The following is a 143,471-nucleotide window of genomic DNA, read 5'->3' on the forward strand; positions in this document are numbered from 1 at the left end:
GCTGAAGGCCAGGAGATCAGGCCAAGTTTAGTGAAGGTCCACCAGGGCAGAGTTAAGAAATGATGTAAGTTCAAAACAACAAACTTAAGCTTGAGGTCTGGCATGTTGCTGAGCCATGACTAAAGGCTACAGATGGTGGGTGGGTGAGCAGGATGGGAGAGTTTATACTGAAACCAGATGATAGACCTTCAAGAAGCTAGTGGTGAGAACCTAACAAAACGAATTTGGTCTTCAAAATTGAATGAATGAGGTTCCTAGAGTTAGGAATAAAGTTCAAGTTGGGAAGCGAAGGCAAATTGGGCAGGACTTTAGGGCTAAGGCTTGTTACATGAGATGCTGTTCGAGCCAGCACAGGCTTCAGAAGCTGGATGATGGCTGATGCAGGAAAGGGTTACTTGGCTTGATAAATTTTGTACCTGGAACTGTTCAGTAAATTTGGGCTAGAGCTAAGGTTCTTGCGAGGCATTGGGAATTATTTTTCAGACAAGCAAATGCCAAAGGGGCAATGTGTATCTTGGATATGATTACTTGTTCATCTGGCAAGAATCACGGGAGTACATTTCAATTTACCGAAAATTGGGCAGCTCAGAAATTAATACTTGAGTCATTCACTGCTTACATCTGTTAAACATGCAGGCATGCAGGCACAACAGGGCAGAGCAACGTTGTCTGAGCTTGATGTCTCATTCTGTGAGCAGGCCTCCTTGAATGGTGTTTGCCAAAAAACAGACTCCAGGGAAGAAAATTGTCATAAATATGACAGAGAAAGGAGGGGGTGCAGGCTCATCATAGTACACAACAACAACATCATGGAAGTAATCTGGTTTGAAGTGAAACAAACAGTCTTCCTCACCATCCTCATTAAAGCCATAAAGTAGCTCATGGCTACTCTGGCAGTGAGGGGAGAGAAAGATTGAATATAAGTTGAAATTAAAATCATTTTTGCTAGCATTTTGTGGTAGTATTTTTGTACTAATATTCTATGAGATATGGTGTGATTATAATGATCAGACTTGAAAGTCCAAAAGCTATGAGTTACTTGGAAGCTATTAGCAATGTGGGTGCTTTGAACCCTTTAAAAACTTTTTTTTTTTTTTTTTTTTTTTAATATATTTATTTTTTGCTTTGGTCATATTAGTTCTAGCCTTTGCTTCCATCCCCTCAAAAACAAAGCACACCCCTCTTGACAATGGTATTTATATCACACATTATATGTACATTATATGTACCCCCTCCAATTTCTGGAATTTCAAATGTATTTTTATATCTGCATATCTTCAGTTCCAGCATTGCTGGGTAGATGAAGAGCAACCGACATCATCCACCTAGACTTGTAGAAAGCATTTGATGCTGTCCCCCATTATATCCTTGTCTTTCAATTGGAGAGGCATGGATTTGACAGATGAACTGCTCAGTGGGTAAGGAATTGGCTGGATAACTGCACTCCAAGAGCTGCAGTCAATGGCTCAATGTCCAGGTGGGGATCAGTAACAGGTGGTGTTCCTCAGGGGTCAGCATTGGGACCAGTGCTGTTTAACATCTTTGTTGGTGACGTGGACAGTGGGATCGAATGCATCCACATCAACTTTGCTGATGACACCAAGCTGAGAAGTGCGGTCAACATGCTGGAAGGAAGGGATGCCATCCGAAGGGACCTGGGCAGAGGCCAAGTCTTGCACCTGGGTCAGAGCAATCCCAAGTACAAATACAGGCTGGGTGAAGAATGGATTGAGAGCAGTCCTGAGGAGAAGGACTTAGGGGGTGTTGGGTGATGAGAAGGTCGACATGGGCCAGCAGTGTGCTTACAGCCCAGAAAGCCAACCGTACCCTGGGCTGCATCAAAAGCAGCGTGGCCAGCAGGGCGAGCGAGGTGAACGTCCCCCTCTGGTCTCATGAGACCCCACCTGGAGCTTGCCTTCAGCTCTGCGGCCCCCAGCACAAGAAGGACATGGGCCTGTTAGAATGAGTCCAGAGGAGGGCCACAAGGATGATCAGAGAGCTGGAGCATCTCTCCTGTGAAACCAGGCTGGAGGAGTTGGGGTTGTTCAGCCTGGAGAAGAGAAGGCTCCGGGGAAACCTTATATTAGATATAAGGAGGAAATTCTTCACTCAGAGGGTGGTGAGGCACTGGCACAGGCTGCCCAGAGAAGCTGTGGGTGCCCCATCCCTGGAGGTGTTCAAGGCCAGGCTGGATGGGGCCCTGGGCAACCTGGTCTGGTGGAGGTGTCCCTGCCCATGGCAGGGGGTTGGCATTAAGTGGGCTTTAAGGTCCCTTCCAACCCAAAATGTTCTGTGATTCTGTGATTTTCAAGAAAAATGCAAGGTGAAATAAAGGATTCCCACCATTCAGAACAACCCGTTGATGATATTTTAAGGATTAACTGAATGCATGATTTGCTATACTGTGGTGAATTCCACATGAAAGTGCTATCAAAACAAGCAGAGAAATAGTTGAAATCTTTTGAGTTAATATTTCAATAGTTCTGGAAATATTGTAAATGATTAACGTAATTTGAATGGGGCATGCCATAACTAGCAGCACTGAGATGCTTCTCAGCCTTTTCTACTCAGTTATTCCAAAAAAAGCCCTTGTAACTAATATCTAGCAACTCACATTTGCTTTTATCCATCCCCAGTTTTTTTGAGTGCCACATTATATCTAATCTAAGGATTCCTTATACTTAATATAAGGACTGCATTTATCACTTTGTGCTTTCTAACTTTGCTATCTTTTATTTTACCCTACCGTCTGTTCTCAAAACACTGCAGCATCTCCGATTGACATAAGGCGTTTGCCCACCCTAAGAGCTAGATACACTGTTAATGTTGCCCTCTTCTGGACCGCTCATTTTCCACGCGGTTTTGCCAAAAAAACAGTTTTGACCAAAAATATGATCTCACGGAAAGCCTTTAATAAGTCACGTCGCCTTTATTTGTTACTTGTCAGTAGGAGCAAAGGGTTATTCTGGTCGTTATTCCAGCTTGGTGTTCATTTTGCCTCAGTGCTGCAGCACTGTTTCAGGTGCAGCGAGTCCCACCTGCCGACATTGCGCACCCAGCACTTTGCGGGCGAGGCTCTCCTCACTCCCACCCCGCTCCTCGGGGCACAGCCCACTGAGGGCAACCCCCCCCGTTCACCCCAAAGCACAACACCCCCAAAAGAGCCCTTTCTGAGGCAGCCCAGCCCGGTTCATCCCCCTTCTCCCCTCAGCTCCGGCCGCAGGAGGCCGCTTCTTCCTGCCGGGCCGCATCCGGGGCGGAGGCAGCGACATGGCGCCCAAGCGGCGCGGCGTGCCCGCGGCCGGGGCCGGGGCCGGCGAGCCGGCGGCCAAGCGAGCCCGGGGCGAGGAGGGCGAGTTCACGGGTGTCCGCTTCAAGGCGCTGCTACGGGACCCCAGCACCGCCGGGAAGGGTGAGGGGCCGGCTGTGGGGACCCCGCTTTGGGGTCGTGGGGGTGGGGGACACCGCGAGGGGCAGGTGATGGAGCCGCCGTCCCCGGCGGTGGGCTGGCTGCAAGCCGCGGGGGGAGCCCCTCATGCGGAGGTCGCCGCTGTCTTGCAGGGCTGGAAACCTTCGTGTCCGTGGCGAAGGAGCTGCCGGCTGCACAGCTCTACGACGTGGTGGAGGGCTACGTCAAGATTTCCGTGGAGTGCGCCGAAATTTTCAAGCTGCTGGATGGGGAGAGGAAGCCAGAAAGCGAGGTGAGCCCTGAGGACTGCCCGGACTGGGAGCAGCGCTGCCAGAGAGATGCTCTGCAGCATAAATAACCCTGATAACACTTAGGTGTGCGGTTCCTTTTTATTCGTTTTTTCACTGGAAGTCACAGTGGCAGAAGCATTGGTCAAGTGGGAGATGGCCTTTCCATCCCAAAGACATCCCTGTATTTAACGCGCAGCACAACCAGCAGTCCAGCCAAAATTAGCCTCTTACAGGTCTTTAACTGTCAACAAGAGACCATAAATAAAATTAAGGGGTCAACAGAAACAACTACACAACAATAAAATAGTCTGCTGAAAACAGTTATTCTCATAACTAGACATTTCCCTGACACACCAGCATGTCCAAGAAGCCACTGCTAAATCTGACATTGTTTTTATCACCTGGGCTGGAAACAATTTGTCTTCCTCAGAATATGACGAATAAACTAAATAATTAAAAAGCTCCTTTCACAGTGAGCACCATGGCAGCATTATTAACTTAGGTCTGCTTACAATATAAAATTTGATGCTCTTCACTTTAATCTCTGTGTGTCGGTCTTTGCATTAGTTTGTCATTTCTGTTTGTGTAATGACAATCTGTGTAATCACAACCACATTCAATTAAATGCTTTCTTCAAGATCCTTTTACTAATGGAGGCTAATACTTGTGATGAATACATTCCCCTTGCAGAGTGGGCTCCAGTTTCAGCCAGGAGTTCATTATGAAGCTGGAACAGTTCACATGGTTTCCTCCAGCAGATTTCGTTGTGCAGTTAGTAACAGTTCCCTCTTACAGCTTAGGTTCATCAGCCCTAGGTCTTGGCCTCCAATTTAAAAAGATCCATCCAGCCTGTGCTAAGATTTATGCTGCAGTCAGCTTTTGCCTTCCCAGAAGCTGCTGCTGTGCATACGGATAAATCATGCATGTGCACGTAGGTCTCCATTCACATGTGAAGAAGGACCCTTTTTCTTGTTTGTCCAGGGTTGTCCAGGCCTTCAGTCAGCACATATGGTGTGGGCTTCCAAACAAAGTTGTCCTTTGAATTTCATTAGTTTTGCAGCTGCAAAAAAAAAGAGGAGTTGTCTGCCCCTCTGTGACTCTCTGGTCTTTCATATAGTGTCTGTATAGGGGCTTTCTTGAAGATTCACACTCTCAGAATTGATCCATTAGAAAAGGAAGCGTTTAGGAGAGAATTCAGAAGTTAACTTTGCCTTCATATTTGGAAGTTTTCCTCTTGTGGTACGGTTACTCTTCTTTTTAAAGGCATTTTTTACTGTTTGCTCAGCTAACAGTTTCAAGCCCTATCTGATATTGAAATATATTAATATATTTATGTATTTTACAGATGATACTAATCTTTCAAGCTCTGGAAGCCATTCTACTGAGGACAGCCAGCGACCTCTCCCATTTTTCTGTTGTGGGAACAAACATAGTCAAAAAGATGATTCATACCTACATGCGATTGATCTATGCTGCATTGTATTCTGAAAATTACAGGTAAGTCTTCTCCATAGTGTTGAGGAGAATCTCTCAGTTGCTCTGCATTGGTCCCAAAGGGCTGTCTGGATCTTACACATAAATACATGAAACTGCAAAACTCAGCCTGACTTATTGCTAATGATCCACTGTTACTTAATGATTTTGTTCCACATTTTGTAAAATGATTGCACATGGAAGTCTTTCCAAGGTTTCCAGTTCATGGACATGACCATGCTTCCTAGACCACTGAGCTGATCTCACTGCAACAAGTGTTTTAACTGCACATACAATTCCAAATGTGTGTGGATAGGTATATTGTAAAATAAACTTTGAAACTGCGCAAGATTTGCACTTATGAATAATTTAAAGATTACAACTTCTGGAGAAACCTGTCTAGAACCTGCACAGTGATGCCATCACACATATTTGTGGTGGCATCCTTTTTTTCAGTAACAAAGCTGCCCATGCTGAAAAGTTTTTGATATTTTGTCAGTTGCTTTTTCATAATGTTCTTCACAATAAAAATACGTAGAATGTGAGCATCGTAAAATAATATGCTCTGCTTTTTCTGTGCTACCTCGTGGATGTGCAAAGGGGTTTTTATACTAGTGATATGTCTAGATAGGATCTCTGCTTTCATCGTATTGCTTTCTTACAGATTGTCCATGAGTGGAAAATCATGGACAGACTCCAAAACTCTTACTGAGTAGTGGCTGTTCAGGTGATGGAGGACTTCATGCTTGTGCCTGATGGCTGTGTCAGTGTTCCCATTGAAATAAATTGCAGATTTCAATGGAATCTGGGAGTCCTTAATTTTTGGCATGTTATTCCTTTTATCTTACTTTATGAGATGAATATCCAGCCTCTCACTGCAGCTTAATTTTTGGGAAGAATATAAGTAGGCATTCCTTTTTCCCTTCTTCCCTCTCCCCTCCTCCCCAGTTGCTATTATCATGGCCTAAACAATAGTTTTGATTATTTAACTTCCCTTCTAATTTCTCAGGCAAATATTCCCAGTGGTCAGTGAGCAAGAATCCAAACTGAGAGTAAATCTTGGGATTTAGATCAATGCCAAGAACACGGCTACTGTGCTGCACTTAAGTGCAAGAAAATTGCCATCATTCAACTAGCACAACACCAAAGAAAAAACAAATACAGTTTTTCTTTGGCCTATGCAATGCATGTCATTATCTTTAATATCAGTTTTAGTTCCTATGGACCTGTTTGTGGCAGTAAACTGCATAAGCGTTTTTGGACAGAGGCCTCAGTCCTGCAAAGTATGCTTGGAAAAATAAGCTGTGTATAAAGAACTCTGGTGTTCTTTATAAATAATGTAATAATGTGTGTTTGGTCTAAATTTGTATTGTGATGTATAAATAATTGGTTACATGTTCAATTAAAGCTCCCATCAACTGCAGCAAGAGGTTTGCATGAGTGGGGATACATTCTGAGTGGCTGTCTTGATTGTCCATGTTGGGACTGGCTCTGCAAATTGCTTTATGCCTGAAACATCTGAAGGCTTGGGTGGATGTCAGAGGAGGAATGGGATAATTTATTTTGTTACAAAATCATCTTTCTTTCCCTTTTCTCTTGGGTTGGTGGTTTGCATAGCTGTCGTCCCAGAAATAACTTGCAGGTTGTCCTCTGTTTCGTTTTAGGATGAGCCGAGTGTGCCTTACCCTGTTGTCAGCAATGGTGGCTCAGGGGCCGGATTCAGCAAGGGATGTGTACAGCCACTTTGATTTCAATAACAAATCTCTGCCTGGATTAGTGAAGAAAAGAGATAAGAAGGTAAATTAAATGTCTGTCTGTGGGTGTGCCATGGAATGCTATGCCTTGGCTCCCATCAGTTTTCTTCTACCAAGTTATTTAAAACTAAACTGTTGCCAAAGACTCTCTGGCCATATTTTCATCTGCAAGAACGTGCCTCTTCCTTCCTGTCCTGTGTCAGGCTGAAATGCTTCTTGATTGTTTCTAATAGGCAGCAGAACTGATCTATGGGGCAGGAGTTTCCCATCTCCTTATGTAGGAAATCCCCAGGGCATGTTTCTGAGTCTTTGCAGTTGTGGGATATCTGGCAAGCACCCTGAGGTACAGCTTGCTTCGCTTTTCATCCCGTGCTGATCGTTTTCATCTTGTCAGGGTGCAGAGCTCCTCAGGCTAACCTTCTTAACACTGCTATGTAGTATTTACTGTTTAACATCAAATGGCCTTGTCTGTTTCTAATAAGCTCTGATGAAATATAAAATGTGGGCTACCCTTTTCTGGCTTTTCACTGGCTAAAACAGAGCGAAAGTGGTGGTAAACTTCTGTAAACTATTCAGTGATTGGTTTATGTGAAAAGTTAAGTCTTTTTTTTTTTTTTTTCCAATGCAAGGATTGTGATTTGGCCCCACTGAAATAAATGGAGGTTCTGCAGTTGTTTTAATGGAGAGAGGATTGATACAATGATAACCAATTGTTACAAATTGTACACAACTGCAAAATTAATACTGCATACCAATGATACTTTTTTTCTTTCTTTAAGGGGAGACCTGATGTCCGTATGGCATATATTCAGTTTGCTCTCTCCTTTTTAATTGCTGGTGACAATGCAATCTTGGTACAAGTGCTGGAATTAAAAGGTATTTCACAACTGCTTACATTTATTTTAAGGTAGAGTCCTTTAAAGATGATAATAAATATGAACTATTTCAAAATGTGAACCAGTTAAAACAGCACTAATAAGATAACAAAGCATATTTTTATTTTTGTTACCCAAAAAACTTTAAACTACTTCAGTGTTTTAGTAAGTGCCTCTTTTACTTGAGAATAACATTTTGTATCTGAAAAGGCAGTGCAAAAATAGAAAGCCCTTGATCACACAGATCTAAAAAAAGTAAATGTAATACAATTTTTGAGGCCAGAGAGTCAATAAACAGAAAAAAACTACATGGCCTCTAGACTTGCTCATAACACATACTGGATGTGTTTTATTATTACGTTTTTTTGAAAAGCGTTGAAGATGAAGTCTGCACTTACTTTAGTTTCCTTTCCGACCTCATGCAGGCCAACTCTTGTATGCTCTCTGAGACTGTTTTTTGTCAGTGTTTCAGGAGACCTATGTAACATCATTTGCATCCTTTATGGAAGCATTATATGTAAGCCCAGTCTGTGTCTCTTGGAGAAGGGGTCCAAACTGACCTGACAAGGATCCAGAAAGTCAAATCCTACATACACTTAATGAAAACTTGATCCCTTATGTGCTGAAGTTGAATGTAAGACTTATGTTGGCTTCTGTGGTTTCAAAAGTACTGCTGATGTTTCTCAAGCAGTGAATTGCTGCCTTTGGTGTGGTTATGAAGGAATTCAAACAGGACTTTAAAACGGGACATCTGTTAGCTGGAATTCATTTCTTCTATGGTGAGGGAGTAAAACCAGGTCATAACTATTTACTTTTATTGTTCACGCTACCCTGTGAGCTGCAGATTTCCTTCAGTTGCTTGCAGTTGTTCAGTTCTTTCAGATCAGGGGATGGCAGTTTACAGTGTGCTGAGCCAGTCAGCCCAGCTGGCTTTCATTACCCAGTCTGGGACATTCCAGTTCTCTAAACTTGGAACGCACAGGTGAGCTGAAAGTTGAGGTAGCTTTAGATGTAACCTGCAAACTTCTGAGACTCATTCAGTGAAACAATTGTGAGCCCATCAGTGGAAAGGAAGCCCATCATTAACCCAAGTTCAAATACTGCACAGCAGATTGGGACCTGAAATATATTTGAAATTGACAGATGGCATTAATAACTGACCTGGGAAATTAGCAAGTTATGCTGAAAGTAAGTTTGGCAGCATTACATATTTGTCACTATAGTTATAGACGCATCATCATTCTGAACTCTTACTGCAGCCTTTTGGTTCATTCTTAAAATAACAGTAAAGTAAATAGTATGGCATTGAAGAGAAATGGGGGGTGAATTCACTGAAGTGTTTTAGTATGAAAATAGCTTTCACATCTTCACTTAACGTTTGAAATGTCGTCTTAGATTTCATTCCAGATATTCTTCGTTCTGGAATAAAGGAAGACAAAGTTTCTACTGTCAATCTTCTACTCTCCACACTGAAAACTAAGGTATGATATATACTGGAAATGTCTTTGCCTCCTTGTTTTCTGTTTTCTTTGCTACTGGAAACAATTTGCACAATTTCTCATAAAATACACAGCTCTTCAGTATGTTGGCACCATGCTGCTGCAAACTGCTGAAAGTTTGTCTGTGTCCATTGCTGATGCTACCTGTTGGAGGTTGATAGCTTGGCTGTAATACTGTTTGAGGACTGCAGCTTGTTATGTCTTTGTGATGTCCTCTTTGAAAGTGAGTCATTGCGCAGCTAGTTAAAGATTTTGTGGAATGTGTTGCTAATTTGCCATTATTTTGCGATAACTTATAATAAAGTTGTTTTTTTTCTAATTCTTTTCAGGTGGTTCAAAACAAAAATGTCACCAAAACACAGAAGGTGCGCTTTTTTACTGCAGAAGTGTTGAATCACATAGCTTCACTTTACAGGTGGAATGGGATTACTGATGTCAGCTCTGCAGATTTCAAGGTCTGGTAGCTTGTTTCTTGTCAGTTATATTCATTATCTTGCCTTTTTTCTTCTTCTTCTTCTGTGTTCAGCCCATGGGTTTTCAAATATCTAGCTGTGGTTAGGTAACCAGGAGTTCAAGAGGAGAGATCTGCTGGGGCTTCTGAAAAAGATACCCTAGTTTTCTGCTGCTTCTCACTGCTCAAGGAGGAGGGTTTGTTTCCCCTCCCTGACTGCCAGAACTGCCATGCAGATCTGTTGACCAGGGAGAAATGGGGCTTTTGGGTGTGAATATTGTACTCCATTGCCTGGACACATTGATGTCTCTATAGGATAATATGCCAGGAGCAGTGTTCTTACTATGTGCCTCATTTCCATCCTACAGACTGATCTTATCTAAGATCTAAACTTCCAAGATAGTTGCCAGCCTTTTCAGCTTGCACAGTTTGAGAGGCTGGCAGGGTTTCTAAGGGTTGAGCTGTAGTTGATTCTGCTAGGCCACAAAATCACATTCCTAAAGTAATGTAAAAGATTAATGGAATTTGGGTTCACTTCTTTTTCTTCTTTTTGATAGGTAGGAGTATTTGGTTACTTCCTCCATTTTTGTACAGTGACTGTAAAGGCATTCATACCCTACCTTCTTTCCCTGAAACACTGGCAAATTCAGTGCATTGTTAGCTATCCATCTTTCTTGTCCTATATTAAAGTTGTTCCATATTCTGCCAAATTGGCCTACACTGCTTTACACTGAAGGCTTCAGTGACTTATTTTTTGTATTTCTGAACTTCGTCATACTGAACCTGCCTGTAAGGTTGTAAGTTTGTAATTTTACATCCTTATCTTCAAAATCCCGGTGTGGCCTTTCCCCAATTTACATAAGTTATATATATCTAAATTAAACTTTCTTTTAGCATTTCTGTATAAAAGGAGCTCCATAAAATTTATAGAAGAGTGAAATTGAGGCAAAATTTTCTTCGTTGATACTGAAAATCATGTCTTTTTTACTCCTTTTTGATTTTTCTAGGTAACTAAAGGTTCTGAAGATGTGGGAAAATTGATGGTACGAGAACTTGTTCATAATTTCTTGATGGACCTCTGCTGTTCTCTGAAACATGGCATAACTTTCTATGATCCAAGTCTTGGAACTTCTGGAAGGTAAATGACCAGTAAGCTGAGATTCTACATGTGCTTCGTGCTAGCAACAAGAAAGCCATCACTAGTTTTCTTGTCTGCCTTTCCAGGCCCTTGCAAGTTAACTTTGCTTAATTTTACTTCTGTCTCAGCAACTTGTAGCACAAGAAAGAAATATATTGCTGTTTTTTGTTTTGCTTTTATTTTTAATTTCACAAGAGCAAACTACTATATCTTATGCCTTATGCCTCTGCCTACTGGAGTAGAGAGTGTTCAGCTATATATATTTGTAGGGTTTTGGAGGCACTGGTTGTGTTTCTCTGAGCCATTTCAATGAATGACTAGATACCAGGTCTGTTATTGTAAGGTTTGATTCTGGACCACAGGTTTGTGGTGTGAAAATAAAATACCAAAGCTGCAGTGTAAACCAGATGGTAAAATATCTAATCTAATTTATATATGGTAAAACCAGATGTGGTTTATCCTAGAACTTGGCAAAATGTCACTGTTGATTTCAGTAATGCCAGAGTTTGGTCTGCAACACCTAATCTTGAAATACTGTTTTACCTTACTGTTTCCACTGGGTGACTAGTTAAAATATATGTACACTGATACTTTAATTCATTGGGAAAACAGTTTAGACTCTTGTGATTCTATGGAGGGACTACCATAGGATGCCTCTGCTTCATTATGTTAGCTGGTCAATGAAGGCAGTAGATCATAGTAGCAGATACTGAGTGGTGCTAGAGCAAAATTTTAACTGGTATTAACCTGATATTTTCTCTTTGCTTAGGGACATACAGAGAAAAAAAAGGGGGGGGGGAGGGGAGGAGAACTGAAAGAACATGGACTGCTTTCAAGTTTAATATTAAAGCTGTAATAGTACGTTTTCAGCTTTGTGAAGTTTGGTTAGAGTGTTTGTGAAACATTATGGTTTTAGTTAAAGGTAATTACTATTTGTCTTGAAAAAAAAAATAGACATAACTTTAGTTCTTACTTTTGTCAATATAAACTCAGATTATGTGAACAGTTTGAGAGATCTTGCTTTGGATTTGTCCCAGTGACAGAGGCACTTTAACTTTTTGCATTGCAGTATTAACTTGGAGTTGTAGAGTTAGAATTGCATGTATTGAAGTAAGGATTTCTTTCTTAAAAGTGTTTTTTTTTTTTCTTTTTATCTTTGATAGGGGAGGAAATGTGGTGCTTCTGCGCTTTCTGCTTGGCTTAAAAACTGCAACAGAAGATGAAATGGTTGCTGATCTTGTGGTGAACATTCTTAAAGTATGCCCAGATCTATTGAATAGGTACTTCAAGGAGACTCAGTATTCCTTTGTTCCTAGAGTGAAGTCAGCTTGGATGGACAATATGAAGTTACTCAAAAAGGTAAGAGTATGAAAGATGCATACCACTTCTAAATAGAAATGTGCAATTCCAACACTCTTTCTTTTCCTCTGAAAACCGGAACAGTGTTGACTAAGCAATACTGCAGAAATACCCCTAATCATAATAGGAAAGATGGCAAAGTCAGACATTCCAGACCTAGTAAAAAGTTACCAAGCAAAGGACCTTTGATTGGGAAGCCTGCCTTTGCAGTTCTTACAGACAGATATTATAACACATTACAAGTGCTGCCATTGCTGTGTAAAATTTATTATAGTTTGGGTACTGTTGCCATACAGGACCCAGTCAGCCTGTGGTGTGGCCATGTTAGGTATAAACTAACAGAATTGTTTTTAACTTAGACCAGGTCCTCCTAGTGAAGAGTTTCACTGGAATGAATCAGCAAATAAGTTGAAGATCAGGGGGTGTTTTTTATTTTCGTATTAGAAACAGCTGTTCTGTTTTGGAAGAAACTCGCTTGTTTGAAGATATATTGTGTTCACAGCTGTAAGTGAACAGTATTTTAAGAGAGTTTATTAAAATCACTAAAAAGGCAGACAGGCACAGAGTTTCGTAACTAATTGTTTTAAAACAAACCAGCAATGAGGAAGTTAGGTGATGGAGTTTTAAGTGAGTTAAAAGGGAAGGACTTAATGGCTCTGAAATAACACCATCAATTACTGTGGACATGTTAGGAAAGAAGCAGCAGGATGCTGTTAAATGTCAAAGTTAGTAAATGAAGGGGGGAGAAATGGCATCCTGTTTTCTGTGGGTGCTAAGGAAAATGAGCTGTGGCTCAGAGCCATAGTTGCTTTAAAAAGTGTAGACAGAGTGAGCTGGAAGGTCATTTGCTAAAGAGCCCCATTTAGAGCAGGAGGCTGTATAAACATTTAACTAAACCAGGAAGGAAGAGATGGGCATAAGAAATAGCGAGATACCTCATGTTGTTGATGCAGTTTTTGAGGTACGGCAACATAGAAGCCTAGCTAGGAGAAACTTCTGTCCTTTCTGAGTCTTTCTCTGCCCCTTTGCTTTAGCTTGAAGTGAGGAAGTGCGACCTGTAATCTGTTAAAAGTGTTGGCTTGTAGCAGGGGTGCAGGTTGCATGCAGATGTTTCATTTCATTGAATAGCCTGAGGGGGATGCTCTTTAGCATTTCTGTGTAAAAGTTGATATTTAGTGCTGTCACCTATGTTTGAAAAGTCAGAGCTCTTTTGTAAATCATTCCTCAGAAGAAGCTGTTATCTCTGTGACTGTTAATTTTGATTAATCTGTTTTTATTTCAGATCTATGAGGTTCAACCAGAGATTTCCAACTCTTTTAAGACTTCAGAGTTCATTCCTCTTCCCAGGTTGCTTTCTATGGTGATGGTAACGACAGTCCCTGCAGTGTGCAATAAAATAATGTTCACCCAAGGACTAAATGTAAGAGCAGCTTATATTTCAGTGGATTTTTATGTCCTAATTAATACTGTTTGACTTAAGCGTGAGATCATCCAAGAAGTTTAAGTTGCTTGTAAGTTTTATATGGTCAATTGCAGCATAAAGCTGGCATGGGGAAACACTGGAACATGAACTAAAACCTATCAGTACTGCTTCCAGCAGGTATTCTCAAGCACCAGTTCTGCCAATGCTCCCTAGCAGTTTGGGCTGGGAATCTGAAAACCTACAGGTTCTCTCCTGCAATCCAAAGCTTAGAAAGTAATTAATTCATTAGCAAATGTTAACATACAGAGAACGTTCAAAGCAGTAAGAAGAGTTACTGAAATATCATGAATTCAATTTCCCTCTTCCAGTTACCCAGCAAAGTAGTGAGGCACAGCATACTGTCACTTGTGTCAATGGTTCTGAAAAGAGCTTTGAAGAATATTGAGTACTGCTTGAATGAAGAAACTTGGCAAAAATCAGAAATCTACTCACTGTCAACGATGCAGGAATTTGTACAGCTGTACAGAGAAGCCATCAGCAAGGTACAAAGTAAAAAGGCAGTTGGGGTCTCACATGAGTCATTGCGTGGCAAGTACCTACTCCTCTGCACTTTCTCCCTAAGTGGTTGTGGCCTGAAAGCAAGGAGATGGTGTCTTGGCGGGGGGGGAAGCTGTGGTTTAAGAAATGTTAATAACTGGTGTGGTAATAGACTGATTTTCTTACAAATGTGGCTGATGGAAATGTGAATAAAACTTTGTTGTCAGACAAATTTGTAACATCGGCAGCTGTTGTGCTGCAAATGAGTTTCAAGAGCAGGGTCAGAAGCAAATTCCCCTGGTTCAAGTAAATTGAAGTCAGCAGAGTTTGTTCAATTAGAAGTTACTAGACAAGGTAGCCTTAGAGTTGATAATATGCTATCCAGATGGGGGAAAAAATAAAAACACAACTTTTTACTGGAATCTTTTTCAATAAAATGTTCTTTCATGTATTTATGTTATGCAGAATTGAAGGTAAACTACTTGATTTCAGATCTTTTTGAGAGTGAATAGAAGATCAGTTGCAAACTTAGTGAAGAGCAGCAGCTCCTCATGTTGGCTGGTTGTAAAGATTTTCATTGGAGTGGCTTTGTCTCACACAGGAGAGTTAACACAATTTTTCTCCGTTTTCTTCTAGCTTTTACCAGACATGAACAATATAGTAGCTGTTTGGCAGTCCCTTCTGAAGCAAGGGAGTGAACGTCCTGATGGGCAAGAGGAGAAAAGGGAAACTGCGGTTTCCACTGTGGAAGAAACGACTGAGACAGCAGAAGTTGCTGAACAACATGGTAGGCAAAGCAGGTGAAGTCATCACATCTTACATGTGTGTGAATGGGTGGTGTAAAATCCTGTCCCCGTGTAAGGCAGTTCACCAGCAGAGTCCAGATACCAGCCATGCATTTACTACTCAGCTTTGCTTTGTTCAGTTCTTCAGGCAGTTTAATTCTGACCATTGTCATAATGGCCTAAAAGTTTGACATAAATGAAGGCTGGCATTGCTCCTGGGAGGTTAAGCAGTGTGACTTTCTGCTGTTGCAGCGTCACAGAATACTTGAGGTTGGGAGGTACCTCTGGTGATGACCTGGTCCCACCCCCCTGGTCAAACAGGGCCACCTAAAGCAGGTTGCCCAGAACCTTGTCCAGTTGGGTTTTGAAGATCCTCCATGGAGGAAGACTCCACAACCTCCCTTGGCAACCTGTGCCAGTGCTCCATCACCTTAAAAACAAACAAAAGTGTTTCCTGAGGTTCAGATGGAACCTGCTGTGTTTCAGTTTGTGCCTTGTACCTCTTGTCCTGGCACTGAGCACCACAGAAAAGAGCCTGGCTCCATCTGTTTTGCACTCTGCCTTCAGTTATTTATAGACATTGATGAGAACACCCCTGAGCCTTTTCGCTGGGCTAAACAGTCCCAGCACTCTCAGCATTTTCTCATGAGAGAGAGGAGATGTCTCAGTCCCTTAATCACCTTTGTGACCCTTCCCTGGACTGTCTCCAGCAGCTCCATATCTCTCTTGCACTGGGGAGCCCACAACTGGATGCAGCTTTCCAACTGTGGCCTCACCGGTGCTGAACTGACAGGAAGGATCTTCTTCTGTAACCTCCTGGCAACGCTTTGCATAATGCAGCCCAGGACACCATTTGCCTTCTGTGCTGCAAGGGCACGTTGCTGGCTTGTGTTCAGCTTGGTGTCCAGCAGCATCCCCAGTTCCTTTCTGTGAAGTGCTTTCCAGTTGGGTGGCCCCCAGGATGTACTGGTGCCTGGGGTTGTTCCTCCCCAGGCGCAGGACTTTGTAGTTCCCTGTGTTAAACTGAACCCTTCTGTCCTTGATCCTCCTGTGCTAGTACAAGTATTTTGCTGTGACACAATAAAACAGGCAGGGGAGCTGAAAAATCCCTTTGGGTGATTTAGTCTGGCATGTTATTTTACCATGAGATCATTTTTTTGGGAAGCAGCTAGTTACTGTGGCTATACAAATGCTTGCGTTGCTGTAAGCACAGGAGTGGAAACAGGACACAGAGGGTTGTTGTGGAAGGCTTCAGTTTTACTCTCACAAAAACAGCGTCCTTACTGAAGGACTTGCTTTCATTGTCCCATTGCAGGGAACTGGAATTTTTAGTACTCCTCTGTAGCTTGGCTAGCAGCCTGCAATGGTTTGCTTATAGGCTGAAGATAAATCTACAGACAGCTTTGTGCCCTTGACAGGGCATGCTCCACATTGAGACTTTCTGGAGCAGAGAGTTCTTCAGAGAATGTCCTTCTGTGTGTGACTTCAGGCAGCGGATTAGTTCTCAGTGCTGACCCTCCAAGGCTACTTACTGGTAGAGTGCCTGCTAAAACCAATGGAGCAGCTATTTTTATTATTTTTTTTTAAGAACTGTACCTTTAGTTTCTTTTCATGCTAGAATGCTGCTAATATTCTATTAGTTACTCTTAGTGCACCTTTTGCAGCTTTATTTGCATTGTGGCAACCAGAAAATTCTCTTTTAATGGAATTTGAGACTCAAGAAAACAATGACAACGTTTGTGTATGGCATCCATCCAGTTCTTCATGGCTCCCTGAGGGAGAGCTAGTTAGCAGGAAGAAGATAAGTGTTAAAAAAAAAAGTTCCGGCTGCCTTTCATTTATTTTGCTTCCTCTCATTAGTAACTGGATAACAAGTAGCTTTTATGCATCCTCATGTTATAAACCGAAAGAATACTTAGCTGTTGAAATAGCTTCTCATAAGAAGTAAATGGCTGCCTTAGCTGGGGTTGGCATTTCTCTCTTCCAGATACATGTTGTCATCCTCCTCTCAAGACATCTTGAAAAAGAAATAAGGGAAAGAAAGAAATCTTTAACTGAACTAATAAATTAGTGTGTTGGCTTATGCCCTTCCCCAGTCAAACCTACCTGGCATTTGGTTAAAATAGTATTGCCCCAAAATAGCAGCCCGACTATCATCTCTTCCTTTCCTTTTTTCTGTTTTTTAGTCTTAAATTGAACAGCAGTGGGACTGGCTGGGTTCTTCTAGAGGCTGGTAAAATGTTGAGGTTACCTTTATCTGTGTGAGCACTTCAGAATCAAAATAAAAACGACAGTTGTCTCTTCAAGCACTGAATAAGTTGATAGAATACTTGTAAAATTAAAACAGGAATACTGGAAAAGGAAATTGGGGATTCCATAATGTGTCTTTTGTTTCTGTTGTTAGTGAGGAAGGTAAATGATCAGTTCATAGCCAAGTCTATTGAAAATATTGTTAGTGTTTCTCATGATTGGTACTATAAGTGCTACACTGTTATTTCTTGATGTGAAGGAAGAAGGAGCTAATTCTGCTAACGCTTGATTTAGGTTCAGATGATGCTGAGACACTGTTCCTGAAAGCTGCATTGCTTCAGGTCATATGCCTTTATCAGAAGGTTGTGCCCCACTTGGTAGCACGGAGCAACTTTGATTTTAGCAAGCTCTTAAAAGGTATGTGATGCATATTTCTTTTACCTTCATTGGTGTCACTGGCTATTTGCAAAGTAAGTTACTTCCACATTCTTCTTAACCACAATGATACAGATTTTGTTTTAACAGGATAGGTCACAGAAAGTTTGGGGTGAAGGAGAATCACGTACCAATTTGCCAGTCTTCTCTGGAAAATCTTAGCATTCAAGTATATATATATTTTTAATTTGCTGTGTTGTTCATTGTTTTGTTTTTATTATGTTTTTTGGTTTTATTATGGTTTTGCAGCGTGTGGGGAGTAGAACAGCATTCTATATGGCGTTATCCTGTGAAAAACCCATACGAGGAAGCATGTTAGCAATATTGTTGTGTTTTGTCTCTGGTGTCGCGTTCACTGGGGGTATGCCTCTTCACACAGCAGGAGTCAACAGATGTCCTGTACCTGCTTAATGCAGCAAGGATGATGACCCACAAAATCATGGGCTGTGGATAAGATCTTCCAGTACTGCTTGTGGTACAATAAAGACAGCCGTTACTCTCTTCATTTGGAGGAGAGAGCAAAATGTTATTTGGGCATTATTGCTGTCTGTGGGCCAGCAGAGCTCATAGGCCGCCAAATTAGAACAATTGTCCAAGTCCTAGGCAGGTCTGGGATTTATAAGAATGAGAGTTTTATATGAAAGCCATGCTTAAAGCCTGTCAGGGGGGAAAGGGGTTTTAAACAACCAACCACCCCCACCTCCTTCTCCCAAATCAGCTGTCTTATCACATAAATCCAAATCACACATCCTGTTTGTCGCGTTATTTCTTCCACTGCTCTGCTTTTTTTCAAAATGGACAAAAGGCAGAACACCTTCTTGTGAGGCAAAAATCTCTTTGATGGTATGTTTTGTTACACAATAAAATAATTAAGTTGGAAAATAAAGTGTCAGAAGGGAGCTTGGATATTTGTTTTGATGAAAGAGGATAAGGTAGACAATGATGTGGGGTAAATTAATCATGAAACTTCCCTCCTTTGGATTCCAGCTTGGGAGTTCTGTTGTTCCTTGCCCTGACTGAAACATACTCTCCAAAGGCAGCATGTTTTTCTGCCTTTTATCAGTGTGCACATTAAACAGCTGGTACTGTTTTATTTGGTCTTGCTGTTGATTAGGCTTTTGATGTGATGCTGATTTCTTAAAATTTACTGTTCTCTCTCTGATGTGGACCACAAAGGTGCTATACAGACTATGAAAAGTACGCTGCCATCAAAGCTTTATACAGCTGATCTCAGACTGCAGTCAAAGTGTGGGCAAGTCAATTTTTGGAGCTCACAGTGAGGGTCTCTGCACAACTTTGTGACCTGTAGGGTGAATAGTTGTGGTGTTATGCCATAGCAGTTGTGAGCAGATGATAAGAGCGGTGCAGGAAGAGATACAAATGTGAAGTTCAATTACCTATTAAAAATACTGTAATGTTATAAGAATTAAGATCTGCTGTTGACTTAAATTCTATACTTTGGTCTTGGCTTCCTATAGGACGCAGCTTTTCAGGGTAGCTGAGACTGATGGTAGAGATTTTGTATTCAAAAAACAAGCACAGCAATAGCTTGTGCTGGGGGCAGGTGTGACTCTTCCTGCTGGGTTCCAGCCTTAGATTGTCCAACCATGATAGGTTTGTCTGTGTGTGCAGGTCTTATGGTCTGGAAACTTAACGAATTGCCAATTTATCTCAGAGTGGTGTTTTGAAACCCTAAATGATTCGTAGTATTCCTGATGATCTCAGTAAGATATTCCAAAGTTGATAATTTATTGCTTTCAAACCTCAGGTATCGTCACTGAACAGGGCCTCCGAGAGGAGGTCCCCCCTGTTCTGCAGTACCATATACTGAAAGTGGCATTGGAACTTCCTGCAAATAAATTTGCCTGGTTCAGAGTACAGGTAAGACTTCAAGGCAGATTTATGCTTCTTTAGCCCATAATCCTCAAATCCAGAACTGCCTGCTTTTAAACTAGTCCCAGTCTAGTTCTTTTAGAGGGTAACTCTTTTTGTATCACCGGTAGAAATTACAGACTTAACATTAGTAAAGAATTCTTTCTGAGCTGAAGAGTTTTTAGCAAGGACAGAAATTTTTGTCTACCTAAAGAGGGCTGACAGGATTTCTTCAGCTCTTGTTGTCCTCAGAGAACTGCAAAAGTAAGAATTTTCTGATTTGGGGAAATGGCTGGAGGATTGTCTTTTGATATTCGGATAGTGTTCAGCATCCCTGTGACTTGTATTGTTTTCCTTTCTTTGAGGATCAAGTTCAATCTCTTAAATGATTACGGTACTGTCTTATTCAGGCACTACTTGTAGGAAATCTGAATTCCTGGGTATAACAGAAATATAAGCAGAATGGATGATTGTGGAGAAAGGTGGCTTTATCTGGGACTCTTGTATTAGCTGGTGTTTCTGCTACTCCTCTCTTCTCCCATTTTCAAAAAAAAACCCCGCATTATACTTATCTTCCTGGTTCACAGAATGCAATCATCCCATTAACTGCTGGCTTTGGTACTTTTGGACTTGTCTATAAAATCATATACTTATTACATATCTGCTGTAGTGCAAAATAATCCTGTACAGTTCTGCAGTACCAAAGGAATTTTATTATATTTGTCTTATAGGATGTCTCTGAGACAGAAAAGACAGCCGGTGAAAAATCAGTATTTTATTTACTGATGAAAATGTTCATTACAAGTAACCAATCTCATCTGAAAATTTCAACCAAAAAGCTGATTATCAAGGTAAGTGTTTGATCTGAAATATCAGGATATTCACTATATTCCATTCATCTGAAATTTCAAGATCCTAAGAACTTTTCCTTAAAAAAGATAGATAAGGTAGATACGTTTACTATGTACTTGTGTGGACAACAGAGTCTTCTTTCCATTTCCTGTGACTGTTATTGGAAATTGCTGTAACCTATTAGCCAAGTACTCTGTGAAAACAAATGCTGTCAACTGAATTTGCTGCAAGAGTTGATGAAACAGTAAGAAAAACATCTTCAGTGTTTGTCCATCCCCTAGGCTGAGTTAAATGTTACGATGTAGTTTGTGCCTGCAATGGCCTAGACATTTGATCAAGCAAAGATTAGTTTTGATCTTTCTTTTTTCTTTCCTTTTTTTTTACCTCGATGTATTTAATCTGCACTTTGTCACTCTTGCCTTGCTCAAGTCTTATGTTCGCTCTGCCCTTATAAAAATCTTGTTAGTCTGAATCAAACTATGATTTAAGGAATGCTTTTGTCTTAAAATGAAATAAAATCCACTTCTGTGCATTTAAGTAGGAAAGATCTGACTTTCAGAAGTGCTCATCAACTACAAGTTTCAAGAAGACTGGGCATCTTTTAGTTATCTTAGTAGGGATAGTCCTACATTAAAAACAAACCCAACCAAACAAGCTGTCTTTCTCCCTGAGAACAAAACTAAAAAGGTGTTCTGAGCCTTGACCATAATGTCCCGTAACTTTAGTTGCGTACAAGTTTATCTATATAGCTTCTTGTGTTTAATTTCTGCATTTAGCTTCAATTACAGGGCCCAATTGTAACGTCCAGTACGCTAAACCAAAGTTAGAGTGATTTAATTAGGTTGTAGTTCCCTTGATCACTGCAGGGGACTAGAAGCAGGTTAACTTTGTCTTGCAGTGATGAAGAATGTCTCAATCCAAATCTACCCAGTGCAGTTTTTCTCGCATATTTGGATTCTTTTGCTGAGTGGGGTTGTGGGCTGCCTGACTCATTCTTGTTTCCTCTTTTACTTTCAGTCTATTTCATTTTCTCTTAGAGAAGACAGAAGCAGTGAAGTTAGGGCAGTTATGTCAGCAGAAAGGCTGCTAAGAATAGATGCTAATGAGTGTGTTTTGCTTATTTTTCAACACCGTGCTGTATAATCGGAAAGCATGTTTTTGGATTTCACATTCTGTTCCTGCCTGTTTTCATAAGAGCTGCAAGTGTATTTCTATTTTGAGACTCTGCCAAAAATAGTGAGTTATTTAAAAATGGATCTTTTTTCTTTTTTTTCCTCATTAAATGAATTATCCTGTCAGTTTCTTGTAAGCAGCCGTGTTATTTTTATAGCTGCTGGGGTGTACACAGAGTAAATATTGAGCAAATGAGCTGTGATGGCTTTCTTTGTATTTGGGGTATGGGGAGAAACAAAGGCATGGATTCATCCCGCATCATTTCAGGCATCCAACGTAGGTGCCAGAGTTTGGAACCTGTTCAAGGTTTCTTCTGTTGTTGGGAGTGAGGGACAGGCAGATACACCATTGTGTAGTTCAAATTGCCTGCCATCTGGATGGTCCTTCAGACAGCCATTCCTCCTCCTCTTCCTCCTACTCCTTTCTCTCACAGAGGGAGCAGAGGTTCGCCAAGTTCCTCATTTGGGTGTCTCAGAAAAGGGCCTGAATTTAGATAGGGTGAAAGTGGGCAAATTTTTCTAAATATGTTAACACCTGGGACTTGACTGTGGTAAAACTGTGTCTACCTCCCCACCCAAACCACCCACAGGTATGCCCAGACTTCTCTCTGAGCAGTGGTCATGGCCTGCAGTTCATTTACTCTTTACCCATTCACCCAACTCTTTTCTGCAAAAATAGCCTGATTTTGATTTAATTTAGCAATGATTTTTCTTTTGTAGTCTATTAGTAGTTTTCAGTAGCCTCTCAACAGGCTGTTTTAATGGTTCTGGCCTTTTTTTTTTTTTCTTACTGTAACGACACTCTGGGGTCACAAAGAAGCACAACCCACTTAAAGCAGCACAGCTGGCTCCCCCGAAATAGCAAGAGTAAGGTTTGTTGAGGTGGAAGGGATGAATGCTCTGTGACCAAACAACTCAGTGGTGTTTGTGCTGACTGACTGCTGACAACAGCAGGACTTTGCTGTGTTGACCCAGGAGTCCTTCTGGCTCTTAGCCTTTGGGAGACCTTCCTTTCCAGTGTAAGGCAGTGCTGTGGTAGGTTCCTGTGTCCCTAGTGCTTGTTGAAGTCTTGCCTTCCAAATGCGTAGGAAGGAAAGCTCGTAGTGAGATCGTGACATGCTTGCTGTCCGTCAAGTGGACAGCTGCTGACAGCAGACTTGAATAGTGTGCATGTGGGATCCATCCCATACGCGTGATCTGTGTGAGGACAGGAACAAGGTGGAGTTGTGCAGGGTTTGTGCTGCACACAGCAGGTGAGAGGAGGACAGGCTCTGAGAAGACAGGAGCAGAAAGAAGAAGCTGCTGTTAGCTGATTTTTCCAGTAGGGATTAAGCTGTGTTTTGCCTCTTTGGTCATTCTTAAAGACCTCCATTCTCTTCCCCGTGGCTGCTAGGACTGCTTCTTGCCCACTTCCTACAGAGCCTGTGTATGTCTGGCAGAGCTTAGCAGGTTTCATTCATCAGCTGTAACCCACTCGTGCCTCACCTCTCAGCTCTTCCTGGGAGAGCAGTAAGCAAAACAGCAACGATGAAGCCTTGGCCATAGTTAATCTGAGGCCAGCTGATTAAATCTTGGGAGGTTTGCTTTCATTTGAAGAAATGCATTCATTTTGGGACTGTTATGGAGTTAGAGTGGCCCTAGTAAGTAGGAATAAGGCCTCTTGAACTGGGGGCGTGAGAATGACAGCTACTTCTTTTCAACCACCTGCTCTTCGTTTCTTTCCAAGAAAAAAACATGAATTTGCAGTACAAAGAGATCTATATTTTTATTTATTTTTTTTTACCCCCTTCTGTTTTTCTGGACAGGTTTTACATGACAGTGGAGTGTTTGAGTACACATGGAAGGAACTTTCAGTTTGGCTGGAACACTTGGATAATACAAAAGAAGACAAGAAGGAAGCAGTGATTCAATTTTTGGAAAGGGTAACAACTGTGCAAATTAGCTGGATAAACAATGCCAGGAATAGCATTAATGGAAACTAATTATTTCGTTGCTGTTGTTGAGAAACCTCTCAGAGATCAGTGAATGAATTCTGAGAAAGGCAGTGCTTGTAATTCTTTACACAGAGCTGACAGCTTTGTCTTGGGTGGGAGGAGGGTGAAGTGATCTGGAGGAAAACTAAATCTAGAAAGATAAGTCGTTATTACAGGATTGTTGATGTAAGAGTAGAGCGTTTGGGGTGGGGGGATAGCTTTTATCTCCTCTTCTTTACACAGTAATACCTGCCAAAATTATCAGACCTCAGAAACTGGTAGTCTTTTACAAGAAAAGTTGATGTTTCCTGTTTACTTTGCAGGATGTTAAATGCCCAGTGCTTCCTTTCCATAAGTTTCCCCTGGGACTCAGTCTGTGGTAGCACTTCGGCTGCAAAATTGCAGTGGACCTTTCATTTTCCACCAGGCACAGGTCCAACGTGCAGTGGTAACCACAGGCAGATTCCCTCAGACGCATATGGGAATTGTCCTCCTAAAACCTCCCTAGCTTCCAAGAGCTTTTAGCCCATAGTCTGTCTTAACAAATCATGGTTTCTGTGGACTTACTAGCCTATGCACTTACATTTCTCTCTCAACCTTTGTTAACAGATCCTGCTGAAACTTGTGACAAACCCCTATCCATATACAGATAAAGCGGCAGACGTTGTCCAGGAGGCCAGCATGCTTCAAGTTAATATGTTTAAGCAAGACTCTGATAACGTCAGCATTCCCATCTCTCACATTGATGGTATGTGGCGATTCCCTCAACAACAGGGTGCTCTGGGACTTTGTGCTAAATCTTCTAGCTGTAGTCAAGCAAACTGAAGACTGATAACCATAGAATTCTTGCTTAAGTATATATTTGTAGGAGCTAGGCTTCTGGCTATATTTAGTATCAAAAGTAGAAGTCTGAACTGCAAAGTTACGTCTTTGCCCAACAAAGTAATTTCTGATGCAGCTATGGTTTTCCAGCAGTATTTTAAATCTCTCTTCAGGGTCCTGCAGCAGCATTTTCTGACTAAAATGAAAGCTATTACATTTCCTCCCCTGGGGCTGCTCATCTCCATTCATCCATGAGGAGAGGGTTGGGGTGCACAAGGAGCTTTCTAACGAACGTGGCTGGAATTTTGCTGCCCGTGCTGTCAGGGACCAGTCACAGTCCTACTGCAGGCATAATCAAAATTCTGCAGATATGGACACTTAGCCAGCTTACCATGTGCTAGCTGCTCTGCTGTAACTGTCCATGCGTAGGCTTCTGCAGTACATAAATTTAAGATAATTGAGGTACTTGAACACTCAGTCCCAGATGGATCGGGTGCCTTAAATTGGCTCTATTACCAGCCACAGAATATGTGGTAACACTATTCCTCATATGTTAAATCTCTTGCTAACTCTTTCATGACCAAGATTTGGTTCTCTGTCTATACCAAGCTGAAAAGCTCTTCAAGGACTGCCCCAGCTCTTCTTTTTATAGGGAAGTAGCTGCTCCCTTTCTACTTGCCCATACATGTTTCCTGTCACCATAATGATCTGGTAGTCCTTACCTCATGCAATCATGGTTTTAGCAGCTGATGCACCTCTTCTCTTCCCTTCTGTCAGCTCAACAGTGGTGTTAAATGGCAAGCCCTGAAATTGAGCACTGTAAGAATGATTTTTGGCCTGTCTTTTATCCCTTTTCTGCTTTGGGTATTCAGAAGCAGCCTCGTTTTCCTGAAGTGTTGGATTATACTTCCATTGGTACCTACTTAGGCTGAATCCTCTGCTTATACTTTTTCTGCACACGATAGATGTCCTTGATATGGTGGATGTCCTAGTTGAGGATAGTGATGGCCTAGATGAAGAAATCGGGTTCACTTTAAACGAAGATACCATTATCCAAACATTTCCGTTCAGTGCCGTTGTCCCTGCTGCATTAGAAGCCAGGAATAAACTGCTGCTTCAGGCTGAAAATGAAACAGGTACAAACTTCTTTGTTTCTCTGTATCATTCATGGGAGTGGGCTCCACAAGACCTTATTATTACCATTGCCAGCAGAAAGAGGTACATTTCCATGGTTTTCTTTGCTAAGGAGAGGCTTATGAGATGGGTCCTTCTCTCCTGACCCTAGATAAGCTCTTCCTTGGTTCCTGGAGTAGGAAAAGAAGTGGAAATGTGGGCACTTTACAAACTACCATTAAAATGTAGGGAACTCTATTGTGGGAGAGCAAACTGTCTAGGTGAGAGCAAGAGAGCTGACCTTTCCCAGGTGAGGTGCAGGGAAGCGGAGGAAGCAAATAACCTCAGGCCAGACAAGAAAGCCCTTTACAGAGGGGACTGAGGAGCAGTGCAGAGTGTCCCTGCATGGATAATCTTGGCATGAGACAGCTGTGCTTCAGTAACACAGGATACGTGGATCCTGACAGGAAGGTGGTTTCAATGGCTGGAGGCAGAAAGGATTTGGTGAAGTCACAGCGGAAGCTGTTGGCTTGAGAGCAGGCTTTGCTAGCCTTCACCTCATTGAGTCCAATGTATATCTGGCTGTTGAATAGCTTCTGAAGTGGAACTTTGACAGGTCTGAAATAAAATCCTCCAAATTTAACTAGTGTGTGTTAACCTAAGTGTATTCCCTCCAGTACAAATCATTTCTGCTCTTATGTAGTGCTGGGCTGGAGTTTATGCAGGCAAGTTTAGCACAATGCAGTAAGGACAGAGTTAGTTTTATGCTTGTCTGGGAGGAAACAGGCCAATCTGAGCATGTATTTTGAAGTAGGGTAATTATTTACTTTGCCAAGGACTACTACTGTATAGAGGATTTTTTTCAGATACCTCAGTGAGGTGGGAATGCTTGTCTGGCTTGTCAAAAACACTTTTTAATCCCATTCAGTACTTTTTAAAATAATGCTTTAAAGCTTGTTGTCTGGGTCTCAAGGAAAGAGGCCTTTGTGTGTGTGTGTGTGTGTTTGTGTTTATGCAGATTACTTCAGAGGTGTCATTTTTTTTTTTTTATTTTGTCTTTCCAGGAGCACACATCGTAGAGTATCTCGTTGCTGTTTTCACTGACCTTCTGCACTCTCAGAGAGATGCCCTTGCCCTCTGCTTGATGTTCCAGCTGTATGATAAAGATCTGCAGTCCCTGAAAGTTTCTAAATATCCTCAGCTCTACCAATTTAACCAGTACTATAATCTCTGGATACCCCAGCAAGTTCAGGAACCTGTGGTATGGAATACCTGCAGTTACTTGAATGCTTGAGCCAGTGTTACAAAAAGCCCACCGTGTATAAAGGTTACATTTTCTTTGGAAAGTGCATTTACCTTCAGCTAATCATGACTTCTTGATCCCATCGGGGGGACACAAATGCACTTAAGGGTATTTCTCTAACAACAGGAGAGGTCTTTGCTGTGGCTGGGAAGTGAAGCCAGAGCACAAGGGTCCTACTCTGGATTGTCAGTCCAGGATACAAAACAGGTAGCTAAAGAAACTTCAGGTAATACTCGTCTTTAATTTTCTCTTGTGTGTGTTGTTTTTTTTTTTTTTTTTCCATTTTAAACAGTTTAAAAAATGCAAAGAGGCGTGCAAAGAACCTTCTCTGGCCCCGGATTCTGTGTTTGCAACTGTGCTAAAGCAGGCCTATGCAAGAAGAAGCAGTACCTTACTGGAAGATGATATCCAGACAAAATTGAGAGACTTGGCTTCCCAGCTCCCATCTGAACAGCTTGTATTAGGAGTAAAGCATGTGTTGCTGTACCTGAAATCCACAGTGGAGGACTTTGGCAATGTAAGAGTGATGTGTTGTGTTGGCACTGTGGGTTTATTTGGTTTATTTTTATACAGCAAGTACAAATTACTTTGCTGTTAAAACTTTAGGATCCAGTTCTGCAGCTTTTTTACATCTTCAGCTCTCACTGAGCCTATAGAGCATCAGACAAACCTGCACCTAATTTGTAAACAAATATCTAACCTTTTAATTGTTGAGGACTCTGATTTCTTTTGCATGGGTTACTTTGCTGATTTGCATATAGTGCAAATAAACTTAGGATTTTATCTTGGTTCTTGGGTCTCCATAAGAAGCCTTTTTGGAGATGAAATTCATTGGCCTGTGTTATATTGGAAGTCACACTATAGATGAAAATCTTTAAGTATTTGTTTGGTACCCTGAGAATTTTGTTAGAATCAAGTTTCTACAATGGGGAATTGCTTCCCCTAGAAAGGTTGTCATCTGGGAAGTTCTTAATTTGTTCTGTTACTTGTTAGATAATTGTCTTTGTCTCCATCTTCCTCTCTTCTCAATTTCTAAGATGTCTGTGTTTTCACAGCTTAGTAAAACTTCTGGTCCCAGCCTTGTTGACTTCTTTTTGGACCTGCTGAGCAGCTTGTTGTGCCGGGGAAATGAGATAGAGCTGGGTAATCGGCAGAAACAAAAAGAGCATCAGAATGCATCAGATCTCTTTATGGATGAGGAATCTCTGATTACAGAGGAGTCTTCAGATGACAAGGTACAGAACCCATTGATATATGGCCCAGAAGCTTACCTGATAGTAAACTTTGGTTTGATTTATTCATCCATAAGTTTTACTGAACTGTTTATTAAAGCAAATCATCTGAGATTTGAATGATATTTTACCACAGATTTTGTTGATACATTGTCACCAATCACCAGAGCATGAAATTGGCTAATGAACAGTGACAGAGAACAGGGAAACTCTTCTGGATCAGGCTTTGTGAGCACTGTGACTTGATAAGTCTTGAGGACTTCTGGGATTTCAGTTAGGATTAAAGTGTGTCTGTTACATGATCTCTGTATAAGGGCTCAAATAGGATTTTGCTGCTTTGTGGGAGCTTACTACAGCTTTTGTCAGGCCTTCAGAAGGGCAGGGAATGAACAGGACATCATATACTATATTTCACAGAGGTGTATTGAATGGAAACAGGTTAATGCAGAGAGTTGCTGGTAAGGTCTGGGAGAAGGTTGTAGGGAAAAGTGAATTTTTCTCTCCTTTCATACGTTCTATGGATTTTTAGAGATTAGGATGGAATTGTATCAAGGAAGAAATGGTTTTCCCTTGGAAATGTGTTTAGATGTGGAAAATGCTCAGTGAAGGCATACCCCCCACATCACAGATGTTAGAAGAATTGTAATACTATGCCTGTATTTCATTAATATTTTTATCTTCTGACCAGTTAATAGGCAATTTCATGTCCAGTTACTGTAATAAACATGTTCTGGAAGATGGGCAGATAATATGATTTTCTTTTTCTGTATCTGTAATCATCCATTCAGTAATGTTGTTATAACCATTTGTTACAGACCCTAGAAGATATGCTCATGCTGATTTTCAAGCATCCTACGCTGGAGAGTTGGTTCCTGGCTTTAGAACAACGTTCTCTTCCTCAGCACAGTTTAAACCCTGTCACTGTGAAACTCCTGTCAGCTCATGTAAATTCTGGTGTGCTCCAGCTGCTGAAGACAGGTGCCCCGATGTTGCAGAGCATGGATCACGTACATGTGTTATTGAAATATTTTGAAGCAATCAGGAAGAGTGTCTTGAAAGAGCTACAGGCTGTGGGGAAAGGAGGAAAACAGGTCTCTCCCAAGAGGTCTTACCAGCTGGAGGCTCTTCAGGAATTGCATGTGTACATGTCTGCAGCTCAGCTGAAGGAGATCACTTTAACCATGCTGCAGCTTCCTGAGATGAGCTTGACTACTCAGAAATCTGAAAAATCCCCTAAAAAAGGAAAGCAGCTGAGTTTGTATGGACAAATTTTGGTGCAGCTCCTCACAGAGAGCTACCAAAGGCAACCCCAACGAGGAGAACTACTACTATCAACAGAGCACTTTAAAGCTTTGGGGATATTGATGTCAGCATCAACCAGTAAAGACCTGGAGAAAGTTTTCCTTCATGCTCTCCAAAGCGAGCCAGTATTTGCACACATGGTCACTGTAGAGGTGCATGTTTACTGCCTTAACCAGGGGTCAGAAACCTGCCTTGCCATTGTGGGCACACTGATAAAGCACTGCAGAACTCACCTGCTGCAGTTCGAGCTGTGGTGTCTAAGCTGTGACACTGAAAAGTACCTGAGGAAGAACATGGAGAGCTTTCTTCCGCTCATTAATACATATTTGCAATGCAGAGACCAGTATGGTTTCACCCGACCCTCCACAGGTAAAGCCACAACTCATCCCTCATCACAACTCATTTTGATTCAGAAGGCCAAATTCTCAGTGTAAGCTCTTCTGGTCTTAAAGTCTTGGATCCTCTGCACAACAAGTAGAGCTCATAGAAGTTAATTACATCTAATTATTCTCTCTTTTTTTTTTTTAAACACTTTCCCAATATAAAAAGTAAAGGACTGTAGTGAAGCTTGGATGTTATACCAAAGCAAAGTGCTATTATGGTCGCTGTTGCCTGGTTTTCTCTTTTGAAACCCTTAATACTTAGCACATGTGAAAAATCTCTCATGCTTTCCCATGTGGTTTGGTGTAGGAAGTATAGGAAACCGCTAGCAAACCGAGTTGATTTATAAGGTACTTGTTAGGTGTCTGTTGACGTGAGATAAAAATTCCTACAAGTCCATAGGCAGAGAGAACTGGTAAGGATTTCATCCTTCCTGATAAGCAAGGACAAGGCTTTTTATTGTGAAGTTGTCCCCCTTTTGAATGTCTGTGTAATTTTCCCATGCTTAATTGCATCAGCTGTGTAGCAAGTGGTTATCTGCTGTATATACTAAATACTTTCTAATGATGATATTACAGAGTGCACTTCTCTGTGGCACTTTAGCAGCTACTGTGGTATAACAGTTAGAAAGTAAGTAATCTGGGGCTTGCTTAGAGAATTGATTTGGAATTTTTGTAATTACAAGTCTGTTGTTGCTTAACACGCTCTGTGAAATCTGTGCCCCCTCCAGTTGTCTCAGCTGTTATACCTGTCCTGAGAAAAGCTCTGTGGAAAGAGCTTTCCAGTGTATTTCAAGACACCGAAACATCAAACGAGGTCACTCTGAAACTGCAAGTTCTTTCCAAGTTGTTGCCATCTGCAGAAAGCAAAGGGCTGCGAAAGCTTATTGACCAGCTTCCTGCTGCTCTGGAGAAAGCAGGAAATAATGAGAGGTAAGCAAATCCAGTTGTCCTGTTCCATGACTAAATTTGTGTCATAAAGCATTGTGGTAGATAAGTATGAATGCAAATCTGTATTTCCACAGTTGGATGGTGGCAGATGCTGTATCTAGAGTGCTTGAAAACTCTGAAGAGATGAATTCCTGGAGGAGAAGCCTGTTAGCAGCCTGCATGAAGGGATTAATTGCCGTATACAACAACAATAAAGAGGAAAGCAAGCAAGAAGTGGAAAGGTCAATGCTGCTGAGGCTAGAAGAATTGCTGGTGAGACTTCTTATGTCCATTGCCAGCATCCAAAATTGTGACTGTGTGGATTTATGTTACAATGCTTTTGTATTTGTGTCTTGGGTTTTATTTTTTGTTTCAGTGATTATGGCTTCTGTGGGCTTTTAATAGCTTGTACAGACTTAATTTTGTCTTGCCAGACCTTTATGAGAATCAGTTTTGTGTTGTTTCTTGATGATAGCTTTCTGCTAACAGTGCTCTTTGAAAATCAGTGTTCGAGGTGTTATGGAGTTAAAAACCAAAGGCTGCTGATGGATGTTTTAAAGAAAAACATAAAGAGCGACAAGAGAGGCGTGCTTCTGACAAGACCCACATGCCATGCCTTCTGAACGGAATGGCAGAAATACAACTGACTGATCATAAAGCACACCTACTCGATCATTCCCTCTGTACTGCTGTATTTTTTTTAATTGGGTGTGGTAAGCAAATCCTTGTAGGACGTAAAAATTGAAGGTCTCTCCAGGCAGCCTTTGACCTCTTTCTGGTGGTTTGTTTTTTTGGTACCTAGAGACCAGCTTGCTCTTTAATTACATACAGCCAGTATGCTTCCTTTCTCCCAGGCCCAACAAAACCAGACTTGCAGTTTCATTTGAACCAGGATTGTTGTGTCCAAGGGTTTTCTTCCCTGTTATCCTTTGATTGTCCCACCTAAGTGTTTGGCTTGCCTGTTTTTAGTGTGTACATGAAACAAATTGCTGGTTCTGTAGAAATTCTACATGCTAAATGTAAATATCTTTTTGTATACTGCATGCACAGCGCTTTGTTGAAGAAGTGGACCCAGATGACTGGTACAACCTTGTGAAGACGGGACTCAAGTAAGTAATTTTGAGAGGCACCGAAGATGCTGTTCTGTTCATTTGGCCTTGTTCTGTTTATATTGGAAACACCCTGTCTCCCTTGAATTCCCCAGATTTGTGTTTTGTGCTCTGGTGTGTGTAACTGATGTGGCTAACTAGATAGCTGGACTGGCTTCTTTTCAACTGGCATGAAGAAGCTTTACTCCTATATAACTCCTTTTTATTTGAGGTATTTCTCAAATTCAATTCATATGAAAACAGAATCTGATCTTTCACTTTAAATGTGAACCATTTAAATATAAGGAGTCAAAGGATGTGGGTAGTTCAGGGTAATCTTAACTTCTGTGTAGGTAGAAGTGTTAATATGAAGGGTTGCTGTCTGAAGGGTTAGTCTGAAAAATTCTCATTCCTTGTTAAGCTCATTGCAGCTACAAGTGTGACTGTGTCCTTATCCTGTTTCCTTTCGATAAATCAGATACTAGTAAGAATTCATTCAAAATGGCTAAGGGGAAGATGTGCATATTTTCATATTTTTTAATTTTTGTGTGGCTTTATTAAGTTTGCTTTCTTTGTAAAGTTCTGAGTTCTTAAACATTTTTTTTCAAGCAGCTTTCCTTTTGGTTGGGGTATGACTGTTCTGTGATCTTTGCTTCTAAAGGTACCGCTACAGAGATGAAGCGTTTTTGAAAGTCTTGAACATTGCTATTCAGTTATTATACAAGGAAGAATCCTCACTTAGTCAGAGATTAGTCAAGCTCTCCAAACTTCACATGATGGTCACGCAGCACTCTCTATTTTTGTCAGCCATGCTAAGGTCAAGAGAAGAAGATGGCACGAACATCCAGACAAGAGGTATCTTTTTTTTTCTTCTTCCTTCCCTTTAACTATATTTAGTAATCTTGTCTTTCTCACATTATATTCTACCCATCCAGTAACCTATCCACCTACATATATTTGCAGAGCTATTAAACAATTGCAGAATATTAGCGTTTAGTTTTAAATCCTACCTCTATTTTGTAGGTGCCAGTTTTAAACACGTACAACTCTTACATTTTATAAAACTGCTGCTAAGGTGTTTTTTTTAATCCTGTTGAAATCTCAAATTGATTTTTTTGGTTTCTGTGAAACTGTTAGTGTAAGATCACTGAAGCGCTTACAGGTTCCGTTAGAAACGTGTGATGGAAGACCTTTAAATAGGTTAACACGAAGTTTTAAGTTCATTCTACAAGTTACATCTAAAATGTTAATTTAATCCATGTATATTTGATGTTCCTCATGAAAGTTTGCACTTTCCTTCCATGAGCAATGTAAATTGGGTCCTAGTCCCTGCATAGGATTGGCTTTATTTCTTTGTCTCTGCCAACCGAAGTACTGCCTGACCTTGGGCCAGGCATTTAACCTACACACACCTCAGTTTTTCCCACTGTACAGCACTTTGTGATTCAGTGATTGAAGGATCTGTATAAGGGTAGGCAATTCTCAGGGCAACATCTTGATAAATTTTGTGTATATCAGTGAGCAACAGGTAGACAACTTCAAAGTTTTAAATCACCTGAAAAGAGCAAAAAGCTCTTAAGAAGTGACAAATTTAGTTGAAATTAAAAGTAATTAATAGATTTTGCTGCATCCTGTATGCATTTCACCATCTGAATGTATTTATGTAGAGCAAGGAGATGGATTATTTGAGGCTAACTTCAGTAATTAAGAAACTTGGTGTCAAGAGCATGTTCATTTAGGCCCTTGTCTTTATGATCTATTTTGTTTTTTTATATTCCTGTAGATATAGCATTTAGGAAATAGCATTAGGAAATAGCATTTGTTTGTTTGTCTTGGGAATACTGTTTTTAACTTCTTCAACACATTTTTTTTTGCCTTGGATTGAATGCCTTCTGATCATCCTCTGGTGTAGTCATGGAAATGTGGTGTTTTGCTGTTTATAGAGCTAGATCTTTATTTGAAATGCATAATTATGTGTGCACATACATTTAGAGAGCATATATGTGTGTGTGCATTTCTGTGCAAACCATCTAACTGGGGGAGCAGCAAACCTAAGCCTGTGTGTGTTTATTTCAGAGGCCTTGGTGGATATACTGCTGACAGTTGTGAAACTGAGCCCTTCTGTCTGTGAGAGCAGTCACCTTGCTGTGTTGTTGGGTGCCTACGGGGCTTCGCTGAGTACAGTAGGTATGTCAGCCCGGGAAAGGTATTTCCTACCAGATCTGTTTTTCATCTTCATAGGTGACTGACTTTGGATTTTGTTGTTTTTTAGATCAGAAGATACTGCTACTGCTTCAGTTGTATGAGAAGAATAATCAAAGTCTCATAAAGTCCGGGTGAGTTGACCGCCTTCCTTTGTTTGACTAATTATCTGCAAATAATCAGCCTCAGAATTGTCATTTTTCCAGGGTCTTATTTTTAACTGAGATAAACAGTGAGCAAGGTCAGACCTGGAGGTGAACGTTGCTTTTGGAAACATTTTTCCTATGGACTGATAAAATATAATATCTATGTTGCCCAGACTTTTGGACTAAGGGATCAGTGTGTGGGTGTCTGCAGGGTCAGTGATGGGATTTCAATTTCAGTAGTGCCCCTGTCACCATAGTAAGAGCCTGCTGTGGAGATTTCATCACAAGCAAAGGTGAAAACAGAAATTGTTAATGTAGAACTCCTTCCCTGTTCTCTTGGGATACGGGACTTGCTACTCAGCACAACCATTGCCCTTTTTGATGCTCTTGCCCTTGCATGCACAGCATTCTGTTACGGTGCTTTGCTGGAGAGGGGAGGAATATGCCAGTGGAGGAGTGATGTGTAAGCTCTTGCATAAACGTGTAGTTAGATTTGGGCTACTAGCATGGTATGAATGCCTTGTCTGATACTACTCTGGACTGGAGCTCTCATTCTTGTGCAGTCTTGGAATACAGCAATGTGCTTCTTAATAGAGAATCATGTCTTGTATAAAAAATCCTATTCAGGCCCTTTGTACAATCAGTCCACAGGGAAGTCAGCTGCGGTTAGTTCTTACAGATGTTGATATTTTTTCAAATGCACTTTTCTGTCTTTGAGGTATGGGCAGAAATATTAACAGCTGTGCAAGAGTACAAGCTCTGGCAGTTGGAGCAGGACTGGACTCTGAATTATGAACCTAATTTCCTTCCTTAGCTTTGGCCAAGAGTATAGATGATCCTTGCAGCCAGTGATGGGGGATAGTACATGAAGGTTCTCGTTAGCAGGGAATTGAAGTGGCTTCCAGAAGTAAGGACTTCGGCAACAGCTGCGTGCTGCATAAATCTTCACTGAAAGTGTTTGCAAATGGGAGGGTGTTAAGATAGGAGGAGACTATTTTCAGAGGTAATTAGGGCCCAAAACTTTTCTAGCCTTTTTAAAGGAGGAACAATTTTGTACTGTACCCTGAAGTGAACTGGTAGCCAGACACTTGGCTAGACCTGATCCCAGCACTGAAGTGTTTGAATATAGAGCGCATTCAGGAAAAGTAAATACCCAGGAGTCCAGCTTGTGCTACAGATGGGAGCCTTCAGATTCTGGGTGATAAGAAGCCTAACAGCCATCCCTCTGGTTGCCTTGCTGACAGAGAAGCATGGTGTTGGCAGTACCCATGTAGTAAACAACAATATCGATAGCACTTTAATCACAATAGCAAAATGAGTGGGATATAAGGGGCAATTCAGAGGAGGAGAGTAAGTTTTGTTTTATTGAAGCACTGTGATGCTGTTTTGAAATATAAGTCGCATTTGAGACAACTTTTTCTGACCAGATCTTTTTCACTGTATTTTCATGCAGCTGCTATCATATTTAAGCTATAAATGCAGTTAAGTTAAAAAGCTTTTTTTGTGAGAACGTAAGTTCTGACTTGGATTAACAGGTTAGGAAATAGTTAATGAGACACCCTCAGACTGAATTTGAAAAGCTTTGAGATGGATGAAAAAGGTGTTGCCAGGGAAACTAGTTCTGGTTTCAAGTTCTCACATGTTAATGAGTACAAGTGAAGGGAAATTTTAAATACTAATTTATAGCCTCTGTAATTGCTTTTTGCTCAGTGCTATCAGCCTGTTGACTAATGCCTTTACTTTTAACAATGTTTAAGAAACCTGCTGTGGGGTCCAGCTGCTGTGGAGCATCATAAGACTTGCAAGAGTCTAGGGAAGTCACTATGGCAGCAGCCAACTATGGAGGAGATTTTGTGTCTGCTGGATCGAGAAAAGATGATGAAGACAGTTCTGTCTTTCCCTCAGCATCGCCATCTTCTGCCATCAGAGGTGCTGTGGTTCAAACTGCTGAATTACCTTCTTTTGCTGTAGAAAAAGAACCTTTAAGTTAGTCCTTTCTTTTTTGCATTCATATAATATCTTGCAATTTGTTTGCATCAGGAGTGGCGTTAAAATTAATAAGAGGGCTGGCATTAGAGCACTTTGCTGAATGTTTTTTCTGAAATGAAACATTATATTGCAACTCATTTGAAAAATAAATAAATGTGCCACATCTTGTCTGTAGGTGTGATTGTGGAGCATTGCAAATATTGCCATGTATAAATGAAATCAAAATTTGACTTCTTAACAGTTGTTCAATTTCACTGTGCCAGGTTTTGCTGACAGTGGGCTTTTTAGTCTTTCAGATAGTTTGATGACACCTTTCTATATCTCTTCTGTTGGTTTTGGAACCCTGATGGTGAAAGCCAAGTATAAAATGAAGAGTGTCTTGGTCTGTGTTGCATTAGATTTTACACGGTTTAGTATTTGCTGCTGCATAATGGGATGAAGTGCTTGGGGCACTTTGAAACCAAGCACTGGAAAACAGTGTCATTGTTTACACAATCTTGGTTTGGATTTGGTTTCAGGAGTTGGAAGAGTCGCTGTATAGAGATGAAAATGTCAAGAGTCTTGATGACTTCTATGATCCTTGTTTTCTACTTCAGCTCTTCAGTGAATTGACCAGACCAGGTAAAGTGAATGCTCCTCTTCGATATTTTATTTAATTATTTTTACTCTGCTGTGGGAGCTGCATGGCTCCATCTGTAGCTCTGTTATTCAAAGTCTAAGGGAAAAAATTTCTTCAAAGAAATCATGTGCCTTGTTTTGGGGAGAGAAAATATATACATCCTTTAACCATCTACTGAATTGCATTGTAATTTTCAGAATGGCTTAAAAAGTAACTGGACATAATTACTGTTAAAGTCTTTTTTTTTTTTTTTTCTTTTAAAGCAGTTTTCTAAATAGGGTTATCTTTCTAGTGGAACTTAGGTACTCGGGTAGGTACAGTAGTACAGCATGCCAACCAATTTTTTTTCAGAAGACTAGGTGTTCCTTCATATCTCTTTCAAATATAGTTGGCTAACCCTGTGTAGAGGGAGTGATATGCTTAATATGATGAGAGATTTTTAAACTGGAACTAAAAACAGCTTAGGAGAGTTAAAAACTGGACAAAGATTTGTATTCTGTTATCTATAGAATATCATTCTGTACAGCACAGTACAACTATAATGTAAAATGGACCAGTAGAGAATATCCTCTGCTGGAAGGTTGTATACTTTCTGGTGCTTGTGTAGAGCTGTATCCTGTGCCAATTTTGGTGTCACAGAAACATGATGAGCTAAAAAGGCATTGGAGAGTTGGTGCCTTCTGCCCCACCTGCAATTGATAGGAATGCTCTGAAATGGGGCTGCCTTGTGGCTGAATTTTTAGGAGCAATAATCACCTACTTTCAGCCATGTTCTCAACGGGAGCTGGGCAGAGACAAGACAGGTTGGAGAACATGCCCTGCAGCGTTCAGAGGAGCGCTCTGGGCACAAGGTGGAAGCTGCCCTTACTGAGGAAGGATGAGGTGGTTTCTTAACCAGAGAGACTTTCTGTGAGGGATGCTGAGAGAAATGGAGGTGTGACCTGATACAGGCTGTGCTTATTTTAGAGGGAAACATCAGCCAATTAATTTTCCATCAGACAGATGTGTGGGGCCACTGTGTATCATGAACATGCCTGTGCTCATTATCTTTGGAAAATCTGATACGATCTACACGGTGCTTGAAAACCGTTTGCTTAGCCTCACTTTCCTTGTTTGACATGACTGCTGTGCATATGGACATCCCTGCTGTTGTTCACATGCAGCTGCCTGTTTGGAGGGCATTTAAAGATCAAAGTGAGGCAACTATAAGGAATTTCCTAACCAGCGCCCTCTCTGTGTTGACTGTGGTTAACCACCGTGTAGTTAAACTGGATTTTGTTTTCCACAACAATAACATCACAAGCAATTAGCAGGCTGATAACTCTTTCAGTGAAATCAAACTGAGTCTTACTTTGCTCACCTAAACCTTTATAGTACGGTACCTGTTTTGTGTGTTCTTAGCCTTTATTCAGGTGTAGTTGCAGTCTGCTCTTTATAATTTCGTGTTCTAATTTTCTGAGGAAAAAATACCAAAGCTACGAGGTATTTTGCAGTAGGGTGGATCTTAGGCAATCCAGTTAATGCTGGATTTGGGATTGTTAGTGATGAAGAATGGGAGCAAGCCAGGCTCTCTTGGACCTAGGTGTAATAGCTGAAAAAGTGCATAACGCTGTCACTGGCCACCGGTTTAACTGGTGGCAGGGATGAGGTGACCTGTTGGTGGTACAGTCACACAGCGAGGACAGCCACAAAGCAGCAGCGGCAGGGCTGAGGGAGCTTGTGCAGGAGGAGCCCTTAGCCTTAGCCCTCAGCATAGGCTGAGTGGTAAACTGGGGTGGGGAAAAACACTTCTCTAAATCACTCCACACCCAGTGAGAGTCTGTGCCCTAAGAGGGGCATTTTTAGAGGGCAGAAATGATTTGTGAGCTGGAGTCCCGTGGTGCTCCTACATCATGTCAGCTGCTTTTGGAATCCCCAATTCTTTATTTATTCGCTCTTTGTACTGGCTGCACGGTGTCCTGCACAGATGTTATATAACTGCTAAACTTATAAACACAGACTTAGGGCACAGTGTTTAATGCTCACTGAGTAAAAACGAAGTCTGGAGTTAGGCAGATAGCAAGTTCTGTCTAACTTTAGCTCTGATAAGCATCTTGTGAAAAGCTTTTCCATCATGATTCTCAAGGTACTTTAAACAGACATAGAATTAGCTTTTTTTTTTTTTTAATTTTATTTTTATTTTTAATAATAGCTTGTTATTTTAGCTTAGTTAGTTTTTGAGCACACTCTTGAAGGTCAGCTGGATGGAAAATATTTCCAGTGCATGTTTGCAGTGGAAGAAACTTTTCTAAATAAATCTCTCTGTGAGCAGCTTGAACTTTACTGCTGTAGTAAGGACCTTGGACTTCTCTGTGATATCACTGCATGAAATTATTCACATTTTCCATCTACGTGCTGTTACATACTCCTTTTGGCGGTCGGGTGGTGTCCTTGCCCAGTTCCTGAAAGGAGAGGGAGGTGGAGCTTTATCTGTATGAGCTCTGGTGGGATGAGAGGAGTGCCATCCTAACCAACCAGGCATCTTTTTGCTCCCTAGGAGAATGGCTGAGCTGTTTTTGAACTATTCCAGTTAAAGTGGATGTGCTTTGGTGAGGAGCGGTGCAGGGAAGTGTACAGTAATTCCTAGTACTGAAATAATTGCTAAAACCACTTACTGAAAAGACCTGGCACTGCACTTCAGCGATGCTTTTGCATTGGCCGTGTTGAAGCATGCTGGGTGGGAGGCAGTGCAGGGAGGCGGAGACCTGTCCCCTAACTAGAGGAGCTGGGTGTGAAACTGCCAGGCAGAGAGAGGAGGAGGAGTTCTGGCAGCAGGGAAACAGCCCAGCTGCTGCTGCGGGGGCATAAATAATCTGTGATTTTTATTTTTTTAGTTTTAATATATATTTTTGAAATGTATTAGGCATATGTGTGTGGTGATTGGGAAGGAAATCAGAGGACCAAATATAGTCACTTGTCTGAAGGCTAGAGCCTCTTAAATAGGAATGTTTATTTCTCCAAAAATTCCTCTTGGTCTTCAGTGTGAATTGCAAGAAATTGCATGAAAATGATTGCTGAACTCAGAACCTCCATACATTTTCACTTGAGCTGGCAAAATACAAGCAAGGTGCTGTTCTGTTCCAGTACGGGTGAATGGCATACACTAGGTAGTAGGACAGGACATAATCTGGAGGTTTTGCATCAAGTCATTTCTAGCCATCAGTGAGCAGAAGTGGCACAGGCTCCTCAAAACACACAGCCTTTAAATAAGAAACTCCACATCCTGGTGACAAAGCTGTATGGAAGATAAATGCTAGATTCAAGGGTGTGTTTTCTTAATCTGGCTGCTTACTGTTCATTGCTGGACAGTCTTTTCTGTCTTATAAGGACAGAGGGGTACAGCTCAGTACTTCAGTAGGGACATGCCTTACCAGCAGAATTGCTTGTGCATGCATGATCACAGTTCCTTATTTTTATTGTGGCTTATGGCTTATTTAGATATTATTCTCCTGTCCATTCTAGTACAGAAGCTCTTTAATGCAGGTCGGTTTTCCGTTGGCTGTGCTGATCTTTCTTTCAGGCACCAAATGCCCAGAAAATGGTTGTAGAAGAGAGTTTTCCTTGTTCTTTCTTGCACTTAGCTTTCCTGAAACAGTGAGATGTGTGATGTTCACAGAACTTACTCCTAACTTTGCATGATCTACCAGGCAGACTTGTATCTGTCTCAAATAAATGAGGGTAACCACCTTTAATTTCAGCTCGGGTAAAGAATTCTTGCAGCGTAATTTGCAGGATGATTTGTTAGCTGAAGGCGCCTTCAGCTTATGCAGCTATGGTGAAGTAATAGTTTGTAAGGGTAGGTCTAGAAATTGGAGTTTATGAGCAGAGGTTTTGTTAAGGATTATAGTGCTGTTATATACCCTGTGACATGTGAGTATGATGTGCTGAATGTTTTTCTTTCTTTTTTCCCTTCTTCTCTGACAGAGTGTGTAGTGGCATGTCACAAGTTTGTTGAAGTCAATGCCCTGGGCCTAACAGTGGCTGCACTTAGCAGCTACGATGCCAACATGAGAGCAGCAGCATATTTTGTTCTGTCTTCTTTTCGTTCTCATCTGGAAGGAGCTCGCTTCCGAGAACAGAGGCAGGTGAGTCTGAACTCAGTTGATCATTTGGACATTTTATGTCATGGCCACTTACAGGAGAGGTGCTGCCTTACTCATCTGTCTACCTACACATGATAAAAGAGCCAACAGAAGCATTTTATCCTCCATCCCACTGTTTGTCTTTCACTTTGTGCTTGCTCCTTCTGTAATCAATGGGTGGAAAAAAAAGGGGAAAATGTTCTAGAAATTCTTATGGTTTTTACTTGTGGGAATGGAAATCCCAATGGAATTGATATTTGATTATTGCCTATGAAATATTCTAAAAACTTATTTATGCATTCACACACTCCTGTTGTATTTGTTTGGATGCTGTTTCAAGCTTTTCTCCCCTGGGTTCTTGTGCTGCAGTTGCTGTATCTCATGGATGCTGTGCAAAATGGAATCCAGAAGCAGAACCTCAGATTTACCTTCTCTTTAACCCTCTACATCGCTCGTGTGGCACAGCAGATGCTGAAGCCAGGTAATCTACTGTGTGTGTTGAACTTGTGGCGTGTTAAAGAGGAGAGAGTGCATGTGCATGGGATGATGTCCTGGAGACTGAGGTAGTTGTGAGAGTTGCAGCAGCCATAAAATATATTTTCATGTATTTCAAAGGTACACTTAAATGTATAACTCTGTGCTTATAACTCTCACTTATGCAGTAACAATTTTCATAGGGTATTTTCATGTTTCATGATTAGAGCTGATAGCACAGAGTTGTGAGGTAACTGTAAACGTGCATAGGACTGGATTGAATGTGCTCATAAGGCAGCCTCTGCTGGGGTGCCTGTTTTGCCCTGTGGAATGGCCAAACCTTAGCAGCTCTAAAAAAAATTAAAAAATGGTTGTATGTTTGAATTTCCCCTCCAACTACTCTGGCCCAGCTCAAGTTGTGCCCTAGAGGTCTGCACATGGAGCCAAACCATCACAGTGCAGAATCCCAGGTCAGGGCTGAGCAGGTGCCTCCCTCCCTTGTGAAACCTTGTGGCTGGCACAGGAGAAAGCACTTCTGCTATCCATTGCTTTGATGGATGTTTACTAGGGACAAGTGTAGTGCTACTTGCTTCCAGCTGCTGTTGACAATGCTTTGTGTCAAATAGTAAAATTGGAGGGATTCTAGTTTTTAAGAGAACTGTGGAATTTTTGTCCTGATGTGTATCTGTAGACTGAAAATGGTGATTGCCTGATGTGAAGTTTTAAGCTTGAAATGTGGAGAGATTTGCCTCTAACTTTGCAGCAGGCTTCTCTTTTGTCATTGAAGTAACATTGGACTTGCTGAAAACCGAGCCGTGTTGAATATTTATCTTAGAACCTGCTGTGTGCACATTCTGAATGAACTTAGGTTGGGGGAAGAGAAGAAGTAGGATGGCCAACAATAAAATCAGCCTCAGAGCACAAGGCCTCCTCGCTGTAATTAGCGTGCTGTTCTGACAGCGAGCTGAAAAACTGGCAAATACAGGTTGCATTTATTTTTATGCGTGGTTGTGTATTGGGAACATTGTCCTCCTCCTCAGTAACCATTGTTTCTCTTCACAGAGGAGCACATGTATACAAAGATAAACAGATTCCTTCTGTCACACCAGTACTTGGACCTGAGGAAAGTACCAGGGTTTTTTCAGCTTTTCTACAGTTTTGATTTTGAGGTAATGCAAATCCCATCATAAGTATCCACTAATTCTTCTGAAAATAATAGAAAAAAGCTATGAAAATGCAAACAAATTTTAATCTTCCATAATTAGTTAATTAAAGGAAGGTAATTGTTGAGTTCTTAGTTTTGTTTTATATTTGAATAAGTATTTTTTCTGTTTCTTTGTGTTTTTTTTTTTAATAATAGCAGATAATGAAATCATGAATTGTGCTGTGCACTGTATAGCAGAACAAGCAGAATGTTGTGTCCTAGGCAGCTTGATTCATGTTTGAGTTTAGATTATTAAAGTTGAGTTCAATGGAGGTAGTTTAGAAACTTTTTTTAGAAACTTTTTTTTTTTTTAGAAACTTTTCAGTTTAGAAACTTCTTAGGAACTTTTCAAGCTTTTCAGTGCATATTTGGGCTGTAGAGTAACTGTTGATGGATGTTGTTACTGATTAAATTTGATGGGGATAAAGGTTGAGAAGTCCAGAAGAAGCTGTTAAGACTGTGCTGGCATTCCCAGGGGACCAGTTTGTTGTGCTTTATGAGCAGATATTTTAAATGTCTGATGGAACTATTTTTATTATGGCTTCCAGCACAAAATAGAACGTGAGTGGGTTCTCAGACTTCTCGGAGAAGGGCTGCGTGATAAACATTGCTACCAGCTTTATGACTACCAGAGGATATTCCATGTCATCCTTTCGTTTTTCAACAGTCCCTTGTGTGATGAGGTCTCCCAGGTAAGAATATATATTTTAAGAAATAAATAAATAAGTTGCACCATTAAGAGATCTTAACCAAATACGAAGCAGAAAGTAGCAGTTGACTCTTCCCTTTCCCTCTTGAAAATCTATTCTATGTTGATTTTGCATCTGCTGGGGAGGGAAAAGCCTACTTTTGTCTAAATCAGTCACATCCTTGGCTCCTGAATAGAACGATCACTGCCATCATGGAACTTCAGTCACCCTCATCAGCTGATGGTCTGGCTGTACAGTCTTACTTCTATTTCTTCATAAAAAAAAATACTGCAGCAGCTTCAGTTTTCCTCATATGATCAGGGTCTTTGCTTATTTAGGTCTGCTTATTCCCTAACTAGCATGTTATCTGTACAGTGCTTTAGCTGGAAGAAAGTTCAGAAGAAAGCAGCTCTAATGTGCAAAGACATCCACCCTGAGAAATCCAGTCTGTTAAGAGTATCTTGGTTAGGAATGAGACTCTTTGACAGAGAGAAAGCTGTCTTGCTCCTAAAGACTTCATTTTTTTAAGAGTAGTGTTTGTGTGTATGAAGCCTTAAAAAGAGGATCTTTTTTTTCCCTGGGGCTGCTAAGAACACGTGGTGTTTGGAAAAACATTTTAACTTTAAGTTGATTAAATTCCGGATAACAGCCAGATTGCTACCATTATACTTCTCAAAGATAGATAATAATAATATCTTGACTATATTCTGATTTCGTAAAAGAACAAATTACGTTTTCTGTTTCAGAATCATATTCTGGAGATACTACAAAATGCTGCCCATGTCACCAAAGCTGCTTATGAGCTCATACAAGACCACAGCCTCCTAACCTGGATACTGCATATTTTAGAGAAAAGGTAACTAGGGAAATATTGTTGGTGAAATGAGAACAATCCCATTGTGCACACAGGAAATAATTATGCAACTGAATATAAAAACAAGTGGTGACATACAAAAATGGCCTGATGGTGGTTGTGATGTTTGGCACTTATGGCTGTAGAAAAAATTAGAAAAAAAAGTTATTTTTTGTGTACATGAATCTTTCATTTCTAATACCCACACTTCATGTCCTGTTGCAGGACCTCTGACTTGGCAAGACAGGGAATTTGAGGTTGCTATAACATTCCTCCTCCACTTGCCTGTCCCTCACATACGTGCTCATATATGCATGCAGGCATGCACACACAATCTTTTTTGCATAGATTCTCCTGGCAGGTTCACACAAGATGTCAAGGTCATCGGTGTTGTGATCAGCCTGACCAAGTCCCCACTGAGAACCCCACAGTGGTAACAGCACATTGCATCCAGTTCCCAGGAGCTGGTGCTGGGGATGAGTCCTGCCCTGCTGTTTTGCACCTCTATTTGGTACAATTTGGTACAAGTTGGAAATCAAAAAGTCTGGGGTCTCTTTGGCACTCACTGCTTAATTTGTGGTTGTACTTTTGAAGAATATTCTTCTTGCATCCTCTGTACAAAAATGTGATCACTTTTTCCTATTTTTCCTTGTCTATTTTTCCCCCTGGATCTGTCTTCCTAATGGATATTTGTTTTTTTCTTTGTTTCAGATTTCTGGAAAACAAGCTGCTAAATAAAATCATTTCCTTAATCCATACTCTGTGGCTCACAAATGTAGGAGGCAATAGAGAAAGCAAGAAAAAATCCCAGGAGAAGAGGAAGTTTCTTCCTATTCAGCTTGTAAATGAATTTCTGTACATTTTGATAACATTAGTCAAACACATTAGGTGAGTTTTTTGTTTGTTTTGTTTATATTTTTAATCAATTTGCTTGTCATCCCCTGTCCAGTTTGAAATTTATTAAGTCTTGAAGAATTTCTTGATCTCCGGATAGTTTAATGCTTTTTCTCCCCTTCAGTTTCTGAACTGTGCCTGTGAATTGTACAAGGAGAAATCGTGCAGAGTTTTACACGATGATGTTAAGAAGGGGTCAGTCTCTTCTCTCCAGATTTAGTGAACTTAGCTGCCAATGCACAGCAGCTGCAGCAGGGAGAGTTGTAAGGAAATGGATAGATGACCAGTTCTGTTTGTGTTCGTAATAACACCTGCAGCTCTTCATGCAGACAAGTATTCCCATAGCCTAGGAAATCCATGTTTGTTTTTATTTCCTCAAAATCTAGAAAATACATGCAAAATAAAGAAGTGTAGGTGAAGCTCCAGGACCTCTGGCCTCATTATTGTGTGCCACATGCCTTTAGTTTTTACAAGTAGGAGAGCAAAGGCTATGTTGCATGATCTGTTCTGCCAGACACTAGTGGAGATCCTGTGGGAACAAAATTAATTATTACTGGCATCCTGAGAAACAAAAGTATGTGTGTGGAGAACTGCAGGAAAAAACTGTAGGAGGGGACTGTGAGGAGGAAAAACCTGTACTCACTGCATTTTATTAATTAGCATGCAGAAAACTACATGGCAATTTTGTTTGTTTTTATTTTTATAGGACTAATTTAGATCTATCCAAACTGGCTCAATTTTTGACTACATTCAGTTCCGTGCTGGGATATCGTGCTACAGTTGCTGAGGCCTTCAAGGAGATGAGTCGCTTCACTGTGAACGACAGTGTTCTCTCAAACAAAGACATTTTGCTGCTGTTGCATAAGTGGAGTGTCATTGAGAAAGACCTGCAGCTCCAGGATGATGTGCAGACTCTCGCTCAGAAATACCAAATCAAAGAATTGCTTAGTAAGTACTAAAAATATTTAAGCAACCCCAACAACATTGCTTCTCTATACACTAACCATGAAAGTTAGGCATACTTCACAGAAAGTATTAATAACTTTTGTCAATCAGTTACAGCTCGGCGGAGGAGGAATGGAAATGGAAAGCCAATTTTCAGGTCTTTATTCTAGTGATTTCTAACTTTAACACAATTCTGGAAGCCTTAAAGCAATTCAGTTTTAAAAAGGGAAAGAGCTTTAAAATAGAACTTAGTTGCAGATCTAGCACATTTGGGATGGGAAAAATTTACAAGCCCATGGTTGACAGTACTTTATCAGCCACACTCAGCCGGGATGCAGCTGTGTTGGAGGCTTTGCTCCTTCAGCCTGTGTTATTAAAAAGCAGCGTAACTGCTGCTATCACCTTCTGTGGGCTGGCATGTGCTGTGACTCCACTAGCACAAAGAACAGCTGTTTGAGGATTTCTCATGACCTGGTATAAATAATGTAGCTTTGCTGGCAAAACTGCATCTCATGGACCTCTGAAATACTGCCATCGCTTTGCTTTGAGCCAGGGCCTCGTTATTGTCCGTGTCCAAGTTAGGCAATCCAGTTGAGAGAGGTGTTTCAGCCTGGGAGTTACTGGGAGCTGCCTGTAGTCCGTTTCCTCTGAATTGCACAGGCTCAGTTAGGTTGTTAATGAGGCTACTACTTATCCTTTTAGCAACTGAAACAACACACGATGCCGTCTGTACTGAATAATTTTGTACAAAGTCCTTTGGAGGACCTGATGTCTGTTTTGATGTTGTTTTTCTTACATAAAATATTAAAGAAAAGAACAAATCCCAAGCCTCGTCTCAAGGACATCATCACGCTCGGAAAAAGAAAGAGACGGAAAGAGAAGATGACACTGCTGAGGAGCTAAAAGTCTCTGAGCTGGAGAAATGCAGAGATGATCTGAATGCCATATTTGCCCACTGGGAACCTGCTTTCCCGGCAATGCTTAACAAACATCCAGAGGAGCCCCTCAAATCTGGTGACCTTGCAGATGAAACAGTCAATCTTAACTGTGCGACCACTTCCATAGTAACTAAATGGCTCGTAAAGTCGATGGTTGAGCACAGTCTCAATATGAAAAATGTTTTGCTAACTCTGCGGTGGCTGCAGAATTGCGTCCTGCCGCACCCAGGGGTAGTGCAGGAGGTGCTCGGGGACGAGACGCTGAGAAACAACATCTTCAAGTTTTACACCCAGATCTGTGAGGCCAACAGTGGGACAGCTGGACACTTGGAAGAGCTCTGTTTGTTCAGTTCAATCATGCTTCACCTCATGGATGCTCAGGGCCTGACTAACAACAGCTTTCATGAGCTCGTGAAAACGTTGTGCCTGTCAGCGATGACGGAAGAGGAGGTGAACAAGAAAGGTAACTTGTCTTTTCTTTTCCACTTGCATTACAAGGCAGAGGGGCTAATGGTAGTTCCATGGGGTTTTTTAGTCAACAGAACTGAAGTTTGCCTGTGTCTGTTGGTGCTCATCACTCAACAAAGTGAAGATTTTTATCTCTGGTGGTGTGGCCATGTGGGTTGGTAGCACAGAGCGTGGCTGTACTGTAGGGATTTCTGGTAGTACAGTAGTCATACTCCCTGGAAGAAACTTTCCTTTCTAGGATTATAATGGAGTTCGGTGAGGTGTATAACACACAACTCCAAGGGACAAAATAGTCTGCAACAAATAAGTCCAGGTGGGTTATGATCCGTGTACTGCTCAGTGTTCCTATTTGATAGAGAAAGACACAGGTCAAATTTCAAAGCTTTTCATTTAAACCTGTCAGAAGGGTGTGCTAACAAGAAACCACTTTCTTTCCTCACTATGGGAAGGATCGTTGGCTTTCTATGAGCAAAAAACCCACATTTTCCATCTAGGAAAGGGTTAGTAAAACATAGTTCTGGAGGTAAAGTGGGTTATTTTGGTATTGTGAATGTGGAAATATAAGCATATCTGTTCTGATTTTTCTCTAATTTTTCTTCCACAGCTGTTTGTGTATTCCTGACTTCTGTTTACATTGGGGACATATGGCTTGGAGCACAGGAGCCAGATATGTTAATAACCCATGTCAAATTGATCTGCAGTAATACAGATGACAAATTAAACAATGATGACATGGAAACTCATAAACAAGGAGAAGAAACTATTGTGCCTCTTTGCAAAACCCTTTACTCGGCTACATTGGGGCATTAATTCAGTGAACTGACACTTAGTCTTTAATGTTATATGCTCTGTCATCATTGCTGTGAGCCATGAAACCCTTCTGAACTGTTCCTCATACAAATCTAACTTACTTTGTCATAAGATCAATATTTTATTACTGTGTGCAAACTCAGGGGGGAAGACTTGTATTCATCATCTCTCAGTGGAACATTAAAGCCGTAATTTTCCTTTTTCTTCAACCGTAAGGGTACTGAATGTCATTTACACCACTTTTAACTTTCTGAAGAACCAAAAAGGGCTGATGAATGTGTTGCCTCTGGACTCTATTTCAGTCTCCATCCTCTCTCCAATGTAAGATGGGGAAAAGGACTGCAGTACTTCACCACAGTCAAGTATAAGTGCAAACAAGTATTCAGGAGTTTAGCCGTGATGATCTACTATTTTTTTGAAGAACCCAGCTTCCTTCATGGTACAAGATGATAAAACCGGTACAAAGACAAGATGCTGAACACTGGCATCATGATGGTGTAGGATTCTTACATTTTTTCAATTCCTTTTGAAAGCATTTTTTCTCTCGGTTTTCTGGTTTTTCTGTGTGTGTGTGTTTTTTTTTTTTTTAATATATATACATATTTTTTTATTTAAAAAAAAAAGTCCTGACCATCACCACTGCTGGAACTTGCAATGAAGACCTCTCTTCTCTCCACTCTGAAAAGCTGAGAGAGAGAACTAAAACTCCAATGACTTGCTGCTGATTGATAATACATGTTTTTTATTGGAAATTCTCTGTGAAATCTGATACATATTTCTTGAACATGGCCTTGAGGGCAGATAATAAACCATTCCAGGTATGCAAACACGCAGGGTCTGAAGTTGAGCCTTTGAAGTGTAAAACAGGATTTATTAAATTGACTCATGAAAACGTGCTGTGCCTAGGTGCTTTGTACAAATTCTGTACTAGAGAAAAAAATCAGAAATGCACACTCCTTGTGTTATTTATATAATGTGCTTTTTTCAAAGAATAAAAGAACGTGAGATGCAAATAATGAGGATTGCTTCTGCATGTAAATATTTTCTCTTAAATAAGCCATAATATCTGTTTGAAGGCTTGGTTTAAAAATAGCAAAATACATCTTGAAAATGCTGCAAGCCCATTAGAGGCTAAAGTGTGACATAATATTGATACAGAATCCCTAGAGTGTGGCATCAAGAAATTTTCTTTGCAATGAAAAGGTGTTTTCTACTTAATTTAAAAAACAAAATGAAGAGATGAATGAAACCAAAGGATTTGCAAGTGCCAAAATATGAAATAAGTGGCTAGAACTGGAGCTAAATGGAAAGCTGTCTTGCCATCTCATCTGCCTGTAACAGAAAGCACTCATGACATGCAGGGAAAGAGTTTTCAGCTGTCTTGAGAGACATCTAGCAATGGTTTATAGTATGACTTGTTTGAGAGAATGTAAGAAATGAGATAGAACCATTCAACCAATGTAAAGACTGCAATGCAGAAATGTGTTTTCACATGGGACTAGAGAAATTCAGTCACTGCCCAAATCTATTGGCAATAAATAAAATGAATTTTCCCCCTGTCAAGTCTGTTTTGCCTCTGATGGCAACTGGTAAGCAATCTCCCTGTCTTAATTATGACCTTAGCTTTTCCATCCTGTTTTCTCCCCTGTCCTGTTGAGGAGGGGGAGCGGGAGAGCAGCTGGGTGGGAGCTGCCTGTAGTCCAGAGTCAACCCATCACAATATCTAATGTGTAACTGACCAGGAGTAGATGTACTTGTAGACCCTTCCAAGTGAACAAAACCCAAACCCTGAGTGCAACACCCCCTTTGTTACAGTCTTCCACAAGTTGCAAGCCCAGGCTGTTTTGCAGAGTGCACCTCTGTGCCTTGTAATACCCTTTCCCACGCCCTGTTTGCTTTACAAAAAATTGTGCAACTGTGTTACTGGCCAGAGCAGAATTCATTTGTTGAAGCTCACCCATGTGGAAGAGCAATTTGTGAGTTCAGATCTGTTTCTGGAAATAAGTGCATCACATGCAAATGGGCATGCTGAATTACTTCTGGTTAAACAACAATTTGCACACTGTGATATTTCCCTCTGTTAGTGGAAATGGCGATGTCTGCACACAGTTTTGTCACTGCTACAATAAGTAGGATGACTGTCAAGGTTACAGCTGGCTTTAGCTGACAAGGTGCGTGGTGCTACAGAAGTGTACAGTAGCATGAGGAGACCACGACTGCACCTAGAGCCAGTCTTGTGTGTCAGTATGCTTTCTTAAATGCAGGCTAATTATGTGTGAGCCTGCCATGAGGGTGCATATTTAAATGATGGTCTTCTGATAGCCTTAAATGTTTGGAAAAAACAGTATTGATTGATGTCTCCCTGGCTTTTAGTGTTTTGTTAGTATCTCCAACATTGCTATTAAAACATTCAAGGTTGGAGAAGAGTATTCTTCATACACTTTTTTTTATGGTTGGTTTGGAAGCAAAAATCATGTAAATAAGCTAACAATTTAAAGCTGCCAGCCTCTCATGTCAAAAATGTATAGCTCATATCTGCTTCTCAGTAAAGACAATGCTGCTCTGCATGTGGGAACTTTTAGAAACGAATTAGTCTCTCACTGCTTCTGTGAGCTTCAATGTGTTGTAGTAATGTAGCAATTAAAAGATTATTACGGCGTCCTTCAGGAAATAATGGTCAAATATCTTTAAAAAAGCAGATGGTTAGCAGTTGAATGATTTGTGTGTGTGAATTACTGCCAACATGCTCAAAATTCATTATAATAAATTACACGGTGAGTCATTTAAAAAAAATATGCTTCAATAAAATAAATTGTAGAGAGGATTCAGAAGTGGAAAGCTTGCCCGATGTATGGGCCTGTGTTTCAAAACAAGGAGTTCCTACAGCTTAGTGCAAGTTATTTGCTTCGATGTCCTTGTGATGAGAAGCATGCCCTGCAGTGGGCCCAGTGGCATACCCTCACAGAAATCACCATGAGGACAGGCCTTTTAAGCCTTTTCCTCAAAGTTGACAAGAATTTGGTGAAGGCAACAACCCCAAAGACACGCTGCTTCCTGAGGTACGAGGTATGTACAGAAGGTACCTGCAGGTTTGAGTGCAGGTGGGGCTCCTCAGGTTTGAGTGGACCTCAGCCCCACGGTGCTGGCGTGCAGGTGAGGAGACGTCTGACATGGTAGGAGGGCTTCACGTACTGTGAGCAACCGGGCTCAGTTGCTTGTATCATGTCTTGGAGGGGGGGCGCAGTGCATTTTGGGGTAGGATTTTTATGGTCATCAACTATTTGAACCTGCGGCATGAGGTGATTTGGGTCATGCCTTGTTGGCTGATGGCTGCAGCATTCTCAAGAGGGTGAGGATGCTGCAGGCTACAGAGGGAAGGCCTCTGTTAACTGAGGAGTCTGGGGGAAGGGGAAATAAAAGCACTAACTGGGAACAGCAGAGCACTGAAAGGGCCTTGAAATGGGTGTGTATAGAAATGTCACCGCAAGAAATGCATTTCTCTCCCCTCCTTCCGAGTTAGACATGTAAAATAAGCTTGCATTTTGCTTATTTTATCTTGTATTTAAAAAAAAAAAAAAAGGCAGTAATCATAATCTTTTAATTCCTAAGCCATTGTGAACGTTTCCAGATAATTTTATAGGAAAACAAAACCAAAACAAAACAAAAGCACTAACACCCTTTTCTGTGGTTACATACCACATACGTGTTTCAGTGTGCCTACTGCAAGAATGCTCCTCGTTACGAATGGGAGCATCAGGACATTTCAGAAATCCCCTTGGAAGCCATCTGTGGAAAGGAGGCTCTTGAGAAGCAGGTGTGGGGTCTGTCACAAGTCAGCGAGGAGGAGGATGGAGCCAATGGAGCCAGTCCTGCTGCTGGAGAGGATTTCTAGGTCAGGGCAGATGCATCCCTGAGGAGGAAAATGGGTTGAGATGGTGAGGTCTTCTTCAGCCTCCTGGTGTGATTGTAGACACAAGGTAGACACGACTTGCAGTAGGACAGGTGCTGACCAGGGAGAAATTCTCCCCCCCTTTAAGGCAAGGGGAACTTTTTTGCTAAACAGAAGGTAGTCTGGCTTTCACCACCACTGTTATTTGTGTGTCCTGTGTGAAGCAGCAAGAGATAAGCATATCTGAGAGGTGGGGAAGGCCATCTGAGCTGATTAATGGAAAACTTCGTCTCTCTGACACATCTCTGTCCATGTAATGTCTTCAGTTCCTGCAGTCTCCCCTTGTTTCCTCCACTTGTTCGTGACCTGGTAGACTTGAGGCCTTGATAGGATTCCACGCCTAACCAAAGTAGTAGTTGGTTTGCTCAAAAAGTAAACTGCAGAAGTGTTTACCTCAGAGATTTAAAAAATTTGTGGTTTTTTTTTTTTTTTTTTTTTTTTTTAAGGAAAACAACACTCAGCACAAATACATGCCTGGTGGTTTGGTCTGTCTCTTGCATTTGAGGCTTTTTTTACCACAGCCCAGCCCACCCGCTCCCTGCTAACATTGCAGCCCGCGCTCCCTGCGCAGCATGCGGCCGCTCTGGCAGTGCTTCACTGGAGGAGTTGTGGCTGCCTGCTTGGCGAGGTGAAATTTCTAAGTTTTTCCTCAGGTTTTGAATGAATTGTGTGCGGTCCTCAGCCCAGCAGCTCGCTGTGGGGTCTTTTACCCACTCCAGCCCTTGCTGCCTTCCACAGCCCGACTCTGCAATCGCGGCACCGTGCTTGCTGTAGCCCTAAGATACCATTTCGAGACTGTTCAGTTTCTTTGTCACCTGCCATTCCAAGAGAAAGCAAAAGGGGACTGGCTATTAGCAGCAAAACTATTTCTGGGCAACTGCTAAAGCTAATGAGTTTATTCAGGAAGACACAACCACTTGAGATAATGAATGCTGCCAATAGCTTTTTAAAGGCTGTTCTAGCTAACCAGTGTTTTAATAATTTTCATCTAACCCAAATATATATAATTTTGCAATAGGAAAATAAATACAAAGCATATTCTATCCTTGAGGGAACTGCTGAGCTTTAAGACAGTAGAGCAAGATGTAACCCTTCCATAAGCAAAGTTTTATTGTTGATGTTGCACTTGACGTTACTGCTTATTTTTCAGAGGCTGGCCAAGTGGAGATGTCTCTAAGATGCAATTGATGAGACTGCGAGCTGAGGACAGAGCCAGAAATAGATGACTTGTGTCACTGTGGCTATAAACAATGTTGTGCTGCCTGATCAATTTGTTGGTGGTTTCTTTCACAGCAAGAAAACCGAGTGAAGACTGATGCTGCAGAGACACCCCTGAGGATAAGAGGGCTCTGCGTGCGCTCAGGTAAGCAAAGCAGAACTCTTTGCAGGACATGGGGTGTAACTGCTACGTGCTTTCTGCTGGAGGAGCAAATCTGCTCTCAGCCAAATGGGTGTTAATGAGAATCACGCAGCAGGCAGCACACCCATTGCACCTCGTAATTGAAAGATGATTTTGAATCTTTACTTAAGTGAGAGAGATTTTGCAGTCATCAGAATCTAAAATGCTCTTCTAATCAGGCAACTGCAGCAACAGTGCTCCAATACAGTGGTTAGTGCTTCCTTTTAGGCATCAGTTTCAGTCTTTGTTGAAAGACATCTTTTTTCTTTTTTTTTTTTTTTCTTATTTTCCTGAACTAATCCAGCTGCAGCCTAAGGATATAATCTTCTCTAGAGTCAGGAGAACTGTCCAGCTGTTTTTGTTTAACCCGTTCCAGTTTTATTTCAGACTGAGGTACTTCCATGAATGCCAATTTCATCTGAGAGGGAGTTAGTTAGGTGTTCCAGGAGCAACCTCATCCGTGTATGGGCTGCTGAGGTCATCGCAGTGAGGCTGTTCACTGTTGGAACTGCTTTCTTCTACCTGGTTCCCTACAATCACCTGTCTGTAATGTGGAAAGAAAAAAAAATATACTGTTATCAGGGAACACAGTTTGGAAGATAGCAGCAATTTCATAAGCAAGTACATTATTAATGTTTTAAAAATAAAGATGATGGTTCTCCCAACTCAAAAGACATTGAATCCAGCATGTGAGTTGCTTCTGGACTTCAGCCCTCTTTATCCACCATCAGAATTATGTCCTTACCTGCAAATAGAGTGTGACCAACAGCAAAATGGTGAGCTGTGAGTCACATTTGGTGAACTCCCTCACTCAACATTGGACCTTCAGTCCAGCCCTTAAGCCCTTGATCCAGTTCTTTAGCTGGATTTTTAAAGAGGAAACCAGAAACTTTGCTGTGACTTGTTCTGTAGCAAGAGTGAAGGGACCTCTCACAGCTGGTCCTGGAAGGGAAGGGGGTTAGGAGTGATGTGTAAATCGAGTGAGAGTACAAGAAACAGAGCCACTTACACTGGGGGCAACAGCAAGAGGGATGTGTGATGTCTGGGAGAGGTTCCCTGGCACTAGCACTGGGAAAAGGCAGTTTAAGGAGGGGTGGGGATCTGAGCAAGGAAAAGAAGGTAGGACAAGGGTAGCATGAAATTTTCAGCGTACAAATAACATGGCAAAGATTTATGGTTCTGCCAGAAAAATCAAGTTAGTGGTGGGGTGTAGGGGATGATGATATGAGAACAGCTGAGCATACCCTGTCTCCTCTTCCCAGCAGCTTCCCAAACATCGCCCTTAAAAAATAAATGGCAGATAGCTTTGGGCTAAAAGCAGTAAATTTCATTCTGTATGGCTAAACACAAGATGATCCCAACTAGTACTACATTCTTAGGGCTTCAAAGGTGAGGAGGAAAATTACATTGGGAAGAAAAATGTAACCCAAAAGTATAAGTGAAAATGGAAATTTTTTTGAAAAGTCTTATTAATGTCCTGGTGCCACAGATTAAAAGACAAAAAAAAAGAGGGGATCTTTGACTAAAAGCTACGTTTGTTTCAGTGGTTACACAGAAGTAACAAAATTGGGAAAATAATTGTATGGGAAATAATTATTTTGAATAATATTGAGGAAGGAAAATATAAACTTTGTAACTTCGAATTTATATTAATTACTTATGAAAGCTTCAAATATCTGTTCCTGACAAAACTAATTCAGCAGGGATCTTGCTTAACGGTAATTACAAAAATAAATAAAACAAAACCCCAAAGTCTCAGTAATACGCCCACCATGGGATGGAGGCAGGTGGACTTGGAGTTTGCTTTGATGTGATGCAGGCATATTCAAGAGATCTCTCTTCTCTCTGTTTGACAGAAGCAAGACAAAAATACTCTTACCAAAGTGGGATGCTTTCTTTCCAGTCCATTAAGCAGCTGAACATCATCAGCTAGCTATCCATATTCTTAAATCAGCGGGAGAACTTGCCTCCCAGAGATCTGCAAACTGTCTGAGGAGAGCTCTGGCTGGCTCTTGTTAATCTTTAACCACCCTTGGAACAGTGAAGAAATGTGATGAGATGAAATGTGATGGAAGGGCCCTGGTGTCCCAGTACCCAAAGGGAGTGAACTGGTCAAGCCAGGTCACTACAAGCCAATGTAACTGACCTCAGCCCCAGGCAAAATGAAAAAATCATGGAATTAAAACTAAGATAAGGTACAACTGAACAAGTATTCCAAGGGACAAAAAAAGTAATTCCCAACAGTGTGGTTTTATAGAAAGATAAGGATAGTGAAACATGGCTGATTTCATTTCTTTAGGGGAATCCCATTTGGAAGATAAAGTTAGTTGCATGTATGTGAGCTATCTGAACTGCAGCAAGGCATTTGAAGTAATATTCTGTATTGATTTCTTTAAAAAGAAGTATGCCTCAAACCCGTTAAACAGGTGTTAAGTGAGCTAGTCTTCTCAAAGAGTAACTGGAGAATGATCACTGGCTGTGGATGTTCCAGGCTGGGCTCCATAGGCACCTGGTGCATCTCGGCATTTTCATCAGTGATCTGGAAGCACGTGTAAAATCACTCTGAAAGAAAGCTGCACATCAAGATACAACAATACAATGAAGAGCAAAGAGTCATAGTACAGACTGGACAGCCAGGTAAGATGGACCTATTCAAACAAAATTAATTTTAAAGCCTCAATCCTGGCAATAATAATCTTCATTGAGAACTGCAGGTTTTTCAAAAATGGCTCTCCTTAAAAACAATAAATTGTGACAGCACAGAAAAGCTAGAGATAGTAAGGAAAAAAATGTAGAGTCAATATTCTGTATTTATGGACTTCCAGAGACAGACTTGATCTTTGAAAACCTGTAGTAGATTATACTATAATTCTAAATTTTCATATATTTAGTATAGTTTGGTCTATCTGCAGTGATCATGCATGTGGTTTTTGGAAGGACCCTGATCACTCGTAAGCAATCTCTCTTCCTGTCTGTGAGTTCACACGCACATGCAGACTCTGGCTGGTGCTAACCAAAACCCCAGACTTATTTTTCACTTGGAGATTAGTTCTCCCTGAGCAACCTCAGCACCACTGTACCAGTGTCACATCAGACAGAGCCAAGATGCCTGCCAAGAGGTATGGAGCGTGCTCCAGGTGGTCAGCCTTTGATGGCAGCAGCGGGAATGCTGTTCTGTGAAGACCCTGTAATTTGAGTTCTGATGACTGAAGTCCTGTAACCAGCTTTGACAGTTCACAGCTAACCATTTTAACAGCCTGTGCTCCTCTGGGTCTGACAACTTCTCACATGAAAAGGATCTGGGTCTGTCAACATGAAAAGAGAAAATTCTCCTAACGATGGAGGTGTGAAAGACAGCTTCATCCCTTGAAACCAGAGCCTTGAGGAAAACTTATTATCTGCTGTTTGAGAAACTGTACCAGGGAAAATTTGGGATAGATCCCCAGGAACACTGCATATGGGAAGCCAGCTTTAAGAATTTATCTGTCCTAAATACAGGAGAGAGAGGGCTGAAGAAAGCAGAGAACAGGAGCAGAGCATGACCTGCTTTATCAGAGAAGTACCTCTCATGATGATTTTCTTACTATGGTATTATTAAGAACTTCGTCTCCCCAAAGACAAGGTGGCATGGCCAAGTAGAGCTATGACACTTCTTATTGTCAGCAGGAGGAATATAATCTGGCACCCTGAGTATCAGATTGACTGCCATTGTGTACAGGAATAGGTACTTTTTGTTATTGTAAGAGAGACACAGTGGGTATGTTGTTCACTAACGCATATTTCAATCTTGAAGATATATATATAAATAAAAAAAAAAGGAAAATTATCTGCCCTCATATGAGATCTAGGATATTACCACAGATTATTTTTTTTTTCTGTCCTACAGATCAAAATCCCTGAGCTGCCAAATATCCAAATTAGTTCCCCAGTTCCAGGAATGAAGCAGCTGTTGCAATTGATCTGGATGGAGCAGAGAATTGAAAGAGCACACGGACATTGTACAGTCTGTCCACCAAAGCAGTGGTATCTGTCTGTCCGTGAAGGAAGCCCTCACCTGCAAACTGAGACAATAGCTGGCTGCAGAACAAGCGTTTTAAAGCCAAGTCACACATCTCTGTCTGGCAAGAGGGATCCCGAAGCTATGTTACTGTATGCCTCAGCAATATCAGGTAAAAGTTGGTCTTAGTTAGGGGGAAAAATATCAAAACACTGAGTCAGGTTTCTTACTGCAAGAGTCCACAAGGCTCATGCTGCCAAGGAGTCCAGAGCCACTTGGCAGATTCCCCTTCTGAGGCTACCATGACAGCAAGAAGTGTTGATAAGGGATCAGATATGCAGATCTTCATTTTTTTCCTCCCCTATTACACTGTCTGTGAGGCAAGTGGTTGTCTGAAGACTTTGGATGTCCACAGAAGCCTCAGTCAGGCCGTCAGGGATGCACAGCCAGCAGTGGGAACACAGGTTTTCCCCGAGAGGACAAGGAAGTTGTGTTATCTGCATCACGTTCAAGCCTCCAGTCAGATGTTTCCAGCCACTAACCCTATTTTCTGTATCACTAAATATTCATAAGAACAGAAATATATATATATATCACTTGGATATATCATTTTGGATTGTAAGAAATACAGTTTATGTAAATGTTAGTGCTGGCTCTTGATTACAACAGTGTGGTAACTGCCTTGGCATGCTAATGGATTTGAAATAATTGGTCCCAAACCATTTTTTCTTTCTTTTTGTAGGGATGGCATAACAGTGACAAAAGGGACTAGGACATGGATTCTTTCTTGCAGCTGTCTTGCAAGGATCAACCCTCGCCCCTCCCTTGAGCTTGCTCATCGGACTTGGCACCAAACCATTCTGTGTTGCGGAGAAGAGCGTGGTGCAATCAGACCACAGCGTTGGGTCTGGGACCTCTCAGCATCTCAGGATTATGCTGTGGAATAAGTAGATCTAGTCATTGCATACGGCTTTCGGAAGACACTTTGACTTCTTTTCTGTATGGGTATGCAGCTAAAAGTCAGCAGACTATCCTGTGGCAGATGTCATGGCCTTGCCAACATATTAAGACATCGGCGTACACAGTGGTAGAAGAGAGATGATCACTGCATGTCGTACAATGCCAAAATGTAATCCTCAGGGACCCCACAGAGATCCAGCTGACGATAAAGACAGTTGACCTATGGCAGTAGGGGTTTGCTTGACGGTCAACTGGGGACAAGTGAAAGCAAGAAGATATGCTCCTATAAATGTTCAGATGTGAAAGCATGCTTGTTTCACCAAGCAATTGAGCAAGCTGAAACAGAACATAACGTCCTATGTGCCCCTGGGTTTGACAGAGAGACGGATGAACACAGAAACTGTGAAGGTAAAAGTTCCCCAGCCTTGACCAGTGACGCACATGTACATTTGTTAGGTGAAGGTGTCACGATTATCATGGCAAAAGAGTAAGGAGATAGCCGTGCTGAATATAGTTGATAGTCATGCCAATGATAATGAATGGATTACAGAAAAAGAAGAAGAAAGAGGAGGATGGTGGAAGCTAACAGGAAGAATTTTTACTATGTTTTATTGCTGAAATGAAGAGAAGACTAATTGGAGCAGGTGGTTAGAAAACAAATGGAACTCAATCCAAAAGAGCAAATTTGGAGGGTTTAATTTTTATTTTTTTTTTCCCAGTATATTTTAAGCATAGAAAACTGATAAGACAGGATGCTTTAAAGCCCTAAGCAAACCTCATCCAATACTGCTTTCCATTAATGATTCCTAGGCCTTCCACAAAAACCTCCTTGGTCACAACAGCTTTCAGTGGGCGAGACTGAACATATTGGGGATGAAGACAGATATTTGTAAGCCCAGCACTTAATTCAGTAGCATAACATAGAAGTGATTTTTAAAAAGATACTTCTAAAAAAAATCTAAACACACCGAGATATTCATGCGTACAGTCTTCTGCCACTTTTTTCAGTAACAGCAGATTAATGGGAACAGGCCTCTGTTACCGTGTAATTTTATGTCCATTTCCATGTGTTTCTTGTATTATTAGCTTGCCTCCTGCTTTGTGGTTTATTTGGGCAAGTTGCCTTTTTTATTGTTGCTGTTACCTTTTGTGAGCATGCCAGAGGCCTTAGGGTGCCAATAAATTAGACTATTAGTGTTCCTTTTTTTTTTTTTTTTTTTACTGCTATATTACACCCTTGCTTCCCTCTGCTTGTTTGTGACCTAATCTTGAACCTCTGCCTAATTTGCTGAGCTGAATTTTCTGTGTCCTGATCAGATTAGGAGGAGCAGTGGGCAAATGCATCCCTGTTTGCATAAAACGTGTTTGCCAGAAAACCCAGCAGCAAACAAAGCAAACCAAATGTAGAAAGCTGCAAACAGAAACCTGTCCTTAGACAAAGTTCAGGTTGACAGGCAGCGTTACAACTACCTTCCCACTCAGCACGTGGGTGCTGCACATCCGTGGGCACTGTGTCTGCATCCCCTACAGGTACCCGAGCAGCCCCTACCTGGTTCTTCACAGGGCAGGGTCTGTAATCCTTTAGAGAACTGGGGACAGACCTGTCCAGTGGGGGTTTTACTCGGTGTCTCTTTTCAGCCACGGAGGCTTTGGGTGGAAATACTCTACTAAAACAGGTTAGCTATTCCACCTATCTGCCACTGGTGGATATTTCCTTGTTTTGTCAAGCCCAGCTGTAAAAAAGTCTGGCTGACACTAACATGCCCATCTGGGATCTCCCTGTAAATCTAGATGCCCTCCTACAGAGCTACATGTACTGCACACACTCTGAGCTTGAAAATTATCATAATGCTTTACGGGGCTGCTCACTAGCTTTGACCCATCTCTGTCTCCCTAGTGGTGAATAGTACTTCTACTGAAATTTCAATTAAGTTACCAAGGTAAGAGTAACAGAATGTAAGCATTAATTGCAGGGAAATGGCCTGAGGCTAATTCCAGGAGATTCTGGCCCAAGAGAAAACCCAGTTGAACCATGTTATTTCACTCCTAAACTGACTGGTATTGTGAATGCTACGTGCTCGTGGTTGGCAGGTGCTTCAAGTCATTTCACGACTACACTTCCAAATGATTAATATTGCCTCTGACTAAGTGTGTTTGTAGTTTTACCCAGGGCTTACTATGCTGAAGGACTGCAGTTCAGATGTGGGCCCCCTTTGGGAAGGAAAGCACTGTCTGTCTATTGGCAGGATTTGCCAAACAAGAAAAGAATATAAAATAAGCTTAGATCTTCAGAGAGCTATACATCAGTATTTTCACAGAGTTAATTTAAATTCCAAGAACTTTAAAGTATTTAGGGAGTGAGCTACTCACTTATTTCAGGCAGGAAAGACGCTTCTGCACAACAGGGCATAGAGCATTAGCCCATTGACTCCTCACAGTAATTTTGGGATGAATACAACTGTGTGTTTTTTAGACATTAAGTCATCAAGCAAAAAAAGAATTATTCACAACCAACTTAATGTACCACTCTAAATTGTTCCAGTGAATCACTGCCCTCAGATAAAACATGCGGAACAGGCGAGCTTGAGCAGCAGCAGCTTCCAGCCATTGCATTTTAATACTTGACCACACTTTACCCTTTGATTGTTCTCATCGGGCTCTTGGGCACTAAAAGCTGTTCTAAAGATAGAAACAGATAGTTCATAACCAGCATCCTTGAGCCGCTGCTCCTTGAGTAACTAATTGATTTGAGTATATTTCTCTCACCATAGGATGTATTTTCTGGATCTCATTTTTTTCCCCAATTCTTCCCAATTTCTTTAAAACCCCCTTTAAAGAGTGCATTCTAAAACACGTACGGCATTCTTGGAATGGTCTAAACAATGCCACATATAGGATTATTACTTTTGTGATCTCACTGGTAAATTTTCTCTTTATCAAGTCTTACAGGATTGCGTTGGGAGCTCATGTCCACCTGCTTTACCATCATTATTCCCACTTCCTTCCTGGGTGTGCTTTACGTGGGGTACTCCCTCATTCTGTGTGTAAAGCAGACACGTTTATAATACACAGCCTTGATAACTGGCATAAGTAAAATGTGTGTTGTTTGCCAACACACCAGGTAGACCAGGCCTCTCTGCCCGTCCCTGTGCTTTCCTCTTCCCCCATCTTTCTCTCATCAGCAAACCCCAACAGTTACGAATTCCTATTTTTATCCAGGTGATTAATACCAACAGTGACTAGCAGTGGGTTGAGAGGCACTCAAACCAAATCACAACATCACAAGTGTCATCTCGGTGTGCAATTATAAATGTTGAATGTAATTGCTGGATCATTCAAAGCAGTGAATGAATGGTTCATGCAGATAGTTTGATCACACTTAGCTATACTTACTTCACTTCTGATTGTACTTACTTTACTGGACTTGATCCAGAGCGGGACATATACAGCAAAATAAGGAAAAGAAACATCACAAAGGCAGCAAGTCCAACCCAAAAGGCTATGACAATAGAATCTGTGAACACAACACAGTAATTCTGTTACTGGTAACACAGCAAATGCGAAATGCAGCAATATAGTTTATGATCTGTATAGTTTATAGCGTATAGTTTATGATCATGTGTGTCATGGAACTAGTTCAACTTAATTAAGCCCCCGAGAGAGGGGAATGTGAGTGCCAATTTGCTAAAAGTCTTAAGAGCCTCCTGGCAATTTATTGTGACAGTATATGGCCAGGGCTGGGGAAAGGCTGGAAAAAATGGAGTAAGTGTGATGGTGACTAGGACTATGCATACTTTTGAAAGGTAATCCTGAGTACCTAGGATGTTTTTCCATTTTGGCTGTTCATAGGGAATACAGTTCCTTTTACAAAACCACAGTGCTGTACTCAAGACTGAGCTGCTACTGCTCAGTGCACAGCCACATCCTGCCCTCAGGTGAAAAGGTACTACACGTGACCCTTAAGAGGATGCTTTTAGGGAGGGAATTCTAGCTTTGAAAATATTTTCTACTAGGAAATGCTGGACTTTCACACAGGAAAGCATGTTGAAAAGCACTCGTGACCCTCCTAACACAACAGTCCAGTGGAAGAGACTGTGGATTGTCCCCTGCCCAGCTGTAATACTTCTGTCATCATCATGAAATTGTTCAAAATGAAGCCTACTTTACCAGGATTGATTTCTGTAAGGAACCAGTAAGTGGATTCCTAGCACTGCAGTACGTGTTCAGAATTGGTTTAAACCAACCTAAGGCCCTGCCACTGCTGTTATCTCTGATTCAGATGAAAATTTGATTTTGTTTGTTTTTTAAATTAGTGAAAGGAAAAAAATAGCACTAATGGGTCTCAGAAGCAATTTTGGGAGCTGGTCCTTAATGAATTAAGGCTGCAGTGCTGCTGAAATTACTGCCTCAGTTATAGGCTTGCTATTAGATGGGATGAATCTGCTCCTGCCCCAGTAGCACCTTTGGTCACTGGTTCAACATGCTCCTTCCTGGGATCAGTGCAGTGGTGAACTTCCCAGTTAAAGCCTTGGAAAGGTTGTGAGTTGGGCTGGGCACAAGCCGAGAAATGCCCTGAATTCATCACTGGCTACCCACTTCGACTGAGGTGAAAAAGAAGGGTCATTGACTCCAGAGACAAATATTGACCAGGATAAAATAAATCTTCTATCTCAAAGGACAAAAAACATTCATGTTCTTTGAAACAGGTCCAGTATGTTTGATTAGGTGTTTCTTTGTGAAAAAGTTCAGAACGTGTTGTCATCAGAGCCACCAAGAGATTAGGGGGAGTTATTCCAGCTCCTTTAAACCTTAAACTAGAGCTGACCCAGCGGAACTCTTATCAGAGAGTTCAGTTTTGGCTGGGATACTGAGAAATGAGAATGTGCAAAATGACTTCTGGAGCATCGGCTTATTTCATTCTTCCCCTCTTAAATGAAGTTTTACTGAGCTTTAATTCAGAGGAAGGTAAATTAGGATGTGAGGGCCAATATTCTGTCCTACTCTTCCAAAAATGAAGGGACTCAGTGACTGGGTGCTACTGGCCAGTCTCAGCTCCTCAGGGGAAAATTATTGACTTGTGTTTAAAAAGACTAAACCAAAACCAAAAAGCTCATGATCTAGAAATATTTTGAAAAGCTCAGTATTTAAGTGCTCAAAGCCAAGCGGACAGAAGTGCAGAGTTGGAATTTATAGCCCTCTATATCACAGCTATTTGAGTTTCACCTTTTAAGAGAAGTTTTAGTATGATCCATGGAATTCACTGAAGCTAATCGAATTTGTTTCAGATCTCATGGGAAATTTGAACTCAAGAGGGATAAACAGAAACTTCCCAACTGTTTTTAAAGCCTTGCAATTAGGATTTTTCTGAACTGGGATAACATATTTTAACAATCTATAAAATGCTCTCCGAGTGCTAACTTTTAGAGTCACCGTTTGTATGGGTGTGTATTTGTTTTAAATATCCTATTAGTTCATGGGCCAATTAAGCTTTTTATTATTTTTATACAAAATGGATAGAAGTACACAATGCTATTAACAGAAAGCAAGACCAAGTCTTTATAGCTGGATTTAGGCTCATTTTCATGAGACAAACACATTCTCACCATGCTTCTGGGACAGGCCACATAACAGAGGAAAGAAAGTGCAGAGATTCAGGTCTCTGTTTTATATTAAATAAATAAATAAATTTTATATATATATATATATATATATATAGGGCAAGATTGAATTAGGGAGTTATCACTCCATCCCAAGGGTTATGACAAACGTGTAATTTATTTGGGTGGATTCTGCAATGCACCTAAACAAGTGCTCAAGTCCCATTGCAGTCAATCACCAGAGGCCCTCTGGAATATCCAGTAGATATTTTAATATTGGAGATATCACACATTTTGCCAAACTTGGAATGTTTATGGCCCTATCTAAAGAGAAATTATCTCATTTTGTCTTCAGCACAACAGGCAAGGATTTGCTGAATCTAGTTTGTTTACAGAGTTCCAAGCATATGACGATGATAATCCCAACAGCAGCTTTTGAAAATATATGAACGTAAAGATTTTGTAAAGATGGGAAAACCTACAAAGTATCTTCATTGCTTGACTAGCCCTTTTCCTCAAAGCAAGGAAGAAACTAACCAGCTGCAAAATTATTATAGCTTGCTGTCCCAGCGGTATTTGGAGAAGGAAGAATAAAAGTACTAAGATGACGCAGTATGTCCATTCCTCCTGGACGGCTGACATGGAAAAATGTCTGTTTTTATAAGAAGCACAAAACCCCCAAACCATCAATTTAACTTCCCTGCCTATCAGGAAACCAAACCCAACTTTTGGAATTTAGAGATTGATACAGCCAACGTGGGCTTTTTAAAGACACAAATCACGGAGCAGAGCTCCGTTTTGGCATGCTGCCTAGAAATACCTTACATAAGCAGCCGCCCCAGGGGACACCAATTGCCTTAACATTAGCCTGCAGAGGGGAAAAATAGTATATCCCACACCTTGCTATTTCCTCTTTCTTTCTCTTCTTTGCCTGGGAGATGGGCAGCTGAAATACGGAAGCCTGGTTTCCTGCAGACTTGTTTCTCAATGCTGAGCTTAAGGGCGATTTCTTTGGTGCCTAACAGGGCACGATCTCTGCCTGCAGCTTTTTGGTCAGTAGAGGTCTTCGTTCACAGTGTTCTTCCTCCATTATTCAACCACCAGCTGTAGGAACTTGTAGGAAATTTTATATCTGGGAGGCCTCCACTCCTTTGTTATTCAGTCAATGAGCTGAAGATGCTGAAGGAGCAGACTGGATGTGTAAACACACAGTCTGGTCACATAAGTCACCTCCTCAGAATACAAAAAGACCTGACAGGTGTCAGACTTCTCTGTGTCTTCAGGGTGAGAGAACAAATGAAAAAAATCAGTAAGAGAAAGGTTTACTCTGTTTGGTTCTTTTGTTTTGTTTTTAATTGAAATAAGGCTTATGAGATCAGTCGCAAGCACTCAAATAGGTATGTGGTGATTTCCTCTGTGAAACTATCAATGCATTTCAATTAAAATTTAACAGAGGGGGAGCGTCTTCTCACAGAAGCAAAACTTCCACAAGTTTCAAGAAAACAAGCAGCTGGGTAAAGAGTAATATCCTACAAATGACTACGGAGGGAAATGCTGCAACACAAACTCCACCTCCACCTCTCTGATATATCAGGGATTCCAAATGTTAAAAAGATGCTATTAATGAGGAGGAAAAAAAAAAAAATAATAATGTTGAGATTCCTGAATTCTGCTAGTCCAGCCACATACAGGGGACTTACAGCCTGCTAAACTTGGTGTTTCAGAGGTTCCCTGGAGGAACCTGGGGGCAATTATCTGCCATAACTTTAAAATTAAGAGAATTAGAAAAGTGGTGTAAAGCTGCTCATAACCTGCCCATTCCCAGCAGCACCAAATGTTGCTCTACAGTATTCTGGAGCAGGGTTTTATATACAGAAGGCTGGGGGTATTTACGCCACCTTATTTAAGGTATGTTGCTCTTGGTACCAAAAGTTGGAGGCAACAAATGCTAGGCTCCTCAGAGCAGGCAAAAAAGCTTTTCTAGAGGCAGTGACTCCCATACCCATTTAGTTGCAGTTGTCTTCAGCTAACTGAATAGGGACCAGTAAAGCCCACAGCTGTATTACTCAGACAAGGATACAACCACAGGGAGAGACTTGATGGGAATCCCAGGAGAGTGCTGCCCATAGCCTTAGCGGCTCAAACATGCCTATATGGTCGCCTCTGATCTTCATCAATCCATCCAGCTATACCCATTTCAGTTAATCCCTCACGACACTACTGATTTTATTTTAGTAAACCCAAACCAATGCAGTTACATTAGAAAAAAATTGACTTAAATAATAGCAAAAATACATGCCATTGTGCAAAACCAAGTGTGAAATTGAATTAGCTGTCCCCAGCTGAATTCAGAGAATATTATGTCACATTAGGCACTTTGAAAATAAACTCCTAAACCCAGCAGAATCAGCTTTCATGGCAACAAGTGTTTTGATGATAATGTATATTACTGCTTACAATTCAGTAGCAGTAAATCACGGGAGGAAAAACAATAGAATATATTTTCAGCTTGTTGTTCCTGACTAGTGGAAACACAAACATCTTCCTTTACCAAGGTTTTAAATATTTATCAGTTGTAATGTAAGCCATACATCCCAAGACAAAACAGGATAGTCTTACAAAAAAACCTGTGCTCATGTAGTTGACTTTTCTGGGAGCAGCAAGCAGGTAGCTCACACCCCACACTACAGATTTGCACAGTGTAAGGTTTATACTTAGCAAATGGTTAAGAAAAATATCTGTCCTTCTAAATAAGAGTTAATAGCAGCAGCCTTAGAGTTTGAAGCACTGTGAGGCAAAGCAAAGAGCGGCATTGCTAGCAGTTAGTGCTGTTAGGGCACAGCGCAGGTAAGGCAGCTGGGTGAGCAGACACCCGTCCATGCAGACCATGTACACATAACTCTCTCTTACAAAGAAGCAAAACCAAGTCAGTGCGACAAGCTCTGCCACATTTTGCCCGCTGTGCTGGATCAGCACCTGCCAGTCAGCGTTACTTACATTTATTAACCTTCAGCTTCCTTCCATCCACTGGGATCGGGTCTATGTAATCCCAGTAATACTCATAGGACCAAAAGTACTCTGACGAGTTGGTCCTGTTGGCCATGTCGGGAGGAAGTGCATTTTAAACCAGCTCAGTACTCCAACCAAATACTTTTTTTTTTTTTTTTGTCCCTCATTGTGCTTCAGCGCCCTCAGAAAGAGGTTGCGTAAGCGATGCCTGTGTAAATCACCCCGCAGCTCAAGGACTGCCTTGGTGCCGGACCGTGCTTGGCAGAAATTAATGTTGGTGCATGACAGAGGAGGGACAGCCGCCTTCGGGCGTGACCCTGGCTCCCCGGAGGGCTGTTAGGGTGTTCCTCAGCGTGCCTGGGGCTGGCGGGGACATGGCGATGGGATGGACGCGTGCCAACGGTGTCGTGGAGACTGAGAAACCAACGAGGCACCCTGGGGAGCTACAGGGGAGAGGTTGTGTGGGGGACTTTCTGTGAGCAGCGTGCTTAGGTGCAATATTCGAGGCGCCCCTCACAGGGGCCGGCGCGCCCCACACGGGGCTCACCTCACAGCCACAGCCCCTGCCGCCATTTTGGGGCTGCCCCCGGGCAGCGGCTGGGGAGGGGGCGGGGCCACCACGGGGAGGTGCCCTCGAGGGGCGTGGCCATAAAACGGGATGGGCGTGGTTATGGAAATGAGGCGTGCCTACGCGCAGAGTCCCCGCCCCTCTAAGGAGGGGATTGGCTCCGGCTGGCGGGCGGAAGCGCGTCACGGCCAGTTCCGGCGCGGGCAGTTCGAAGGCGGGCATGGCGGAGCTGGACTCGTCGCTCTCGCTGCTGGAGGCGGGCGGCGGCCGGGACCCGGCCGTGGGGGCGGCGGGGGGGGGGAGGCGGCCGCAGATGGCGCCGCCGGCAGGGCAGGCGGAGGGCGACGAGGACCTGATGCCCATGGTGTTCCTGTGCGCCGGCTGCAAGCGGCCCGTGGGCGACACGCTCAGCTGGGTGACCAACGACGAGGAGACGGGCTGCGTCGTGCTGCGCAGTGAGTGCCCGGAGCGGCCCCTCGGAGCGGCCGTTGGCGGCCGTTAGCGGCCGTTAGCGGCCGTTGGTCAGCTCTACCCGCCCCCCGCCTCCCCGCAGGTGCCTCCGCCAGCGTCTCGGTGGACAAGGAGCAGAAGCTGTCCAAGCGGCCCGGAGAGTGCGGATGGTGAGGCGCGGGGCCGGCGGGCGGGCGCGAAGAAGCCCTGAATGCCCCAAGTCACCCTGGATGAGCCCTGTTTGGGATGAAGTTGGGCACAGGTGGCTTTCTGTCATTATTTTCCTTCCTGTGTAAATGTTACATGCTCTTTTTTTTTTTTTCTCAAAGCATGATTGAGACGTTGTTCTGCTCCGGCTGCTCCAGGACGCTCGGCAGCATCTACAGGTGCACCCCGAAACATCTGGACTACAAGAGGGATTTGTTCTGTTTCAACATTGACTCGATTGAAAGGTAAAGGCAGGATTCTTCTCGCTAAGATAAACCTCACCCTCCGGGCGTCATATTCAAGGACGCTGCTGTTAGCGTTCTCAGCATGCATAGAGAGAGCTGTTTCTGCACCTTGTGTTACTGCTGCTAGCGTCGTGGCGCTGAAGTTGTAGCTGCACCATCTGTGTAATGTTAGACAAGTCCTAGAAAAGGAAAGTATCAGGGTCACCAGTATTAGAAACTGCATACCACCTCTGAAAATTCCTGTAAACAACACAGCAGGGTTCCTTCTCACTTTCTCAGAAGTGAGTACATACGTGCTCTACCCTAGACAACAGAAAAAGACCTTGCAGTCGTAGCTAATACCTGCAATCTGTTGACTACCTGCAGTCATAGGTAATACACAATATGCCTGGCTCCAAACCGTTGGAGGTGTGTGTCATCAGCAGAGAACACAAGCACAGGGGCTTAATTTATACTCCCGTGTAACTATTTTACAGTCAAAAAGTGTCTGGAAAATGAAGGTCTGCTGTTATGTTGGTTTTATCTGATTTGTAGCACTTGAAACTGGTCTTAAATTGTTCCTCGATAACTACATCCAGAATTCAGTCCCCACACTCTTACCTTTTATCTGAGCATTACTATTTGAACTTAAAACTGTTTTCATTCCACCAAACAGTTTGTTTGCAAGATGACTAAATTTTGTTGTTGTTGTTGCTGGAATCATTCTACTGTGCTAGTGTATTAACTGTAATCTTGTAATCATCGAGAATGGTGGATGAATCTTAAGCTCATTCTTCTGCCTTCAGAGTGAAAAGTGCATGATCTAAACTGTAGCGTATCAGTTACATTTTAGGATCTTCAGAAAAGCAGGCTGCTACTGATGAAGAACCTCTAACTCTGGAAAGTCGAGCTGCCTTGGAAGAAGCACTAGAAAGGGTAAGACTTAGCCTAGCATCATTCTTTGTGTACATCAACACTGTGAAATGCTAATATCCTTAAATTGTTTCTGCAGAGCAACCTATAACTTCATCCAGGTCAACGCTGTGGGTTTTAACGTATGCTATCACTTTGTGCTATTTTGTTATCTAAGGCTTTCAGTAACTTCGTTTCTAGTTTTCACATTAATTAGCGTTTTCTATTTATCAAATACAGCTTTAGATTAGATTTAGATCTGTCCGTAATGAGAAAGACAGCTTGACTTTGGCAGTTCATAGACCAGCCTGGGTCCTTGAAAGATCATCAGGTCTAACCTTCACGTTTTCATTTAGCTTTTAATCGTGTCTCTTCTATAGGATTGTCTTGCGTTTAAACTGACTTCCTGCTTTTGCTCTTACTTTGTATTGAGATCCTGTGTAAGGAGTGGTATTTTGCTACACAAAGAGGTTCTGATCCCAGCTGGGGGATAGCTGGGAGCACAGCATAATCAGATTGCCTCTGAAAATGGAATGCTGGCATCTACGCATGGTTTTTTGTATTGTTGATTTCTGTTTCTAACCAGGCATCTTTCCATGTTTACTTTACAGGCAGACACCATACTAAAGGCTCTGGAGGCAAGACTGACTGCTGTTGAATCGAGTATTGAATCTCTTCACGATGTCTGATTCTCTTCACAATAATCTTTGGAAGAGAACTTCCTGCATCTAAACAAACTGCTGGAGAAGGATACGCGTGAAACTTGTCCTTCTAATACTTTGGAATCTGTGGGAACACTGTGAAAACTGAGCAAAGAAATGAAAGACAGAGGTGGCTGCTGTAGTCAGCGTTGTTCTACTGCAACAGTTCTTCACCACTGATGAGTGCCTTCTCCGTTAAAGAGAATGCCCCAGGAAGAGTTTGTTTGTATAGACTTTTGTTTCATATGTAAATATTTATTTAAATTTTTACCTCTGACAGCAAAGCATTTATCTCCTGATTTCACTGTAAACCTGTATCTGCTGAACTGGGTTTGTATCTTTCCTAACCGATTAAAAAAAAAAACACCTCTGACTTCAGGTGAAGTAGCAATATATGTTATTTTCTTGTCTCTCAAACCTTTGCTTGACCTGTGCTCAGAGACAGAAATGGCCCAGTAACATTTTTTGCAAGCTCAAGGCTAAAATGAAATAACTGTAAAGAAGGCTTTAAGAGCATTTGATTAAATGGCTTTCCATTCAATACTGAAGGTCATGTGTGACAGCTTCAAGGGAAGGAAAACAAACAAGGCTGGTGTGTGTTCGAGCAGTGAATTCAGTGCTAATTAAGAGGGGTTGTCATTACTTTGTTTCAATGTAGATATTTTGGCTTTTACTTTGTTCTTCTGTGTATTTAGGCATTAGGGTTTCTGATATGGTGTTCATGTTCAGTAACTTTTTTTCACCAATAAAACAAAAGAAAAGTAAATGAAAACAGTCTAAGGGAAGAATAATTTTGTTTTTCTTTTCCCCATTACCCAAAACTGATCTTTACTACTAATTTTCAAGTCTTCTCCAAAAGCCTGGAGTGAATTTCGTATTCTTCTTCCCACTGGTAAGTATTTTCTGAAAGCTTCTTTATTTCTAACACCCTACCCTCTATCTTCTACTTTCCTCTATTTTGTTTTGAAGTAGCATTTTATTTGGCCTGTTCTGATTGTCTCTCTTAGCCTTTCATGTTCAAGTAACTGAACCACTTTATAGCAATTTCATGATAGGTGTTAAGTCACAAGCACTAATCTTTCCAATCAAATTAGTATCCTTTGTGAGGCAGCTTCCTCCGAAGCATGATTTTGCTGTTCAGTTACACCATAGACTTCTTTCTGTGTAGCTGAAGAGAGCCATAAACTGTTCTGCCTTTTAATTAAGGATTGTTGGTTTTCACAGTATAGTGAATACATTTTTGTCAGGAGAGCTAGCTTGATGGCTTGATAAGCCTGCCTTTTCAGACATAATCCTCTTTCCACATGTTTTCTAATACGTGGATTTCCTTTGTATTAAGTACTACGGGAGCAGGGGTGCGAGCTAAGCTTATAAGGATCTCAATGGAACTTTCCTTTTTTTCAGATATGAACGTCTCAAGGTTTTTGACCAAAGACCACGACAAAGAACTACGCTGTCTTCTTTTAAAATGTCCTCCAACCAACAAGCAGCAAGACACAAAGATGAACTTAATATTTTTCTAACTATTTGATGTCCAAACTAGTGCTCTGAGGTCAGAGACTGAGTAGACTAATGTATGTCAGCCTTGGTGTGGTTTCCAAGTGTGTTCTTACATTAAATGACATCCAGCACACATATAAGCATTTAGTTGTACCCTTGACGGAAAGAGCCAAGTCCGCTGATCCTCACGCAGCACCTGTAGTTTAAACATGGAGGGCTGCTAACTGATTGAGAGCTATTTCCTAAACATATTGGTCACCTGAGTTCCTTCTGTGATTTGTTTAGATAGTAATACATAGGAGACATGCTAATTATCTACTATGCATAATGAAAGTAAAATGTATATATGTAAGCAAGCATTCAAAAGAAGAAATGGTTGCTCGTTTGCATGTACATTTCATAACTATCCATCTTTTCTAGCTACTATGGGAAAAATATCTGCAGATGGAGGAACCCAAAAGATATAATCCTGCCAGTGAACCATTCTTAGACACTAATGAAAGCTGTAGTTGCCTAAACAACTCAAGCTAGTACTGAAATTTTAGTGAGCCAGCATGATGGACAGCGTATAGTCACATAAAAGGTATCTCTCCTTGCCTAATAAGCAGTATTTACTGGGTGGTGATTCCCTCTATGCCCAGTTTCTACCTTCTAATACAGGATAAATAGGAAGTTTAACTGTGGTTCTGCATGCCCTATGGTGTGTTTCCTGATACCAGTCCCTGGCACTTTATGCATTAATGCAATGTGAGGGGAAAAACGTACCACCTCATTTCTCGAGTTCTTAAACTCTGTACCCAGTTAATATGGCAGGATTTGTTTCAAATATAACTACTTTACAGCTTATTCTATGTGCTCTTTAGAGAGGGAAGTGATATAATGTGTCTTCTGAAAATTAAAAATTGAGGTTTCGGTAGATTCAAACTCTAAAATGCTTTTCTGTAACTTGAAAACAATTCCCAAAGCACTGATAAGAACAACAAGCAAAACTTTGCATGTACAGAATACACCAGGAGGAAAGGATTGGGAGTGGGGAAGACAGTACATCCAGTACATAAAGAATATTTATGAATGGATCATGTTGCATATGTTCTTTGCAGTTTTTTAATACATTTTTAAAGAACTTAATTCATTTTAATAAAATGAAAGCTGATACAGGTATGCTAAACATCTTCATATGCTTAAGAAAGATGAAAACTGGGAATTGGCTTAGATGAGATTGGAGCTTCTATAAACTGTATCTGAAGGGGGGGAATAGACAGGTGAGCTCTATTTTAGTGAATAGGTCATGTTCAAGACGAAGAGCAGGTCTTGAATTGTTTCTCATCTTACTGCTTGCAGAGTGCCTAATTTCAGTTTTTAATAAGCATGACTCAGACTTCTGCTTGTCCTATCATTCCATTTATGACTGTTGAGCACTGTTTGCTACATTGTCAATGCCTGAAGTACCTATTATACCTAACTACTTTTAGCTTAAAAATAAATAAAACAATTTTTAAAACATCTGTTTCTTTAGCCAAGGTAACGCTGACAGGAACTCTTCCATCCAGCACCTCCAGACAGTTTAGCTACTGCTGCAGAAAAAAAAGGGGGATTTATTTCTGGTTGAAAAAGCGATGATTTGTCTCCTTTTTATATATGCTAATTTTTGAGATAAACACTTTTATGATATGAAAGGATACTGCCCAAAGTTTCCACTGGTGATAAGTTCCTTGTAAAGCAGCAGCACATGTCAGCTTTGGCAATAGCCCTGTGAATTGCACGTGCTGTGAGGAAAAATATCCAGTATGCTTTCCCTTTCTGTGTGGGTGACAACTAACCTACTGTGGCCCTTAATTGTCTCAAGGCTGGGGCGAATGCAGTAATTAATGTGGTAGTCATTAGCCATGTAGAATTACTGTTGAAGGGGTTGGAAAGCATTTAGCAGCGCAGCCGTATTTGTCAGTAAGGGCCTAGGAAACGTGAGGGACCAAATGTGAGGACAGCAACTCCTTTATTGACAAGAAAATGGAGTGGCCGACAAAGATGTTCTCTACTGCCTCTGGTAGCTTGTGGCTGCTATTCCATGTGGTAGCTGTAGCTCTTGGTTTCGGGAGAGGCCTAAAAGGTGATGGTCTAAAAACTCTTCTGGCTGTTGAATAACTTTTGATTCATTAACAAACCCAATAGAACTCATGAGTAGGAAATGAGCCAAAAATAATGTTCTTGTTTTGGACAAGACTTTTGATGGATTTGGGAAAAAAAAGTGTAGGGAACAGGTAGGTACACAGTGTATGGTGAGATGTATTAGAGCAGAGGCCCAGCAGACAGCACTGGCTGTGGGCTGAAAATGGTAACTGCTGCTGTTAAGTTTAAAGAACCACAGAACCAGCCCGGACTTTCTGGGAAGAGACTAAGGTAGCAAGAAAGATAGCTGAGAAGACACAAGGAAAGTGAAGTGCAAATTCAAAACAAAAATGCTACTCAAGGCTGGGAGAGATTTCACTTGGCAGGGGGGAATTAATGTGGGTGGATGCATGTTGAGGAACCAAGACAAAGATGGAGGCATTTCTGTGGCTGCACCCTGAATGCTCATGGAAAAAGGAGAGCACCTCTTGACTGAGGTTTGGGACGTTAGGGATGATTTGTCCTCCACATGCAGGGAAAGGGGCTCCTTTTATGACTAAAGGCAGCATCCTTGTTTAGACACCTGAGGTAAATATGTGAACTGAAACAAGCATTCGGTGGGAGACCTTCACTCCTCGATAATCCCCTAATGCATGATGATTATCCATATCTAGGATTTGAGACTCCACTAGCTGGAAATCCACCTCCATTTAATGACTCTTCCTCCTCCTTTTCCGTTTCAACACTGATAGGATAGAGAAAGTTGGAAAGAGAGCCTGAACTGGAAAAAATGTGCCAGAGCAGAAGGAACAGAAGGTAAAGAGAAAACTGGCACACAATATCCTGACAGGAAAGCTTGATACTGTGGGAGTGAGCAGGACAAAAATAGACGCGTGGATTCCAAAAGGAGCAAAGCACCTGAGTCAGTTTAGTTCCAGAGAGATTTGAACATCGCATTCCTTTAGGTGCTGTGTACATGGGCAAACTGTCTGATACAGTTACCAGAGACTAGACTGACATAGCAGATTGTTTCTGGGATAAAATACTTATTCTCACAAAATGCAGCTGAATGGGGAACAACACCAGAGCAGGCACTGAAGTGTAGGTACGTGTCAGGTTCTCTGTATAAAAAGCAGCCAGTCCTTTGAAAACCCTTCTCACAAGCCTTCAGGGCAAGAAAGAATTGCAGGAAGTACATTCCATAACTGAAAAGAAGAGAAAGTCAAAGAAAATCATTCAATGCAAATTTTCAGTGGGGAAAAAAAATAACAAAGAAAACAGCAAAATGAGCTAACTCCTAGTAGGTTTTTACTCAATATCCATATGGTCGGATGAACAAGAACTGATAATGTTATGCCTAGAATGAACACTTGGCTCCTTTTAAATGGAGCCAAAAATTGGAATGTATTGTTACTGTAATTAGCGCTTTAACAATTATGCAAAATAGTAGCAGCAGCTATTACCAGTCCAGTTAAAATAACAGAGCTTGCTGTTACATTTTTCCAGTTGTTTCTAATTCCTACTAATAAACTAGTGAAACTGTTATATATAGACTTTCTATATATGGAGGGTCCTTTTTCCTTAGCTGGGATGTTGTAGCTGGTTGCAGTGCCAGGTTCGTCACCAGGTGATGTGCTGGTGTGTATACAGTGGGTGTGTTTTTTGGGGACAGCTTGATTCCTGAACTTTTCCAGGCAGCTGGTTGTCAACATCTTCCTGGCTGGCCTACAAATTTAATAATATAATGATAACAAGCTTGCAAAATTAGTGATCATATATAGTACAATGCTTTGGCGTAATAGCTAGTTTTACAAAACTAATCTAAAATTAAAAACAAATTAGACACTAATTAGCTGTTTATTAGAGAGTTTCACCAGTATAGCTAAACCAAATTAGACTCTAGTAAGCTGACTACTGGCAATGTGCTGTTACAGCTACAAGCAAGCTAAATAAGTTCAAGACCAGACAAGTGCCAACAATGTTTCTCAAACCCTTAGGCCTTTTGTTACCATGAGAATAGGAGGATGATGGCCTGCTAACGGAGATGCTGTATTTACTGTGCTACAGGACGACAATAGAGGGCTCATTTCTACATAGCATGACACCATCTAGGCGATTCTTTCCAGATGTCTCCCATTGGCTTCATACTGTGTGGCAAGAGGAGCAGAGTATCATCAGCAGCTTGAAAACGAGCACAGAAACACAATCATATTTTCTTTTAAACTAAAAACTCCAAGCTCAGCCAAGTTACCCAGGAGACCAAACCTATGTAATTTTATAGTACAAGGCTTTATGTTTACTGCTATGATGAAACTGCTGAGGCCATAAATCAGGAAAGATCTGCTTGTTTTCCCTCTCTGATGGTGTAAAAGCTACATTTCCCCCTTAAGCCCCAGGGGCTAGTTCTTATACTAGGATGACAGAAGATTTGCTTCAAATTTTCTGTAAACTGAGAGAAAACTTCCCAAGTACCTCAGTACAGCAAGTAGAATGTTTGAATAGTAAGGGATTAAAAACTAGAAATGCATTTGGCTTTTCTGACTTGTTTTTGTATGCCAAACGGTCAAAATGACATTATATTACTACACAATATCACGTGAATCTACTCCATTAGTAGAGCCTCAACATTTTAAATATTTCAGAACCATTCAGGTCCTGTGTGGAGCCAGGAGTTGGACTCGATAATCCCTGTGGGTCCCTTCCAACTCAGGATATTCCACAATTCACTTTCCATGTAATTTCATTCTCTGTTAAGAATTTGCTACAAGAGGATTAGACGTGTGTTTCTCATGGTGTTTAGGATGGAAGAATTAAATAGTTTGAGCTAACTCCAAGACTCAAATAATTTTAATTATTTGGGGCCACATTTGGGGCTCACTGGAATTAAAGGGAGCAGCCTGGGATCTGTGCTTTATTCATGCCATATTCATGTTTGGGCAGGAAAACAAAACAAACAAAACCAACAGCCACTTGGGAAAGCAGAAGGACATCTCAAATTTTCTCAAATGATGGTTTGCCTTGATCAATTGAAAAATGAGATCTAATTGTGAACCAAAATCTCGTGTGGGTCCAAGTGTAAATATTTGCATATAACAGCTCTGGTAGCCAAATGGGCCATGTGGTCTGTGGTTGTATAGGCCACAGACTTATAAATCAATAAGATGCATCACCGTCTCAACCCCCCAGTACTTTACTGAAGTAGTGACCACAGTCTGAAGACAGGAATACTGAGAAAGACCAGGGAGTCTGTGCCTTGACCACATTCTTCCGTGACATCCATGGTTTGAGGGTGGATGGTGAAGATGCCGGGAGAATATCAGAAGGATAGGAAATCATACTTTATTTCTTTACATATTTTAACCATTCAAGTTTTTTAGCTTATCCTGGGACCAGAATTTTAAATGTTGTCCGTCAGTTCATTCCCAGGGAGTGGGGATCTGCTAATGCAGGCACCCTCGGTCTAGTGGCACAAGGGGAAGGGCCCATGGTTTGGACTGCAAGCTACACAAAAGTCATATTTGAAATAAAGTGTGTGATTTTTAACAACCAGTGATCCAACTCCTGTACACCAATGTACCCAAATAAAGGATGATCCACAGCTGGAAATCTGTAAGATAGGCACTGCTTGCACCTGCCTGTGTGTTGCTGTGGGGTCCCTGGGCCACAGCTCTCTGCCAAAGTCTAAAGCAGTCCCCGAGAGGTGCAGGGCTTGCAGCCAGGACTCATGCAGTCTGGCACAGCTTGTTTGGGCAGCCTTTCCTGGCTCAGTTTGGGTAAAGCTTTCCCTCCAGGGCCCCAATTTACGACCACAAACAAACAAGACCAGCAATAACAACAAAACAGGGACCGAAAGCTGGGTTCAAATAACCATTTTCAGGCATCTAAATAGGAGGTGTGACTTTCAAGCTACTGGCAAACATCCAAGTGAAATCTAAGGGGATTAAGCCCACTTTAGGCTCAGGTGTTCCAGCACTTATGAAAAATCAGTGCTTAAATGGCCATCTGGGAGCTGAATTTTCGGCAGCCCCTCTATTTATTTAAATCTTGACCCAAATGACTTGACTTGTTAATACGGAATGGCCAGGCTGATACGCATTTCATTTATTTGCTTACAAATGTTTCAGCAGAGGAATACAGGCTCCCAAACCTCCCTCTGGTGCCTGTGCCCCCGGCACACGTCGTCCCTTCATGCTTTCCCGATGAGGCCAGGAGAGGGCACATCTCCATAAGAATTTCACTGCTGCTTAACAGTGGCAGTCAAGATTTTCCTCTCCAAATCATTCTGCTCACTCAGGACATTGGTTTTTCCACCACATAGTGCTGCATTTTTGCCTTTCTTTCTTCACCAGTTTGCTTTTCAAGATGAATTAGCAGCCTACTTGAGGACTGCAAGCTGCCCTATTTTGTTACTGGAAGGTAGGAGGTGTAGGTTTGTTGAATAAATACTGTTTAGACTCAAAGCTATTATGATTGAGCCATAAAGGAGTCTGTAGGACTCTTATCTATTACTTCCCTGGAGGTTCCTTGGGGAGGATTGCTATTACTCCTATCATGCTTTCTATGGGAGAAAAAAAAAAAAAAAAAAAGAAACCTGAATAAAACAGATTTTTCTAATCCTGAGAGTAAATTGGAGCTCACGTCTGTCTTTTGCTTCTGACACATGAGATGTTACAGAAGCAATAAAGTGCAGCAAGCATTCATTTAATCCATATCAAGAAGCAAATTTCCGTGATTTGACAGAAACTAAAACCCTTTAGCTTATTTTTACAAAGCAAAGTAATGTGAGGTAGAAAACACGAAAACTTGCATATTTAAGGATTTTACAAATAAACCATAATCTAGTTTTCAGTGGCACTGTGATGCTCTAGAAAATGAGCCTACAGCTGAACTTTTGAATGACAAACTGCACACCGTTAACCACTAGCTAATTAATGCTGCTGGCAAATCTCACTTATCTGAATACTTAGTTCCTAAAAGAACCAAAACAGCTTCCCACTGAACATGTATTTAAAAATATCCTGGGACACGGTGATTTCATGCCGTGATTTCTGCATGAGTAACAATAGACTCTTCATTGTTCACACTACAGTTGTTTTCTCCTTTTTTCTTTCTTTCTTTTTCTTTTTTTTTTTTTTTTTTTTTCCCCCAAATCACTGAATTCTGTACACCTCCCCTTTTTTCCTTTTTTTTTTTTTTTTTTCTGAAACTACTGCTGTTTTTTAATGGCTGTTCCTTAAGATTTGTATAAGCATAGAACTGCATTATATCAAGCCAGTAGGGCTTTTCTGAAAGCAGCTGATGAGAAAAGAAGGTTAAGCTTACATTGCTCTGTATTTGAGCAGAAATTAACAGGGTTTGGAAGCCATTTGCAAATACATAAACTCTTCCTGGTTGCCACTATCAGAAAAAAAAATCTTTTCTTGAAGTGCCTCCTCCCCAGCTGTAATAAATATATCAGGCAGGGTTGGCTTAGCCATGAAAGTCCCCATTCATAATAATGCTGTTAAATTTCATGCTGCTTATTTTATCTAGCCCAGTGTCTCATTACCCGCCTTGCTCAAGTAATAATCCAGCCTGTTACGCATGGTGAAAGCTGGGTCCCCAAGCTGGGGTGCCCAGGCTCAGGGACACTACTTGCAGACCTCTTTCTTGATTTGTATGTGTCATTTGACCACATTGTTAGTTAGATCCAATGGCTTTATTCTGCAGAAATAAGACATACTGGATGATCCTGGGGAAGATGATTAGACCAGATTCACTTCAGGGCACTTTCTTCCAGCAGAACATAGTCCATTCAGATTTAAATTCATAATTGTTTTTATTGGCCGTCTTGAATTTAAAAAAAAAAAAAAAAAAAAAGGTTAATTGAAAATGGAGATTCCTCACCACCATGTTGAAGCTCCTCCCTTAACTTTAGTGGGTCAGCCAGAAGGAAAGCATGGTCAGCGTGAGACTATCAACCCTTACTGTCTTAGCAGCCAATCCACCTGCAGCTCTTCTTACCCCATGCCCATACTTCATGGACATGTGGAGCTGCCATGTCACTCTTGATGTGAGATACCATGTGTCAGAAGTTGGGTCTGGTGCCTGCTACCCCAAAGCAAGCAAGGGAAGGAAGAGCCACCTCCTAGGAGTGTCCATCTCTCAGTGGCATGTCCTTCACAGCCTGACCCATAACATGTGAGTTTTATCAGAGAAGACCTCAACACAAAGAGGCTCATGTGATCACAAAAATCCCCGGTGGAGGAATTGCATGCAGGACTTGTAATTGCCTGAAAAGTCCATGGAGACTCTTCTCTCTCTCTGAACACCAGTGGTGCCAGACTCTGCAGTGCTGGTGATGAGTTCATCCATGTATACCCCACTCCATCTGGGAGCTGCTGGTATACTCTTCCCCAGACCAGCTGCCTTTTCTGCCCACATGCCTGCTTGTGTGCCACTGCGGTATTCAAAACACAACTCAAAAATTGGCAGCATCATATGGTTGCAGTGCTGGCTGCATCCCATCCCATTGCTCCATGAATGGAGCAGCCCAAAGTTTGACTCCACCAGCCCAAAGTTTGACCCTGAGCCTCAGCCAGAGAGCAGGACCCAACATACATAGTGCTATGGCACTGAGTTTCAGGCTGGCACCTCCTCTGTGAGCTGTCATTCTCAGCTGTGAAGGATGAAAGACCACTTTTAACTTGTTTGAGTTGTTCAAGTAGAACAACTGACCAGAGTTGTTCTACGCTCTGTCATAGAATCATAGAATCTCCTCAGCTGGAAGGACCCACAGGGATCAGCAAGTCATCCTGGCTCACATAGGACCACCCCAAAAATCCCTGAGGAGCCTGACCCAGTGCCTGACCACCTCTGGGTGCAGAACCTTTCCCTAACCCCCAGCCTGACCCTCCTCTGTCCCAGCTCCATGCCGTTCCCTCAGGTCCTGTCGCTGTCCCCACAGAGCAGAGCTCAGCGCCTGCCCCTCCGCTCCCCTCGTGAGGGAGCTGCAGGCTGCCATGAGGCCTCCCCTCAGCCTGCTCTGCTTGGGGCTGAGCAAACCTAGGAGCCTCAGCTGCTCCTTGTATGTCCCTCCAGACCACTCACCATCTTTGTAGCCCTCATTTGGATGCTCTCTGATAGTTTTTTAACCTTCTAATATTGTGGTGCCCAAAACTACACATAGTACTTGAGGGGAGGCTGCACCGGTGTGGAGTAAAGCAGGACAATCCCTTCCCTCAACTGGCTAGCAATGCTGTGCAACCTGGTGTTGCATCTCACAGCTCACCTCTCTGGCCACTCTGCACCCCTTCTGCTTGTGCTTTACTCACCACAGACTTTGCAAAGGCAGTTCTGAGCACATAGATATTGTCAGAGCAGTGGAGAGACAAAGTTACTTGCAAAATACTGGAGACCTTTTACTGCTTGGGGTTGTGAGCATGTTTCAGATGGCCTGTAGTCCTCCACCTCACTGAGTCTGCCTTCTCTGCTGCCACCGGAGTCGAATTCATGGTCCCCAGCTGTGAAACTTCTGTCTGATCAGCCTATAATGACTAAATTGCCAATGGCACTGACTCATGATTAGGCACACACAATCTTTTCTTCCTTAAACACAGAATGATTGTGCAACATAATGCAGTAATGTACATGGGAAATCATCATTAAAGCAGTAAACTTCAGTCTGGAATTTGTTGTTTTGTAGAAATAAAATGTTCTCAAATGACCATTTTTGTCCTCTCCTCTGCCCTGGCTGCAGTAGTAGTCATGAGGTAAGAAAGTTGCACAGAGTGCGTTGTCTGAATTCCTTTACAAAAACCTGTCACTTTTTTTTTTTTCTTGGATAGGTTTTTGCCTACTGTCATTGATTTCCACTCAAAACAAGGATACATAACTGCCTCATGTTCACATGATCAGATCAGTAATGTTTCCTGCAATGGCTTTGGGCTAGCTCATGTATGATCCTTTTGAAATGGTCAAGGTTATCTGATCCTAGGACATGTAGAGGAGAAACCATGGACATATTGTCTCATCACTGGACACTGTGTCAGCACAAGTCAGATGATACAATACGAACATTACTCTGAATAAAAAGTTAGCTTCAGTAGATATTCTAAACATAGTCCAGCTTCTGGCCAAACATGGCTCTTTGGCATTTAAGAGAAATTAAAAAAATACAAGGGTGACTTTGGGGGTAAGCAATCACATCTGTTGGTGAAACACAAGCTTGACCAGATGTTAAAAATCTTGATGTCTCAGGGTAAATGCAGGGAGCTATTATGGAGCTTGTCTCCTATCGTGTCTCCCTCTTTCCACAGCTGGGGTGTTAGGGATGCTCCAGGCCTCCCCTCTGTTGTCCACGTGTTTTGTGGGCCCTCAGTGATGGTGAGCAAGGACACACAACTATGTCTGGCTCAGTTGTAGAATGGCTGCAAGTTGTTCAACACCCAACAGCAATGTCCTTCAGATTATTCTGTTCTCACCAAGGGTCAAGAGTTACTGGCCTAAGCTAAAGAAATCCATGTGCCTGATGCTGGCTGTTGTCAAATCTGGCACATACAGGGGCAAAAGACAACTTTGAACAGAAGGTTGCATCGGGCTGCAGGGAAAATCCTGTGAATCAATAAGCAACATGGCCAATGGACCCCAAATAATTCAAGGCTACATGGTCTGTCAGTCAGATGAGGAAGATCCAATTCCACACTGAGAGGAGGAAATACCATTTTAAAAGTTTATTAAACAACATTGTGTTTGTAAATTTGACCAGGAAAAACTGAAAGATAGCACTGACAGGACACAGAGCAGTCTTCCAACAGGGCAGAGAGCAGCATTAATAAGACTAAGACAGAATTGTTATCTAAGCTAGATAGCTCAGAAAAACAAAACAAAACAAAACAAGACAAAACAAAACAAAAACCTATTTTAAATGCCAGAAAAACTTCCCCCTTATATTTATATTTATATTTATATTTATATTTATATTTATATTTATATTTATATTTATATTTATATTTATATTTATATTTTTATTTTTATTTTTATTTTTATTTTTATTTTTATTTTTATTTTTATTTTTATATATATTTTTTATTTTCATTTTTATTTTATTTTTTATTTTCATTTTTGTTATTTATTTATTGATTGATTTATTTTTGTCTCTTGATCTTGCAGCTAAGCGAATAGCTGCCACTACACAGGGAAGGAAATTCTGCATCTGCTGGAATCAGTAAGCTACCCAGCACTGTCTGATTCCCATGGGACCAGCACTTCAGCTTCAATATCTCACCGTGAACTGGCATGTTTCTAACACTGTCTTGGTTGTTTGCAATGTTTTCCCTGCTCACAAGTTTTTATTTACTGCTAATCCAAAAGATATATTTTAGTTTCTATTTCCTCTGTTTCTCAAATATATTTCAGAATACTTGCAGTATGAGCCCTGGGAACTCTTGTTTTGCTGCCTGTTTTACCCCTAAGAGGACATCTGTCTGCCCTGGTGGCACATGACAGAATTTTTGGGGTTGATCACATTCTTCTCCTTGGAGATTGCGTGCTCTTGTGTTTATTTATTTATTTATTATTACTTTTTTTTTTTTTTTTTCTGCTCTGCTTGGGAAGAGTGAATGTTATCTCTGAAAACAGAAACAATACAATGGTAACCCTGTAAGTAAGTGGCTTCACATAGTTTGGGAGCCTGGACACCACAGCTGTCATATCTGGAGGGAGTAGAATTGGAGGTGGTGTAATTTTCTGGAAAGCATCTGATCTCTGGAGACCAATAACAGAGTCTGCTACCACAGTGCCCTGTACAGTTTCAGGAATTATACCACAGCTTCGTGTGTGTTTCTTCTCATGGGGATTCCTCAAGGGATTTTGTAGAAATAACAAGAAGCCACTGGAAGATGCTGGTGACTACTGTGTTTGCGTGTTGGTTTAAAAACACTATATAGTTTAGAGAGTATTTTCACAAATTCATGCCTACACTTTCCTATGCATTCACACATTCTTCTTTCCATCCTTCCTCTCCCTTTTATTTGCTACAGTTCTTCAGCTGTCACCAAAGCTCAGGAGAATGAACCCCTGAGCCTGGCTGGGGCACCTTGAGACTACCTTACCACAGATGATCACATTGATACTGACCAGAATACACATACGGGTAGAGTTACTGCTTGCAAGAAAAGTACTTTCACACTGGAGTCTCTTCAAACCCTATATGAATTCTGGTGAAGACCATATTTTCCTCTGGGATTTTTGTCTTGCAAAAATCATACTCACTAACAACAAAAAAGAAAGCCAGTTAAAATCATTATTTAGTGAAAACCTGAGAAATACTGTCCCTTCTAGATAGCAGCCTTATTGTAGGGTTAAAGGTATTGAATTTTGACTGAAGGGCAAAATCACTAAGAACTGAACAGGTCATTAAAACTCTCAGGATGTTCAGAAGCTCTTAGGGGTTTGCGTTCACTCAAGTGGGGATGCCATCTGCCTTTATTTGCATTAACAATATGGCTGTTAATAAATGTGCTTCTCACCTGCTGTCCCTGTAGTGCACCCCCATCCTTGGTAGTCACAGCTTTAGGGGAATCAGTCTGCCCATACAGGTACTGTGCTGGCTCACACCAGCCAGCCAAGAGCCTAGCTCCATTAAAGCCAGTGAGGATCTTTACCCTTTATTTTAACAAGAAAAGGATTGAATATCATCAGCAAAACCTGTTGTGTTTAGAGTCTCAGGATGCTATACTGGAAAAATGATTTTCAGACACTGATGAGGGCATTCTCCTGTTTGGGGCAGAGAAGAGCTTGTAATTTGTTCCTTCACTTCTTCACCCATCTCCTATTTCTAAATGAACAATTTGCAAGTCATACTTCAGTCACACAGCACAAGATGGGAGTAGTATCTGTCTGCCCTCTGCTTTCTCTTGAGAAGTCTTTTGGGTGGGTGGAAAGGACACAGAGGGAACTGACAGGAAATGATGATGTAGAAGTACCACTGGGTGGCATGGCCAAGAGGATTGCTTTTAAACAGTTCTGTACCTTTCAGGCTGTTGTGCTTAGGATGGGACTTGAAAAAGTTGCAGTGAATGGGGGTACTAAAGGAGGAAACTCATTTGCTAAACTCATTTGCTAAAGTGACCTTTCAAAATGTTCACAAATTCAGTCATTTTATCCACATTGGTTTCCAGCACAGCTGTAATTCCCTTACTTCCTGGAGGAAAAGAAGGATTTGAGGAAAATCACAGTTTCAATTGGATGTATTACAGATAAATTGGCATCTCACAGCAAAATAGTTGTTTGCTATCTCTCCACTTGGTGTGGTAAGACATCTCTTGATGATCCTGAAGGTCTTTTCCAACCTAGAAGAATCTAGGCTTCTAGGGTTCCATGAAGCATAGGATCCCAAGGAAACATTCAACGTGTCAACCAGCAGGGAGATCACTCTGAGTTATCTTTTCCTCTGGGATTTTTTGTGTATCACAGTGGTGATGTTTTGTCAAGCTGCTGGAATTTCTCCAAGCTGTAGGAAAGATGTCCTCCCTTGGATGTTTTCTTAGCAGAAGGGAGCACATTCAAGATGTATAGCTTTCAGTCAGATACTCCCTGGGATTGCTCCCTATCAGGAAGGAACAAGAAGGCAATTTCCTTCCAGGCTGCTCTGTGTTTGTCTGCACAAGTCCCAGTGCCTCTCTCTGAAGTGAAACCAGCAAGGGGTGGTTGTTTCATGGGGAGAAACACCAGGCATAGGAGCAGTGCACAGGAAGGCTGGTGGCAGTGCCTCATCACACAGCTTTGAGTCTCCTACAAGCTGGTATTTGAATGTGTTTCATATACGCTGTGCCAGTACATGTCTGGGATTTTTGTCTTATGGAGGTGGGCTTGCCTGACTGCCTGTTGTCTCTCTCTGTAATAACTTTTTTTGGTGGACATTTCAGTCAAGATTGACAAAGCAGTAAGAGTATCCAAGGTAACTGAGGGCTATAGACTTTGTTAAATACAGCAGTGTGGTGGGAAGGCAGTATAGAATGTACTACTGAGAGAAAGGTGGGCAGAATTAAATCATTATATGCTTGGGAATAACATAGCCTCAGAAGAACTGCAGCACATGACAGTGTTCATCTGGTACGTGTGTGACAGAGGACATGGAGCATCTAGAGTTATTGCAGTGCTGGCGAAGGGAGTGGAGATCAGTCATCACTCCATAGGAAATCCTGCGGTTTAAGACTGTAAGCTTGGTTTTGCGATGCGTGTCCTAATATCTAACTGATTATCTCAACTGGTTGGGCTCCTCATGGTCTTGGGGATGGGACATAGTAAGAAATTATGCTCTTGGGCAGTTTGGTTTAAACTTGGCCCAACTTCTCTTTTCTTAGGGCATGAAGTACTTAGGCTGCTCTGGCTGCAGAGCAGTTATGCAGGTTCAGCAGCCTGATATTAAGACTTACCCCTTTGCCCCTTTATCCTCCAGGGATTTTCAGCTGTCTTGAAAAGGCTGGTGAATGTATTTGAAGGTTGGCAAACAAAGACCTTGCTCGTACGTGACAGTGAGATGCTGTAAGACCAGCAAGTCCTAAACAGAGGGGAAAGGCAGACCGAGTGAGATGGAGTCTCCAATTTCTCCTGTTAAAATCAAGGAAAACTTTGCAGTTTACTTTGGTGGAGCCCCTACACAGTCCTTGATCAGTGGGTGATCAGACAGTGAGATTGTGGTTTGCATGTGTGTAGCTGTGAGGCAGACCAAGCCAGGAGAAAGCTGTGTAATGCTTGCTGCCTCCTCATCTGCCCCAGAGTGCCAGCTAGGGAGTGAGTTTCCTCTGATTTCAGTAAAAACTGGACCAATGCAGCTTTGCACTGCTCATGACTGATCCAGGTGCACAGATGGGTCAACAACTTCCTGAAAGAAAGAAACCATGTCACCTCCCACTGAAAAAATGAAGGTCACAGGCATGGCTAACTGGGGAAAGCTGGCTCTGTGCCTAAAATACCAAGCGGGGAGGTGAGCTGAGAGGCCTGTTTCCAGGTGTATTACCAGGCTGCTCTGCTGGCTTGTCCAAATAACTCCTTGTTCCCTGCTTTCCATGAGAGCTTTACACCTTGAGGGAATAGGGTCTTAGCTCTTGCATGCTCACAAGGTGCTCCAGTGACGAATCCCCAGGAAAGTCAGTCTGCAGGTAACCTCAGATGGTCACTGAGAGCCATGTTACCTCCATTCAAGTTCAAAGCATTTTGTCTAGTGCACCAGGTCACTCATCTGTGTGGCAAGGCAGTCAAAACATTTTTGTAAATCAAGATGTTTTAGTGACTGTATTTCCTGATGTCACCTTTGTTTTCATGCTGAAGGAAATTAGCTATTTTCTTTTTAAAAAGTGAAACGGACACCCGAACTCTAGAAATTTCCTTCAAGCAGAACTTCCTTTCATTTCCTCACCAGGACTCCTGGTCCTGTGGCTGCTCAGCCTTGTGTGGCACAAGCTGCCTCTCTTCACAAGAACCAGCTATATCCACTTGAAAGCGGGGCAGGGGAAAGGGTCGCCAGTTTTAAAGTTTGTAAAGTTTCCTATCTGTCTTTCTGTATAATGTGAAGTTCCTGTTAGCTGCAGCAGCTGGTTTAATCAATAAGCTAAATAAACAACATTCATCTGGAAGGAGTTAGAAGCCCCGTCAAGTAGACGAGGAAAGAGCAGCGCGTTCAGTGCTGCTGTGTGAGCTGAAGTGCTCGGCAGAGAGTTTGGGAGAACTTCCCTGACCCCATTTGTCCATTCGGATCGAATAGAGGCTCCTGTTGTTTGCTTTTGTTCACATGGACTCCAGCTGCTTCAAGTATACAGCCTGTTTGTCTCCATTTTGCACGTACAAGCCTGTGAACACTTGTGTGCAGACACACTTGCACACACAGACGAACATGCCCGCAGACATACGCCCATTTCCTCATGCACTCATGAGTACATGCAGACACTTTTCCTCTATTAGATCTCAATGCAGATCCTATGGACATATGTACAGCTTCTTTGCTATTAATTGGCAGAGAGAGCATCATTTAATGCTAATAAGGAGTGATGGCTACATCCCCTCATCTGGAATGGAGGTGGTGGAAAGGAACGAACTTGTACAGGCAGAGCAACTTGCTATGAGGCCTGTCAGGCATTAATGACATAAGGCAAATTTTCTCTTAAAAAGGCTGCTTATATATTAGTGATCATGAATTTCATGGAGAAAATGTCTGTGACAGTTTGACCTTCGGTACACTTGGTCAGTCCAATGGGGCCTCTAGCACCATGTGTCTTCCCCACAAAAATATTTACTGTACTTGAGCTATTTAGCTATAAATTAGAAGGAAAATGCACCTTTAGATACAAAAAGTGCCTAGCTCTAGGTAGCGCTGCAAAAGACATTTGCATCCCATTCCCAACACAAGGACCAGAGGTGGAGGAGGAACAGTGAGAAGTGCCTCAGAGAGGAGGATGGCACCGCCAAGAGCAGGCTGTGCTGGGACCTGCCACCGTGGGGACTGCAGGTACAAGAGGCTATGGGATCAAGAGGCTGTAGGATCAGCCAAGCTCAGCTAGATGAAAAGTTTCCTCTCTACTTCCTGGCTTTCTGCTCAGCCTGCTCCCCACCATGAAATCCTTCCTCTCCTTTCTACCCAATCCAGCAGATGAGCGAGTCACTTAAGTAGGACACAAACAAGACTATCTCAGAGTAAAGCTAACTCATCCCAAATAGCTTTGAATGGGGTTTTGCTTTTGGCTAGCCCATATAGCCTGTTTATATTGGAGTAAACAGCACATCTTCTAGCAAGAAGAAAGCCTCAAGTTAGCTTCATCTGTCTCTATTCTACGTCTCTTAAAACCATGTTGTTGTGTCCCATGACTGCTAATCCTTGTGACACACACAAGGCTAATATTTTTAGCATAATTTAAATAAAACAGTTTTTCATCCAATAAATTAAATCTAATAAACCCGATTTATGCCCTCTGGTAGAAAACAAAACCCCTTTTATTGCCCGAGTAGCAGTGCTACTTCCTGAATGTTAAATAAAGCCTGAAGGGATTATCACATAGACTTTGCTGAGAATTATAGACCCCAAAAATAACAAAAGAAAAAAATAGCTATCCTGAAGGAGAAAAGAGGAAGAAAATGGGAGCAAAAGACATTTTTTGGTAACGTTTTTGTAACAAGCAAGGTAGAGATCTCAAGTCTGCAGCGTTTCCATATATGAGACACTCTTGGGAAGTCAGCAGGATTGTCCTTGTAAGTAAAGACTTGCCCATTTGGATAAAATAACTGGAAGAGCTACTGTCACATTAGGCTTTCACATAGCTATCCTGGAATAACCTCTTTGTGTTATTCTTAAATAAAAGAATATAAACAATTTTATTCCGGAATAATGACTTCTCCCTGGAAACGCACTAATTCTTTTACAATAGTATCTGTTCTGCCATCACCAGTTTTGCTAGTTTCTCCATGCAGCCTTTGCCACACGAGTCCCTTGCTAGTTGGGGTTGGAGCTGGCATTCTGGGCTCAAATATTTTTTCAACTCAGTGGAGACAAAGACAAGTTCTCTACCATTATTTTAGGGATTGCTTTCATCATGATGGAGGCTCTCTTTTTTTTTTTTTTTTTTTTTTTTTTTTTTTTTTTTTTTTTTGTCTATGAATATTCAGTAGTCCTTCCAGAACTTTTTTTTTTTTTTCCTAATTATTTCCAGACATTGTAATCTCTTTTTCTTTCATCACTGTCATTCTTAAACATGCAAGCAACTTTGACTCTGCTCACATCTGATGTGCTGTTTTGCAGGCCTTGTAACAAGAGCTGAAGCTCCTCTGCTCCCACCGTGAGCCCCACCAGACGAGGAATCCTAGTTCCCCAGCTGGAGCCCCGTGAAACACCTCCCACTTGTAAAACCTTGAAGGAAAGACTTGGGGCATGCCAGGCTGCCTCCTACCTCTTTGGGATCCAGCAGACAATTTGTGGTTTCCTTGCCTGCAGGTTCAGGCCTGGTTTGAAGTACCAATCAAACTGAGGCTTGAAGCAATGAAAAAACTAAGGTCCTCAGCTAAAAGCTTTGCAAAAGAATATTTAGCAATCAAATACAGCACAATTCCAATGTTAATAAGTGCACCGCATGCAAATGGATGTAAATATTAGTCAGAAGAACTGCCCAATTAAATTAGCTTCTGGTATTAGTAGAGGACTCAATGAGCATTCAGGTGTAATGCAAAAGTCCTTGTGAAGTAATGATTTGAACAAATCAGCCAGTCAATCAAAGTCATACCAGGCTCTTGCATTGAATATCTGGGCATACCTTTGTTAACCTTGCTACATATTTATACCAGCTGTGCCTTTTTTTTTTTTTTTTTTTCTTTCCATGTGGAGCAAATAAGTCTATAGAAAAATGCTAACTGTTTTGCAGACAAGTTCACCAGGAAGCGTTGGGCAAAGGCCCTTTGCAATATTAGCAAGAATTATATCAGAAAAGTATTATAAACAGAAGGGCCATTGAAAGTCTGCACAGTTGATGAACAAATCTGCAGCGGGATTTGTTTTGGTTTTGATTCATGCCTAGGGGCTGAAAATCAAGCACAAATGTCAAAGGTTCACCTAGTTCTTTAGTCTGCTTTTTTTTTTTTTTTTTTTTTTTTTTTTTCTTTGTTTTTCAAATGCTAAAAAAAAGATGAAAAAGAAAAAGAAAGAAGTGATAGTTGTTGGGAAATGCTATGTGAGCATACACAACCCCTTTCAGTCAAATATTTTTCCTTCAGACATCTGAAGCTTTTCTTCCTAGTAGGATGCTATTAGCATATAATTAAGGTGCCAGATCTGTGACATTTTCCTGTATGCTTAATGGGGTGAGTTCCTGAGGTTTCTTGGGAGCATTTTTTTTTTTTTTTCTGAACTGAGGTCAAACAGTTAACTAGTCATTCCTTTCCTTGTTCTATTTATATGCCATGCAAAGAGCAGGATGTAGTAACATTCTCTTGTGGTTCACCATAAGGAAAATATTCCACTTCTCTTTGGAGACAATCCTCAGCAGACCCCACAGCAGCAGTACTTCATTTATGGTTTTCTGGGGGAAACCTCTACTTTCTCCCTAAGTCCACGAACTGACTGCAATGCTGTGTGAGCTCTGTCCATTAATTCAAGCTATGATCTTGCTTGACCACACACTGGTTTCTAAATGGGAATGGTTCTGGCTTTGCAAGGGCACCCAAAATTTCTCACGTGCTCGAGAGCCTTGTATCTGTTAGAAACCTAGCAGGACAGTGTCTATGCCCTGGCCTTTCCCTAGGTGTCTCTGTGCCCGGGGCATGTAAATAAAGGGTCCTCGTTCACAGGGTGCAGGAGAGGCTTCCTTGGAGCAGTCCAGCTGGAAAAGCAATTACAGCAGCCTCCTCCAGCAGAGGAACTCCCCCAGCTGAGCCCCAGCACCTCTTCAGCTGCAAACAAAAAGAAGAGAAAAGAGACCCTGCGAGTCCCTTTTCACCTTTTAACAGGGCAAAGAGGAAATATCCCTTGGCTTTTGTTTCTCCTTTCAGGCTGTCGGAGTCCCATTCTTTTGAAATCTTTGTGATGAAATGGCGGGTCTCCACCTCCCCTCAGCACTGCTTGGGGGGCTTTCCTCTGGGAAGAGCTGAGGGAAGGAAGGAGCAGAAAATGTCGCTGATTTCAAAGAGAGGCAACATCCCCTGAGAATGGGTGGGACTCCTGAGATGACAGATATCAGGCTACATAACATTTGAAGCTCTTTTGCTATTTGGCTTCCAAGATGTCCCTGTGATTTGTGTCCATCCTTTCCCCTTTATCTAAAGCCCAAGGCATTGAAAACAGGATCAGCAATGACAGAAGGGCAATGAAAACTGATAAGGATGACTCCTTGAAAAAAAAAAAAAACCCCACACACAGTCATTATTTAGAGGCATGGACACTGAGTTATAAAGCTCATGCTGTACACCTAGGTTTCCTAACTTTGGCTCCTTCACATGTACAACATGCCAACTTCTAATACATGACCTATGAAGGATTTTCATTGGCAATACAGCTGCTGGGGGAGACCGCTTTATGACCAAACACAATGTCTGAGGAAGATGAGCCAGCAGAACAAGGAGTGCTCAGCGGCATCTGGCAGATGATAAGAGCAGGGCATGACAGTGTTTTGCTCTTTTTGAAGAAAACGAGCAAACGATACAGGAGTTTAAACACATAAATCAAGGACACAGGATTTTTGCAGACAACCTACTGCCTTCCTCATGAAAGAAGTGGAAATGGATTGTAATTTTCAAGATGATGAACTATTACAAAACATCATCATCTTGGAAATGTCTCTAAAAGTAAGAACATGTCAATTCAAACAATTCCAGCAGAAAAACGTAACAGGGTTCTCCCATGTACATGTAGACAGTGCCAATAGTTGAAATAATATTTCTGTTTTCAGATACAGAAGTGCTGAGATCTTTCCTAACACCTCCTGTAGGACCAATGCACCTGGTTTTGGGGGTGGTATCCTGACACAACAGCAAACACTCTGTAGCTGTGTCGCCCCATTGCTACACCACATTTGGATTTTGACCCTGGTTGCACAGTATTGACTCTTAAACTATCTTGTAATGTTGGAACTAGCTCCTTATGTTGTGTGATGAGAACTGTAGCTCTTGAGCCAGAAGATGGGCCAAAAAATGAGGAGCAGCCAACTTGTGACACTTAGCCACAGCCAAAGCTCATGCCTCCATGTCCGCTCCAGAAACTCTGTTTCAGCTTTTCTGCCCCTGCAACTTCAGATGCCTGCCTACTGACCCTTGTACTGCAGGCGAATTTTCTGTGTGCTCAGGAACCTTCATTAGATCGTCAAAACAGAGTGTGATGACCATTGCTCAGCACTTTCCTGCGGTAGCCGCCTGAAAATTGATATCTGAGTATCAGCCTGGCAATTTCTAAAGTTAAAAAGATATTGGAATGGAAGTGCCTTTCAGATCCGTCAATTTAAAATAATTATAGGCTCCTTTAGGAAATCATACAGTGGAGCACAGTGGATTGACCGGAGCAGTCGTACTGGCTTGAACTTGTTAACTTGACCTTTCAGTCAGACAACAAAGAACTTGTGTTGAAGTAGCCAGTCATTGTGCTCGTCAGAAAAAATGATTTCTCCCTTCAAAGTGAATACATATTTATCTGTGTAGAGCTTGATGAAAGATGTAAACAATTACCTACTTGAGAGCTTGATAAGCATATTCATAAGAACATTGGTTCCCATAAAATGCCCAAACTAGCTCCAAACAGATACTGGCTGTTCCAGTTAAAATGCCTATGGCAACTTTACAATCACAAACATCTTTCTCAGCAAAATTACCCTCAAAGGCTGACAGAACTGAAGGGGTGTAAGAAGATTTAGAGCATTTGTCTGAATATGCAAACTAGCAGGTTTTAGCCAGCTCTGATTTTTAGCTAATACAGTTAACTAAGAAGAAAATCCTGAGACGTGGCTCAGAGAAACCCACTGTACCATCTGTCAGTGAGGCTTGATTGAACCTGCAAGCAGCCTCTTTATGAGTCTGACTCCTGCCCTTGCTGAAAAGTGCACGTGGGAGTTAATGCCAGAATCTAAGAATGAAAACCAGCACCTGACTATTCACCTGTTGCTCATTTTAGAGGAAACACCCAACATGCAGAATCATTCCAGGTATATCCTTATGCTTTCACAATCAGAAAATCTATGTCTTTCTCTGCTAGGCTAAGCCTCTGTGTGTCTATTTTCCGTACAATATTCAGCAGCGCTCTGAATATGAAACGTGATGTGGGAACATTCAATTAATGCAATTAAGTACGACACAATCATGTTTCACGCTAATCATTTCCACAATCCAACAAAAGCCTGCCCCATTTTTAATTTATCTGGAGCTGCCACTGAGTTTCCAGTCTGCTGCACTAGAGCCGTCACAGATTTAGGTCAGACTTGCCACATCCACTCCTGCATGAAACGAGCTGTTTTCTTCCCTAGAGGGTAGATAAGCACATCCTTGCCACCTCTTCCACTGCCAGGATACAGCTTGCATCCTGCAGCTCTTCATGCTGGCTGGTTTTAGGGCCAGGGACAGCTCCCTGTCACCCATTTGCAGCTCAGCATGGTTTGCTGTATAAGGGCCTGCAATGCTGGGCACCAGCTTCATGCCTCAGGTGAAGAAGTGAGGAGGAAGTTACCTCCCCGTGGGGCACTGGTGACACAGCTGGGTTTTGGTTGCACCAGGTCACGTACGGAGTGTGAGAGTCTCTTTCAGTCACCACGACAGGAAGCTTGGGCTTCTGTTAAGCTTTAGAGAAAGACACGGAAATCCATGGTTATGTCAGGTGGTTACGAGATCCCTTATTAATTTTCCAGGACCAACACCTGGTCTGAGGTTTCTGTTGCCCCATAAAGAGTGGCCACACACTGCTTGGATAAAGTGCTCTTCAGATTGCTGAGCTGTGCACAGCAAAACAGCTCAGGCTGTTTCGCTGGCTCCAGTAATTGTTTCCCAGGCTTGCAAAAAGGGAGGCTTATCTGTGTTTTAATCCCTTTTCATGGAGCAAGACATCTCCTGTATCTGATGCAAACTCTGTTAATTCCTGTGTGTATTACATCATTCCCAGAGACACCTGTTTCCCGAGATAGGGTGCTATTAAGACAGATTTTCTTCACCTGTTCTGTAATACTAATTAAACCAGAGTGTCATGATACATGTCAATACTCGAAACTGATGCCTGCTTTGAGGCCTCAGACCTCCATGTCTTCCTGATAGCTACCCCAGTAAATTGGAGGCTTTGAAAATCCATCAGGCATATATATCAGATATAATGCTGAAGAGATGCAAAACCCAGCTGAGACATTTATCTATAAGGAATCATCAGACATATCTCTCATATGGCTGGGGATCTTTACAAACCACCCTGAAATTCCTTACGGTACCTTTGTAGGGGGGATCCTTCCTCATCGGACTCTTTTCTTGCCTCTGACTTACAGGAGTGTTTGAAGAATGAGTACAGGAAAAATTTCATATGAAGTTGTGAAATAATACAGCATATAGCACTAAATTACGGGCCTCTACTGATACAGGCAATGCAGAGGCACGTGCGAGCTAAAGGCAGTAACTCAACACAGACATGAGATTTCCTCCTGTTGACCACCAAGGGGTAAGAGCAAACATTTTGTGAAGCCTCGTCCTGCTTAGATAAATCCAGCATTAGACACATCCACATACAATAGGCCAGTGTGTCCCACAGACTGTATGACAAGTCTCATGGACTTTCACGCATCCTTGTCAAACTTCTACTTGAGACATCAGACTGTTTTCATTTTGAGTTTGTGCTGTTGAGATGAGATGCTCTGTGCATCTGCATGTGTTGGGAGAGGCCAATGCAGTAGCTCCAGAGACTATGTGGAAGGAAAAAAGAATGAAAACAGAGAGGGACAGGAGTACAGGGAAAGTCCAAAGGTGAACAAGTGACCTATCTGAGAGAATCTGTGGAGCAGTTGATTTGCTGCACTCGTTGTCCCATGTTGTCTGACATGACATGAGAAGAAATACCGAGATTTTTCTTCTGCTCGCACTGCTCTGGCCAATTCCTCACCTTCAGCTTTGGGCTGGAGTGTTTAGAGAGGAATTGCCACATGTTGTCTCCTTGGTTCTGAAAGCAGGACTCCTTGGAAATGCAGTAGCAGTTCTGAGGCAGCATGCTCAAGGGCTCTTGCTCCTAGACTTTCTAGCTGAACATTAAGTGGGAGTGATTCATACTTGGAGCAGTTTCCAATAAAGACTTGTTATTAATTAGCTGTGCATTTTTATGTGACATGAAGTGATCACAGGAAAGTTTCAGAAAGTCTGAGACTACTTAGATTCACCCTGGAGATGGATCAGGTCTCTGATGGTAACTAGGTTCATAACTGCAAGGAGGCTTTTATTTTTAAACCCATTGCAAGTTCTTTCAAAAGTGTCTGGGGAAAAAAAATCACATCTATTGGATCATTCAGAGCAAGTGAATAAATGAATGATGAGCCCTGACAGCTTTCTTTGCAACATTTTAAGTTTTGCAGCATTGACAGTAACGGATGGATGCATTGGATGCAGCATGAATGGACTAGTGCTTACAAATGCATCCTTAAGAGGCGCTTTAGTATGCATGCCTTGTAGCAGATATCCATTTATAAAGCACCAAAAAGGATGAAAAATGCTGCAGGTTATTGCTGTCCCTGAATACCCTCACTTACAGGAAGTTTGAGTCATTTTTTTTTTGCAGTTGCAAGACCAATATTAGAAGCAAAGCACACACTGTAAACACAAAAGTTGACTGCTTATTTGACAAAAAGCTTTCTTTTTTTTTTTTTTTTTTTTTTTTTGACATCACAAAATTCTATACATGCACATATGAATACATATACATCCTATACATATATTGACATCTATATAGGTTTGTGGCCATGTGTGTGCACATATGCCTCTATTGCTGCAATCCTATGCTTAAATCACTATGGTCCTATAAAATCCCAATTACTAATGTGTTTAAAATAAAATTTGAATGTATATTTATAACGATGTGTAATATTTTATATAACAGTCAGGAACAGATGTCCAGGGAGCAGCAAAATTTTAATTAAGGTTTTTCATTGCTTTTTCTAAGAAGTCAAATCAAAGTCCCAATGAAAGATGGGAGTGAGACAGATTTAAAAAAGAAACACACAGCAACAAACATTTATATGTATTTTATAGCTCTATCTGTAAAGGACATCTGTGGCTCAGTTAGTGGAAAAAAATCCAAGACTGTCTGGTTATGAGGCTTTCCTGATGTATATTTCTCTAATGATCATGTCCAGAGTAGTGAGAAAAGAATGTTTAGTGTCCTGAATTTCTGAATTTCCTCAGTGTCCTGTTAGCATTTGTCACTAAATTTGTAAGTGCTTTATAAAGAGTTATTTTAGAGACAGAGAAAGCTACCTCAGGTAGCACCAATAAGCTGTGAGGTGCTGAAGGCACCAGTGCCATGGCGAGGACTTCCAGCCCCCTTGGGATGCTGTTTCTATGCTTTGTGGACAAAGCTGGTTTAAAGCAGTAGTAGAAAACATGGACATAACTGCAGAAATATGTTTGACCTCTGGGTTGACATATTTGTAAGCATGTCTCTCAGCTATTATAACTCTGCTGGCTGAGGATGTCATGAGCTTTATTAAATTCAAACCATCTCTGCACAAAAGTAAGTCCCATACCCCGTTTACAGAGGGGTAACCAAAGGAAAAGATCCAGGTAGCTGCCCAGCATCACAGAGGATGACCCCAAGAGAGCTGGACACAGGCCGATGCCTTCACCACAGCAAAGGCCTCTTGCCACCATGAGCTTGCCACGTCAGAGCAGAGGTAGGACACAGTGGGCTTTTCTTACACCCCCAAGGGGAAATTTTCATGAGTTTAAAGGAATTACCAAGCTGCTCGCAAGGGGCTGAGTTCACGGTGTTTTCCAGAGATCAAACCTTCCCAAATAAGTCATCTGCTGTTCTCCTAGCGTGATGACCACTGGGTGCTATCAGGAAACCATGCTGTAGGTGGTGAAAGTGCCTCACTGGGCAGGACCTGTTTCTTCGCAGCCTGAATCGCCTTGGGCTGAGCAGTGCTAAGGCCACTAGGCTGGGCTGGATCTGCAGCTCCTCAGCACTGATGAAAATACACATAGCAGATAGCCTGGTAGGCATCCCCATCTAATCTGCCCAGGTGGAAAAAAAGATAATATTTTTCACTCTGCTGCGTTCACTTGAAGGCTTTTTATGTAAACATCGATTTTGACTGACTAATGTAAGTGGCCTAATTAGAGCCTGTTTCTAAATATGCTGAGAGTTACTGGTCATCCTAGGCTGCTCATAAAGCAGCAGTGTGTTAAAATATTCTGCTTGGTTCATTTAATTCAGGATCTCAAAGGCAAATTCACAGAAAAAAAGTGCTGTGAAATCAGTAGTAAGATGTGCACTCTTGATTCTAATTACTCTCTGTGGTTATATTTAAGCATTATTAGATATGATTAAATGCATGATCAGTAGACAGACCTGTTTTTATATATTGCACTTAATATTCAGGAAAGGCTGCTGTGATGCGTACTTCATAACGTGAGTAATGTGATGGAAATCAATTAACAGGTGAAAAAACACTCCGCTACATGAAAAAAGTGTCTGAAAAGGGCAGTCAGTTCTTCCTTGGGATCTTACTCATTAAACAACAAAAGAAATCCCACACAGATGAAGGCTGAACTTTTCATTTGGAAGTTTTTCATTTCTTCCCTAAGGGAAACTGAAGAATATTTTTATGTATATGCTACCTACAGTGTTACAAATGACTTTTCTTTGGCCTAAAACAGTTGTTTCTTTAGTATGGCCTGTATGGTAAATGCTCTCCAGATAGGCATTTTGTAGCAATGAAAGGGAAGTTAACCTCATAGTTCTTGTCTGGGACAGAGGATGTTATTCCCATTTACAGGTAGGAATCCTGTGGGACAAAGAAGTTGAAGACTTCACTCAAGGTCATGCTGGAAACCTTATTGCAGGCAGGAGCAGAGTGCTGGAGATCCAGCAGAGTATGTGAAAGCTCAGTGAACCAACTAGATATCTCAGTTCCAGAGTGTGAGCCAGGAAAACCTTGATGGATCTACTGAGATATCTGAAGTACCTCTGATATCTGACGAGCCTCTATGGTGTGGCTCTTTTCAGTAAGGTGAAAAAATACCTCTTTTTCAGGTATTTTAGGTATAGGAATAAAGGAGACAGGACAATCCTGTCACTACACTGGAGCCAGGATTTTGAAAGCAGAGGTCATTTTCTGCATAGTTCTGTGCAAAGCACTCTTTTCTGTGAACTATGTTTAGCTCCAATGATGTACCAAAAATGAGTGACATCAGACATCATGAGGACCATGACAGAAACAGCAACATCACATCCACACTGACCAGATGTGTCTGCAAGGAATATGTATGGCCTTGCCTAGTTATCACTGCAGGCTTTGAAGGCATCATGGGTGCTGGCATGTGTTTGATGTTTGTAGAGAGAGAGGCTTATGATTTCTCTGGCAGAAAGAGGCCACATTCATCCAGTGGGAAGAAAAGTGGCATTTTCCCATGCCTAGAAAAGTGAATGCTTGAAGAAAAGTGCATTCAAACAGACCTCCACGCAAACCAGCATCCGCTGACTGCTGCCTTGGAGGGTATACCGTATGATCTATGGTAACATCTCTGCTTGCCCATTTGGATATCTGTGCACTCACTTTTGCTTATCTTCTAGCTCTGCCCCCTACCACGCAGCGACTCCAGGACACGCGCTCTGTATTTGCACGGCTACAACTTTTCAAGTGCGCGACACTTAACAACAGCAAAAAATTGACGGCAGATGGTCTAAAAGGACAAAGCTGAATTTGAGGATTAACCAGACCATAATAAAAGCTGTCATTACAAGTTGTCATTGTTGGCGAGTTATTTATTAGCTCTAAACAAACAGTGTTCCCTTCAGATACCAAATGTCAAATGTTTTAATATGTAGAAACCAAGTCTTCCTCTTCCAGCTGCTTCCATTTCATCCTGCCAGCTGTACCGTCTCATCTTCTAAGACCTGCCAAAGAGCCTAATATTAACATACCTTATTATGCATGTTATTTTGCCAAAAGAGGCCAGATGAGGCCAAATTGTTCTGATAATAAGCCCGGCTGTTATTAAATACTATTATGCATGCTACTGTTGATCCTGAAACCTTTGTGGAATATTAACGAGGGCATCCTTGGTATTTGCTGAAAGTGCTCTGGAGTAAACGAATTCAGCACTTACTAGATTTGTCCACAATCCAAAGAGAACTTGTACTATATTGGTCTGTAACCCATGAAAAAATATTAGGTGGCTGGTATACAAAAGGTTTCAATTTCTTGGAAGAATTCTTTCTCCTTTTAAGCAACGCAGCTAAAGTGGTAATGGTTTGGGGTTTTGATTTGGTTCATTAGCAGTGAAGAAAGGAAGGATAAAGGAGGGAATTGCCTCAGGATGATCAGAGTGCTTCATTCCTTTTTTGAAAACCTTTTTTCAGGTCAATTTGAAATGAAAATGTTATTGTGAAATGAGAAGCTGAAAATGTCATTATGAAAACAGAGCTGAAACATTCGAAATTTTCTGAATGCTATTTTTTTTCCTATCATACTGAATCAATGTATGATGCTTTGACCTGGAGTTGTGATTAGCTTTGGTTAACCCAGAATGAGATTTTTCTGTGATTTTATTGCTTGGGAAAAAAAATATCCACCTGCTCTAAGCAATCTAACTTCCAGGGGTGAGTGTTTGACATTTATCTTGATGTTTTGAAGTTTCTTTCACCCAGGGTATCAGCTATAATAGGAATCTTCTGACTTGTTTTTAAAATTATTTATACTTAGTGATTCAATTGCTTTTCCTTTTCCTGTCCATCTTCTGCAAGTCTTTTGACAGTTTTTATGTAGCATGATCTCAGTATGGCAGTCGAACACAAAAATGTTGGGGAAAAGTACCATAAATTCTCCATTGGAACCTGACCATAAATTCAAGCCTTATATCTGTTACGGGTGGCCCCTTCTCAGATATTTAAAGGTTAAAGCCTGACTTGCTGTGATTAACTAGTCAGAATCTCAGCCAGCTGCACACCCTTTGCCAGGACCCAGGGAAAGCACTGGCAGAAAGTTATTGCAGTAATTTTTTTTTTTTTTAATTTTTTTTTTCACTGTGCCACAGAGAGGGAGTAAAAAAGGACACCCAAAAGAAAAATATTTTCACCTCCTAACATCTGTCTGGGAAGAGATTGCATGTCTGCAGAAAAGACGCTCTCTGCCCCTAGAGGAGCAAAATCTTATTGTTTTAGTAATGTAAGTTTAAAAAATTAAAAAATATATGGGGAAGAAAGATATGGGGTCTTCACACCTGGGCACTCTGCCTCCAAGGTATCAGAGGGGTCTCTGCAGCCCTGCAGGGCTGCAGCAGCTGCATTGCAGGCGAGGTCCTGAGCTGCAAGCTGGCAGGGGCACAGCTTGGTGCTGTGATCCCGATGGCCACAGGACCCCCAGCACAGCCTCGTGTTGGGTCATGTCCATGTAGAGCTGAACCATGGCTCCTTGACAGGGGCAGCCCACACGGTCTGGAAGGTGAAGCCCTCCAATTGCACTGGGCAGAGGGCTGGCAGCAAAATGGTGTGACTTGACAGACTGGGGTAAATTCGTGCCTTGTCTGGCATGCAGCCACTCAAAATTCAGCTCCAATGCCAAGAAAATAAACTCAGAGCAACACACCTATTTCTCTTATCTGCACTCCTTTCATATTTATATACATATATACACATATATTTGCTTGTTTCTGTGTATTTGGTTCAGATAACTCAGCTTTCAGTACTTGGGCAGACACTACTCTGGAGACTAATTTAATACATTTTCCCTGACCTTTTGTCAAGCTGCCACTTCAGGCTATTTATTTCAGTTTATGCACAGGCTGCCAGTCCTGGAAGCTGTGCAGCTTTCAGCCTTCCATGAAGCGATGTCCATGGCTGTTTCTGGACCGTACTATTGACCTAACCTGCAGGATTGGGCACATCACATCATCTCTCTACATTTCATGATCTCCTTTAAATTGAAGGGTATGGTGAATGAGAGAAAACTCCCAGAGATCTGGGACTGAGTCAAGAAGGGGCTTTTGAGAGTCTCTGAGAGGCACAACTCCCTCCTGCCATGATGCTGCCGTACCAAACGTCCCTGTGAAACATCTGCTTGCCATTGCTCAGCTTTGGCAATTCTGAGGGTCTTAATCATACTTTACTGCAAGTCTTTCCACATGTGTGCTTATATGCTCTGTGTAAGTGTGGTTATTCATATAATTTTGTAGCAGAAAGTGTAAAGTCTAGGGTTTTTCTGTTCTCCATTAAACCCCACTCAGCTCTGGTCTCCATTCAGAGCTCAGGGCTTGCTTTGACAGGAGGTAGCTCTTTTTAATGAGGTTTTTACTGCATTTATTTCGCCATCCCTTGCATCACCCAGGAAAGCTGGCATACCTTCCCAGAGCATGTGAACACAGCGGTTGAAGGAGTGGAGAGGGAGGTTTGTGAGCTGAGCATGTGAGAAGGAGCTTTCCAAGCACCATGCTTGGGGGCAGCAATGGCGCTGGGGCAAGGGATCTACTCTGCCCCCCTACTCCAAGCCCCTGTACGCTGCAGGGACACAGGGACCCCTGGATATTGGAAGGACACTGCATGCCATGATGGGTGGATGGACTGTGGATGGGACAGTCTGTTGGGGCCAAATGGAGTAGAGCTGGTATTATAAAGACCTCCCCTTAGTACATCCCTCCTTCTGCACACCCCTAGATGTGCGGCTTGGCTCCGGTGATATATCTCTTAATAGCTCTTCGGTAGCCCACAGGTGGGCTTCTTTTGTACCTAGAGAAACTTAGCTGCAGGGGAAGGACCTGGTGCTGCTTTGCAGGTAGTTTTTATCTTTTCCAAGCTTCAAAGCACACTTCAGTGCTCTGTGCAGGAGTCCCGTCAGTGCCTGGGTGTGTATATTCAGTAGGGTCTCCCACACACGTGTAGCTTTGCGGACTATCCAAATGAAGATGAACACATTTGTCAGAGCAGCACTGTCTTCCCCATCTGCTGGTGGGCCTGGAAGAGGCTGAGCAAACAGAGAGGGGAAGGAGGGAGAAGGGAAGCAGGAGGCAAATGCCAGGACTGCAGAGCTAACTTGGGGGGAACTACTTTGGAGCAGCTCCTTTATTGATGCAGCAGTGTCTGGGCTTGGGAAACAGACCCAAATGGTCGGGAGAGGGGAGTGTTGGGTGTCCAGAGTGACTGCAGCAGCCCCAGGATGCCAGAGTGAGAAAGCCGCTTTGCTAGATCTTCACAGGGAGCTTGCTCCCCAAAGGCAAGGACAGAGCACCCACAAAATAAAATAAAATGACAGTATGTTAAATGTCCTGTGAGAATCCTGCATAGACTAAAGTTTCTGACTGATTTTGCAAAAGCGAGAATAAGAGCTGCAACTTAAAAACTATAACAGGCAAGAATGGGTCGTGTGCTTTCTGCTGTTCTTGTCATACCACGGTCCTTTTACAAGCTGGTTTTATTCTTGTTGCTTTCTTCTTTCATACCATCTTGGATTGTAGTGTAAGTATTACAGCCATACCATGAAATGCTTACTTTTATATGCACAAGAATGAGCTGTTGCTCATGTAATATGCAAAATTTGCTATTTTGGAGTAGATATTTAATTTCAATCAACATTTTCAGCTGAAAAGGTTGAAAATATAATCTTGTTTCCAATCAGCTATGAAGCTTATAAAAAAATGAAACTGACACATCATTTAGTTTGACATTTGAAGTTTTGGTTAAAGATAGCATTTTCATGACCATGTTTGGGAAAAAATACATTTTTCAATCATCAGCTTCTTTTTGTATTTTGTATGCCAGTGTGACTGGCAGGTCATTTATTTATTTTTTTCTTAGTAGTTAATAAAAATGAAAAGAGCAATCAACAACCTAAAAGCTGTTATAAATAGTTGTTTTCTGCTTCTGTGTTCCTAACAATGATGAAACACCCATTTTATTGAAAACTTTTCAAAATTCATCCTCCAGATCCCATGATCTTCAATATGTTTTTATGATCCAGGCCTCAAACAAAAGCCAGTAAGAGTAAGCTGGGGAACTTCTCTTGACTTATTTCAAAATTAGCCAGACAGATCAGATCAGACCCTTTCTCTGAGATGCCAATATTGCACATACACAGACGTCAGTATGGTGTAAAGCAACATTCCTTTTGTTAATCCAGTCCTTCTGCTCAAAGAAAAAATTTGGGTGTGAGCAATTTCAGGACCATTTCACAGAAGTCAAGCTGATGGTATTAGAACTGTGTGACAAGCTGGAAAAAATAAGGGTAAGAATCTTGCTTCAGCTATTTAGCTGGTCTGCAGTCTAAAAAAAAAATCCCACCACAAATGAGGCACCTGCATTTTTTCAACAGAGAAATGGTTATACTTTATAATATACCTTACCGATGTATGAGATGTGTGCTATTCTCCAACTGTTGTAAAATCTGTGTCCTGGCTATGTATTCCTATGTCCAGGAAAGGATTTATGAAAAGCCCATGTTAAAAAAAAAAAAAAAAAAAAAAAGTAAAGAAAAAAAAATAAAGAAAGAGAGGGGCAACTTCTTAGGTAACATTTTTCTGCCACCAAAAAGAAATAAACAGAGAGCACATGCCTAAAATCAGAGGCAGAAAAAAGAGCCAAGGTATTTTTAGATCGTCTGGGTTTCCAGCATAAGTAAAGGAATGACTTTAATTAGCTGTAGCCAAGCCTCAGCCATTCTTTCTGTGGTTGACTTCAGTTGTACATCTCACATCTTTGAACAGCTCTTCTCAATTGCACACAGGCAGCTTTGTTTATAGCGTAGGGAAGGATCAAATGGTTTCCATTTTGGGGGGAAGGGAGAGAAAAGGAAGGCATTTTCTTCTTAGTGTTCCTTGCCTACAGAGGAAGCTTTATCGCTTCACAAGAGAGGGTACAATATGCTCAGCATATGTCAGTCTTTCCTCCCAGTAAGAGAGATGAATCACCTGTTTTCTCTTCAAGGGAGATGTTTAAATCCTCTCTGCTCATTAGGAGTAGGGAGCAGCTTTCTTATTATAATGCATATTAGTAATAATCCCAGCAAAAATAGCAGCATGTGCCGTTGATGCTTCATATTGGCCATGGATGCTGGCAGAGGGGATTTTGAGGCCTTTTCTTCATGACTATTGCAAAGCACAGTATTTGCAGTTCCAGTAATTCAACATCCAGGTAGGAAGCCTGGTTCCTTCAGCATGGGGCCATGCTTCCTCCCCAAAGGCACTAATGACGTGGCTGGGAAGCCACTGCAGACTCTGGAACAGGACCTCTGTCACCTCAGAGGAACTCTCTGGCTCATGAGTGCTTGAAATTAACACCTGGAGAGGAGTAAGGCAACACGTCTTTCCAGGGAAGTGGGCTTTGAAAGCCACCTACAGCAAAGCACGTATGTGTGGATTTCAGTCTACCCTTGTTCAAGAAGGCATTTCGGTACAGTCTAATAGCAACTGTTCATAATTTAAGTCCTTGTTAAAAGCCAAGTTTCTGTCAGAAACTCCCCAGAATAAGTACAGTTTGCAAACTGGGCTGCAAAGTTAAGGGAAGCAGAGCTGCATAACCTCAGAAGGGCTACAGAGGCTCCATGGTAAATCAGATATTTGCAATTATTACAGTGAAAACAATACCCATCGGCCTGGGAACCATTGGTGCTGGAGGCTCTGCAAACGGGGAAAGAAGACGCTCCTCGATCCAGAGAATTTACAAGCTGGGTGAAGGGCAGATGGAGCCCAAGGAAACCGTAATAACATGTCAACCAGAAATGATTTGCCTGTTGGGTGTTTTGAATCTTTAGGCAATTTGTTGATTCTAAAAAATTGCAGATATTTCAGAAGACTGCATACATCATTCTGTGATCAAGTTAGGAATCCTCTAAGCTCATTTTACTGTTTGCTTTGAACCAACCTCTTTTAAAATTTTGATATAAAGAGGAACACAGTTATTCCCTTGCCTGGCAAGAGCATAAGTACTATTTTGGAAAGAAAAAATGGTTTAACATTTTTTTCGCAATTCACCTTTCTTTGTATATAAGTTAATCAATCACATGGTGGCAAATGTCCTGGTCATGCAGACAGTCATGGTTGAGCGCAGGTTTGTCATTCCTTTTTGTATGAACAAGAAACAAAAGCTGTCCAAAATGCATCCTTAATATCACTTATATATCACTTAATATCACAGTGTGCTTCAGATTATTGGGCAGGGCAAGAAGTGGGGAGTTGAGTGTGAGAGAGAAATTGTTGCTCTGAACTCAGATTGAACTGAAATAGTTCAACAAATGAAAATTAGTAATATATCCTGGGAATTAAAGTATGAAGGAATTTATCTGGGGAGAAAGTGGTTAGAGCTAACTTTAAAGAAGGACCTTTGACTTCTTTAAATTTGTGATTTAAAGTGCCTCTTATTATTTCTAGCCCTCTGATCCCCAGAAGCAGAGATGGCTTGCTGGGAAGGAGAAGGTTTTACCCATCCAGTTTGGTGTATACCTCCCCATAACACCTGTGAACAGCCACCCCCTTAAAATGCCAGATAGCAGAGAGCCCATATACATGTGTGTGTGGCTGCCCTGCTGCTCTGTTTCTCTCTCCAGGGCTTCAAAGTGGTATTTGCAGGCAGCTCTGGCCTGGCCATTCAGGCATGGACTCTCCTGGTTACAGCACAAGGTGGATAGCTGGCTCCTTGGGGCATGGGCTGGGGTGGGTTGGCTGACATGAGTGACCAGCCAACTGGCTCAGATCTCCCTCAGAGGGAACAGCCAAGGTCAAAGTAGCTTCTGAGATAATTGTCTGCCCTCCCTACTGACAGCTTGTAGATAGCTCAGGTGTGTGAAAGGCAGAGCAAGGGTGTGGGAACACTTCCTATTGCCCATGCTCAAAAGTATGGCTAACTTAACAGTGGATGCTGTTTCCTTCCCAGAAACATGAGTGTATGGACAATTCTTCTGATCATGCTACTTTCATACATTAAAAGTATATAATTTTGTCCTGATAGCTTTTCTCTAGTTGTTCACCTAATGACTGATTATTCAATGCCACCATTACGTTGAATGGCCATGCAATGGATGTCCTGAAAATACTGCACTGTGGTTAGAAAAAAAAAAAAAAAATAGAAAGAAAGACACCATTCGTCAATGAAATCTTTTGAAGCAAACTTCTACTGACGTATTTATAACCATCTGTAGCACATACTGCTCATGTCAGCGACTTCTTACAATATCTACTAATCATTTTAATCCTTTGCAAAATATGCAAGGGAGTATCATGTATATAATGCATGCCCTAGATTGTTAAAGTGTTAGGAACTGTGTTTCAATGGCTTTAAGATCTTAGGAAATCCATTTCCTACAAAGAGAAGTAAATAAATCTTTCCCCTGACTAACTCCATCATGTACCGCTGCCTGTCACTGAAATGCTCCCCATGCTGCCTTAACCTGAGTATTGGAGGTGGTAAATTTCTTGCAGCACCTTGAATCCTGTTTAAAGTTCATCACCGGGTGTGGAAATGTTCCTTATTGATTTATGAAAAGTAAACATTCCAACTTGTGTCAGAATAATTTGGAGGATTATTCTCATTTTAAAAATATTTCTCTTCAAAGTTGAAAAGTTTAATTGTAGCCCCAAGCACAACAGTTGTGGAAAAGCCTGAGGCTGAAACTGTACTGCCTTTAGATGCCGGATAGCACATTTTATACACATGTTTTCCTTTCACCAAGCTTGAGAGTTAAGGTTATGCAAGTCTATTTTGGAATTAAATAAAACATTTTGCTTTTACAGCCCGACAGTTTATGGGCATTTAGATAAATGCATAGGCGGTGCTTCAGATTAATATCTTTATTACCAGCCTGAATATTTCACCTCTGAAAAGTAACCCGCCTGAAAGAGATGGAAGAGTCTCTTTTGGTGAGCTCTCCCTGGTCACTGGCCAGAGTCTTTTTCAGCGAGGAGAGGGCAACCTCACCCCTCTGACCTGCATTTATTCCCTCAATAAAACAGCCCCCAGTGTTCAGGCCCCTGTGTGCTGCCAAGCACATAATGGCCGCCCTGTTTGCCTACAAAGGTGCTGCTCTGTGCACTTCCAATTTACACTTTGCAAAGTGCCGCGACACAGCAACTTGTAAAACCCAGTTTTAGTGAAAGTTGGAGCAGGAATAAACCTCGGGGTGCTCGCTGTTTGGTGTGAGATCAAACCTCATCTGTAGCCAGTGCTTTCCCCACTGGCATGCCATTAGTGTCATGGGAGAGCCCTCCTCCTGTGGAGGCTGGCATGGCCTGAGCAGTGACAAGGCCATCAGGAGGTGATGGAGCATTGCTGGGCTGGTTGGTGGTGCTCAGCTTGATGCCAACAGGCAGGTAGCTCCACCATGCCCCTGGCCTGTCCCCACATAGTAATTACAGGCTCATTTCCACCCTCGCAGAGCACACAGCTCACACAATCGCTTCAAAGGCATGTCCCCACTGAGCTGGTGGCACCATCACATGCCACGTTGTGTCCCCAACAAACCTAACAGCAGCAACGGACAATCATGTAGCTCCTGTGAAAAGCTGTCTGGATCCTTAAACTATTTGTTTGTTTGTTTGATGAAGCATTTCTGCATGCCCTGCTGGGGCTCTGGGCCTTCTCCAGGAGGCTCTGGAAGGATCCCCTTTCACCCACCCAGCCTCTCCATGTGGTAGGAGGTGGCTAGGTAGGAGATGACGATACCTGGAAATGCTTCCAGTGACACGATGGCTGCTTCCCAGGTGCTGGACTTGTGGGTGAAAGTACCTGAGAGCCAGCTGTACCCTAACCTGCCCATCAGCCAGCCTTTCTTCTTCACAGGAGGTCCTGAGGTTAAAATCTGTTTTCATTACAGATCAATAGTCAACTTGCAGCTTCATAACTGACAGGGATATTGGGTTGCTTAAAGGTCTTTTTCAAGATTAATTTGGAGCATATAACACAGAGATATGATTTCTCCCTCTTATTACCAGTAGGAATCTCAGATGTATTTGTTTAATGGTGGGCTATTTGTTTAAAATGTCACAGCTCTTTTAGAGCCCTTCAGTTGTATTTCCTCTTCATACAAAATTCATGGTGTGATAGTTTAAAACTCTGCATTGTATCCAGGTGTATGAATTTTCTGCAAACAAGAGATTGCCTGCTTCAGCGTATAGGCAGTATTTTTGTTTATGGGGAATGGATTGAATTCTCCACAGAAAGTTTCCAGATTTAACATCTATACTTAATGTCTGCAGAGATAACACACAGGGAGCAGAACATTCTGCAACGCATTACTGGGGCTCGCTTGTTAGTCCTGACTCAGATGGAGCTGCCACTGATTGCAGGCTCTGGTGCTCGGCAAGCAAAGCATGTAATACCCAGAAACCACAGGCTCAAAAATGTGCAAGCAGTTCCACAAGAATTACCAGGATTTACTACATGCATTTGCTCGAGCTGATAAAGGGCTATGTTTTCAAACCCAGCTTCAAGTGCCAAAATCTTTTGTGTCTATTAATTCACTTTGTATGTACACACCAACATTTTATAGCATTGTAGTTTCTTTTGTCTGCTATAAATCTCTTTAGATGGGATCAAGTTATACACATTGAGACTACACAAAGCATATTGAAATCTTGGCCTCAGTAAAATGAGTGGGAGTCTCGCCTTTGGCTTCTGTATGTCCAAGATTTTACCCACAAAGTTTAAGGAGTAAGAGGATTTCTCTAGGCTTAAAAGCATTTTTCTTCTCCTTACTGGTATTTAGAGTTATACTGCACTTTTCAGCACTTATTTCCATGTGATATGGCATTCTTTCAATAGAAAGAAAATGTTTGGGGTGCAATAACCCCAAGCAGAGCTACAGGCTGGGAGAGGAATGGTTGGAGAGCTGCCAGGCAGAGAAGGACCTGGGAGTGATGGTGGATAGTCGGCTGAATATGAGCCAGCAGTGTGCTCAGGTGGCCAAGAAGGCCAACGGCATCCTGGCTTGTATCAGGAACAGTGTGATCAGCAGGGCCAGGGAGGTGATCGTCCCCCTGTACTCAGCTCTGGTGAGGCCGCACCTCGAGTACTGTGTTCAGTTTTGGGCCCCTCGCTACAAGAAGGACATGGAGATGCTTGAGCGGGTTCAGAGAAGGGCGACGAAGCTGGTGAGGGGCCTGGAGAACAAGTCCTACGAGGAGCGGCTGAGGGAGCTGGGCTTGTTCAGCCTGGAGAAGAGGAGGCTCAGGGGCGACCTTATCGCTCTCTATAGGTACCTCAAGGGAGGCTGTAGCGAGGTGGGGGTTGGTCTGTTCTCCCACGTGCCTGGTGACAGGACGAGGGGGAATGGGCTTAAGTTGAGCCAGGGGAGTTTTAGATTAGATGTTAGGAAGAACTTCTTCACTGAAAGGGTTGTGAGGCACTGGAACAGGCTGCCCAGGGAAGTGGTGGAGTCACCATCCCTGGAAGTCTTCAAAAGACGTTTAGATGTAGAGCTTAGGGAAATGGTTTAGTGGGGACTGTTAGCGTTAGGTCAGAGGTTGGACTCGATGATCTTGAGGTCTCTTCCAACCTAGAAAATTCTGTGATTCTGTGATTCTGTAATACTCTAAAGTGAAAGAGAACAGAGCACCTAGTCTACTAATGAGAAATAATTTGCCTTTTATTCAAAAGAAATAGCACTTAGACCTCAGCCTAAAGGGCTACTGATTCTGAGAATATGCAGGTTCTTGGCATATTTTGTACAATAGTACATGTAGACAGATATCTGTATGTACACACAGACACACACACCAAAAAATGGCTTTCCAGAACCTAACAACTTATTCATCTGACTTTTAGAGGAGCAGAACAAAACTAAATTAAAAGGTACAGTTTCTTTCATTCTGCTCATTGTATGTATTTGTTCATTTGTCCCCATTTTCCATGCAGATGACCAGACTGGAAAATTCTTTATGTCAGTCCTCACCTTGAGAAGATGCTGGGACGAATCCTCAGTTGCAAGATGAGACATCTTTGCCATCAGTGTACAGCTATAAAACATCCAGTGTGCCCTACTGGACAATCGCTCAGCATAACTAATTTCTATGTTACGCTCATCCTGAATTCCTGTTGTGTGTCTAAATAATTGTATTTACTCTAGGAATACATCTTCAACAGAAATTCGATTGGATTATTAAGCAATTACCCTGTCTGGGTACAAAAGTCTCTGACTCAAGTTAGGCAGACTTGCAGATTGAATTAGCTGGCTGGTCTCGAGTGAGAGGCTGAAAGTCAGGTCTAGCTTCTGTCAAACTCAGGAACCTGCTCACTTTGCCAGGGTGGGAGAGGGAACCTCACAAAGTGCTGTTTGGTCTCCAGATCCCTTTTATGGGCCTAGTTGCCCTGATGGCTCTGAGGGACACACAACTCCTTCCACATCCACCAGAGAGCTGCTGTAGAGCCACCCAGCTCAAGGAGGGACCTTGTGGTTGTGCTCCCAGGGTCTGGTAAGACCCAGAAGAGACTCGTGCACCTGTTGCCTTGAAGATATGTAGCCATGCACCAGAGGAAGGCATGACTTCAATTTGGGGAATGCTTAAAACAAATGGAGTCTCATATGGCTAAGATTTGGGTTGATTATACTGGGGCTGAATTTGGCCTCTACTGTTTCACACATCCATGTTCTAAATCCCTTGTTCTGTCACCAAAAATCCCTTGCTGCCAGTCCAGGTATGTGTGCTGCAGTCACAGTCATATTCTCTATTGCTAGTCCACTATTGTGCTAGGCCAAAAGGGGTATTTCCTTATCACCTTAAGGGGCCTCAGGAGTCACTTTGCTTTGAGACAGTGGCATGATCGGCTCCTTTCAAAGAGATCTCAATAGTTCTCATTCCTCTCATTCCTCAAGAAGGGCAAGGATGATCTGGATATATTTTGGAGAAGGTTTTTATCTGCTTCAGACCCTTTGTAAGAGTGTCAGTGGAAAGGCCTCACTGTGCCATGAAGATCACTCCCCTTTTCCTTCTGTAGAATGGTTTCTGTAACAGATAAGGCACAAGTCACACATCAGCAAAGTGATGTGCTTCCTATTTTATTCCCTTTGTCCCTCAATTAAGTCCTATAGAGAGGCAGCAAACTACTTAAAAGGCTAACCACTGCGATGACTTTCCAAGGCTACATGCTCTGAAATAGCATTTATTTTATTTTATTTTTTTTTGAAGGAACTATTCACTTGCTTATGATCAGCCAAACCTAAATGGGAACTTGATTACTTATTGAGTTCTTAAAATAACCCTCTTTATTTGCATTCCCATTGCCTGCAGAGATCATTTGGGCCCATATGCAGCACTGATCGGTTTTGAGTTTCCATTTTGTTTTTAAGAACAAGAGGTCTCACGTGTATAAAACTACTTCTTTCCTCTCCTTACTTTCATTGTACCAACAGAAAATTGACATGTTTAACTTTGTCAATTAAAAAAAAATATCATGAAGTTCAGAGCAGGTTTATGTGTTCAACAGATTTGTGGAAAGTCTTTCCTCAGAGAGCCAGCTGGACTAAAGCCATGTCAAAAAACTTCCTCTAGGAAAGACATAACTAGAAAGGAGAAAGGAATTTCGCAATGGCCCCTTCTGCATTAAAAGCAGCTTCATGGTGCCACTGGCTCTGCCAGCTTGCTGAGCTGGGCTCTACAAGGTCACAGCTGTAATGGGTTTGAAACAACTTCCACAGGGGGATTTCTGTGTGCATGTAGGGCTGGATGCCGCTGCTGTATGGCTGGAGAGCAAAGGCCGATCAGGAGTTACGTGGCCACACCACACAGCTGAGAGCAGACGTGCAGCAGCAGACATGGCTAATGGGATGAGACAGTCAAACCCTCCTAGTCAGTAAATTTACCCCTACTTGACTTTGTATGTGCTCTTTCTCCCCTGTGACTACATGCAGCAGTGATATGCTGAACCGAGGACACGAGGCTGGATTTCATCCTTGCTCCGAACATTGCCTGATGTGCAGCTGCAACCTACCGTGAGGTATTAACGCTGTGTGCAGGTTCGCTCTGGAGACTGTCAGAGACACTGGGAGTCTTTCCAGCAATGTCTGTGAGCTTTTAATCCATCACAGGGTGAAAAGCAGAACTCATGACCTGAATGTGCTGGAGTGCCATTGTCTCTGCCTGTGATGGCTCCATCAGCACAGGAAAACATACCTCGCTGCCAGAGTCCAGTGCGTAACTCTCTGCAGAACAGTGAAAGAAGAGGTCAAATCTTCATAAAGGACATCTAAACACTGTGTTTTCTGCCTTGGATGGGTCTTAGAGCACAGCCATGTCTGAAGCTTAACACTGATTTCCAGCCAGATAGGCAAAGAACAAATCCGTTCTCTGAATGACCTCCTCAGACTGGTATTTGAATCACAATGGGAAAAAAAAATAAAAAAAAATTAAATAAATAAAAGTGTAATGTAATGTATGTGCTGACTGGACTTATTTCCCATTGAGTTTTCATCACAGGAGTCAGCAGTTCAGTACAACACACAGCCTACTACTGCCTGGAGAACCAGCCTGCTGCATGTAATATAGGAACTAGCTTTTCGGTTCTTTGTCACGGAGACAATGATTTCCTGGGCTGCCTCTTCAGTGTATTCAGCCCAGCACTTGACTGCATTTGCTCTACCTTTAGTGTGTTGTTGGTTCATGATGCTCCCTGTCACAGCCTATCTTGGACCTGGATGTGTGGGCTCTTCCTGTAGCATCTGTGCTCCTCCACCAGAGAGCACGTGTGTGTTCTCCTCTGACTCACTTCTCAAGCTTCATTGCTTGTGAGCAGCAAATGAAGTGGAATCCCATATTTCCTGGCCAGCTCAAAGGGGTGATGTCCTGCTAGGTGGCAGAATCCTAGCAGCTTTGGGATGAAGCACCACGAAGCAGCATATAGCTGCCAGCTTCTTTCCAATGTACCGGAGAGTGACACCAGGGACACCTGGAGGTGTTAAAGGCTCTGGTGGCAGCTACACAGCCCTTGTTGCCAGAAGGAAAGGATACAGAGTCCTGTGGTGACCAGGAACAGCACGGTGCCAAAAGCTCTGATTTCTGAAGGCCAGAGTCACCACAGGGCTTAAATGTCCCAGCTGCTTCAAATTGCATCAGGCCGGAATTTGTCAAACAAATATGACAGAACAAAACATGCACATTTACAAAGCATTAAGTGGTATCTTCAGTGCTGGGCTTGACTTTGCTTTTAATTGCCATCGCAGCTTTATTTTATAGGACTCTGAAGCATGGGTGTGGGTTGCTTTTGAGGGTCCAGCTTTCCTGGTGATAGAGATGCTAAAAGTCTTCTAGTCTGCCAGCAGCAATCCTCTTCCTCTTCCTTGCTGTGTAGCTGTACATCTGGCTGAGAAAAGGGTCAGTTTTGACATGAAGACTACCCAAAAGCCTGCCATTACTTGCCTGTGGAGGTGACACAAGTGCCTCGTTGCTATCACAATTCAGAGTCAGTGCGAATGCACAGGTACAGCGCTGTGGACAGGGGAACTGCTTATAGGACACAGGTAACTATTTTCAGGGGTGTAGCAGGTCAGTATGTTTGAGTTCTCAGAGATTCAGGCGCTGTCACAAAAATAAGGGAGCATGGGAAAAGCAAGAGACTGAGGAAGAAAACTCCAGCTGCTGTTATTTCTGGTCACAGAAGAACAAGAGGAGCTGCTCTGCCCTGCTTCTGCAGTAGCATGCTCAGATCCAGAGCAGAGGAAGGGACTATGAGGCCCCCAGATGAGAGAGAACGTGGGAGGTGCATCAAAGGAGATTTGCCTTGCAGGGCTCTGCCCAGCGCCTGCTGTAGCTAATGCTCATTGCCCCGGGCTTTGGTGGGAGCTTCAGCTGCTGTATTGCAGCAACCAGTAAAGGCAGGTTCAGCCTCAACTACTTGGCTTTCCACTCACTGACGTTTCGTGGCGATACCAGTTCTTCTCCAGGTCAGCTTCCAGGATTGCATTGCTGTTGGCTGCTGAAAACGTTATTTTCCCCAAAACTAACAGCAGGGGTCAGAACGGCTTTCTCCAAATCCAAACCACGATCATCAGTTAACTCAGGACAAGCCATCCTTCAAAATTTTCACTTAATCTCACCTTTTTGCATACCAAAAGGCTTAAAAAAAAAAAAAAAAAAGTTATTATGAGTGTGAACCTGTCCCCTTGTATTAGCTGGAGACAATGTTGATACAATCTATTATTGCCTTTGATAGGTAGAAACTAAGCCAAATCCAGCAGGTCTACCTCCATCTGGGAGAACCTGAACAAGAAAGCTGTTCAGAAGTCCAAATGGTGCATCCCCAGTGAGTGACTTCTTTTTCCCAGTTGGAGAACAATTCCATTCCAGATCAGAAATACCTTATCAGAAATGGAAAGCACTCTTCCGGCTTCCTTTGAAACCCACAACTTTTCTGCCTCCTCTGCTTTAGCTCGTAACTAAGTTACATCTGGAACTGGCTGAGAGCTGAAACCCAGGTAATTCAACAAGCAATTAAAAACAACTCAATCCCACGTGCTAAATGACTTGCAAGAGCAGGTTACTGTAGCTCCACTGAGCAGCGCGTGTAGATTTTTATGCACGGGGGAACATTGGTGAGGTAATTGCCTCTCCATTTAGAATAAATATATTTTATTCTTTGCTGCTTAACTTAGTGTTTTTAAAAGAACCATCACGATTAACGTGAGTGAGGAAACTACTTTCCAGGCAAAAGAGCCCAAAAGTACTTGTTAAACAGGAATAGCACATCTGTCACTGGTATGAACTGTTTTGCAGCTGACTCTCTGTTTCTTTTCCAGCCTCAGCAGAGTTCACCTGCATAATTTCAAGACTCCATGCATGCTCCAGCATTAAACTGAATATCTCTTTTCTCATTCACCTAGCTCTGTTAGGTTTCTCTTCACAATCTCCTCACCCAAATCATCATTCACAATCATGACTAACACTAAGTCATTTTTGTCGCCTGCAAATGTTGCCATTTTACAGTTTGCGGGGAGTTTTTAGTCATTCATAATATTGGCTTGATTTGAATTAAATCTTTTTGAATGTGGATGTTTAAGTAACCCCCTTCACTTCTGATTGAAAGAACAGATTGAAAGAAGTGAAATGCCTCTACATAATCAGGTATCCTTCACAAAATAGAAACACATTTACAAAGGGATAATGTGATGCAGGGAGGAAGAAAGGAGGGTGAAGACTTGGGTGTTTTTAAAAGGGGAATAGCAGAAAGATGGAAAGAAGTCAAAGAGAAGGCAGTAAAAAAACACCAGATGCAACTTGACTCAGCACTGGGGATACACTAGCTTGAAACTCCTCTGGGAATGTTTTTGATCTGCAAGTTGGCTGAAAAGAGTCTGAAAACTGTAAGCAAAGAAGTTGGCTTCTGCTGTAGGATTTCTGCTGGATTCAGTGCAAGAGGGTTTTGTCCACCTTTTGTAAACAAACAGATTTTTGTCACAGGTCCCCAGTTCCACCATCAGTTTCTTCTCCTGGCAGGAACAGCCAAAGGAGCCTTGACTGCAGTGGATGGCTCTGATCAGACAGGCTAATGATATACTGAGCAAATTCTCATTTCACTGTGGGACCATTGATGGGCTGACAGAGGAGAGGGCTGGAAGGGACTCCTCAAGGTCAGTCTCACAGCTTATGTGCAGGATCAGTTGTACTTAACCCCTCCTGGCAGATGTTACTTCAGCTTGTTCTCAAAAACTTTCCCTGCTGGAGCTTCCCTGTTTTTCTCAGGCAAGCTGGTACAGAGCCTTGTCCAAAGCTCATTAGAAAGCTTTCCTCACAACTAACCTAAATCTTCCCATGAGGCCATTAATTCTTCCTCTGCGCTCTGAGCACATGAAGAACAGTTTATGTTTTCCTCTGTGCAGCTACCTTCCATGCATTTGAAGACTGCTGGCATCTTTCCCTTCATTTTCTTTTCTTTAGCCTAAATATTTTCATTTCCTCCAAGACTTCCTCACAAGCCTTGTTTTTTTAGACCTGGTTCTTGTTGCTCTCCTCTGAAACATTATCCAGCTCACACCTTTCTTAGACAACTGTCCCTAAAAACTAGACAGGGCAATCCAACCAAAATCTTCACAATCAGACCCAACAGGGTAAAGGGATTATTTTTGCTTGTATTATGCACAGCATTCCTGTCCACATCTCTCACCACTGGGTGCTTTCTTCTCAGCAGTTTGTCATTAGAGATCCAAGATCATCCTGTAATCACTAAACCATCCAACCTTTTTTTCTGCAAAACTGGTTGTTTCCTCATGTAATTGTGTGGATGGCCCCTACCATCACATAGAGTAGTGTGCTTCTCCATGCTGGATTGCAACTAACATTTCTCCAGATTGGTTCTCCAGCTGGACAAGATTAATCTATATTCCGTGCCAGTCCTTGAGTTGGCTTACAGTCTTGCACAACTTTGCAGTATCTGCTGATTTGTAAGTGTCCTATCAATCTCATCAACCATTACAGAAAATATTGAGTAGCATGGGCTCCAAGAGAGGTCCCTGGAGAACCCAGCTGAGCACAGTCTCCGAGGTTGATAGTGAGTGACTGAGATCTGTTATCTCATTGTCTTCACTTTCCTTCCTCATTTCTTTCTTTTTCTTTCTTTCTTTATTTATTTATTTTTAGGGCTGTAGGCAGATGTCAAGGCCATAGCCATGGCCTAGTTAAATTAACAGAACAGGACATGAAAAATTACTGGTGAGGACACGAAAAATTGCTGGACCTGAGAGGTAAAATATGATAAGCTGGCAAAAGTTGCAGATACTGTCCATAAGTGGTGTCTGGATTTCTCAGGTTATTTAAGGAGGTGTTAATTAGTGATGGCCCACAATCACAGATAACCAGAGGGATGCACCGGGGAGTCGTTGGGGAATAGGACCTTGCAAGGCCAAGAACAACATATCACCCAGATACTAATATCAGAAATATTAAAATTGGTACAGATGAAGCAAAACTGGGCCAAATGAAGAAAAAGTATTTAGTGGTGGATTTGGAAGAAGCCTGGAGTGGAGAAAGTGAGGAACAAACCACAGCAAAAAGGAGGGTTGGTGCATGAGAAGGGAAAATAAGATACATGAATCAAGTTTACAGCTTGTGCAAGGCAATGTACCAAACCCATTGCCCTAACCACACCATGCAAATGAAACCTTCCTCTGCAGTAAGGAGGATGGGTAGAAGGAAGACTGCTTTTCCCAGCTAATCAGAGAACATCTAAACATGGATCAAGAGCTTAGGGAAATGGTTTAGTGGGGACTGTTAGCGTTAGGTCAGAGGTTGGACTCGATGACCTTGAGGTCTCTTCCAACCTAGAAATTCTGTGATTCTGTGATTCTGTGATCTTGGTGCCACCAAGCCCACGCCCATTCCGGGGCTGACAGCGTCACCATCTTGCCAACAAATTCTCCTAGAGCTTTTCCTTTTTAACCCATCAGTTATTTGAGTGTGTTTACAGCATGGTTCCACAAACAGTTGTAACAATGAAATACGGGAACAGTGTGCTGCTGCTCAGGAGTGGAAATATGAGGCCAGGAAAGGAACCTATTTAAGTCAATATTGTCACTAAAGCCTCCATTCCATCAAACCTTGGCCTGAGAATAAAAGAAAATGATTTTACGCTATATCCCTCTCCTAGCCAAGATTCAGACCCTTCTGAGTGAAAAGTTATGTGCTTCTGCCTCTCATTTCCTCTTTCTCCTTTTATTCAGACATTTATTTATCATCCAAAACCAGAAACCTGGGGATTAACTTATTCCTTACACTGTATTTTTCTTCCAGATCTTCCACATGACTGGGAGAGAATATTTGTTAGCTCTTAATTCATCCCCGTTCTATTTATGTTTGCATTCTTTCTTTCTGCGATTGCTACTTTACTTCACCTTTTGACGTTTTATTGGTCCAAAATGGGAAACTCAGGCCCCACTGACGTGAAGAGGAATTTAGCTATTAATTTCACCAAAATTGCAATTTCAAGTGGTGACCTGACAGACTGCAAAAAGCTATGCCTGGGCTCTCTGCATGCAGAGGGCTGTCACCCTCATCACACATCACTTTTATTTTCCTCTTATCCGTCTCTCTGCCCAGCTCAGAATCAGTAACAGACTGGAAAGATGTGAGCCTTGATATTAACTATCTGCTTATGTAGTTTCTCTGATGCTGGCTTCAGTTACCCATAACTGGGGGTCATGCTTTGCTGCCAAGTCACTGAGCAACTTCCTCTGTTTAAATAGACTCTGTAAGCCCTACTCTTTCCCAGGGTTCATGACTCTTTTGTAAAGTGTTTTATGATACAGTTGTTATAGAATCCACCATCACAGTAACAGCTACAGACAAGGCTTCACTGTGGGCCTGGCTTCGAGCCCACTCCATTGAATGGAAGTTTTTCCACTGCTATCAGTGGATGCATACATCAAACTGCACCATACATCCCGCTGTAATAACAACGCCGCAGTGTTTTGAGGGCTATGTCTAGTCGCTGTTTTTCTAGGGATAACTCAGAGATCATGAAGCTCACCCCATGCAGAGGATCCACAAAAGGCCTGTGCACCTCTGAGGCCCTTAAAATGTGTTTTGAATGTGTTTTCAGAGACTCTTTGCACTGGCACTCAGCGTAGGAGCCATGTTAAGTCATTGAACATGAACTCACACAAAAGGCCCCAGCTCCCTTTCTTTCCCTTCCATCCATCATTTGCAGAGGAGTTCACGTCAGATTTAATGCCAACATTGAGTACTGTGAGGGGGAGCTGGACAGAGCAGTGTGTGAGCTGTGTGTGATACACCCTGGTACCTCAGTGATCAGTCAGGTCGGCCCCACTGAATCACGGCCCTACTGCAGCAGGGTGAAGCCAGGCTGTGGGCTCAAGAGCTCGGGACTGAAGGCACTACTGCACTTTGGGTAAGGACAGGGACAGGTCCCCAGCATGTCCAAACCCTAAGTGCAACCATGCCACAGCTTTTGCAGTTTCTCTTCTGCAAATATAGCATTTTACTGTATCATAGAATCATAGAATCATAGAATATCCTGAGTTGGAAGGGACCCTTAAGGATCATCAAGTCCAACTCTCGACACCGCACAGGTCTACCCAAAAGTTCAGACCATGTGCCTAAGTTCACAGTCCAATCTCTTCTTAAATTCAGACAGGCTCGGTGCAGTGACCACTTCCCTGGGGAGCCTGTTCCAGTGTGCAACCACCCTCTCTGTGAAGAACCCCCTCCTGACGTCCAGCCTAAATTTCCCCTGCCTCAGCTTAACCCCGTTCCCGCGGGTCCTGTCACTAGTGTTAATGGAGAAAAGGTCTCCTGCCTCTTGACAACCCCTTACGAGGAAGTTGTAGACTGCGATGAGGTCTCCCCTCAGCCTCCTCTTCTCCAGGCTGAACAGGCCCAGTGACCTCAGCCGTTCCTCGTACGTCTTCCCCTCAAGGCCTTTCACCATCTTCGTAGCCCTCCTCTGGACACTTTCCAACAGTTTCATGTCCTTAACATGAAACTGTATGTCACGACGAAAGAAATGCCATGCTTTCACCTGGGATTGTTTCAATATAAATGCACCGTTTCCTCTGAGATTATGTTGGGTGGCATTTAACTCGGAAAGTGAAGCACCTACTGTGTAAAAGAGCCTCTGGGAGACCATGTCATTGGAGGCAATTAAGGAAAAGGCTAAATCAGCATACTGTGTTGTATCTACAAGGTTGTCACATTAAAACCACAGTACCTTGTAAGGGAAGCTGGAAGTCTGTGCAGATTTTGACGTCGTATTTTTAAGCCTCACTGAATGTATTTATTATTAAAGGAAAGTATAACGCAGGTCTCCTATACTGTGTGGACATGTACTAACCAAAGTACAGACATGTTGTTCTTGTGCATGAGGTTTAAGCTGAACACCTACAGGCAGTCAAATTAAACTTTACTGTACTGTAGAGCATGCACTTTATAGAAACAATGTTGATACGTTGTCATACAAACAGAGCTTTTCTATCATTTCTTTAGGTTCAGAATCATCTTTTATAGCCTGACTGCCAGAAGTGACCCATACCAGATGCTGCAGAAGGAGGATTGGACAATTTTAGAACATCCTGGACAAGAGGAAATCTTTCTCCCAGTATTAGGTTGAAGCACCAGTTGGCCTCACTTCTGAAATATAAGGGGGAAGAGGAAGAAAGGCTGAACTTTTATAAATTCTCCTTAATCTGGATCTGAAACTGAGATTTTTCTTTCCCATATGAATACACAGATATTTTCTCTCCTTTTCAAAATAATAATGAAGAAATTACTGTGAAACAAGGGTTTTAGGTCATCAAAAGGACAGAAAAAACCTCTGTCGTGACTGGTAGGGGAAACCAGGCTGCAGCTAATGCTGAGCAGTCAGCGCCCAGTTACCCTGGTCTGCTTTCCTACAGCTTCTCTGAGTGCTCCTCATATGGGAGTATCTGGTTTTCCAGTGGTAACTGTTGTTGCCTGGGCCTGAGGGAGTTGAGCAAATTAATTCAATTGCTCAATTTTATTTCCTTTGTTTCTCTTTTTAAAGCAAAACAGCCCATATTTCAAAATCCCTTTGTAATGGATAAAAAACTAAAGAGAGTCCCTCGAAGTCCGTACTAACATGCCAATTCAATTACAGTGTAATTAGCCAGAACTGTTACTTGTTGAAATCCCGTCAACAAAAATAACTTGCCATTCTCCTTCAAATTGCTCCAGCGCCTTCATTTTCTTGACAAGGATTTTGAAAGCGAGACCACCTTCCCCCCACACCGACCCTCCAGACTGAAGGCAGGGAATGAAATACAGATGTGTTAAGCATTATAAACCCAGGAATGGTGGAAAATGGTAGGAAAAAAAAAAAAGAAAAAAAAAAAAAGAGGACAAAGCCAGTCAGACCAAACCGTGGCCACCCTTCCAGAGCAGGATGGGACCCTTGGGGCAGGCAGGCAGCACACGTGGGGCAGGCTGGACCCCGCTTTGCCCCGATGTGATGGTGCAGGCTGCTGCTGCTGTCCCTGATTTATGCCAGCATGGACAGAAGGAGGCCCATTCCTGGCAAGCTTTATCTGCAATTCATTTAGGAAAGAGGCAGGTCCTCTCTTCTGACCTAATTGGAAACAGGCAGCCTTCTCCTAATTGTGCGCTCCAACTGGTTCGTGTGCATTAGCGGAGGAAATTGGAGAGGAATGGGGTTCTGAGTTGTCATTAATTTCCCGGACTCGAAGGTCCATACATAGGGAATGCCGTCTGTTTACATATATATCATTCACACTGTTCTCCTTTATGTAGAAACTTGACCTCGGTAAAATACAAGCATCATGATTTTTTTTTTCTTTTTTTTCTTTTTCCACTCAAATTCTAGGCGAGTATGTAGAAAGATAGCGCATTTCCAAAAGGCAACTCATAACCCATTTTATTCTAATTAAAAAAAATATGTCAAAAATAACTCCAAAGTTCATATTGACATAAGTTCACTCTTTCTTCCTCAAAAGCCCCTTTTCATGTCTGGTTGTGTCCGCCTGCAAGGAATGCCATAAGAAAGTGTCTGTTTCAGTAAAAATGCTGCCTAAACATCCATTAGGGACAGTGGCAGCAGAAAGTGGCTGCACAAGGCCACTACTTTCCTCCAGGCAGGATGGTGTTAGTGGGGTAAAAACCTCATCCCCTGCCTTTGTGTTGAAGTCACCTCACTACCCAGCAAAGCCCACATGGGAAAGCCCTGCAGAGGCAGCTATTCTCTCCTTCTTCAGGCCAAATTTGGACATGTTATTGTGCTTGAATATGTATGTAAAATGTTCTTGCTCCTTCAACATTAACCCTATTTTAATTTAGGACTGCAAGGGGCTTAGGCATTGCTTTGCTTGAACTTGAACCCTACAACATTGGAAATCTGTCTCCATGCACCCTGAAGCCTTGAGAGACTTCAGGACCTGGTACAGCCAGCCCGGATGAGCACTGAGCTACAGGGACCTGATCCCAGCAGCTCCTGGGCACAGTCCTGCACTGCAGAGTGGGGTTCATGGCGTCTTTGGACCTCCTGCTGCATTTCCCAGTGTTGTACCATGGAAGGCACCACAGCTCAGAGCTGCAGATGGAGCTAAGCTGTGTTTGTTTATATACCTACCCAATAAAAGCTGTTACCGGGATCCCAGCTGCGTCTTTACAGTTTCCTCATGCTACTAACCAGAAAGACTTCCTTAGCAGTATGCTATTAATTGCTATCATGGCTGGACAAAAAATAAATTCACAGCTCATAGGTAGGAATTATGCATACCTGATTTAAAGTCATGACGTGCTGTCCTTCAGACAAACTCACAGCTGGATAAAGATATGAGGCTGTACCAAATTCTTCTAGTCTCTGCCAGTACTGAAAGGAAAGGAGGTTGGAGAAGGAGAGTTTGGGCTGTCAAGGAAAGTTTTCTGCAGTAACAATAGCCTGAAACTGTATATGCTTATTTCATTAAGTGAATATTCAACAGAAAAAACTTTTTTTTCCAGTGAAACTTTAAATAACTTTGGTCCAAATCTCTTCTGCCTACAATTTAAAGCCTCCAGTAAATAGCCAACAGGATGAGTATGAGGGATCCCTTCTTCAGTCAGCAACTTTAAGAGATTTACATCCCACAAACTCATATGTGTTCTGAATACAGAGTTATGTTAAGCTAATACAAAAACAGCAGTAAAACTTCCAGACAGTATTTTAAGTCTGTGCTTGCATTTTCAGTGTTTCTGTGTCTATACAGGTCTCAGTCCTGGAACTCTTACACGTGGGAATAAACTAAAGTTATCTAAAAGTCACCATAGGACTTGGAATCTTGACTGTAGGTATGTAGTTATACACTGAATGTGCTTAAGCAGAAATGGAAATTACTGTTTAATTGCAATTAGGTGACTAGACATCCCTGAAGTCACCACAGTATGCTGAGCAGTACACTCGTGTCTCCCAGCATATGTTAGTGCAGTGATACTGAGATGGAGAGAAAGACAGAGACATATTTTCTGGGCAGAAAACCCAAAAGATGAAATCCTGAACTTAACTGAATGTGGTAGAAGTTTGAAACCCAGCCTCATGCCCAGCCTCACCCTGTGCTGCCATGCAGCAGCCAGGCCCCGGGAGCTTCCTCCTGCCTCCCCATGGTGTGCAAGGGTGGCTCCCAGCCATGCAAAAACAATGATACAGCAATAGAGGACACCCCGCATCTTCTATTGCATGCTTTGCCATCTTTTCTAGGAGTTTATTCACCACACAGAAAGGTTTTGCAGTGAGCATGCAGAGTTGGAGCCTTTCAGAAAGTCGCTGCTTATCGGGTGGTATTTCTGGACCCCAGCACAACCCGGGGGGCCTCTTTTGGAGGTGTGAGGGGACCACCAAAATGGATGGTGCTTGAATTATTACCTGTGCTCTTTCCAGGTCCTCTAGCGCATGTGAGAAAGGGAACCTGCATGCACTGTTATGGTTAAGTGCAGAGTTATTGATGGGAATTTTAAAGCTGTTTGTCAGGCAGAGGTTTGGGGAACCAAAAGGGGCAAAGATTTAAAGCAAGTCTGCTGGGTGCTGGCCAATTATGTAGACCAAGGATTGAAAGTGGGTGGTCTTGGAAAAGAGCCAGTCGAAATAGGGCCAGGAGATGGTGTCATCCTTGACTCAAGCACACTCATATTTTGGCTTTCTAGCAAGGGTTATTTCTTCTCTTTATTCTGCAGCTCAGCACAAACATCTCTCTCATTTTCTACAGTCTGTGGGATGATGTGTTCCACCCGCCAGGTGCAACACAGTTGACCAGAAAAATCACAGCAAATTACTAAAAAGACCACAAATAAGCCCAGGAGAGAGTCACACCTGCTAAGTCATGCCACTAGGAGAAATTTTGGCATTAGACTCTCAGAAAGGTGAGTAAAAGCATCTCGAGAATTACAAAATAAAGGAGCTCAGCATCAGTAGGACCTGCTCACACACTGAACTTTTAACCCCATCTTAAAATGCTTGTGGGGTTGGAGTGCGGTGGGTGTGAGGTTTCAGTATCATTCCCTTAGCTGCCACCAAGGTTTTAAGCAGAGCAGCTTGACATCTTCTGAGCAGTAGGAAGGATTATTAGATTATTTTTTTTTTTTAGTTTTTATTTATTCTTCTTGTTTTCAGTATTAGTTGGGTAAGTGTGTATAGGTTTGTAGCGCTTTTGCACTGTTGCCAAAATCTGATTCCAGCTGAGGTGAGATGTACCCTGCAGGGCACTGCAGGACCCTTCCCAGGCCATGGAGATCCAGGTGCACCTCCCACTGCTCAGTTTTGCCCTGGGTTACAATTACATTTTAAAGATTTTAGACTATGTTGCCAAGGTAGGCGATGCAGCCATCCCTGTAAGTATGGTCACTTGCTATGACTTGCTTGACTTCACTTGGAAGTCAGAGTTTCCCAGAGCCAGGGCTATGATTCACCAACTGAAGGTGTGAATACTTGACTCTAACCTCACACTTTTTCTACAAATGGTTTCAACTTACCCTACATCACCTTGAAAATCTCAGTTTTGTTGGTGTTCGAGCATGATAGAAATTTTGATTTGGTTTCATAATTGGTGCCACTCCAGTTTCTTGTTACTTTACTACTGTCATGTGATAAGGATTTCAGAGTAGACACCTATATTAATTTTAGGTCTGATCTGGAGTCTGTATTATCTTGAGCAGGAAAACATTGCATAGTATGTTAAATGTTATCTGTGTGTTTTTTGGAGGGGTGCAGCCACAACTGTACCAGCTAAAGGTATGCAAAGCTGTCAAAGGCAGAGGATAGGCAATTAAACTGTAAATATAATTGAAAGAGAAAAGTGCTCCTTTATCTTTTTAATTCTTCAGATTCACTATTAAATGATGAGACTAGATACAGAGCATTGCCAAAGAGCTCACTGAACGCTGCTTAGGGCTAAGAAAATAAAAGTGATTTTTTTCAGTACATCAGCCAAACAAAGCAAATCAACTGAAAATCCCTCTGGATTGAACTAAGTTATGAAAGATTTTCAAATTCCCTTCTTTCTGGGGAAAGAGAAAAAAAAAAAAAAAAAGAACAAAAAGAAGAAAACATTCTTTTCTGCACAAAATAACCCATTTAACCTCAGCAAAATGCTGATTCCTGGGCTTGTGGAAGAAAAGCAAACAAAATGAAAAGCTAGGGTATTAACAACTGTAAGAAGAAACATCCCCCTTTTCTCACCATCCCAGAGCTGAAAGGACTCACTGGGCTGCGGGTAAATTTAGTTCTTTTCCTTCCTCTGTTTGAGGAGAGTTGAATCCCATCTCCCAGCCTGCAGGCAGTTTTATGAATCTTTTCCCAAAATAAATGTACTTCCAGCCCAAACAGTTCTAAAGCCACTGATGGTTCCAGAAACACTGAGGCCACATTTTTCAATGAATTTACTATTTGCCAATATATATACATGGCTCTGCCCCAGTCTCACACAGAGTCTTATAAATATCACTCATCCATGTGTTAAATGTCTGCTTTTAAGTTGCTTTCCAGTGCTCTAGACAGTGAAAACAAGTAAGTCCAGCAGAGCTAGTGTCCATGAAGCTGGGTTTAAGACAACTTGCTTTGACCACTGAACATCTTCAGTGGGGCTTGAGCAGCCAGGTGCATGTGGGGTCTCAGCCACCTCAGAAAGGGGCCAAAGGGGGACCAAATGCCCTGAGGCCACAAAGCATACAGGTTCCCTCACTGCAGTGCTCTGGGAAAGGGAAGAAAAAATCTTGTTTTCATACTTTGTGTGAGATTTCCATTATGCTTGCATAGGAAGGAAAGAGAAAGGAAAAAGTCACCCTGCGTATAAACCCAAAATGCCTCCCCCTGGCACTGGTTTTCAAGTAAAAGCGTCTTGAAATCCCTGCTGACATGGCTGAGGGTGGGCAGTTTACCAAGGTGGTGAATCCTAAATGTTTTACAATGTTTTCCAGAATCTTTTCTGGGATAACGATGGCTATTTTCCATGTCTGACTCATGGTTTAGACTCATAGCAAAAATTCTGCCCCAGTCATACTTATGGCATTGTGTTCTTCTGGCAGAATGTGTGTTAATGGGGAAGTATTTCCCTTTCCTAGCTTTACATCTGTGGGGTCCTTGTCCAACACTGTCTTGTTCTTCTTGTGACTGAGAGCAACACCATCAGGTAGGTGCGTCTTCCTCCAGTGTGCTGTGCCCTCGTTTCACATATGGCAGCACCCATTGGATGGAAGCGATGAGGAACTAAGTGATGAGGAAGTGGTGAGGACAGCAGAGACAAGCACAAATGGAGGAGGACAGGGAGAAACTTCAATCTCCACCTTTCCCTGCCTTGAAGGTCCTTTGCCTTCCACCTTGGAGGAGTGAGAGAGAAACAGAGCAAAGTCTGCAAAGCATGATGCTCAGCCCCTAGTGGCACCCAGCAAAGGCTGACCGAAGAAAGGACACAACATTTATGGGCTCCTACTTGCAAAACACAGACGTGTTAGCAGAGGAGAAAGAAAAGGCTAGTTTGTATGAAAAGACAGTTTTAGTTATTGGCAGACAAACTGGTCTTTAGATGTTGCTGAGGTATTTATAGAGCTTCTGGAAAGGGATTTGAAAATATTCTATAATTAAGCATTTGAACTGGAATAATGTTATGATAAATGATCATATGGAGGTCCCAAACACCTTAAATAGTCACTCTGTGCTCCTAAAGCAGAACGTTATTGGCTCTGATCTTGATTTAATGTCCTCAAAAGGGGCTTTAAAAACAGACCCGGGACAGAGAAGTCAAGCATTGAGTTTTTATTTCAGAATTCAAAAACCTAATGAGGTAAGGAAGCTACCAAGAGAACTATAAAAAAGAAAGGCAAAAGGTTGAACAGTCAACTAACTTAAACAGGAGGTGGTTGCAAATGTGCATGATATACAACACAGGGCAACTGCTTAACTTTTTATTTAAATGTTAATCAAATCCTTTCAAAATAGAGGCAAGAAAAAAAAAGGGATAATTCCTCTTCCTGTGCTTCATCAATTTGCTCTGGGAGAGCCCATCAGCTGCAAAGAGCCTGATGGCTGCTGGATGCTTGCCTTCTGTTCTGGTAATACAGTTTTGATGAGCAGTGCACTTTCTGCCAAAATAGTGGCATTTCTACAGTCCTTAACACAGATGTAGCTGTACTGGCATAAAGGTGCCCATAACCACCAGTGCATCCCTAATGATTATTTAGAAGCCATAAAATACATTTTCACTAATGTAACTTCAGCTGTACGAAGGAGTCCCTGTCACACAAATCCAGTCTCCAGCCAGCCCAGGTCTCAGCTAAACGGGCAGGGCTTTGCAAACAAACTCACCTTACAAAAAGCAGCACAGATTGCATTGTGAAAACATGGCACGAGCAGTGCATCTTAAACCAGCCTCAACTTTGCATAAGTTCTTAAGGGTACAGTAGGAACAATTTCTGTGTTACATGGTTGTACAAAACATTGTTAGCAAAAATATGCCTGTCAGAAGTATGCTAGAGCTATCACCTTGGCCTTTTAGGAAATCCTTTCCACTATAAATATGTGTTAATTTTCAACGTGACTGGGTTAAATTTGGAAGAAGAAAAAATCCAAAATGCAACTGGCAATGGTTAGTGAAATCTTTAACATTTTGGCATGTCCTCACTTGGCATGGCTCCTCTTCCACACTGACAGAATTGTAACAATTTATATCTCCTAAGAGACTTCATAGACATTCTTTCTTCACCAAACTATTATAAATAACACAAAGTTTTTACTCACACTGCTTTTAGAGGTGGGATAGTTGGTAGTCCCTTAGAAATCAAAAGCAATAGTGACCATGCCATGGTGAAAAAAACAGTGGATATTCCATTGACAGACTTTTCTCTCATCTTTTTTGCCAGCTTTTCTGACAAATTCAGGACTCTTTTTAAACTATCTGGTCACCTCTCTCCATGATGAAAGCTGGAGCTCAGGCAGGTTTTCCTGTCCTCCAAAGACACACTCAGAAAAACAGACTGGGGAATCCAAACATTTCCCATAGCAAGGCGTGAGCAATCTCTTTTCCCTTAATACACATACCAAACAAGTACCCTGACATCACCCTCATTCACCACACACAATCTATAGCAAGTGCAAACACCCTTTTCCTTCCGGCCAGTTCAGCTCTAACTATGCAGAAGTTAACCCTACGTCACCATAGGAGATTTGTTCTGTGTATTTTGTATCTTCCTTTTCCTGTTCTTCTATAAATAAGCTGAGTTATGCATCATTGTCTATTAAAACAGCACATTTTTTCCTTAACCTCCTTGACAGGCAAGCTGGACAGGACACAGCGTGCAATCCCGGGGTGGATCTGCAATACTGTTACTTACAGTAAGTCCCTAACGCAGCAAGCAAAGGCTTGCAGAGCTCAGAGAGCTGAATCCTGGCACCAGATCTTGGGCTGTGCAAATGAGGATATCAAAGCACGGATCATAAGAAGACATATACCTAAAGAACATTAACAATGCTGTAAGAGTATTAAATCTGAATTCTCCTGAATTGTGTGTACAGAGTCAGCCTTTGGTTAAGTATTACACACGTGTCATTTTCATGCTGTCATTCAGACTCATAAACCAAACAGACCAATGTGCACACACAAATGTTAAGAGCATTTTAAGTTCCTCTAAGATTTTTTAAGCAGAGGCGATAAAGCTAAATGGAACAATTATTCTAGCATAACATTATATACAGTAACGTCCTGAATAATTCCAGATGTGTGGTGTCTCAGAGAAGTGAAATCAATCAAAAGCAATTGGCCCAGTGAAATTACGAACGTGTGTGTGGAAATAATAAGACATGAGGGCCTTTGACCGCATCTGTGACTTTTCAAGAGCTGCTAGAGTTTCTTTGTTTGGGGTGGGTTTTTAAGTCAGCATCCTGGCTTCACTTGAACAGCCAGGAGATTTTCATATGTGAATTAACGCGTCCTTTTGTAAGAAGCTGACATGGAGTATTTTCATTTCCCCTTAATATGTCTGTGTATATATACGTATGCATATATGTATATGTATATATAGTTGTATAAATAAATATATATATGTCAAAATGAATTTCACTGTAAGATGCCATCTTGTAAGTGTGTCTTGACTAGGCTTCAGAGACTGGTAGGGTCTTAATCCACTCTTCAGCACGGCAATGACAGGAGATCCACTGAGCTGTGATTCAGAGTGGCTCCATCAGTTCTTCCCCTCAGGTACAGAAGGACAAATTAATGATCTTTGTTTCCCAATGGAATTGGTTTAAATAGACTTATGTGAAACTCACTCAACAATGCAGCCAAATGCCAGCAATCACTTGGTACTGCATCATATCTTGCTCTTCTACCTTAGCACTTCATCCAGGGACTCCATGCCAGAAGAACGCTTACATTTGACTTTTGGAGTTTGAAGCTTCTTTTTTTAGTATTTTTAAATTAATTGATTAATTAATCAAATTTATTTATTTATTTATTTTTAGGAGTGGATTTACACCCTTAGCCTCAATAGGAGAGGGTCTGAGAAGAGCTTGGGGTTGGAGTCTACGTCTAGCTCTTTCTGTATGTACAGTGAAAGAGAGAGTGCAATTGCATCAGTGGTCATAAATGCATCCAGACTCCAGGGGAATTCAGGGTTCAGAGTTTCTGCTGGCCCCTCTTTCCTACTGTGAGCTGAAGGAAAATCCACAGATCAGCTCTGGGACCTTGCAGGTGGCTATATTTATAACACACTTAGGAGCAACCAAATGCCATTCTGTGACTTAGATGATCATGATGATAGTAGAAACACACTCCACTTTTCCCAAGAAGTAATGTTCATGGATCTGTGTGTCATACAAGATGAGAGTTGCATGAGAGAAAACACAATTTTTTGGCTGTATGTTTGTCATTTACGAGCCTAAGGCTTCATAAATAATTTTAATAATTTAAATGAATGGAATAATGAATTTTCTTTTCTAGAGTGACCAGCTACTTCTTCAGTAAACACTCTCTGAACAATAGACTTTACTCATTGGACAAAGAAGACCCTCAGAGAGAGTCATGAATGTGCAGAAAGTCTGCTCAGTGCCCAGTTTTATAGATGACCCTAATGTCAGCCATTAAAAATTAGCTGGTGAATGAAAGAGGCTGGCTATGAGCATAACAAGGAAAATGATGCTAGGACTGTGCTCGTCTTCCTACTGCTCTTGGTGGCTTCCCACCAGGACTGTTTGATATTCTCCCCTGTGGTAGACACAGAGCAATTGTAGGGCAGCGAGCCTGCTGCTGGAGGCAGCAGGAGCATAAAGATGTTGCAAATTCATCAGGTTTGCTGTAGGTGCCTGTGGGGCTCTCAGAGGACAATGCTGGCACAATCCCTTTGAAGCCATGCAATAGCCAAGTGCCAGCCTGAGCTACCAGCCTGCTGCAGGAGAACAGTGGGAGCAGAGAGGGGAGGGAAAGCTGTGGCTGTACCTTGTGTCACCAAAAGGCACTGGAAAGGGTCCAGCCATCCCACAGGCTCTCCTCCCTGTGAGCCACAGTAGCATGAACTATGACAGAGCCAGGTGGACAGTGTGCTGCTTCTTGCTCCAGGAAGATGAACAGAGGACTTGACTGGCTTCCAGCTTGCTCTGCAGTGCACAAACCATGCTGGTGTGTGAAACATTTGGCAGGAGGAATCCCCCACAGCAAGAGTATAAACACTCTGGCCTCAAGCCCTGGAGCTGATCAGAACCAGGGGCAATGTTGAGGTGACCCTGGCTGGAGGAAGCTCAGCCCCCAGCCAGGGCAGTGGTTAGAGGGGCTGGGATTAATCCCACCTGACGATTTCTAGAAAGACTCGTGTGATTTGGTAGCCTTTAGTGACAGGGGATTGCAGCAGCTGGAAGGAAACTGGGACGCTGCTTCAGCTGTTTAATGAGGAAGGAGATTTTGCTGTGCTTATAAACATCATCAGCATGTGTTTGTCTCTTGGTTCTGCAGTGTTTGTTGGGGAACAGGGCTCCAACGGAAGGTAACAAAATACTTTGTGGGGCTATGCTCATATTTGTAGTGCTTGTGATGTTTTCTAAACCTGCCAGAAGGGGGTCAGATAATAGAAAGATGATCAGTGGTGATTCTGGAAGTTGTTATACACTTCATCAGAGCTGAATGGGTTTTAGCATCCTCTGTATTACCCAGCCTGTGACACAGTGTTGGTGAGATGATAACAAATGGCTTTGCTCATTCTCTGCATTAGATACCCTATCCTATGAGCAACTTTTCTCCCCTTTTTAGTAACTAAGTTTTGAAAGGGAAGGAAAAGTAGGAGCTTGTTTGCAAGCGAGTGAACAGTGTGGAAGGAAAAATGACAAATCTGAAAGCCAGCTCTCCCAATGTGTTTTCCAAGATCAAACTAGCCCTGCCAACAGGTAAAATAATTCCCATTTGGCCCACCCATGAAGCCCAGTGAGTGAGCTAGGACTGGCTGGGGCAGGGCCTGGGAGGCAGCATGGAGCTGAAATGGGGCTCCCAGACCCATGGGGAGGGTATGCATGGGGGTCCAAAATGAGGTCACTCAGGGACGTTTGGGCATGCAAGGGCCCCCAGGGGGACCTAAAGGGACCCCTTTATGGCTGAGCTGGCTTTTGTAGCAAGGAGAGACAAATGTACAGGACCTGAGAAGACAGGTCATGAACCTGGTGCTCAGGCTCCAGCGTGCAACCCGAGCCTCCGGAGGGAGGTCGGAGGGAAACCGAGAAGCCCAGCACTGGGGGAACTTGCTCTTTCTGCAAAGATCTATGACCTGAGTTCTTTCTCTTTATGGAAAAACAGCAGTTTGCTCTGAAACTATCACAAAGCCTCTCTGTGTCTTGAGCTGTCTTTGCAGAGCTCTGGAAGAAGTAAACTGTAAAGGAAAAGGTTCATAGTTGGGGCTAGGGTGTAGTTTGCATGCTGGGGAGGCTGAGGCACCGGGACTGGATCCATGGCTGGAAACAGCACATCTTATAGCTCAAACATGTGGTGTGAGTCCAAGGCAGAGATGTTCTGTCCTGTGTTTGGACACCGGTGGTGTTGGACATGTCTCTGTGAAGGCATCAGCATCTGCTTCTGTGCCAGCAGCCTGAGAAGTAGTGAGAGCAGCTCAAGGGCTAGGGGGGCTGCTGCAGTGGCTTCAGAAAGGCAGCCCACCTCTCTTTATGGCAAGTCCTGCTGCCAGTGATGTGCAGGGACTGACCTCCATGCAGGCGTGCTCTGCAGCTGGATGTTCTGATGTGACTGTCACGACTGTGATCAGATTAAGTTGATTTTCAGGCATTTTCAAAGCAGTAACCACAGGGTATATTTAACTGACTTATGCTTGCAGGAAAGATATAGCCACTCTTATTTAACTACAACCTGAAATGACTCATGTCAAGTGGGATTTGTAATACCAACATGTCCTACAAACATCATGATGTATTTAAGATGGAGAGTCCATTTTATTTAAAAACCCCTCTGCTGAGCAGAAAGCAAACAGCTTTTCCACATGTGATGTTTAGAGGAGGAACACCATAAACTGGTATGGTAAAGATGCCTCTGTGGCTTTTGATGCCATATAGTGCTGTCAAAAGCTCAGCATGCAGCAGTTTAACCTGGGAGTCACTGGGGATGTGAAGGAGCCTGGTGCAGAGACACAGCAGGGAGGATGCTGGGCTTGTCACCTCCTGGTTGTGGAAGTGACACCTTGCACAAGACAAAAGCCTTCCACATGGAGGCTTTGGGAAAGAAACCTACACCAGAAATAATTGCTGATAAACAAGGCTGCCTCCAGCCAGCCCCTGGTCATTTGTGGTGGGGTGATCTAAAAGTTTATTGCTCCTGGTCTGGAAATTGTCATCCCTGTTGCAGGGATAGAAGGGGAGGTGTTGTGCCGCTTGGTCTGATGCAATTTGCATCAGCCCCCAGGAGAGGACTGGTGGCTGAGGAGTGGCATGCCACCCAGCCCACCACCACTGCTCTGAGGGGTCTGGCAGGCAAACAGGGCTGTGAGGAAATTAACTCAGCCTGGCTCACAGGAGCTTGGCCAGACACATCTCTGTGACTAGATGCCCTCACAGCAATTAATTCCTTGTGCTAGTACAGGAATACCTGGTCTTGTCAGCCAAAGGGGAAGACCCTACATGTGTAGGGTCATCCTGTGGCCACCTGGTGCTCAGGCCACGTTCCTACTCAGTGCCAACAATGCTGGCTCTGATGAGGTGATTTATATACATCTTGGGTCAAGTCCTCAGTTTTTATGTAAGCCTTCCTGTGATTTTAACAGGAATGTGGCTTGATGGTGCTGCAGGTTTCTCCACTGAGATTTCACACAATCCACTGATGCCAAATTGGAAAGGCTCCACCCAGGTTAGACATCCCATTTGCACTGGGCTACTCCACAGACAAAACTATAAATTAGTAGGAACTCGACCCAAAGTAAGAGTGTGTAGTATCAGAACCTCCCACTTTAATTTGTGACTTAAAAAATAAAAAGACAACAGTGAATTATGTGAGCCATTGGAATTTGCATCCTTCCTCCTCCAAGGGAACAAATCGCCATCATAACATACAAACAAACAAACAAACTACCCAGAGCAATGTTGCATTCTTCTGTTAAATGCAGAATTCACGGAAAATGTCATTACGCCTGTGTTGTACCTATCATGCTCAGAAAAACACGAGGATCTGAAACAAAAATAATAAACAGATAGCAGAAATTAGCCAGAGGCAGATAGAGGCATGATGTACCATGGAGGGATTTTTCAGTCTTTGGTGACAGAAGACATTTGGATTCAGAAACGTTTGCCAGGGGCCATCGTTTGCTGGGGACGCTGAGACCATAATGCCCTTAAGTTGTCTTTCAGTGCAGGCTGGCATGTGTGTGGCCATGCGAGGCTGACACAAGTTAATGAAACAAGTGGCAGCATTTTATAATCCATGCCATCCCCGGGATTATCTTTCTGGTGTATCCTTTGTTTCTGTGTTATTGCTGTGGACTCTTAAAACGCTAGTGCAGATCTAGACCTACTGCATCACCATGTATGAAGCCAGTACATTCATGTGACTGTAGGACTTTTTCTGTATAAATTCCGGTTTAATAAATTAGTGTTGCTTTGTAAAGAAAAAAAAAAAAAAAAAAAAAAAACAAGGAGATGGGGAGGAAGAAAGGCTCAGTCTTTCATCTGCTGTGAAGGTTATTGTGGGACAGCGGAGGAGCCATGGGTGCTGAGCTGTGTGACGTGACAGCCTGCAGAGCACAGCCTCTGACAAATGGGCTTTGACAAGGACAATTGACAAAAGCAAGAGCCAGAGCCTGAATTTTAAGGACTCTTGCTTTTTTTTTTTTTTTTTTTTTTTCTCCTTTTCGCTTTCAGGAAGGCTGTTGTCAGACAGCTGTTTGATGCAAAGCAGACTGATATATTACGCGGTCCCCATGGGGAGTGGAGGGAGATGAACATAGGAGCCAGCCCACCCTCCGGCCCTGCCTCCCTTCCTCGACGCCACACACGCGAGGCCTGGCGGCCCTGCCCGAGCCTTCTGCCTCCCTTCGGTGCTGGTGGGCCGTCTCCCACCTCTGAGGAGGCTGCCAGGAGAGCTACATGTGCTGCATTAGCAAGCAGGCCCTGCCTGATTTCCCTGTGGTACTTGAGGGGAAGTTCTCTGTAAAACTAATTTAGCCTTTTCCTCCTAGCCCCCACATAAACCCTTCCTTTTGCGGGGCCTGCAGAAACTAGGCATGACTTCTGGCCACTGGATGCTGAGATGATGGTTTTTTTTTTGCGCTAACCAAAATTAACTCCTTGTTACTTTTTCCCTCTCCATTTTTTTTTTTTTTTTTTTTTGCTGCAGGCTGCAGTATCCTTCAGAGAAGAGCCATCTTCCTAGCACATATTTGCGCAGGACTTTGCCTAAATTCTGCACTGGTCCTTGACTGAGTCTTCCAGGCATGTCATCTACTCACGGAATACATTAAAGCAACAAGTGTCTCTCTCAAGGGTCTTTAGCTGGTACGGGCCCCTTCACACTCCCTGGGCCACGGAGTGGTGTACACTGGCATTCAATGAAGCTGGAAACTCCAGAGTCAGGAAAGCTGCTGGAAGAAGTGATTGCCTGATTCCCTCACCAGATTCAATGACTAAAATGCTACCTACTTAAGCCTTGCTGCCAGCAGTCTTTCCATGGGGATAAGTCACTCAATCTTTGGAGAAATGGAAAGGACGCAGCTCACCAAAGACACCACATCTGTTTGCAGCTGTTATCTGCAGAACTGAGCTAACACCTGCAAAGGTGATAGGCAACATCCAGGCAACATTTTGGAGTGCTTCAAGCAGAGCAGCCTTTACCCATCCATCCGACATCTCCACCTTTTAGAAGGAGTTAATCCTGTTCAGGGCTTTCAGGCTCCCCTGCAAACCAGGTTCAAGCATAACATGAAATCTATGAGCAGTATTTACACTGCAAATGCCATGAGGCTGCCAGAAGGGTTTTCCTTAGCTGGTCTTTCCATGCTCCACTGATGCTAATATCTCTACTTGGCCAGAGTGTGCATTTACTTAAAAAGTGCCATTTCACTTTTTTTTTTTTTTAATATTTTTTTAATGTTTTTCCCATGGAAAGGGGAAAAAGGCCCAATCCAGTAAAGCACATGAATGTTTTACTGGGCTGGGACTTTTTCTTAGCTAGTTAGTGGCAGCCTTACATCAGTTTGGAGGATTTAGCACTCCAGTAGGATCTATTTTACAGACATGCCCTGAGGTTTTAAATTGTCTTAGTCTTTTACATAATTTGAACAAAGCCCACAAAGCTGTTGTGTGGCTCCTGTGCTTCAGTTGCTTTGGGGCTGCGTCCTCCTGTGCTGAAACACTTGAGACTGAGAAAAATTGCCAAGACTTGAGAAGTAGGAAAAACAGGAGAGAGGAGTCATTAAAATGCTTAGCACCTACTGCGTTTGCAATTTGCATCTCTGTTGAATTGTAGAAAGATTAGCTAAATTTTCACAGTGACAGTCAGGGACAAAAGAGATGCATCCCTATTTTACACATGAGGAAAGGGAAATACAGGTTTTAAAAGCTTGGGTTTTAGATATAGTGGGAACTGCTGGGGGTGTACCTTTGGAAGCACCATAGGAAACACCTGGTGGAATATATGTACAGCCCAGACCCCTGAGGGAACAATGACTCAGAGTAAAATCACTCATGTAGGCATCCCCTCTGTGTTTCTAGCCCCGCTGTCCTTGCTAGACTGTATCAGCTCATCAGCAAATTGGAGACTACTCCTCGTCATCACGGAAATTCTGTTCTTCAGATGTAAATCAGAAATGCTGTTTTCCTACAAGTGCTAGAATTTAGATTCACTTGTGTGCTCCTCACGATCTCTAACGGGAAACAATGACAGACAAAATCACGCCTGACTCATGTCTTCACTGATTCATGCCTAAGGAGCCCCAGTATTGGGAAGAGACATGCAGATAGAGAAAGTTGTTTTTCAGTGGGTTCAGGAGCATTTGCATTTCTCTGAATACAGCCCCTTGGCATTTCATGGCCTTCCATGCAGATAACTGTCTAACACAAAGTCATGGGGGGCAACCTAGAAGTCCTTCACACAGAAGTCACAGCTGGTCAGAATATCCAGGAGAAATGGGTGCTTAACACCATTTGTTGTTATAAGTCAGAGGCCTGGGGCAAACTAGCTAGTATCTGACAAGAAACTTTCAGGCCTATCACAGCGTATTTACTTCCCAGTGCCAGAGGACAGAGAAGTGCCAGGTATGTATGTAGAACAGCACAGTTTGGCCCATGCATTTGCTCTGCCCTTCAGTCCCTTTTAAACCACACTCCTGGGCCAGAAGATCTTGTAATCTAAACAAGACCAGAAACACAAACAAGACAGGGGAGGATATCCCCTCAGGAGAGCGGGACATGGGGGTGATTGATGAGGTGAGGGGGGAGGGACTGCTTGCAAAGAAAGGTTTTATGACAGTCATTGGCCTAACAGAACTAAAATAGGACAATTTTGTATTCTGAAATCCATCGGCGATGCTTTAGGTGACCTTTGGCAAATCAATTCATCTCCGTCTGTGCCTCTGGAAAATGGGAATAATACAGCCTTGCTGTCTGGAGAACCCTTGGTAATTCTCAGATGAAAGATGCTTTATTGGTACCAGTATCATCTTTTATTGTCATTAGCATGATAACAGATCTATCACCTAGCAACAGAGCAGTATCTTGCCCTGCTCTGGTTGTCCACGTATTTTTCTTGAATTTTGCCTCTCTAGCTGTCTGCTTTTCATTTGGAGCAAGTTTACAGCCCGTGACTGTTCTTTTTCCCTTAGCATTGCATGCTACAGACAGGCACAGCTGCAATGTCCCGAGCTACCCCCCTGTTTCACCCCCTTTCATTCCTTCCCCCAGATCCTGACGTACATGTAAGTGGTGAGAGTATCTCCACTAGCTGGCACAATATTTGCTTCTCTTAGCTAGGGTCTAAGAAGTCGTGATTTTAAAAATGTAAATATTAATTTTATGTAAAATATAGTTATATACCTGATTTGCGCTAATTATGGGGGGAGAGGGGAGGAGGAATGAATTAAAAACTGTCAATCATGAAACTTCCTAAATTCTTGCAGAAACAACCATTTTCACAGATACTTCAGCCATCAGTTTAAGGACAGATAAAGACGTATGTATGTAAATAACACCAACCCTTGAAGATCAGGATTTCTGCCAAGCCTTGTGACACCTTAGACATGTGATAAGAGCAGTCCTTCTATCCTCAAGTGGCACACAGAGCAACCTATACCACTAGAACCATTAGCATCAGCAAGAGATTAGAGAACAAAGGGAAAGACGAAAATAGAAAAAAACATTAGCCTTCTTCATCCAAGAAGAGCCATCCCTAATCCTTTTTTTTTTCTTTTTTCTCCAGAAAGTTTTTATAACATTTCTTAAAGGAAGCAGTTAAAACAAACAACAATAAAAACAAATCTCCAATGTTTGAGTCTGGGTCAGAGCCTGAGTCCAAGATCAGATCTGTTGGCTCATGACTGTGGCGAGCTGTGGGTTACTTTAAGTCCACTGAGTTCAGTGAAGCAGCACTGATTTCTTCCAGCTGGTATTTGAGTGAAAACACTTCTATTTATTTTGCTATTTTCTCTCTATTTGAGGGAGGATGATCCTGTAGCCTAAAGCATGGCAATACACCAGTTCTACTTGTACCGCAAGATATGTCAGGGACTGGTATCCCACTGCGCTTTGGGTGTGAGAGATCTCCTGGCTGATTTGGCTTCTCTCCCCGGGAATGACTGCTGTAAAACAGCGGTGTCCCTGGGTCATCGGTCTGACACTTCACAGCAAGATAATGTGCCAGCTGGACATTTATTGCCCAGTAAACCCCATGCTGTTCTCTTCAGTTGCTGCAGTAATGCAAGAGTGATTGCTGGCATTCAATGCATATGCAGCTCCTTCCTACAGGAAGGAATGGCCAGACAAGGGTGTGGGTTTCAGATGTTTCTGGGTGCCAGTGCTGTGGGAGAAGCACACCCTTTCTATCTCAAAAGATGCCTATCAGGAAGAAGACAGATGTTTGTTCATGGTGCTAACATGTCTATCATCATTACGTGCCTTTTTAGAGAAAACTCTGCCAGGACTATCGAATTTTCCATAGCATTTGTGCTTTTGAGCTTGTTGGTTGGTTGGTTGGTGTACGTGTGTTTCTTTCTTAAAGGTACTCTGGTTTCATGTGTGAAAAGAAATCATGTTTTTGGTTTCTCAGTTTTCCCTCCAGGTTCTGCTACATCCTTATCTTGAGAAACACAATCCCCTCTCTCCTCTTAGAGGTCATCCTTGGTCCATATTCGCCCTCTTGCCCCACCAGTCCCACCCCCTGCTGCCATAACTCCCCTTTCCACTCCTGCTGCAGCAACCTCACTGACCCCAGTCTCATCTCAAGGCCTCATGCAGCCTTTGTCTTGCTGTTAACTCTAGTCCCAGCCTTACCCTTCCAGCTCTGCCACAAAACCAACCACCTGGGGACTCTCCTCCTCATTCAGCCTTACTAGACCTCCTCCATCGGGATCTGTTTCTCCTTCCTCAGCTTCCTGCAGCCCCTGCAAGTCACTGCTCACAGCAGCCCTTTCAGGGCCTGCCTACCTTCTCCCCTTTCTCCCCTCCCAAACAAGTGAGAAGGAAAAGTACTGGAAAACAGGTAAAGAAGAATAAACAAAGCTTGTTCCTTCTGCCCCTTCCCGTTGTCCTGTCTTCAAGCACTGCACCTTTGGAAGGCCTTTTTGCTACAAGACGGGCTATTTTTGCATTGTTTATACAGCTATGCTTGATGCGAGGAGTAAAGTTGCAGGAGAACAGGCCTGCTGTAGAGGAGGCTGAGTGCACTTGACTCAACGTTGCTAAAGAAGCAGTTTTTAATAGAAGCTGCAACTTCTCTGAAGACGTTTACTGAGGCACTCAGCTGCCTCCCTCAGTCAGCAGAGACAGGTCGGCTCCTGCCGAGGGCAATTCAGATCACTTCAGTCATGTTCCTCCATCGGCTGACTCAGAGCAGGAGCCTGCCTCTCCCCATTGACTGGGAGAGAAGCTTCACTCACGAATTTCATGGGCTAAATGAAGTGCCTCGGTGCCAGTTAGGAACATTTCCTGTAGCCTGTGCTGGTCAGCATCAGCATATGCATCTGAGTTAGAGGCCTGATGAGCAACAGAGAAGGCATTAGTCAATTTTGATCTTATCTCCCTTTTCGTGACTGTTAGAATCACGGCTCCCCATCACCAGGAAAAGCCCGCCTGCCTAGGAGGCATCTTACAGCCTCACAGCTACTTGCTCCCCAGGGAGTAGCTTATACAATAAATATAGATTAGGGAGAAATACTGAGAAGTTATGCACAAGGATTTTTAGAATCTGAATTACAGAAAGAAAAAAAAAAAAAAAAAAAAGATTAAAAAAAAGATAATAGGTAAAAAAGGAGAAAGCAAAGAAAAGCCCCCCCTTTTTTTTGTAGGATTTGAAAAGGATCAAGATGGCAACTGTAATTGCCAGCTGGAAGTAGCTGGTTGCATTTTAGAGGTGTGGAGATGGAGATCACTACATGAAAAAGTAAAAGAGTGGTAGAGTAGTTGCATGAGCAGTGGGAGTAACCAAGCCAGGCCTCCCACAGACCAGTCCCATGGCCGGGGTCTGTGGAGCCTAATGGGACGTGGGCTTTGACTGAAGCTTGCCCATGGCTGTGGTGCTCATGGTGGGCATCCAACTTGTGTTACAAGCTGAATGCAATCTGCAGCCCTTCTCTGGGGACAAGCAGAGGCTCCCTCCTCTACCTCCCTGTGTATTTTCATGAAACTTCAAGGAACCATATGATTTCTGTGACTGCTTGCATCCCTCTATGCTGCAGCTCAGCTTGGCCAGCAGTGCAGAAATGACTGGAGAAGACAGACAGACACACTGAGGGACAGAAAAAAGCTAATTATGGTGCAAGCCTGGGTGAATCAGGTAACACACCCTTACCTGTGGGTTATATATTCACATACAATAACATTTACATATAGTAAGAACGCATGAATACATGACTGTAACCCTCAAGATACATCAGTAGCTGTTAAAAAATATTCTATAGTCAGTAGATCTTTAAAACTCTGAAGCAGCTCCAACACATCAGTTAATTTGTCTTTTATGGGGGAAGAAACATGTAGCCCTATCGTGTTTCCTGGTCAGTACCTGGGCCTAAGCAGTGTCATCACCAGGGTACTGCCTGGGACTTGAGACCTCAATGACAATTGCCATTGAGGTAATTGCCAGCAGTTTGCCTTCCTTGTCCCTAATCACTTGAGCACGAAATACAAAACATAATGGTTTTAAGAAACCAACTTCAAAATTTCACTTAACGTGCCTGAAAAGATTTGAGGTAAGGAGGCTCAGTGTAAAATGCTTGTAAAAAATATTTCTAAGATGTCAGCATCCTTTTAAATAGGCTGAGTCTGATCCCTTATAATTGCCATATAATCCTATACTTCTAATGTGGGATGCACAGGTAACTAATCACTTTTCTAATCTGGCTGTGAGCTAGGGATTTAGCATCTTCAATCAGAGGATTGCAGGTAGCTGAATAATGATGAGACAGGACTCCCTGAAGATGACACGATCCATGCAAGCTGCTCTCCTGGCAACCATGATCTGGGAAGCAGAAAATACCCAGAGAAAAGGATGAGCTGGAAAGAAGAGTTGTCTGTATGTGCAGATAGATGCTGGAGTCTCCCAGAAGATGTTTGCAAAGACAAAATAAGTGGAGGAAACTTGTCTTATGATAAATTTTCTTCCCCATAACAGTTGGCCATCCTTGAATCATTCTCATAAGAACCTTGCCCAGCTGTCCCACACTACAGGCAGTGAGTGGTATTAGGGGGATGTCATATCCCCATCTCCTGGGATGAACATTCAGCACATGCTGCTGCCAGCACCACAAGGATTTTCATCCTCTGGTGCTGTCAGCCTGTGTCTTTGCCCCACTCACACGTTTGAATCAGATGCAGCAGGTAGGCAAGTGTTGTCTTGCATGAACTCATCCATTTGGGTTACAGAGGGAATTCTCCATCTCTGCATCAGCCCTGTGGTGCTGCCCAAACCCCTTCCACAGAGCAGGAAAGGCTGAGGTGCAGCAGCAATAAATAACACAGAACAGATGCACTGAATCAATTGTGTCTCTCCCCAGTTTTTATAAGCAAGAAGTCTTCCTGCTTCTGCATCCAATTTCCCTTGTCAAGTCACCGTGCCCTGTCTGCAAATTACAATTAATCACTATGGAGACTGTTGCAAAGTCACCAATTTGGGATTAGTGTTTCAGCTGAGCACTAAGCAACAGGTGCTGGGTGGCTTTCTGGAAAGCTTTTTATTCACGCTGATGTGCATTGTCTGAAGGCAAAGAGAGGTTTTCCCTCACAACTAAAAATAAGTGCACAGGCCAGGTGGGATTTCCTGCAGTGGGAAAACCCTCACAACATGGATCAGGCCCCTGTCACTGGTGGGAGTCTGGGCTTGTTCATCAGAGGAATGCCTGGATTCAGATTCACATGAAAGGTCTCCAATTCTTTGTGCTATAGAGGGTTTCATCCCCACAGGAAACTGCTATATTTAAAGCCTTGTGATGGCTCATTCAGGGACTCATCTCCACAAGCAGAGAAGGCAGTGGGAACTGCGGGTACGCGGGGTCCCCGGGTATGTCTGCAGGGTTGGGTGCAGACAGACCTCACGTTCCCATCCCAGGGCTCCCAGCTGCATCTGGACCTGAGGCCAGGTAGCAGCATCAGCACCGTCACACAGGATCTGCTGAGTGAGACGCTGTGCCTTTCAGCAACTGAGGCATGCCTGGATGTGTAGCCCCTGGGGAGAAGCGCATCCTCTCCGGTCCAAAGTGAAGAATCTGAAATGCAAGAACAAACCCAGGAAAAACCTGGGCTGAGGGGGAAGGGAGCATTTTGCTGTCACTCGCAGGCACAGTGAGTGTGCTACATGCTCTAATCACAGCCTCAGGCCATCTGCCAGCCTCCCTCCTCAAATGGAGAGTCTGGAGCACAAGCACCTCTCATCACTCTACCTATTGCTCCAGGCATGAGCATTGCAGGGGTCAGGCCGCAGTTCTGTTCAGACATGTCTTGGAGCTGAGGCCAGCACATACCTTAGACCTGTGACTCTTTTGCTGGTGGCTCCGCACGTGAAAACTCGGGGACTGCAGTCAGCTGTAGGTAGTTTAAAGTGTCCTTCTGGAGAGCAGACCTAAATATGTCATCTTTTCCACTTGGAAAAGAGGGCACAGCTCTGACAAAAAGAAAACCCTGAGCATCCATGGGATTTGCCAGATTAGAGAGAAACCGTACCACAGCACTGTCAGCTCCTTGCTGAATTCGCACAGACAGCCCTGCCCCATCCCTGCCCCCTCCGCAAGTCAGCGTGACATCGGAGCCGGCGGAGAAGCGGAGCGACAGCCGTGGATAACAACTGCACGGATTTATGCCTCATTTCAGCAGCCTTAAGGAGCTGAATCTACAACCTGACAGGCGCTCTGTGAAGCACCAGTGATGAATAACTGTGTCCAGAGGGATCCCAGGATAGCAAGGCAAGTATTTTTTAACCAGGTGCTGCTGATGCGAAGCCATCAGCACAGCTCCAAGTGAAACTCCCGGTGCTCCCAAAGGCTCTCTTCCTCACCCAGCCACCACAAAAGGACGGGGGGTCACATCCAGATACATCCATGGATAAATATTTAAATGAAAAGC

The 143,471-nt window shown here is 42.4% G+C and overlaps 3 protein-coding genes across 4 annotated transcripts; 2 read left to right on the forward strand and 1 right to left on the reverse strand.

Annotated features, from left to right (window-relative positions):
• The first annotated feature begins 3,270 nt into the window (after window positions 1-3,270).
• On the forward strand, window positions 3,271-48,609 carry URB1 (URB1 ribosome biogenesis homolog). 2 transcript variants are annotated; one of them, XM_032197396.1, is made up of 39 exons: window positions 3,271-3,412; window positions 3,562-3,701; window positions 5,045-5,196; window positions 6,837-6,969; window positions 7,706-7,802; window positions 9,197-9,282; window positions 9,630-9,755; window positions 10,759-10,889; window positions 12,053-12,248; window positions 13,531-13,668; window positions 14,040-14,213; window positions 14,845-14,995; window positions 17,538-17,660; window positions 19,447-19,559; window positions 20,282-20,401; window positions 23,380-23,496; window positions 24,157-24,295; window positions 25,335-25,505; window positions 26,547-26,743; window positions 27,078-27,302; window positions 27,841-28,020; window positions 28,833-29,688; window positions 30,431-30,632; window positions 30,725-30,902; window positions 31,680-31,738; window positions 32,379-32,572; window positions 33,794-33,904; window positions 33,990-34,053; window positions 35,823-35,994; window positions 36,573-36,675; window positions 40,637-40,797; window positions 41,164-41,275; window positions 42,331-42,437; window positions 43,021-43,164; window positions 43,908-44,017; window positions 44,726-44,902; window positions 45,615-45,856; window positions 46,664-47,254; window positions 47,864-48,609. In XM_032197396.1, exons 1-39 carry the CDS (start codon window positions 3,271-3,273, stop codon window positions 48,067-48,069), a joined length of 6,840 nt encoding a protein of 2,279 aa, XP_032053287.1. In that variant the 3' UTR covers window positions 48,070-48,609. The 2 variants fall into 2 exon arrangements, with proteins under 2 accessions (XP_032053287.1, XP_032053296.1); XM_032197405.1 differs by lacking the exons at window positions 3,271-3,412; window positions 3,562-3,701 and adding an exon at window positions 5,837-5,899 and having other exon boundaries at window positions 5,145-5,196.
• Window positions 48,610-53,702: 5,093 nt separating this feature from the next.
• MRAP (melanocortin 2 receptor accessory protein) lies at window positions 53,703-67,266 on the reverse strand. Its single transcript, XM_032207403.1, has 3 exons — window positions 66,969-67,266; window positions 61,789-61,888; window positions 53,703-53,961 (listed from the first exon to the last, which is right to left on the reverse strand). Exons 1-3 carry the CDS (start codon window positions 67,072-67,074, stop codon window positions 53,847-53,849), a joined length of 321 nt encoding a protein of 106 aa, XP_032063294.1. The 5' UTR covers window positions 67,075-67,266; the 3' UTR covers window positions 53,703-53,846.
• Window positions 67,267-67,768: 502 nt separating this feature from the next.
• On the forward strand, window positions 67,769-70,792 carry MIS18A (MIS18 kinetochore protein A). Its single transcript, XM_032195401.1, has 5 exons — window positions 67,769-68,003; window positions 68,102-68,168; window positions 68,328-68,450; window positions 69,272-69,365; window positions 69,953-70,792. The coding sequence occupies exons 1-5, from the start codon at window positions 67,769-67,771 to the stop codon at window positions 70,028-70,030; spliced, it is 597 nt and encodes a 198-aa protein (XP_032051292.1). The 3' UTR covers window positions 70,031-70,792.
• The last annotated feature ends 72,679 nt before the right edge of the window (window positions 70,793-143,471 follow it).

The sequence above is a fragment of the Aythya fuligula genome, chromosome 1 (assembly GCF_009819795.1).
Source record: "Aythya fuligula isolate bAytFul2 chromosome 1, bAytFul2.pri, whole genome shotgun sequence".
Lineage (NCBI taxonomy): Eukaryota > Metazoa > Chordata > Aves > Anseriformes > Anatidae > Aythya > Aythya fuligula.

Excerpts from the sequence above, each read along its gene's own strand:
- MRAP (XM_032207403.1), bottom strand. The coding sequence starts at position 67,074 with ATGGCCAACAGGACCAACTCGTCAGAGTACTTTTGGTCCTATGAGTAT. Across the intron at positions 61,889-66,968 it reads GAAGCTGAAGGTTAATAAAT|ATTCTATTGTCATAGCCTTT; the intron begins GTAAGTAACGCT and ends TTGTGTTCACAG. Across the intron at positions 53,962-61,788 it reads TCTGGATCAAGTCCAGTAAA|ACAGGTGATTGTAGGGAACC; the intron begins GTAAGTACAATC and ends TCCACATTACAG.
- MIS18A (XM_032195401.1), top strand. The coding sequence starts at position 67,769 with ATGGCGGAGCTGGACTCGTCGCTCTCGCTGCTGGAGGCGGGCGGCGGC. Across the intron at positions 68,451-69,271 it reads AACATTGACTCGATTGAAAG|TTACATTTTAGGATCTTCAG; the intron begins GTAAAGGCAGGA and ends GTAGCGTATCAG. Across the intron at positions 69,366-69,952 it reads TGGAAGAAGCACTAGAAAGG|GCAGACACCATACTAAAGGC; the intron begins GTAAGACTTAGC and ends TTTACTTTACAG.
- URB1 (XM_032197396.1), top strand. The coding sequence starts at position 3,271 with ATGGCGCCCAAGCGGCGCGGCGTGCCCGCGGCCGGGGCCGGGGCCGGC. Across the intron at positions 9,283-9,629 it reads TCTCCACACTGAAAACTAAG|GTGGTTCAAAACAAAAATGT; the intron begins GTATGATATATA and ends AATTCTTTTCAG. Across the intron at positions 30,903-31,679 it reads TGAGGCTAGAAGAATTGCTG|CGCTTTGTTGAAGAAGTGGA; the intron begins GTGAGACTTCTT and ends CTGCATGCACAG.